At 39.4% G+C, this 144,179-nt stretch overlaps 2 long non-coding RNA genes across 3 annotated transcripts; both read right to left on the reverse strand.

Moving 5' to 3' along the window:
* Positions 1-14,305: 14,305 nt before the first annotated feature.
* LOC133801258 (uncharacterized) lies at positions 14,306-84,262 on the reverse strand. 2 transcript variants are annotated; one of them, XR_009876798.1, is made up of 4 exons: positions 84,170-84,262; positions 84,002-84,084; positions 83,283-83,851; positions 14,306-14,336 (listed from the first exon to the last, which is right to left on the reverse strand). It is a non-coding gene; the product is annotated as an uncharacterized LOC133801258 (long non-coding RNA). The 2 variants fall into 2 exon arrangements; XR_009876797.1 differs by lacking the exon at positions 14,306-14,336 and having other exon boundaries at positions 83,103-83,851.
* A 250-nt stretch (positions 84,263-84,512) lies between these two features.
* On the reverse strand, positions 84,513-85,225 carry LOC133801821 (uncharacterized). Its single transcript, XR_009876997.1, has 2 exons — positions 84,824-85,225; positions 84,513-84,702 (listed from the first exon to the last, which is right to left on the reverse strand). It is a non-coding gene; the product is annotated as an uncharacterized LOC133801821 (long non-coding RNA).
* Positions 85,226-144,179: the final 58,954 nt, after the last annotated feature.

Below are 144,179 nucleotides of genomic sequence, written 5' to 3' on the forward strand. Positions count from 1 at the left end.
TGCAAATCATCCCAACAAAATACTCCAAGCCAATCAAGGTGGCTGCCTTCTTTGATACTGGAGCCTCCTACACCATCATGAATCTTGATATTCTACCACCATAATTTTGGAAGAAAAAGAAGCAGTATTTCCACGCAGCAAATAACCAAATTTTCTGCACGGAACTAATCAGCAGGCCCATCAAGCTACAATTTTTTCCAGGCTGCTCAATCGTCCACAAGGTCATCGGCTCCAAACTTCCGGGAAAGGATTTAATTATAGGTTTCGACCTCTACACGAAGAAAAAAGGTCTGAGAATACTTCCACAGGGGTTGGCGTACAAGCAATACTTCACTCCATGGGAGCAGGTTCCGAATTACTTCCACATGATTGAAGATTGTCTGACATCAATCAAAGAGCGCATTATCCAAAAATCATGTGCTAATTCCCATATGGAGTTCTCAAATAAATGCGACCACCCACTATGGAAAAATGAGGAATTCTTCATTTCTCTCCCATTTAAGATGAATGAAGATGCAAACCCAACTAAAGCAAGTCATCCGGGAATGAGCCCCGATCATCAAAGCCTGGAAAACAAGGAATGCGAAGAGCTAAAAGCACAAGGATTAATCGAAGAAACTCAATCTCCATGGGCCTGCCATGCATTCTACGACAACAACAGATCAGAACAAGCCCGAGGCAAGCAACGACTAGTAATAAACTACCAACCGCTCAACCACTTCCTAACAGATGACAAGTTTCCTCTGCCAAACAGAAATTCCTTGTTCTCCAGCCTATCACAAGCAAAGGTATTTTCCAAATTTGACCTAAAAGCGGGTTTTTGGCAACTAGGAGTCAAAAAAGAGGACAGGCCGAAAACTGCATTCTGTATCCCAAACCATCATTTCCAATGGACTGTAATGCCATTCGGGCTCAAAACAGCCCCATCCCTCTTCCAAAAAGCCATGAGCAAGATATACAAGCCCATCTTAAACCAGGCCCTCATCTACATAGACGATATCCTCCTTTTTTCCCCTGATATAAAATCCCATACCGATCTCCTAACCCAATTTGCTGGTATTACCGAAAAGTATGGAATAATGTTATCAGAAAAGAAGATGGTGTTGGGCCAGCCCAAAATCGAGTTCCTAGGGATGAAATTGCACAATGGCACATACGAAGCCCAACCTCACATAGCCCATGAACTCCACAAATTTCCAAATGAAGGCCTCACAAAGACCCAAGTCCAACAGTTCCTAGGGATCGTGAACTACCTCAGAGACTTCGTGCTCCACCTGTCAGGTTTCACAAGCCCATTAACCAAGATGCTTCAAAAAGATTCTCCACCTTGGGGAAAAGAACAGACAGAAGCGGTAAAAACCCTCAAAGAGTTAATGAAAGATTTACCACCACTTCAGATTCTATCAGACGGAAAAAGAATCCTGCAGACTGACGCAAGCGACAAGAATTGGGGGGCGGTCCTATTAGAGGAAGACACCAACAACAAAAGAAAGGTGTGCGGGTACAAGAGCGGAGCATTCAAAGATTCCCAACTCCACTACCACTCTACTCTAAAAGAAATCTTGGCGGTCAAAATGGGAATAATGAAGTTTGAATTCCACCTCATCGGTCATAATTTCTTGGTAGAAACAGATTTCTCATCCTTTGAAGGAATGCTCACATTCAAGCAAAGCAAAGCTGTCAATGCCCAATTACTCCAATTAGCCACGTGGTTCTCTCGTTACACCTTTCAAGTCAAGCACATCAAAGGAAAATCAAACACCATCCCAGATTTCCTTTCAAGGCCAAACCGGAGTACTATAAATATAATCTCCCCAGAAACTAATCAACCCATCCCTCTAGTTTTCATGGCAAACCCTGCAGCAATCATCTCTACATTTCCAAAAGATGCCCAAAAGGTTATCAACCACAAAACCCCAAAAATAAAGGCCATCCAAAATGCTTTAGATATCCAGTCTACCCTTATTAGAGGTCATGGAAAATCAATGGCAAAAGAGTTAGGCTTCCATCCAAAGTACCCATTTGCCAAACTCTTTCACATGGAGAATACCATTTTTATGCCAAAAAAGATTACCCACATGTTATGGTACTTAATGAGCTCCTACACTATTGTTATTGAGGTTCACACCATAGGACTCCGAATATCAGTTCGTAGCTACATGCAAAGGCCTGACCTCCGTCCGGCATACCAACATCCTATGGATCTATTGCAATGGTTCAAACCTTTATCTGATTGGAATGATCTTCTCACCCAACAATGGGAAAAGGTCCACAACAAAAGACCAGTTGGTTTATCTTATCCAGCTGATGAAAACGTGGCAAATCCAACAAAGTGCTACACCATTCTGTTACTAAAGCTAAACATTAACCATGATCTGACATTTACACCAAATGTTCAAATATACAGATCCAGCGAATACCCAATGGTTGTCATCGGAAACCCTGAACATCGACAGTTGGAAAAACTTCTGTTTAGCACAAATGGCATCATTCCTGATGAAATATGGCCACGACCAAAAGACGACGCACCTTGGGAACAATATCCAGCCGATTACTCACTAAGGATGGAAAAGGATATGGATTATTACAATCAACATTACCCTGAATATGAAGTTGATTATAATGATTCAATCTTCCAAGACTCACAACATCCAGATACCCTGTGCTCATCTCCAATAACGACTTCATTAAGAGAACTTGATGAAGAAATAATGAGGGGATTATCAATAAAGAAAAGACCAACACGTGGAGAACCAAGTATGTCTGATGGAGATGGCAGTGATGACACATGCATGATTCCTGATCCAAGTCATAAATAGACCCATGTGACCTCTGAGAAGATTCGCCCACCCATGTGATGCACCCAGCTATGCTGACTAGATTCGCCTAGGTAATAACGTTTTTTGAGAAAGACTACACTGAAATTTGCAGACTCCCTGAAGACATCAGAGATTCCCTACAGCCTGAAAAGACAACTCTTTGTATTAATGATAAAAAAAAAAAAAAAGAGTCTGGAATAGCAGAGATTCCCTCAGTCTAGGGAAGAGTGTACGTTTAATTTTCTTTATGTCATTTTTAAAGCCTGACCAGCAGAGATTCCCTCAGTCTAGGGAAGGGTGTATTTTAAATTTTCTGTTTGTCGTTTTGGTGGAAGGGGATTATAAATACTCCTCCACATTTCACTTGTAAGGGCATCAATTTCCGAATAATAAAATCTTCTCTTTCTCTACATATTATATGGATTTCTAAATACCCCTTTGGGCTCTTTCTCGTATAGGGGAAGCAGTAGGATAAAACTGGGTTCAACATTAGGTAGTATAAAGATACATATCGCAACATCTTTATAGCAAGGATCAATCTCAAACAATATCCCGCCTAGGCAAAGTAGACGCCATATTGGGGATATGACTCTGTCCTTTTTTAGTTCATCTCTTTAGTTAATACCCTAAAAGGAGGGATGAAGTACAAAACGCCTTTTTTTATGTTATTATTAAAAAAGAGATATAGTACAAACTGACATGATGTAATGTCCCGAAATTCCTTGTGAGGCTTAGTGCATTAATTAGCGGGGCGTGAGGGCATGTGGAGTAATTATGTTTGATTAAATTGAGTAGATATGTGATTATGTGGATTATATGAGTTATACTATGATATGACTGTTATGCATGTTTATGTGTATTAAATATGCTTAAAGGTTCGCTTTTGTTTTAAAATGGGCATTTTCGTAATTTTGACCCATTAATGGTATATTTGTATTTTTATTGTGCTATATGCTTGAGACTACATGATTAGGTTGATGCCATAGTGATATTCAACATGAGTTGACCTGTTTGAGTAACATAGTAGAAACGTCACAACGATGGTTTATACCCGGCTCGGGGTGAGCCAAGGGGTATTTTGGTAAATTGGTATATTTTGAGGAATTATTAAAAGTGAAATATTTTTGGGAAAATATTGGGGTTTGGAAGATTAGTGGATAAATTAGGAATTTAAGGTGTACATTGAGGTTTAGTGGGAATTGAAGCAAAATGAATATTTTCCTCAGATGCTCCTCGTGGAGTGGGAGCATGTGTTAGCTAGTGTGCAGCTGAATGACAGACCCACGAGGAGAGTTTGAACGATTAAGGTAATAGATTATGTTAGAGAATGTTGTTCAACATGTGAATTCTACACTATTGGTTTGGGGGTGCAACGTGAAGTAAGGGAATCGGTTGGAACCATTATGAGAAAGGTTCCTGAAGTGATAACCTTTAGTATTGAGGGAGACTTAAATTGATTTAGAGCGGGACTCAGTAGCGGATAAGAATGTATAGTTTTTTCATGGATTTTATACTGATAGTGGATGAGGATAGGATGGCTATGCCAAGTTCATGTTACGAGATGGTACTTTGATATGGTTGGAGGTTATAACCCAAATTAAGAATATTGCTACGACAAGTCGGTAAGAATTATGGTAGATATTAAATGAAAAATATTATATTGACGCAGTCAAGCTGCGAAGGTGAACATGTTCACTAGTCAGATTAGGGCACTAGTGCTGTGACTGAAATGCCTCGAAACTTAATAGGTTGGCAAGGATTACAGATGGTATAGTTTCAACAGAGGTCACAAGAAAAGAAAAATGTGTTTGGGAGTTGAATTTTATGAGGGATAATGATTGAGAGTCACATTGGTATCAAAAATTACTATATATGCTCAGGTGGTTGAGAAACCCTTTCTTATTAAGAGGACAAAGAAAGGGTGTTGTAAGGCGCGATGCTCGGAGAACGACACCTCTGTTTACAGGATTTGGTAGGGGTGTGCCACGTTTACTTGAAGGAAACGATATAAATATTTTGGTACCGTCAAGTCAGATAAACGATTTTGAGGGCACACAACTTAGGCGACGACCTAGTGCCATATGTCTATTTTATTAAGTGTAGTGAGAAATAAATGTTGAAGACCCTGAGATGGGCATAGTACGAGATTCAGAACCCTGTTATTTACTGTAGCGTCTCAGAATTTTACTGTTATTTACTGTTAGTAGTAGTAGTAGTAGCAGAAGCTTGCAGTATTTTAGGTTTCGTGGATATTGGTTCAAGCCGGGAATAGTTGGAAACTCATAGCAACAGTTATGTATTTTATAAGTTTAACCTATACTTTAGAAATATTAATTATAACATAAGGTTTGATTAATGTAGTTTGTTATGGAGATATTAATTATTTTAACCTAAGGTTTAGATAGAATTATTAAGAGTGTGACACTTGTCACATGCTTGTTTATTTAAGGATTTAAGGATTTTAGATGAATAATTTAATAAAAGAAAGATCTAGAAGCTCTAGAACCTTCTAATAGCTGTTAGGATTACGTTTTACTCAGTCAAAGTTATTTAAACAAATTCAAAGTATGCTGAAAGTGTGCAAAAACGTGTTTAAAATATCTGTGTATGTCGATATATCGCAGCTATAGGGGCCGATATGTCACCTATGGAAGATACGGAAAACACGTCGACTTCGCACGAACAAAACCACGAAGACTCGAGGCATAGGCATAGGCGATATATCGGCCCTTGGGTTGGTTTTTGAAACATTATGGATTTAAATTAGAAACAACCCTTAACCACTTGGATTTGCTCTTGAACGTTTTTGACCGAGTTCTGGGCATCAGATGAAACAAAAATTCAAATCTTTTCAATTTATATTCATTTATTTATTTATTTTAAAAGGGGTTAGTTTCACTCCTTGAACTCTATAAATATGACCTAGTACTCAGCCATTTCACTCATCATTCAAGCATTCTTCAGAGCCTCCAAGCTGCTAAGATTACTCTAGAGAGAAAACACTTGGGTTTCGGGTTAAAAGTTTTTCCAATCTAAGCTTTTCTAAGCACTTGGGAAGTAAGATAGAGTGATATTTCGGTATCGAGGTGTAGATGAAAGTTCTAGTTCATCCAAGGTATTATTATCCTCAGATTTAATCCATCATAGTTCTTTTATTTTCTTCCATTTTTCTTTCAGATCCTAACTTGATTTTATGACTTCTTGGTTAGGTATTTAAGTTCTTGAAACTTAAGGTTTTTTTGGTAAGTTTCTACTTTGATGGTTTAGTTCTCTTTTTTTATCTCATTTTCCTTAGAAACTCATGGTTTTTACTGTTGGTTTTAGGAGTGTTCCAATCCCGTTCTTGTCTCCATATCCCGGTTTTTGGTAAGGAAAATAGGTTAGATTATATGTTTTATGATATGTTTATATGCTATGATATGTTATGTGTTATGTATATATGTATATGAATATATGTTTTATGCTATAGTCGCTTGGGGCTTATAGTTGCTTAGATAGCAAACCCCAAGATTTTTATCGTTATCCTGGTTTAGAGTTATGATTTACCCTACTTCGTTTAGTAGACAGAGGACCTAGATGGGTTATCATATACTACCTTGTGATCTAACCTACCTCGATTAGTAGACTGAGGACCTAGATGGTTTATCACATGCCACGGTAATGAGCTAATGGCCATTAATATTGTAGTCCTATATGATATACATTTTTACGTCATATGTTTTATAGTATATGTTTTATGATATATGTTATTAGTATATTTTCCTTGTTAGGCATTAGGCTCATTCCTTTTATTTTAGATGGTGTAGGAAAATGAACTTGGAATGCGGGACGGATTCGTGGCAGCTTGGCATGTGTATTAGGGATGGATTGATTGAATGGACTACGGGGAGATCGAGGATGACGTTGTTTTCAAGTCTTTTTAATTTATGTTTTATGTATTTCCGCACTTAGTATTTAAACAATTGATTAAAGTTTATGTTTTTATGTTTTATGTACTAAACAATGGCTACCCATACCTTATTTTGTATTTCGTACAATATTTTGGATTTTAAATGAAGCTATGTTTAGTAGTTTTTAATGGTCCGAGGTCTAGATTTAGTCAGGGCATTACATTTACTAAGAGTTAAGGATCTCTAGGAGATGGCTTGAATCATGGCTGGGAATTTGAAATGTGAGGAATCACTTATGAAGTGGTTGAATTAGAAAATGAAAACTTTGATAGAGTATGAGTTATGTAATTGTTTGTCGAAAAGGGGCAACTGTAAAAGACGGAGATTGATAACTCTAGAGAATAGAGTTATTTTACCACAATTTTATGCTAATTGTTGCTTAGTCTTTGAGTTTTTAAGTACTTTATTAAGTTTTAAGTCATTTTTGAATTTATTAGTCTTATTATACTTTTTTAGAGTTTTATAGATATTTTATTGTAAAATGTTTTAAGTTAATTATTTGAAATTACAGTTATTAAGTTATAATTAAAAAAAATGCACTTTTATTGAACTTAAATGTTAAATTAAATTAAGCTATAATTAATATTTTCAAAGAATTAATATTATTTATTTTATAATTTAAATATTTGATTATGATTTAATTTATGTTTATTTTGTATGAATTTTTGTGCATTTTCGTGCTTGAAGAGCAAGAAAGTTGAGAGCTGAAAAAGAATGAAAAAAAAGTGGCATTTCTGAAAAGCCAAGCCCAAAGTTGCCCAGCCTTGCCCAAGGCCTACGACTGCCTCCCTGCCCAGCCAGCCCCTTGCGCTTGGGCTTTTCTCCACTAGTCAGGCCACAATGCCGAAGCCCAGCCTCCAGCTGCAAGCCTAGCTGGTGGCAGCAACCCAGCCTCTTCTCTTGAGCCTATCAATGTCTCTTTGTCCCCTTGTCCCACAATGTTCAAATATATCACCTTTTTACCCAACTTTTCTACATATTTTACAACAAAATTCATCATTACACCCTAAATTTACCTCTACATACCATATTTACTTTATTTAATCAATTTAATTAATTTAAATTGATTATTTTAATACTCTCATTTTGGCTATAAATAGGGAATTTCAAGACCATATTTGGTGTGCTTAATTTTTGGGGTTACTATCATCTTTTCTACACTTTATCTCTACATTTTCTCTCTTCCTTTTAGAAGACCATTTTATGCCAAGTATGTATTTCTTTTGTAATATATTTTGGATTCTAGTTATGTGCTTCTAATCTTTTTCATATGATTATTAGGATCGTGATGAAGCAATTTGTAACTAGATAATATTTATTTTTGTATGTTGATTTCCCTTGTAATGCAACAAAGTTTATGGATTTTTCTTCTTCATATATGTCTTTCATATTTAATATCTTGTATTTTGGATTGTTAGTTAATATTACACTTTGTTCTTCATTTTTCAAAGCATAATATTATTTGATTAAGATGTGTCATTAAATTGTATATTTCCAATGCTTAGAACAAAAATATTATCTTTTTCCTTATAAATAATGTTATTTGATTTTTTGTTGTTTCATTAGGTTGATTCACATTAAATACTTTGAAATTATATTTTTTTGAAAAGAGAAGAAAAATCCTATCTTTTAAGAAATAATTTGTGCTTAAATTATAAATCTATTTTGAAAATGATTGTTTGATTTATTTTAACTATCACTAAAACTTAGAAATCAATATACTAATAAATATTATTAAACTCACATTTTTTGGATTCTAGTATCTTAATAATCCTTCTTTTACAACTTATTTGCAAATCATAATTGGCTTATTTTTTCTTCTCTTAAATAGCTTTATTTTTCAATCTTTTATTTTATTTTCTTGACATTAAATGTTATCAATCTTTGGAGCCGGGTTAGAATTTATCTAATTTTGGTTTAAAATCGTTTCTTTTTTATTTTAGTCAATTTCTTTGGGTTCGACCTCGTGCTTACACGAACACTATACTTCATATATGATTCGTGCACTTGCGAGTTATAAATATTTAAAACGTACCCATTTTGGGTCCATCAGAGATGGAAATTTCAAACTAGTGGAAGAAGATTCTTTTGGGATTATGGGTGCAGTGGATGGACACTGTATTTCAACGACCTCAGTGTTGTTGGCTAGAAACTTATTATTGGAACTGTGAAACCGGAGGTGATTAGAGAGGTTTGAGTTCTGAAGGTGTTATCAAAGGACTTATATGTATTGTTACGACATTGAGGAATTGAGTGGTGATAGAATTGGCGCCTGGAATAGGGTCTAAGGAACTTTACTGAATGGTAAGGACAGAGTGGAGAGAGTTTAAAGTTCAATTGAAGGAGCTACTTGACTTAGGGCGAATCAGATCTAGCTTTTAACCATGGGGTGTGTCAGTATCATTCATGGAGAAGAAGGACAAATCAACGAGGAAGCATACTGAGTACCAAGAGCAAAAGAGGGTGATTATCAAGGATAAGTATCCACTATTAAAGATTTATGACTCAGGGGATTGGTTGTAAGGCACGACAAGATTCTTAGAGATTGATCTTCGATCTGGTTATTACCAGCTGGGGATTGACGAAGAAGATATTCCAAAAACTACTATTCGCATGAGGTATTGACATCATGAAATTTTTAGGACGTCTTTTGAACTAACCAATGCCCCATCGACTTTTATGAATCCGACAAATAGGGAGCTCGAGGATTGTTTTAACACTTGGTGTTTGAGCTATTAGTAATACTATGACTTACTCCCAATAAGAGACAGAACACGAGCAATATTTTTCGCTTGGACTTACAGAGGTTAAGGGGACGTAAATTGCAAGTAAGGTTCAAACAAAGTGAGTTTTGATTGCTTCAAGTAGTATTTTTGGATTATGTTATGAGAAATGTTGGGTTACGGTTGAACCCAGTTGAATCAGTTAGAATAAGAGTAGGAAAAGATTTGGCCAAGGCCAAGGAATACTTTAGGAGTTGGAAGATCCTTGAGTTCCAGGGCACTGTTAGCGTTTTGATGAAGGATTCTTGGGGATTGCAACACCGTTGACTGAATGAATACTTAAGGACTGGATGTGGGTGTGAAATGAAAAATGTGAAGAGAGATTTCAAAGGTTAAAGCAGAAGCTGATTATCGCACCAGCACCTAGTTTGCCGTCTGAGAACGAAGAATTCATAGTGCATTGGGAAGTGTCACGATAGAGTGATGAATCTAGCACCAATAGTGCACCCCTAGGTATATTGAAGAAAGTCATAGCTGATGCTTAGAGACAGTCAAAACAGTATAAGGAGAAGTAGCTTGCACGTGCCCTCCAGTTGGTAACAGTGGTGATTGCGCTCAAGGTATTGTAATATTATTGATATGGGGAGAAGTGTAAGACATACACTGACATTAGCGTAAAAAGATGTTATCAACCAAAAAGATGCATATGAGAAAGAGAAATATTAGCTAAATCAGTGAAAGGATTATAATCATGAGATCTTTTATTATTCCGGGAAATTCCATCTGGTGGCAGGAGTCTTATGCTCGAAAGATTAGGGCCAAGTGTATAGCTCGAACATAGTACAACAAGTTAGCTGAGAAGGGAGATTGTATGTCTCCCAGGGACACCAAAGTTTATAATGTCAGATTATGATCTTAGATTTTATTTTTTACTTCCAAGTTTTGGAAAGGTCTGCAGAAGGTGATGGGTACAAGGTTGAAATTTAGTACAGTTATTACCCTTCGACAGTCGGGTAATTTGAGAGGGCGATCTAGATATTAGAGGACATGCTCTGGGCGTGTGTATTAAACTTCAAGGGACCAAAATGCAAGCACCTTCCCTTGATCGGGTTGCCCTACAACAACTGTTATATGTTGACAACTGGAGTGGCTCCGTATGAGATATTATGGGATAGGAAGGGTAGATCACCCATTGTCAGAAGTGAAATGGGAGGAATGAAGTGACCTGGCTCTGAAATGGTTCAGAGGACTAATAAAGTTATTGAGAAGTGTTGGAGCGGGAATGCTCGCTTCATGAAAAAGGATAGAAAAGCTACGCATATCCAAAGATAAGAACATAGAGTTCCAAAATTGAGGATTTTGTGTTTCATTGAGCATTGCAGATGAAGGAGATAAAATAATTTGGAAAGAAAGAGAAAATTGGACTCTAGGTTTGTTGGACTTTTGAGATCCTGACAAGAATCATACCAAGGGCCTACGGATTAGCCTTACCTCGGGGTGGGTGAAGGTTCACAGGGTGTCTCAGATAGCGATGTTAAGGAAGGACAGGCCGAGTAATACACATGTTTGAGGTTATGAGACCTTGGGATTATAGTGAGACTTATCATGTGAGGAGAAGTCAATGAGAATTCTTGATATAAAGGATAAAGTCTTAAGGAACTAAGACTGTCACCTTAATGAGAATGTTATAGAGAAATAACAAGGTAAGGAACACGACTCTGAAGTTAGAGTCAGGTATGCAGAATCGGTATTCTGAGACTTTTGTGCAAATTTTGAGGACAAAATTTCTATAAGGAGGGAATAGTTGTAACGTCCCGAAATTCCTTGTGAGGCTTAGTGCCTTGATTAGCATGCCAAGAGGGCATGTGGATTAATTGTGTGTTAATTAAATTGAATAGATATGTGATTATGTGGATTATATGAGTTATATTATGATATGACTGTTTATGCATGTTTATGTGTATTAAACATGCTTAAAGGCCCACTTTTGTTTAACAATGGGTATTTTTGTAATTTTAACCCATTGAGGGTATATATTTGAATTTTTATTGTGATATAAGCTTGAGAACACATGATTATGTGGATACCATCATGATATTTGGCATGAGTCAATCCATTTGAGCAACGTAGCAGAAAAGTCACAATGGGAATTTATACCCGGCCTGGGGTGAGCCAGCGGGTATTTTGGTAAATTGGTATATTTTGAGAAATTATTAAAAGTGAAATATTTTGGGAAAATATTGCGGGTTTGGAAGATTAGTGGATTAATTAAGAATTTAAGGTGTACATTGAGGTTTAGTGTGAATTAAAGAAAAATGACTATTTTGCCCTAGTGATATTTTGAAGAGAAATTGTAGGGCAGGGGTATAATGGTCTTTTGACCGGAAGAGTTAATCAAATGACTAATTGCTGATTTTCTTGGTTCTTATATGTTCAAAGAACCGAAGGATTTACACTTAGACATTTTGGAAGAGGCTTCTCAAGGACACCAAGTGCAAGTGCAAGTTCATGCTTTGATTCCTTGCTAAGGAGTTTGAAGGAGAGCAGAGAATTCTTGGAGGATTAGAAGCTATTGAGGACTTCAAAACCAGCTTGGGATTTCAAAATTCAGTAAGTTAATTCTTAATTCTTGGTAGCTTCATGTTCTTGAGGGTGTTCTTGAGTTTACTTGAAGTCTTGGTCTAAATTTTGAGTTTGGCATGTTTTGGGTGATTTAGGTGGGGAAAATGGGTATAGAGTTAGATTTACACTTGATTTTTACCAGGATTCGAGTTCTGTAAGGTGATTTTCGGATATGAGGAATAAATGTTGAGTTTGAACCTCAACTATGGCCAAGTGTGATTTTGATATGTTTTAGTGTTTTTTTTTTTGGTGTTTTGTTGTTGATGGTTGTTTACCTATGTTGTTTGAGGTGATTTGTAGTAAAAAATGACAGGTAATACCTGTTTGGGTCGGAATTTGAGTTTGGTTTTGCAGGGGAAAATCCTGGGTTACGATTTGGGGAATAACACTTTGAATTCTAGGTAATTTTGGGATTTTGGCGACCTAGAGCAATCACACTAGGGTGTAGAGTGACCACGCTACTGTCCTAGAAAGTTAGGGATTTGAGTTTGATTTTGGGTTTCTTGGCCATTGGCGCAACCGCGCCAGAGGTAGACGCGATCGCGCTAGTGCCATAAAAGCCCAAATATTTATGTGGGTGCGATTGCGCTAGGTGCCCCAAATTGTTGGTTTTTCTGAATATTAGGGAAGAGATTCGGGGTTTCTTAAGTTTGTTTTGGGGGCCCACTTGGGGGCTCGGGGGTTATTTCCACCACCTCATTTGCTAGAGTTAGTGGTTCCAATTGCTAGAGTTTAGATTGGAACTCAGGATCTAGACTTGATTCTTGATAAGTGTATACTTATGTTGTGACTAGGGTTTCCACGAGGCTTGGGACAAGGATCGTGCTCAAGGTCGTTCACTATTCGCGTAGGACATGAGGTAAGAAAAGTTGACATTGCACATAGAGCAGGCATTAGCCCTATTGCATCTTGAAATTGTTATGAGTGCATTAACTAAATGAGTTAGATGGTGTCACTACAAGAAAAAATACTTTCAATAAGACTGAAAAAGTATTATCAAATATATACCATAACATTTTTTGATGTGTTAAGGAAAGCAGTGTTATAGTAAGTCGGGGCACTTTGCATAACACTTTTCCATAGTTATAGACATGTGTTATGGTATAGCCTATGATAACACTTTTGTTGTGTTATTTTAATAGTTAGATAAGTATTTCATTATGCTATTTATAAATAGATTATATAACACTCTTTTGTACTTATAAAGTAGTGTTATGATACACTTTATATAACACACTTTCTACATTATAGAAAATAGTTTGCATAACATAATTTTATGCCTATAAACAAGTGCTATTGTAAAAGATACAATAACACATTTTTTGTATTATTCTAATATGTGGATAACTTTGAATTATTATTATATAAAGTTGTACATTATAATTATTTTTTATTGCTTTAATTCAAACCCGCTTCATTTAATATACTTAACACACCCTTAACTTTGTACAAATATATTTTTGAGTACCAATTATATGGTTCATAACACATGTAACTAAATAATTGTGTCAAAATACATTCAAGATTATCTAAAAAACAATCCAAAAGTCTTAGGATATTCAACACTGCCTAATTAACATAAACAAAACATTCTCACAATAGTCAACAAAATAGTTGCATATTCAAAAGTAAAGGTAGGAATTCATGATCTTCCTAATGTCAGCACACCAAAGTCGTCCAAATCAGATTTTTTTTTGCACTTCACTTGTTGAATTTGGTAAATAAAACATAAACAAAAAACTAATGTGGCCATGAAATATCATATCATTCATCTAAAATAGTCAATAATATCATTACGCATAACCAAATTTACAATAATTGAGTTATGGCCCTTTTTAACTCCAACACTCTAAAAAATTAATTTTGAAGACAGTATATTAATTTTTGTATTTGTTTCCTTAAAAAGAAAGAAAACAATTTGAAGATTTACCTTAGGAGAAGGAATATTGTTGGATTGTGGAATATTGTGGGAATGCCCCTCACTTGTTGTTGCTTTACCGCCCTAAATATAAACAACAAGATACGATTCATTTAAAAAATACAGAACCTACTTCTCTACGAATGAATATTTAAGATATTAAAACTCCTCTAGCATTTGTATGATATTAATAAAAGAGTTAAGAGAACATATTTCCGTACCTCTTGCAATTAATAATCAAGTTAATTAACTTTGTAATGCTCCTTGCCAATTCGATCCACAACCTAAAGAATATAATCAATACCTAAAAGATTAATAAAAAATTAAAATTAAATGATACAATAAGTAAAAAAATTCTTTATATATTAAATTTTGGCTATATATGGTTATCATATTATTAATTTTTCTCTCAATATATATTTTGTAAGAATATAGTCCATGGTCATATTCTGCATTGTTCATATATGGCTTATAAATATAAAAGATGCTCAGTGGCCAGAGTTTAGGAACTTTTCCAAGGGATAAGGGCCGCATACCATCTTCTGTTATGCTCAAAGCTTTTGTTTTGGCTTCAGTTTTATGCCTTTTTTCTGTATATTAGAACATATTTCTTTGTAACATAGATGATCCATAAGCCATGTGTGTCTAGACAGACCGGTGATTTCTATGTATCATTGAAAATTTGAGTGGGGCAATGTGTCTAGCAGTATCAACTCAACATACAGATTTGACAAAACAGCTTCAACTAATTGAGGCCCGTGTATAATAAAAATTTGCACTTGATATTGAATAATAAACATCTATATTTTTCCTAATGATATAGTTACTGAGTTGTTATCTTTTTGGATAGTAAAATATCTTATGATAACGAATGACTCTATACATGAATATTAATGCTTTCTTTAGTTTCTTCTTCTTCTTTAGACTATAAGTATCTAACTTTAAAATGTTTCTATATCTTGGTTCCCATAGGTATCAAGTGTTTTCCTTTGTTACAGAATAGAGATTGTAGGGAAAGATAGAAGAATATCACAGGCTGAGGAAAAACACTTTATCTGAGATATAGTTAATTTCTGACCACTTTTTGGTCAAGATTGAAGGTGGCAAAATAGGTCAAACATGATAATACAACTTGAAACTTGCATCAAGTTAGCCGGTTTGGATTTTAATTATAAGGGGGTTGAATTAGTTTTAAGTTGAGGTTTCTAACTTGTATAATAAATGGGTTGTTTACAGGGTTGACTTGCCTAACTCAAAAATTACATGTAGAAAATTAGACACATGTTTGTTTATGACTTTGACTTTATGTATTTATGTATTTGACTATGAGATTATATTTATAGTTAGATATAGGTTTTTGTGGAGGTTTTTTTGTTTTAATCCACCATGCTTTTCAAAGCTAGCAACTTTACTTAGAAGTTAGAATTTAATTGGCTAAAGGAGTTTCAAAGCTTCAGTCTTAGACCTAAGATTCATGTCCAGCTGGTAGAGAGAAATGTTTTCTCTTCTAATGAGTTAGCCATTTACTTAAAGATTATCTAAGTTAATTCTATTTGATCATCCAAAAATAGTCTTGTACATTTTTGTGATAGTAGAGTATAAAAGTTTTTTTTTATTCAACCTTTTTCAGTTTGTTTAATGAGAAATGACAATATTTATTATTACAGCTTATGGATAGTTAAAAGCCTCACCTTCTCTACTACTAGTCAAGCACAAAATCATGATAGAGTAAAGAAATTTTTGAACTTTTCTATCCTGAAGTTTACAGTATATGAACTAGTTTATATAACTAAGTAAACTTCCATATAGCCAATTCACTTATCAATGATTCATTGAGAATCATCACATACTTTATCAACTTATGAAATATATCAAAATATGTAATCATAGTAAACAAAGACATTGAACTTTTCAGCATAATGAAAATATTCTATATAATCGTGTCTTTACCTCATTCACGTGTTGGCTTAGATATTTCAAGAAAATAAAAGCACCGACATAAGGTGGGTCAAATGATAGCAAGTGGTAGGTGCAAATAGTTGATACTTCATTTTCAGCCCACAAATCCAACACAACCCAACCTACCAGACCATAATACCATACCAAATAAAACAAAGAAAATAGGAAGAGCAGCCCCATGGATACAGGCACCAATAGTTCCAGAAAACATCAAAGCATAGTCCACTTCAAGAAAAATTTCTTTCAAGAAGACCGAAAAAGTTGTAACGCCCTGGATAACCAAGACTGTTACACTGTGTGTTTAAAATAGAGCAAAACTTGCTAATCAAGTCATACCATTATCAGAGTAGGAATAAAATGATTTTGGTCACAAACATGCTATTTCCATTAAAAATGATGGTTTAATACATGGAGACTCAAAACAGGATTTAGATGTCTTAGTTACAACAAATTCTAGAAATTATAAATAGTTCAAGCCACTCTAATGGCAAAATATATATTTTAGGTTTCCGTTCCTGTACAATTTCTCGACTGTGGCAGCCGAGCACCTGACGATGTACACCTCGCCCCCAGAGCTCTCCAACTCATGGTTGATACAGCCTACCCTTGCCTTTACCTGCACCACGCAACACCCGTGAGCCAAGGCCCAGCAAGAAAGCATAATAACATAGCAAGATCAGCAACACTTATCAAATATTTCACAATGCTCAACCAAGAATTCAATATTTCATAACATTTATCCAATCAGTAATAACAGTTTGTCATCCAAACAGTCAACCAACTATATTCATAACACAATATTCACATTCATAACCAATAGATTGTCATATCCATCAAATAACATTCAGGGTTGGCGCCCTTAGTCGCACCCTCTATTTAACACACTGTCTTTGGCTCATTAGGGCCGCCCCCAGTGTAATACTCACTGACTCCGGCCAGCTTAACCGAGCTCAGTGATAAATAAGCTGCCTCAGCTACCAGTGGCCGAGCCGTGCCCCAGTGCGCAAATATTGATTCCGACACCCTTAGGCCGGTAATCGCATGTCCCATGGCATAATAACACCATCTCACGACATGAAATACAAATGTAGGGAGCTCTTAGTCCCATCGTGTCCACATGGTTAATCACATTCACATAACAATGCATACAAACATAGGGAACACTTAGTCCCAACCTAACCACATACTCAGGTGCAGCTTTCTTACCTGTATCCCGAGCTTCGGATGCCCCAAAGCCGCGAGCACGGTCCTCTATCCCGAGCCTCACCAAAGACCTAGTCACAACACAAACGAAACATCCTTTATCACTAACCAATCCAAATCTACTTCCTGGAACCAATCCCACACTCTCAGAATGCCCCAAATCCCTAAACCAATGCACCAAAGGCATCCCCCGAATCCCCGGAGCAAAGGCTCAAAATTGCAAAATATCACATTCTGAAAATGGCCTAGCGCCGCGGCGCTGCCCTATAGGGCCGTGGCGCCCAGCAAGTCAGAGAGCTCGCCCCTGCCCTGAAACAGCCTTGCGCCGCGGCGCGCTAGAACAGCGCCGTGGCGCTCCTTCGCGAGCCCAGAAATCTGGGTTTTTCCTTGCGTTTTTCCCGAACCTAAACCATTCCAAATCATTCCAAACAAATACCTAAGCCCATAAATCAATTCAAAACCCCAAATGAACTCTTTAACAACCTATAAACAATACAAACAACCCCAATCACACAAACACACTCAAGATCCTATCTTGAGTTTCAAATTTCCTAAAACTCAAACCATGGATTCCAAAACTATGAATCAAGCCTCTAGAATCTTAAACCACACCAATTACGAAAATTAAACATACTAAAGATTCTTACCTCAATCAAACTCAGCTTGAACTCCTCCCAATTCCAGCTCCCAACCTCTTTCCACTTGATTATCCTAGTTGAAATTCCAAATAAAACCAGCCACATTCCCTTTAGGTTTTCTCACTCAATCTCTGAAAATTCAGACTTAAATTCAACTTAAACACAGCACAATTCTTACCTTTGAGCAATCCTAGTTTAAATCTGGTTTTGGTTGCCTCAAACTCCTTTGAATCTCCTCCTAGATCACAGGTTCAGCTCCTTCTTCATTTCCCCTTTTCTTTCTAGCTCTTTCTTCCAAATTCAGCATAAACCAAAATATAACCAAGTGTAATACGTATTCCCTTTTCCTTCAGCTGAAGTAATCCTAATCCTTGCCTAATGACCATTTTACCCTTCCATTTATTTCCCATTCCAACTAAACCTCAAGGCCCATTTTGTCATTCCTACTTCCTTGCAATTCTACCACTTCTTTTAACCAAACTTGTTACTCTCTATGGTTACTAACGGTTACACAAGTTACCAAACCACCAGTTACTAATATCTCACAAGAACTAAATTGCAAAATCCCCAAAATACCCCTAGGCTCCTTCCGAGCCAGGTATAAATCCCGTTGTGACTTTTGAGTTATCTAGCTCTCTAGGACCGTCTCGGCACGTGCATCGCATTGATATCACCACACCCACGTGGTACAAATCACATCACATAATTATCACATATCATAATACACATAGTCATGCATCTCAAATACTCAAATAGTCATATAACATGCTTAAAATCACAATCATGCGTCTTAATCATTAAATTCACGCATACTTCCCATTATGCCCTCCAGGCACGCTAATCAAGGCCCTTAGGCCTTATTAGCAAATTTGGGTCGTTACAACTATTCCCCCCTTACAGAAATTTCATCCTCGAAATTTTATCTGTACTACCCAGAATATAGATTCCACATAACTGGCTCCAACTACTCTGGTCCTTCCTTGACCTTACCGTTCTAGAACGTTACCTTAACTCAAGGTACAATCCTGTTCCTTAAACCTTTTGCTTTCTATCTCATAACTGAACAGGTCGCTCCCCATGGAGTAACTCCACCTTAACTGCAAATTTCTATCAATCAATGTATGAGTTTCCCAATTCAGTAAAGCGTTTCCATTTACTTTGAAAAGTAAATTTCCACGTTCCAATCTTTTAATAATCCCAATGATCCCCTGAACTATCTCCGGATCCAAATACAACATCTCACTTATCTCATTCCAGTGAACGGATGATATACAATCTTTATTACACCCCATCTTATCAAATGCTCTTCCAACATCTGGATAACTCCCTTTTTCTCTGATTTACCATCAGTCTTAAAGTAATAAAATTCATCAGATTCCAATTCTCTATTCATCGCCTTCCTTAATCTTCCCAAAACCTGAGAATAAAATAAAGTCCTTTCTCAATGAAATTAATCCCTAAATTCCATGGAGGCTTACCATCCATCTCCCTTAGAGTTCTGAGTACTGGTCAGTTGTATCAATTATCCTTACTGACAAAAGCAAGTTCTCCCCCAGACGCTGGTCCATGACAACCCAACCATCTTGGTAGTCTCTCTACGATACCTTTCACGACATTTCCTTATTCCCATTATAACATACTCAAAGGCTGCGATGCCTATCACAAACTACTATCAGGTTAAGAATTTTATTCCTCATTCATTGCATTCCTCTCCACCTAGGCCTCCAATACAAAACCTTCAAATTATTGTACCTTTTTCCTAATATCCGGATGAAAAGACCAAAAGAGTAGTATGAGATTCATCCAGAATTTCCATGTAATTTCGGTGTCCATCAGAGTCCAGATTTGGTCCTTATATCACGATAAACTTATACACAGCATTGTAAAATCCTTAGCTAACTCAATTAAGACTTGCCTTTAATTCCTTTCATCTGGGATTTCCTTAACTGTCGTTCTTGTTCCTTTATACGATGATAATTCCAAGTATCCACTGGCTATTAAGTATACTAAAAACTCCACTCTAGTTCTAGTCGGATCCTTTAACCAACATCATGCATAGACCATCACTTCCCCCTGTCTTGAGGTGTCATAGCAGCTCAGCAACTGATTCTAATCTGTAAAAAGACGTGGGACTCAACCCAAATACATGTACCATCATGCTTGCCTAGGGAAACTCTTACTTCCAAGGCATTCTTCAACCTTAACAAAGTTCTAACTAGAATACATCACCGTGCCGTCGATCAAGACAATCACCAGTTCAATTCAGATATTCTCTGAATACTCCTTTCACCTATCTCACGGAAACAATTTGGCATTGACCAAACCCTCAACACATAACTCAGCATCCTCAGTGCTCTTATCCAATATAACAGCAACCCCTTGCCTATCCTCTTCCCTGATTTCCAACTGGTAATAACCAGATCAAGGATCCCTAACTGCACCCGACCTCTAGCTGGTAATAACCAGATCAAGGATCCTTAACTATTCCTGATCTCTAGCTGGTAATAACCAGATCAAAGATCCTTCCTGAGGTATGTCGTTCTACTCAACAATTAAGACCCTAACTCTCACCGCTTTGTTAAAACCGTTCAATACAACGTCTTTAGATCTGATCCTATCACTGAAGCCAATCTTATCACCACTCCATCTCTTTACGCAGACGTACTTCATGACGAACTTCTTGGATACTCATCTGGAATCCCACAAACTAATCCAGTCTATCTTGTCCCACTGATACCACTCAAGTAATATTCGTCACACTAGCTAGGGTTCTGACCTTTCCCCTGCAACAGATTTTCCACTCCAGGTACAAATGCTAATCGCTGCGAGGATCTCCCCTTTTAAACTTAAGAGTTACCACTCCTTTCTTACAACCCATCACTGTTCCCTATACTTAACCAACTCTTCATACTCAAAATCCTTACGTTATAACTGTCTTCGAGGATACTTCAAGTAGTAGCTAATATGTTCATTGGTCTTAGTGTGCTTCCAATCAAATCTCTTTCATATCTGATCTCTTCTCTTCCTGTAGTTTAACCTTAAATACCTTTGAGGAATGAAGTTAATACCTTCTGAAACCTTACCTCTGACCCTGCTACTTAGTCACGATGTCATCAGTATAGTAGTCGTTCACGTTCTACCTCTAGCTGGGGAGTGGTTAACCCTATCCCAGTGAATCTAAATACAACCCATCCATGTCATTTCTCTATTCTCTGCCTATCAAACATGCCCATATTATTGAAGTACTAAGCGATTAGGAATCCTCACTGGTAACATATCACACCCCTCTTGGTACAAGTAATAATTTCCTAAGATGTCTCTTTCCTTGATCCTTATCTAGTAATAACCAGATCGATAATCAACTCCTGAAGACATAGTCCTGTCTTGTAACGAGGCATTTAAACTCTTCATCCCTAGCAGGCAATATCCACAAGTCCCACGACACACTACTCTACCCGATTCACTCATAAGTCACATACTTATTCAGGTAACTCGATAATTCCTTAAACCAACCTAGTATCATCTCTCATTGCATCCCTGATACCAACTTCTTCCATACCCAAGTTCCAAACTGTGCCCGAAAGCTGCATTCTCATCTACATCCTTGTTGACTAACTTAATTCCCATTCGGTCCAATCAATATTCTTCAAGGGATACTCATGACTGTCCAGGGTTGTCCCTTATATAACATATTAACTTTCCTCAACAAATACTCATCTGAATCCTTTCTAATAGACGCACGGTACCAATCCTTTCAACTCTTTTCCCAACCAAAGCAAAGGCTATCCAATTCACTGGTCACCTCTGGGAAACTAACCCTGAGCTTTAGATGAGTAAAATATCCCGGTCTTCCCCGTCTTGATGGCCAACCTGTAAAACTGAACCCCCTTCCTGTCCAAACCAGGAGCCATAAAACCACCAAAGGTTCTCATTCTTCCGATCACTGAGTAGCCATACTCACTACATTTCCACGAACGAAAATATCATCACCTATATTTCTTTCATCTTAGATAATGAGGACCTTTCCCTACTGCCCAAACACAGACAACCATCTCAGATTTTAACTCACAAATGACCTATCATCTCCGGCTTCATCCATTTGTACCATAACCCAGAGTGGATCGACCGACCTACCAAACTCAGCGATATATACTACAGCTATCTTACCACTTTCGACATCCTCTTCCCACAAATGCCTAGTACGACTACTTTGTCCCAGTTTATCCTTCTCATATCACTAAGAACGGAATTAGCCACACCCATTCATTAATCGATTCCTGAACAAACCCAAACCTTCCTCAGTAACTTACCCTTTTTCATCCATCCAACCCATTCCAGCAGACCTCACACCCTGACTCATATACCAGCAAACATCCACTGTGAATCTCAAGGGCAGGTGGAGGATTCCAACCCCCAACTGTCATCTTCTATCCTTACCAAAACCAAAACTGAATCCGATTGACCATTCTCAATACATACACCTTGAATTAATCTGTCTTCACCGACTAAACTTCTTAGCCCTGACGTTTATACCCAAAACCATCTCAAGGCCAGATCCAAATAATCATAACAATCAAACACACATAAAGCATATCAAACACCCATATTATACATAAATTATCAAATTTCTTTATCACTAGCTGCATTCATACCTATTATGCCCTCCAAACCAATAAACATGTATAGCATATAAGTTCAATTTAAACATGTAATAACCCGCAATCCATTAATCATCATTATCCATGTATTCATCCACATGCAGGAGCAATGCTAATCAGCATGCCTTAATATCATCACACAGCAGTCAAGGGCCAGGCCCTATCAGTATCTCATGCTCCCTAATAATCATACCAATTAATACACTCATATTTTATTCAAGCACTTAAACATACAATTTCATGTATTCCACTACAAACCCTTGAGTCGAGCTTGTCTTAAGCGGCGAGTGTACATGTCCAGCTAATCTTCAGGAACCCATAAACCCAGACGGCTCTGATACCAAGTTGTAATGCCCTGGATAACCAAGACCGTTACACTGTGTGTTTAAAATAGTGCAAAACTTGCTAATCCAGTCATTCAGACAAAGTGTAAACTCTATACCATTATCAGAGTAGGAATAAAATGATTTTGGTCACAAACAGGCTATTTCCATTAAAAATGATGGTTTAATACATGGAGACTCAAAGAAGGATTTAGATGTCTTAGTTACAACAAATTTTAGAAATTATAAATAGTTCAAGCCACTCTAATGGCAAAATATATATTTTAGGTTTCCGTTCCTGTACAATTTCTCGACCGTGGCAGCCGAGCACCTGACGATGTACACCTCGCCCCCAGAGCTCTCCAACTCATGGTTGATACAGCACCCGTGAGCCAAGGCCCAGCAAGAAAGCATAATAATATAGCAAGATCAGCAACACTTATCAAATATTTCACAATGCTCAACCAAGAATTCAATATTTCATAACATTTATCCAATCAGTAATAACAGTTTGTCATCCAAACAGTCAACCAACTATATTCATAACACAATATTCACATTCATAACCAATAGATTGTCATATCCATCAAATAACATTCAGGGTTGGCGCCCTTAGTCGCACCCTCTATTTAACACACGGTATTCGGCTCATTAGGGCTGCCCCCAGTGTAATACTCACTGACTCCAGCCAGCTTAACCGAGCTCAGTGATAAATAAGCTGCCTCAGCTACCAGTGGCCGAGCCGCGCCCCAGTGCGCAAATATTGATTCCGACACCCTTAGGCCGGTAATCGCATGTCCCATGGCATAATAACACCATATCACGACATGATATACAAATGTAGGGAGCTCTTAGTCCCATCGTGTCCACATGGTTAATCACATTCACATAACAATGCATACAAACATAGGGAACACTTAGTCCCAACCTAACCACATACTCAGGTGCAGCTTTCTTACCTGTATCCTGAGCTTCCGATGCCCCAAAGATGCGAGCACGGTCCTCTATCCCGAGCCTCACCAAAGACCTAGTCACAACACAAACGAAACATCCTTTATCACTAACCAATCCAAATCTACTTCCCGGAACCAATCCCACACTCTCGGAATGCCCCAAATCCCTAAAACAATGCACCAAAAGGCATCCCCCGAATCCCCGGAGCAAAGGCTCAAAATTGCAAAATATCACATTCTGAAAATGGCCTAGCGCCGCGGCGCCCAGCAAGTCAGAGAGCTCGCCCCTGCCCTAAAACAGCCTTGCGCCGCGACGCTCCTTCGCGAGCCCAGAAATCTGGGTTTTTCCTTGCGTTTTTCCCGAACCTAAACCATTCCAAATCATTCCAAACAAATACCTAAGCCCAGAAATCAATTCAAAACCCCAAATGAACTCTTTAACAACCTATAAACATTACAAACAACCCCAATCACACAAACACACCCAAGATCCTATCTTGAGTTTCAAATTTCCTAAAACTCAAACCATGGATTCCAAAACTATAAATCAAGCCTCTAGAATCTTAAACCACACCAATTACGAAAATTAAACATACTAAAGATTCTTACCTCAATCAAACTCAGCTTGAACTCCTCCCAATTCCAGCTCCTAACCTCTTTCCTCTTGATTATCCTAGTTGAAATTCCAAATAAAACCAGCCACATTCCCTTTAGGTTTTCTCACTCAATCTCTGAAAATTCAGACTTAAATTCAACTTAAACACAGCACAATTCTTATCTTTGAGCAATCCTAGTTTAAATCTGGTTTTGGCTGCCTCAAACTCCTTTGAATCTCCTCCTAGATCACAGGTTCAGCTCCTTCTTCATTTCCCCTTTTCTTTCTAGCTCTTTCTTCCAAATTCAGCATAAACCAAAATATAACCAAGTGTAATACGTATTCCCTTTTCCTTCAGCTGAAGTAATCCTAATCCTTGCCTAATGACCATTTTACCCTTCCATTTATTTCCCATTCCAACTAAACCTCAAGGCCCTTTTTGTCATTCCTACTTCCTTGCAATTCTACCACTTCTTTTAACCAAACTTGTTACTCTCTATGGTTACTAACAGTTACACAAGTTACCAAACCACCAGTTACTAATATCTCACAAGAACTAAATTGCAAAATCCCCAAAATACCCCTAGGCTCCTTCCGAGCCGGGTATAAATCCCGTTGTGACTTTTGAGTTATCTAGCTCTCTAGGACTGTCTCGGCACGTGCATCGCATTGATATCACCACACCTACGTGGTACAAATCACATCACATAATTATCACACTTATGCCCTCAACGGGCTAAAATTATCACATATCATAATACACATAGTCATGTATCTCAAATACTCAAATAGTCATATAACATGCTTAAAATCATAATCATGCGTCTTAATCATTAAATTCACGCATACTTCCCATTATGCCCTCCAGGCACGCTAATCAAGGCCCTTAAGCCTTATTAGCAAATTTGGGTCGTTACAAAAGTATTATAAAATACATACCATAATACTAAATATAAGCTTTCAAATCATGGAAATTATTCTCTACAAATGCTCTATCAAAAAATAAAAAGTAAAAGTACAAATCATTTTTCAAGTCCATTAACCAAATAAAAGGTCCAATTTTCACATTACGAATGGCATATCTTGAGATCTAACTAATTCATGTCTTATTAGAAGATGAACTTATGTCATTTAATATATAAATCTTATATAAGTTCTTATGGGTGACCTAGGCATAATAAGATACAAGAGGTCTTCTCCCAGAGGTATTTACATATAAATTGGATCTCTTCACCATGAAATGAAATAAAGCGAAATCTAAGTTGTTTGCAAAGACTTGTTCTGTTCAACAACATAAAAAATATATGATGCACTAGTTTTATTAATAAAATTAATAGGCTACATTTATGGCTATATGTATCAAAATATATGTTACATAACAAGTGAAGAAAAAAATCTCCAAAAAAAACATAGAATCCAATAATAAAATAAACATACATCTTTGAGAAAATTTAATTATGAATTTGATAAACCTCTTTATCAAAATATTCATAAACAATGTAAGTCAACAAGTTAAATATTCATGATGTCACATACATAACATACACATTGGTGAAAAATATCACATCTTGAGCAAGAAATATTTTACTTTTGGTACACAACACAAGCAACAAATTTGATATTTCTTTATACAAGCTTCTTAGAGGCATTGTAACAAACATATTATGTTAAGAGTCATAATTGATTACAAATATTTATAGAGAAAAATCACAAACTAATATCGCTTTCTGGTGTAGCTAGAGACGAGATGGACTGCCTGCTTCTAAGACAAGAGAGACTTCTATTCACTACTAGCAATTCCACCAATTGCTAAAAGTGAAATGATATATAGGAAACTAAGCCAAAAATTAAAAACACAATTCCTCTATGATAAATAAAATAATAAATGAAAGAAACATATACCACTATATAACAATGGTGAAGAAAAAAATTGTTCGGTAAACAATAAGCCTATAATGAAGAAAACTATAGAAAAGTATGTATAATAGAAATAAAGAAAGAAAAAATCACTTGAACTTTTGAATTAATGTGTAACATTAACATCAATACTCTATATTATGTCTCTAAGGTATTTCACCAAACATATGGAGTGCAGATTTTTTTATTGTGTTAAACCATAAGCATTGTTGTATAAAACTTAATCTTAACTTCATAAAGTTTCAAACTAAAATGAGTCACTCAACTAAGAATCCAATCCCATAATCAAGTTTTCTAGTAAGAACTTAAAGAAATTATTTTTTCAACATATTAGATTAAGTTTGGACTTATGCATCTAAAAGTTGAATGAAGTCATAACAAAATGGTGCTCACTTTTGTTGCACAGCCCCGAAAATCTCAAATGGCAATTGAAAATCAACAATTTGTTCTCTTTGTTTCCAAGCTATAAACCATTTAAGTTCTATAGAATTTCCATCATTTGCAAGCCACATCTTTAAACATACCACCATAATTCCAATTACCAAAAGTAAAAAAAAAATATCAAGCATATATACACATTTGTATACCAAGGGCATTGAGCATTAATGATATTGATTTATATGCCTAAATGAAATTATGTCCTATAGCAAAATAATGTTCTGGGAGAGAAATTAAGTATATAGAAAACAAACCTAAGCCCCTAGAAGTCGCATACTGAAAACATTAAGTGACTATCTTTCCATATCTTGGACACCCATATAGTTACATAATCTTCATTCTTTACATCCATTTGAATATCCGAACAAGCCATAAATCACCAACCTAAAAGTAGATTTCTTCATTATATTAAAAAATAAAAATAACTATAGAACAAAAAGACACCATTGTTATATTGACTCCACAATTTTTTTATTAATTTATTTTTAGGGATGTAAGTGGTCTAGGCTCTAAACTCCATATAATTACTAATGGAATAATGTAAAGCTATTGAACACTATCAATCAAAGCACTTATGATATTCTACTATAAAGATACACATATATAGAACAACACTTGTTAATTTTTAATTTTTGGCTAATATATATGTATATGTTTATTTACGAATGAAGGAACGAATGGATACTTGGTAGCATTAGGCACAAAAAAAGTCAAAGGAAGACACAAAATATATGATTTGATTTGGTGCTAGAAAGGAATCAAAACAATTTCTTTAATATATCAAACAAAAGGCCATTAATGTCCAATTTCCAATTTGCAATCCCAGATTTCAGAACCTCAAGAATAATCATGGAAATGGCTCTATGAATGCTAGAAATAAAAATAATAATAAAAGGAAAGTAAAAATTGGAGAAGAGGAAGATAAGATAGTGACCTGGAAAGCTTCATTGGTGTTAAAAAGACGTCTAGTACTGAGATTTGGAAGAGGATTGATCCCTCTCCATGCTGAAGAAATCAAGCTTGATTGAAGCCCTAGCCGTGGCGAAGTGGTGGTGGTGGAGCAGAAGAAAGTTATAGAAAGAAAAGAAGAAAGGCTATGACTCTTTGTGTACCATTGGTGGGAAATGATAGAGAAGGGAGAACTCATGATCCACGGGGAAAAAACTGAAGAGATAATGGCTAGGGTTTTCTTTGTGTGGTCAAATGGAAACAATCAAAAGTGAGGAAAAGAGAGTTAGTGAATTATTAAAATATGCTGCTTATTTTTTCAATTACCGCTTTTTGTCTTTTTTGTTTGTTTGTTTTGGAATTTCATCTTTTCATTTGCCACTTATTCTTTTATTTGTATTACTTTACCACTTTTTACATAGTATATATTATAATACATTTTCAAAAGACTTATAATTATGTGTTGTGGAAAGTAGTTTTTGGTGTAGTGTGTAAGGTTATTATATACCTTTTTTGTTTGTGAGTATGCAGTTACCGTAATCCTAGTGCCGGGAGATGCAATCTATTAGGCATTGACTATACATATGGTTTCGGTGATGTAGATCACTTGATATTGATTGTTGTAGAATGTTATGATGATTATCGATTATATGTGTGGCCATGATTTATAAGTTATGCAAATTGTTATCTATATTAGTTGTTATATGTTCATGTTGTAATTGTTATGCATGTCTTGTGAAACTTTTCTTGCTGGGCCTCGTCTCACGGGTGCTCTACGGTGCAGGTAAGGGCGAACTAGACGTAATTGGCCATGAGTTGGAGAGCTTTGGAGCGGTGCGTACATATCTGGCCAGCTCGGCTGCCACGGTCGAGTATTATGAGGGACTTAGATTACCAACCTGATTTTGCCGCTTAGGCCGGCTACTTTTGTAACTTTGAGTGTAATTACTTTTCATTTAAAAACTCTTGTTGGGATCCCTGTAATCGTTTTAAGTTTTAATGGAGAAATTTTGTATCTTTTTGACCAAAATTTTTGTTACCTAACCTTTGCTTAATCTTAATTACACTTTTAAGTTCAAATGACTCGCTTAACGAGCTAAGCACTATTTTAAACACATAGTGTAATGGTCCTGAATTAGTAGGGAATTACATATGACAACACAATCCTATATTGGAAAAGAAAATGAAGAAGATTTCCATGTCTCCAACAAGGACAACCATTAATAATCATTATCTGTGTAAGGTCTCTATTGGTTAGAACATGAGAAACCCTCATGGAAAGAGGAAATTCAAATAATGGTTAGGTTCCAATTGGACCATTAGAGGTAAATAATTTAGTCATCCAATCACCTCACATTTCACATTACTTGTGGTAGTATAGATATTAACTTCGCTGAAGCAACATAATAGGTTTCTTAAAAATGACAAAGAAATTAATTACTAAAATCTTATTCTCTTCCTCCAAAAAATCACCTACTGTAATGGATAACCATATCCCAGACCATGTAACCCCAATGACCTTCGGTACCCAGGTTTGTCTTGCTAAAAAAGCCCTAATATGTCAACCCATTCCAGGCGACTTTGATGTGGCTTAAGTAACCCATGCCCAAACTGCGTTGTTGTGGAAAGGACGTTGATGGCTACTACCAATTCGAAGAGAATATGCATTGAATTGTTGGTTGAGGCTCGTAAGCGGTGCATAGAATTGACATTGACTCAGTGATAGCAGAACAAACTCCAAACACAAGGAAATGACACAGGTGAAAACCATCGAAGCCTTTGTGGAGGCGGCAACCAACTACCTCTATGGTGAGGCTATGCCCAACGAGATCATCGATCTTGACTGAGGTTCCCCTAGTGGGTAATGAAGATATTGGCACCATCTACATCATGTACTTAACTGCATGGCCAACTTCTTCTTATTTTGTTTTTAAATGTATGGTTTAACTTTGTGGTCTAAATTATTTTGCCTTTATAGTTCTATGGTTTCTTCCCTTATACTCTTCCCATTGTACCATGCATGGTGGAAAATGGGACTATTACTAATATGGAACGTGTCTCAAGTTTTATTTTAATGTTCCTCTTTTGTAGCTTCAATATTAAGTAACTTTAATGAACACTGGCTTTTCTAGTTTTGAAATTTCCATGCATGAACTTTAAACTTTAATGAATTGATCTTCTGTACTAATGAGTATTTTCTCTCAAATCACTGATGTTTTTGATGAAACTCAAACCTCCAAGAGCTCATAATTTGGAACAACAAAACTTTTATTTGGTTAGTTATATTACGTTTGACAACTATTGTGTTCAATTTGGTAACATGATCAGGTAAAATTTTCTACATGTACGTAATGTACATAAAAATCATGGAACATAAATTTAGCTACAATTTTTTTCCCTTTGAAAATTAGTCTGAAGTACACATAATTTTTTTTAAATGTTCTTTACTCATTTGAAATTGATTGGAGGTAACAAAATTTTAACCCAAGGGTCAATTTCGTAGACCCTTACCTGGGCTCACTTACTCTTGGCCCAAACAATATCAAAATATGTACTCACCCATTGAGCTTTTATAATTTTACTACCACAAAAAAGAAATGATTTTTTATTATTTAAAAAGCATGTGAATTAGATTTAACTCTAGGGAAGCATAATAAAATGATGGTAGTTGTCATAATCAATGCTCAGTACCTAACAATGAATGAAAAAGATAAACTTCTACCACCTTTCTAAGCCAAAGCTGAAACAAACGGATATGGTGAAGAACAATTCATGAGGAGCAGATTTAGGTACATGTAGTGACCACACACTACCTTATTTTGCTGCCTTGCTAGAATTCTTGAGGCTTTTCTCACCACACTTGTAAAGGTACATATTTCATACTTTAAGCTTGCCATGAACTGCCATGAGCTAATTTATCTTCTTTAGACCTCCTCTATTTTGATTCACTAAATTTCCATTTTGCAATCTGTGACCAAAAAGTTAGGCATAGTATTATTTAAATCAAGGCCTATAATTTATGAAAAAGAAACCACACATATACAAGTTCCATTTACTGCCTCATACCCCTATTGCTTATATATTTTCTAACATTGCATGTAAAGATACAACATTTGACCCTTAAATCACTAATCATATGTGTAAAATGCATTTTCCTAACTGCGAATGATTAATTGTACCATTTTCATGCAACTATGGATGACGGATGTTGACATTGCCTCCAACCTAGAGTGGGAATAAATACTAAACAACCTTCAACTAACCAAACCAATAGCTGAAATAGATACTATTGATATTTTAGGGAAGGAGATGGATTCTCTAGAGAAATGGGAGGTTTTCTACCAGACTTATTCCAAGTGGAGAAGATTTAGCATAATGATTGATGATGGAAAAAAGAGTGATGGGATTATTATTAGGAGTGTGTCCTAAAAGCATGTAAAGACATTTGTTTTTTCTGTGAATAAATAAATAAATATGATGGTTTATTATTATTGTCATATTTAGATTGTTAAATTATTGTTTGAATAATTTTGTAAATATCAAAAAAATTCTATATTCATTATTGAGGATGTGATCTTGTATTAGTACGAGAGAATTAAGATCACATGAATGAATAAAAATAGTCAACAACAACAAATTAAAGTTATGGAATTCTTTAATTGGAGTTGTAAGTACGGTTTACTGAGTATCATAATGATACAAATAATCTAGATTCGGATTATTGATGTGGAAAGACATCTCGGTAAATGTGCTTTATATAATATGATTATATATGACATGGACCGATGTGAATTAAAGTCTTTATCCAAAAACCATTTAACAATAAAGACTTGTAATTCATATCATAACTGATGATCATTTATAGATCAACCTAAATCCTGAGTGTTCATGAAATCCTGTTCATGTTTATTAAATCTTTTGATTCATTCGTTAAGGTCTCTTCAAAGAATGAGGCTAATGACTTTTGTTTTGGAGATTTAATATCATGGATAGCTGGGAACATGCATCAACAATACATAATCTAATCTTTCCTAACGGATCGTATATTAGTTCCCTTAAGGGTTAATTCTGGAATTGAATGATTTTGAGCTCAAATCTATAATTAGATTATAGATTAATTACTCACTAGTGAATTAATGGTACTTAAGGAATAAGAAGTAAATTAGAAAGGTTAAATGGTAATTCTCCCATTCTAATTTATGAACTAATTAATTAGAGGGTTGAACTATTGAAAGATGGTTATATCAATGGACGACTTAAGAAAAAGATTTCTGTAAAAGTATATCTATAACATAAAGAGTGCAATTCTGAATTTATAGTGGAGTAATATCAGAATTAATAAATTAACTATTATAATTAAAGAGTTTAATTATTTAGTTTCAATTTATTGGAGCCTAATGTTATAGGTCCATGGTCCCCGAAATGGCTCAAACAATCACTGTCAAAGGCAAATACAAAAAATAGGCAAAAAGGACTTATGTGATAAGTAAAATATTTTTCTATGTATCAAACATAATTATTGTTTAATTATGTGTAATTAATTAATTAAGAATTAATTAATTATTTGATTTAACAAAAATATAATTAATTTATTTTTGGTATTTAAATAATAATAAAAATTGGGAAAAATCACATGCCATCACATGCATGTGGTACACGTGTGGCACAGTGCACAGGCACTGTGCTACACGCATAAGAGAGTTTACTCAATCTCTTGATTCCACAATTTTAGTTATTTAACTATTAAATAAATAGTGAGATATTTTAATATGATTAAAATATTATTATTTAAACAAAAATCTGATAACTGATCAGTTATTTTGAATTTGTTTAAAATAACATATATTTTAATATATTGGAGATTATTAAATATTGGATATCAGTTTTTCATAGAACGTAACTTTTCAGAGATAGAAAAATATCTAGGAATCTCTCTCAGAGAAAGAGAACAGTGACATAAACTAAAGTCATTGTTCTTCACAAAACCTAGGTCTAAACTTTATCAGATCTCATGTGTTGAGAACATCTGATAAATAGTTATTGCCTATTATTTGTATAGCGAGCCCACACTCGTTCTTTGTGTGCCTGAGAACATTTTGGAAGATCTTGGTGTGAGATCTCAAGGATTTAGCCATACGAAAAGATAGCAGCAAGGAAGGACCTGAGGTAATTTTTCTGTTCATGTCCTTGATTCAATATATATATGCATGTGAAGAAGTAGATCTAGAATTCTTATGAGATTAATCTAACAATTTGATTGTTGTTCCGCTGCGTATAATCTCTGATTTGATCAATAAAAACCAACAATTATTAGCATGCACCGGTAGGTTTGTTCCAAAGAAGGTTTTCGAAGAGACAAATATCTCAACATGCCAAAGCGAAAGAAGTGTTCAAAGGAAGTAACTCGAACTGGATGTCAGGCTGCAATCTGATTGCTTCGAATGAAAGAGGAAAACCTTTGGAGGGCTAAGGAATTTGTACCTATTCATAATCATGAATTGGAAACTTTCTCATAAATGAAATTCTTACGTTCACACAGCAACGTTCCAGACGCAATAGATGCCCAAGTAAAAACTATGAGCAAGGTTGGGATCAAAACTTCCTCTGCTATAGCACACTTTCCCTACAATCAGGCGGGTACGCAAATTTGCCTTTTCAATTAAGGGACGTGTAAAACAAAGTGGTAAAAATAAGAAATGAACAGAAGCTGGAAAGTGACTCAGAGGGAGCACTAGGTTACATGAATTTCCTATCGACCAAGGATCCTGATCTTTAGGTTGAGTACAAGATAGATGACCAACATCACTTGGTACACATCTACTGGGCAGACAGAAATAGTAGAAGGGACTACATGCTATTCGGTGAGGCAATTGCTTTTGATTCGACGTACAGGACTAACAAGTTTAATAAGCCATTGGTAATTATTGTCGGCGTCAATCAACACTTTGAGACATGTATTTTTGGATTAGCATTGCTTTTGGATGAGACAGAAGACACATTTTGTTGGTTGTTGAGGGTGTTCCTAGACTACACAGGCAACAAAAACAGAAAGTAGTACTCACTAATGGTGATGACTAAATGGCTCTTACCATTTACTATTTCTTGTTGTCTTCAACTCATCGACTTTGTGTGTCAAACTTTTGGAACAACACAACAAAGAAAATTAAGATGCCCGCTTTCACCATAGGGGTTGTTCAGTTAGTATACCAACACTACACAAAGGAAGAATTTTAAGAAAAGTGGGATGTATTGTTGGAGGAGTTTTACCTCCAAAACAGTAGTTAGTGCCGTGAAAAATACAACACACGTGATCACTGGTCAAAGACTTTCTTACGAGGGGCGTTCTATGGTGGCATGCGAATGACTCAAATGTGTGAATCTATGAATTTTTCACTAAAGAGATTTCTACTTGTTACTTACACATTGCGAGACTTTGTATCACAAATTGACTTAGCTATCACCACGATGCGCCACAAGGAGGCCTCCAATGAATAGCTCGAACTGCTTATAAGCACCCACACTACTCCTCTGCTACATTCCAAGATAGATTATTTGCTACCATATTACAAACATGCCTCTGAAATATTCACAATAAATATATATTATAATGTAAAAGAATAGATTGAAGAGGAGCATCCATATTCTATTTCTCAAAGGGAGGATTATGGTGAGTACTATCTTTTTTCTTTCATAAGATTCAAATATAGTGAGATAAGGCACATAGTGCATTATGTTAAAGAGACCAATGAGTTCAAGTGTTCGTGTTTGTTGTTTGAGACTAATGGTATTCCATGCAAGCATATATAGTGTACAATGAAAAGTCTTGGCATACGAGTTATACCTGAATCCCTAATTTTAACTCATTGGCAAAAGGATGTGAAGATTAATTGCCAAACACAACTCCCTACACAATCAATCAATCATCAAAAGATAATTCAAGTGTCAAGGTACAACTAAAATCCAAGTTTAAATATAGCTTCTTATTTTGTTTTTATAATAATGCATCATCAACTTGACCATAGGTTTGACTCACTTAATTTGTATTCCAACTTAATAAACTTTTATGCATCACACAACGACGCCACATTCAAAATGGTAAAGAATAAGATGGCAAGGCTGACAAACATGTTTAAAGAGGCTTACAATCACGGGCAAAGTAGCCAGACAACTTCATCAAAAACATCAAGACCACATCAAGAAAATACAACATTACAAAAGATCCATTAGGGGTGAGGACGAAGGGCATAGGTACCCCAATCAATTCTAAAACAACATCAAAATCACAACATTCAAAAGACTGAGTACAAAGTGGTAGGCAATGCACAAATTGTGGACGTCGAGATCATAATAGGTGTACATGTGTGAAAAAGTTCGAATGCCTTCTACAGCTAGTGCGGGGCCTTCGTCTCCAACAAATGGTGACACATACATTCCAACCCCATCTGAGTCAAACTACAACAACTCTTTTCAATTCCATTACCATGCAAATTCAACACAAGACTCCTTCAATTGAATTAACACAATAGATGTACATCATCTTGTTCTAACTGACTATTGTTAGTTTTGTGTTTCTACATCAAATTAATTAATGCTCAAAACAACGTCAATTAATTTAATATTTATTCCACAAATACACATTTTTCATAGAAATAATTAACATTGTACGCCCTGAATATCAGCACGTACTTTGTTGAGGCAGCTCGGGAAAAGCGAACTAACAAAAAGGCACAGCAATATGCCACATGTACACCATTCATCCGAGGAAATCTGGTACGATCCCCTAAACGAATAGCTCAAATTGATGAATCATTTTGCAGCTTATCACCTGGAACCATTGTATAAACATGACACCAAAAGACACGAGCTAGATTTATAATAAGCTCGTGGTACCTCAGAGGCCTGACATACCCCAGGGTCTTTGTAAAGTTGACCACGCAATATAAACGTCCCTATAATAGACATCACGTGTCTGTTTAATTCATGAATTCCCGGATACGCAATTTAAACGTGCGTGATCAGACATCACGCACCTGATTAAGGCCATGCAGCCCATTATCTTTTTTATCTGATTGATTAGACCGCACCTCAGTGTAAATTTTAGATATTAATCATCAATGTCACAGGAATGATGTGAAAGATCAAGAGATCACGGGATGACCCCAATACTTACCCAGAGATCATTCTCCTATGAATACCAGGATCATGGGTAGTGCAAGTTGTTGGATTCGTTCTATAATGCAAATACTTTGTAAAAATAGCAAGGGAGAGAAACAGTAATAATATCGACTCGTGGACTAGGGGGATTTTAACCTCCGAACCATGTAAAAAGGAGTGATCATTTTTCTCTTCATAGTTGACTTCCAGTATCCTTGAGTATTATCATTTTCTTATTATGGTTTATCATTAAGCACTAATTCATCCTAGTTATTCATATAATTCATTGTTGGCGAAAAATCGCGTCAACAGTTTGGTGCTTTCATTGAGAGGATTTAGATTAGTGCTATAACAAAAACTTGATCATGGTGGTCACTCGTTCGAGACATGGTAACGAGGCAGATCAACATGGTGGGCAAGAGGCTCACCATACCACCGTATCCAATGAACAAGACCCGGAGATCCAGCAACGATCGGGGAAACAGCCGATGGGCCATGACGACGCTAGGAGTTCGGCGCCCCTACCGCCATATCTGAACCCAGGTTACCTGACGGTGGTGGAAATGGAAAACATGCAGTTGAGGAGTCTTCTAGCCAAAGCAAATAAGCAAATCGAGGAAGTCTTGGCCCGGCTACCCCCTCTTGCAACCGACGCTAACGTCGAAAAGAGGCAAAGCAGGACTCACAAGTCCCGCCAGGATAGTCAGCCCAGGCCAAGTTGATCAGTTAAAACCTCAACCCCGAGTTTTGCGCCCATGTCGCACCATTGCCAGGAAACTATGTTTGATTATTTTCCCAGGGCCATCAAGGAGTCAGCCGCTCAGTCAGAACTTCAACCCCAAGTTCGGCTCCACCATCGAATGCACCCAGGAGAGCTCGCGATGGTTCAAGGAGGAGATCTGGAGGAAGCTCACGTGGCAAACCTGCTCCGGCTAGCCCCCCCGCGCAGTGATCGAATCACCAGACGCAGAGGGCTGGAGGCGCTGGAACAGAGAGACCATGGGCTAGTTTGGTCCGGCCTGATGGAGCTAGAATTGCATCACTGATCAGACATCCTCCTTTGCCGATAAGATATCCATCTCCTCCTCATCCTACTAGAGACATTCCAGCGTACGGGAACAGCAGGAGGAACCTACCTCCCACCATTCCTGTTCATCACCCGCGAGCGAACGAAAATGTCCCAGATCCTCACCCTTGGCAGCAGGGCCTGAGCTTTTCCAATGGGATCTATTGGACCGAAAGCCGATGAAGTGGCAGATCTGGTGGAGACCTGAGAAATCATCTAAGTTCGGCACAAAGCCCGCGAGCCGCCCCGCGGACTGACCTTCGAGATCGCCTCAACTCGTGGAGGGGAGAGCCGACCAGAAACGAAAGTCATGCTCGCTGAGAGGATGGTCCTTCCGAAATACGTGACAACGGGAATGTCCCACCAAACTAAGCTCAAGCTTGGAGGGAAAATAACCCGCCTAACGCGTACAATGGGACGGGAGCTGTTGAACAGCCCCAAAACAACCCGGGGATCAAAGACAAAACCCTCGAAAGGATAGCTCAGATGGAGGAATTAATGAAGAGGCTCCTATCAGAGAAGGGAAAAGAAAAATACGACTCGGGGGACGAGCTCGAGCTTTTCGCCCCCAACATCGCAGCAACGGCGTACCCGCCGAGTTTCAAGATGCCCCATCTATCCAAATTCGATGGGGACGGAGATCCGTTGGATCACTTGGGGATGTTCAACACCCTGATGATGGCCCATAATATCGGGCCCGAGCTAAGATGCCTGATATTCCCTTCGACTCTGATCGGGCCAGCTAGGCAATGGTTCAAGCAATGTAAGAAACAGTCTATCAGCTCGTGGAAGAGGGCATTCCGAGCTAGAGGAGTCTATTTCCACGACCTCCGGTCTCGGAGCTGCTACAGGGGAAGGAGAGTCTAAGTCAAACACTTCTTGGATTAAGGGAGGCTCTGGGTCAAACTCTACCTTGGGGCTGGACTCCTTTACATATTGCCTAAGTCTTGGGGCTACAACACCTTGGAGAAGGGATGGCCATGACCTAAGGTTGGTTCCATACTCTTCAAAGAAGGCTGACCTAAAGGACAAGGTATTGTCCACTACTCCGATCCCCCTAGGATGGCCCATATCAAACTAGAGAACCAAGTGGTCCACACACTGGAGCAGGGTGATATTGCGATCTGGGTCATTAGGGTTACGGTGTACGAGCTGGTTGGGGTTGAACCTAACTAGCCTAAGGTCGGCCACAACCCTATCTAAATCCCTAAAAGCATATGAGTTACCTTGGCCAGAGGGGCCAACTGCTGCCCCCGACGCAGCTCACTCAGCAATGGGATCCCCGGCGACCTCAGGAGCTCACCTCTTTCGCACGAGGGGTATCTCATCCTCCTCCGATGCCTCATCGTCGGCCTTAGCATTTCTCTCGGGAATGGAAGAGAGCTCACAAATAATGGGAGTAGCGGCCCACGTCCTTCTCAAGGCCAAGGTCTGACCTTTGGCAATCATTTTACACGCCAGCATCATGTCATCAGACACGAGCTGGCGGTAGTCCTTTTCGCTGGGCGGAAGCCCCGCCAAAGTCTCGTATTGACCCCCAAGGGTCACTGATCTGGCCGTCCTCGTAAAAAGGGCTACTCGAATACATTCCAATCAATATACGCACAAGGAAGACTAAGTATGAAAGGAATTTTATGTGATCTGGGAAAAGAAAACTTACAGGGGCGATTGAAGTATCGGTGTTCGCAGTTGCGGAACTCGTTCGCATGAAGAATTGATCTTTGAAGTCATTGGGGTGGCTAGGCAGCTCAATGACTACAGGCGAGTTAGGGAATTGGGTCAAATAATAGAACCCATCCCCTCACCCCCTCTGGTCCGGACTGGATTTGAGGCATAAGAAGTAGAGGATGTCTGTCGGAGTGGGGACCTCCCACTCATGCTTCAGGAACAGGTATTTCAACCCCGCCAGTAGTCGGTATGAGTTGGGGGGGGGGGAGCTGGAATGGCGCCAACCTCACATAACTGAGGAAGTCCGAAAAATATTGGTTGAGGGGGAGAAAGGCCCCGGCCTTCAAATGTTCATCACTCCAGGCCACGAAGTCGTCCTGGAGTGGTGAACAGCTCCACTCCCCCTCGTAGGGAGGTTGAGCGATTAAGGTCCCTTTCCCAGCCTCAATGTTGTGGGACAGAAGCATTTTGTTGACCCTTCCTTGGGTCGTTATCTTGGAGATGATCCTCTCGTCCTCAAAGAAGGCATCAGGAGCAACCGCGACCTCCGCCTCCACCACGGGACCAAACTCAGGAAGGGGGGAGTCAGGGACGACCTCCTTCCCCTTGCGAAGCTGCTAAGACGACAAGCTAGCCGTGCTCTTCTTAGATGCTCCTTTCTTTGGTGCCATCAGATCGCCTATCAAATAAAAACGGCGGAGTTTTTAGTGGGTGACGTAGAACTTTTGAACAGAAGAAAATAAAAACAAAGGCAGGGTGTCCTAATACACGAGCTGACGCAAATATCAGAATCGTGTGGTACCACGCGTGGCTTGTGCTACGTGTCTAGATTTTCCAACAGACCCCTGATATTCAGGGATCCGTGTGTCAGGTGAGTCAGGCCACTACTTGCCTTGGGAAGAGGGTTTTAAAGAAAAAATACCCAAGAAATGTGACCCTTAAGCTACTCGGTTTTGATACCCTAAAAACCTCTCGCCTTCCATACCCCGAGTGGGCATTTCCTAAATATAACCAGAAATTTACCCAGAATTTTACCCGGAAACCTCTCAATCCTATACATGTTTTAGGATCTACTCAATACGCCTAAACTCGAAACCTTTTCATCAAAGTTATTCAGAAATAGCCTACTGTTTATGACTATGGAGTGTAAAGTTGCATGGCAAAGAAAAAGGAAATTGAAATACATGAAAAATAGGAAACTTACAATGTGTTTTCCAAGCCAAGGTTGCAAGCAGCATAGAGGTAGAAGTCTTGGAGAAATCATCAAGACTGGGCTTCCGAAGGGTTTTTGTGACAAGAATATAGGGATTTCTGGGATTTTAAGCAGAAGAAGAAGAAGAGCTTTTGAGACTTGGAAGAGAGGAAATGAAGAAAAATTTCAAATAAAAGGTGATGAATACTGAAAATGGCCAGCCCTATTTATACGTAAAAGACATTAGGAAACGAGGATCATCCGATCAAACAAATACGAGATACGAGGGTCATGATACAGAAGATGAGATGGCCGCAAAAAGGTGGCCAAGCCATTTAATGCCATCCTCGAAGCCCGAGCAGATGCCAATCACGGCGTTCCACATGTCCAGTACTCAAATGGTGGGCAGGGGATGGATAATCGAAAAGGAAGTTTAAAAGCCCCCACCGTGAAAGTTAAAAGAGACGTCATAGATCACGAGCAGGGGCTTGGGGGGAAAATGTACGCTCTGAATATCAGCACGTACTTTGTTGAGGCAGCTCGGAAAAAGCGAACTAACAAAAAGTCATAAGCAATATGCCACGTGTACACCGTTCATCCGGGGAAATCTGGTACGATCCCCTAAACGAATAGCTCAAACTGATGGATCATTTAGCAGCTTATCACCTGGAACCATTGTATAAACATGGAACCAAAATACATGAGCTAGATTTACATTAAGCCCGTGGTACCTCAGAGGCCTGACATACCCCAGGGTCTTTGTAAAGTTTACCACGCAATATAAACGTGCCTATAACAGACATCACGTATCTGTTTAATTCCCGAATACGCAATTTAAACGTGTGTGATCAGACATCGCGCACTTGATTAAGGCCATGCGGCCCATTACCTTTTTTATCTGATTGATTAGACCGCTCCTCAGTGTAAAATTTAGATATTAATCATCAATGTCACAAGAATGATGTGAAAGATCAAGAGATCATTCTCCTATAAATACCAGGATCATGGGTAGTGCAAGTTGTTGGATTCTTTCTGTAATGCAAATACTCTGTAAAAATAGCAAGGGAGAGAAACAGTAATAATATCGACTCATGGACTAGGGGGATTTTAACCTCCGAACCACGTAAAAAGGAGTGATCATTTTTCACTTCATAGTTGACTTCCAGTATCCTTGAGTATTATCATTTTCTTATTATGGTTTATCATTAAGCACTAAATCATCCTAGATATTCATATAATTCACTATTGGCGAAAAACCGCGTCAACAAACATTATGTCATAAATACCCTTAGTATGAATCTACGTTATTTACAAAGCATTGCTAAATTAATCCAGTCAATCTCATATCACTTGTGAAATATTAACATTTTTTCAGAATAAATAGATCCATCAATGACCTACAATTGTATCATATTACATTTTTATCACTACACAAAACATATTACTCGTAATTAATTTAAAATTTATTCCACAGATACACATTACTCATAATAATAATTAACATTACATCAAAAATATGCTTCGTATGAATCTACGTTATATATAATATGAGTTTGATATTTGTATTATATTATATTATTATTATTTTTATTTTCTCAGTTATAAATGTAGATAAACGTTACCGTACTAGTAGGTCTAATGTTATAGATTTATTTAAAAGTTAAACGAGGAGCATATTACACACAAAATATTAAGAACATAATTATTAGTTCCCTTTATTTTTTATTTGCTCCTCTTTAGGCCATGTTTGGTGGATGATGGACAAAAATATGTGTGACTGAGAAATATTTATTCCACAGATACACACATTACGTCAAAATATCACTTTCTATTAGTATATGTTATTTACTGAACATTGTCTAAATGAAACTAGTCAACCTCATATTACTTGTGTGTTATTAATATTTATTTACAATAAATATATCCATCAAATTGTATAAGATTACATTTTTATCCCTATTCAAAACATTTGATATTACTTAATTGTCCAACTATTATTCTGGCACCAAGACATCCGCTAAGTAAAACAGGAGATAGCAGGTCATTCTTAGACTGCCAGCAATAATTCGTACAAGTTGTCAGTAAAATAAAACATTATTATGATAAAACTGGCCCACATTACTAAAAAATATATATATTAATATTTACTGGTGGGACAAAACACGCTTTTTGCCAAAACGATTTTACATCCATTGCCTTGAATATATATAATTAATTAGCATTAAAATATTATTTTAAAAATGAAAAAATAATTAAATTTACAATTATCAATATGAATGAAAATTTTATAAAGAAAAAAAGTAATAGTTAGATTCATTAAGAAAAATGATATTTTAAAAGTGTATTTCTTAATCTAAATTGATATATAATTGTTATATTTTTAATAACTTATTTAATGTTTAAAGATAATTATTTAAAAAAAAAAAAATCCTATTTGAAACTTTTGCCTAAGACCATCGAAAAGCTTAAGGACAGTCTAAATAATATCAATAGGCTATGATTATAGTAATTGCACATCAGTATCTCCAATGCAATACTTAAAATGGTGCATTGCTATATTTTAAAACATCTAAAAAAAAAATATAGTTCCAATAATATTATAAAATGTGTGCTAAATTTGACACAAAGTTTAATACGGGCAAATTTGGCACACAATAAATTTATATTTTTACTACTAATTAATACTTATGATTATAAAAATTAGGCAATATATAGAGATTGCAACGAGTACTTACCAACCCCTCCAAAAACCATCACCTCTATGAGACGATATATGTGAGTGGTTGTGGTTGGAAGGTGGTGGTTGTTATTGGTGAGCAAGATCATTTTTCATAGGGTACCCTAAAGGTGGTGGAGCAACATAAGGACATTCATTCCACTCACTTGAAGAGTATGAAGTAGGTGGAGGATATACCACTGCAATATTATTGGGACATGTAAACATTTATTAATTTATCATCCATAAAACAAGAATATAATATCCATTTCTATATATATTAGGGAAATTTCATTATTTATGTCTAATAATGTCTAATATTACCAAAAAATCCCAACACTAATAATATTTTCAATTTAATGCTAAACTTTCCTCTCATACCCAAAATACCCCTCCCATTATATCAAAAAATCACAAAACCTTCTCTTCCACTCTCCTCCCTCTCTCTCTCTAATTCTCACGAAATCATCCATAAAACCTACAGTTTTGTATAATTTTCTTGTCAAAATCATTGTTAGTCATCTCCATTGTCTCTGTGAAGTCGTTAATATCAAAGACAACATCTATTTTGAGAATTTTTGGAGGAGAAAAACCATGGGTAATAAGATTTTACATTTTATGTGTTGGGTATTATTTGTTTACATTTTTTTGGCTATTTTGAACAGATCTGAGCCTATATTGGTGTATTTTTCTGGATTTTTTGAGAGATTCCGCGATCTGTGTTTTTCTGGGTTTTCTGAAAAGTGGATTTTCAAGGACCCTCAATGCATGGTGATACCGATGGAGGATACTGTAACGTACTTGCAACTTCTTGACATATTGCACAAGGAACTTAAAGTTGATAAACAGATGTATGAGTTGAAATTGGAGGTTCCTTACACTTGCGGCGACCTGTGAGAGCTTTACTTTCTCAGCATCGTTGAAATACTCCTTTATCAACCGGTCGCTGAGATTACGCCCTTCCAACTCTTCTGGTGACGGGAAGGTACTGAAATCCAACCCCGTCACCAGGGCAAACTCTCCCATGCCGAATCTACAAGACTTCGACCCCAACAAAAAATGCACCTCATCTTCGTTGTTGCTGGCGATTTTCCTGAGCAACAGTTGATGCACCAAGACTCCGGAGAAATTAAACTCCGAAGCCAAAAAGAACTGCTTGAAAGGGGATTCCTTAGCCCTTTCAAGCAGCCCGAGCTCCAAAATCCTGGTCTTAATGTGATTTAAAGTACTACTACCCCGATATGTCACTCGACCAGGAAAGTGATCACTGAATGGAACAAGCAAATTAGGCTTCTGTAACAACACATGAAAAAAAATGGGTAAGAAAATAGAATAAATTTTTTTTCATAAAAACACTTAAATAAGTTGTCATCGAGCTCTATCGAGCTATAATCGAGCTGCAACATACCTTATCGAGCAACTATCGAGAAACTATCGAGTTCCATCGAGCAATATCAACAACCTAAATCTATCGAGCCTATCGAGCCAGTGTCGAGCCTATCGAGCTAAGCAAAATCTGCCTACATAAATAACCATCGAGTTACAGTCTAGTCTAATATCGAACCATTATCGAACCTATCGAGCTCTTGTAATATAATACCACATATCCATCGAGCTTCTATCGAGCTCCTATCGAGCTCCTGTCGAGCCTACTATCGAACCATAATCGATCCTATCGAGCCCTTGTAATATAATACCACATATCCATCGAGCTTCTATCGAGCTCATATCGAGCTCCTATCGAGCCTACTATCGAACCATAATCGATCCTATCGAGTTAGTTTCATATATTGCCATAGATCTATCGAGCTCCTATCGATCCACCATCGAACTGTTCAAACTACCCTATCGAGTCTACTATCGAACCATAATCGAACCTATCAAGCCACTGGTTCAAACCCAGAAAAAATTTCCCACAAAATCGGACAACCCATTCCACAAATCACAGATTCAACAACAATATAAAGCAAATATGGACTTGGGTTCAAGATTTTACCTTTGTTTTTTAAACTTTGAAAGAAATATGCTCCGTGGGTCTCGGGTTTGACAGAAAAATGGGAGTTTGCAGTGGGTCTCGAGATCGACGGAGAAATGGGAGAAGGTGGGGGTTCGACGGAGAAGGTGGGGGCTCGACGGAGATGCGGGCTTGACGGCTCGACGGAGATGGGGGCTCGACGGCTCGACGGAGGTCGGGGTTCGATGGTTTTTGGGGGATTTTTGTGAGACTGAGAGAGAGAAACCGAGACTGAGAGAGAGAAGGCTAAGGTTGAATGGGAAGGGTATTTTGGGTATGAGGGAAAAGTTTAGCATTAATTTGAAAAAATTAATAATGCTAAGATTTTTTTGTAATTGTACATATTAGTATGTATAAAAAGTGAAATTTCCCATATATTATTAGATCAGCTCAAAATAATTTTCTCATTGCATTCAAAAAAATAAAATAATAGTTATAAAGAAGATAAATAAATATACAAACAAATATTATATTTAAAGATTTTTTTAGATTATTCTCTTCATTTTTTTCTCACACATCCCCCCCGGCCAATACTTTTCTCTTTCTTTATAAAAAATAAGATACAGTATTTTCTATCCGTTTTTTTTTTGCTATCTTCCTTAATTTATTTTTATTTTCTATATTTATTTATTAGTCTTTTTCATCATTTCAACTTTCTTTGATATTGGAGAAGTGAAATTAGAACTTAGACTTCTTTGTGCGAAAACAACGTAATACTATCAAACTATGCTTATAACCGCTTCTTATTCTATCTTTCATTATTTATTTTCTTTTTTCACATCACGAGGTTGAATAGTAAAATAATCCGCAAAATAATCCTTGTTATCATGGTTATATGTTATTGTTAAAGCATATAATAGAAAGAGAGTTAAAAATAATATATTCTATAAATATTTTTTATATCTTTTAAATAAAGAATATCGATTTATAACCATTGTGAAATATCTTTTACGTTGATTTAAAATCATTATTAAAATTTTGAATTTTACATTAACAATTTTCACTCACATAATTTTAAACTAAAATGAAAAGGAAACTATGTAAAAAATGACAACTATTTATTCAAAACAAAATTAATAATTAATTTCAAGAAGAATAAATTAAAAAAAATGCAGCTCCTTTTGTTACAACAGGTGACTAAACAAAGGAAATTAATAACAAATCAATTTGGACACAAAAAAATTAATCACATATTGTGAATAAATGAAGTTCAAACAACAAAGTACCTGGGGTTTGGTGATGATTGTATTGAGTACTCATGAGGAACAATCAGCTTAAAATAAAACTTTCTCAAAAGAATTAGCACTAAATAAATAAATAATTTCAATGAACCCTAATGAAACAATAGGGCTTAAAAGTATAACCTTTTGGTTCTTCTTCTTAAAAAGAAGAAAATGGAAGATAGTAATTGGCTTTTAAATGCAATTGATGTTGGCTAATTTTCTATTATGCGGCTGTGCGGAAAAGCCGCACCCGTGCGGTTGTTTTCTGCGCCGTTGATGATGGGTGATTCAGATAGCTGAGATTCAACGGTGTATAATATGTATGATAAAGTTGATTGTAGGAGATTTTTCTCTTTGTATTTTGCCAGGCCACGTGGTTGGGACCACTCCATGATATTTGTAAATTAAATAGAATCAGTTGCATTCCATTTTATACTTTATTGTTATTTTTTATTTTTGTAAAAGAGTCATTCACTTCCTGAGTTTTTTTTTTATGTGGCTCTCACACTCACATATGACTGAATATTAGCAAAATTGTCTCTCACTTGGTTTATCTTCTTATTTGGCCATTACTGTTCTTCCACCATCTTCTCGTCACTCAACTCCACCTCACTGCAAACAGGTATATATAAATATATGTATAACTATAGCTAGAGAGACAGGTTGTATCAAAATATGATATATATATATATGTTAATTATTTACATAAAACATGAGTATCTGTTTTTAGGGGTGTACAGAATATATCTAATCCAATTATAATCGACCGCTAAAAATGGGATATCCAATTACTATTAGATCAGATTGAATGTAATTTTTAAAAATCCAAATTAAATCGGCCGGTTGTTGGATGAGAGTCCAACATCCAATAAAAACCGACCGAACCGATCCAATAATCATCAAATTACATATATACTTCTAATTTAGATGAATTTGTGTTGTATGCTTCTAAATTATTATAACTAAATAGTGTGTTCATTTGGATGAGTAATTTTTGTGTTTTATAATTGAAATATACATGAAAAATTAGATTTAAAAAGGCTCTAAATGATTGGATGGATCCAATCCGATCCAATAAATAACCAAGGGATCGATGCATCCAATGGATGGAACTGATCCAATCCAATCATCCATTGGATCAGTTAACTCAATTCAATTGGATTGGATCGGTTGTAAAAATCCAACATCCAATGGATAATTGGATTGGATTGGAGGAGGTTAAATCCATTGGATGTGATCTAGTGAACACCCCTACTCTGTCTCCTTCGACGTGGAGTTCGTAGCACCACCGAGAGACTCGGTCTCCATTCGACGCGGTCCACCACCCCTCGGCCTTTCCACTTCGATGAGCACCAATGCGCATGCAGCCACACGGTTTGGTAGAGAACATCTCGTCACTTGGTGGACACATTCTCGGTATCGGCTTGTTAGCCAACGTGTTTGGTAGTTCTACTTACGGAAATAATAGTAATAAAAATATTTTAAAAAAAACTGGTTGTTGAGAGAGAAAGATTTAGTGTAACGCCCTGCTAATTAGGGTCTGTTTACCGAGTTTTTCGGAAACGAATAACTAACAGAATAATAAAAAGATAAGAACTGTAGAAATGCTGAAATGTAACTAAACCAACAGTGTTTTTACGTGGTTCAGGCGTTAACAAGCCCTAGTCCACGAGTCGATGTTATTATACTTGGAAAAGGTTACAGTAAGATGGCTGGTGCACAAGAACTTCACACACTCACAATGTTTCTCTCGGGTTCTCTTGAAGAAGATGAAGCTAGAGAGATTTTGGTAGAGTTTTTGCTATGTGATTTGTTGGTCGTCCCTCTTCTTGTAAAATGAAGGGGTCTTTATAGCTAGGGTTTCAGATTAGGGTTTTTCTCTACGTACATGAGTCTTAATTACACTAGCCATAAATAGGGGATACAATTACTGTAGTCGCATGGCTACAAGACTCTATGTGGGTATATTTACGTGAAAGTATGGGGAACACACAAAGTCAGCCGTCTTTTCCAAGTTGTCAGCGGAACAGTAGGCGAAAAGGTTCCCTTAGGCGTGCTGGGATGTGTGCGGCTTTGACCTGACGGGCGTGTCAGGCGGGATCCTGTGTCAGACGGATATCATTCCAAATATGCCTTCTCCCGGACTCGACCGTTCGGTTTTGTTCTGTGCGAGGCACGGAACTGTTTCCGCGGAGACCACTCGAAGAGCCTCTCCTGGAAGGGGCCTCCCCGAGGGGTATCCTTCGGGAGTCCGGGAGAGTCGACGAGTTTCCGTGTTGTGCTTGCTTGGAAGAGTAATCCGGATACCAGACAGGAGAGGCGAAGCCTTTCTGTCCATCCGCGAGCTCTGGTCACCTACCGTGAAAGACATCGATAATTCCGCTTCCCCGAGGTCATCAATCTAGACGCTATCCGGAAATCTGGATAACATTTACCCCCCAAGGTCGCGGAGCTTTGAGAGATCCGGGAGCTTGTACAGTCAGTTTCTTAGACTAGGCGAGGGGGCACCTTCTGTGTTCCTGGAAGGGTTCCTTTTTCCCGCCTGAGTATTAGTATGAAAGAGAAAAGGAATTTCTTCTGTTTGAGATCAAGTACTCAAGTGCGGCAAGGATCACGTGTCATTCTGGGAATGGTTCTGCGACCAAGACGTGTGCGTGAGGCGACTGGTTGAGGATGCGTGCGTCAGTCATCTGACTAATGATTTGACGGTTTTTAATGGTACTCAGGGCCCGAGGTGGTGTAATGATGGGAAATAAATACTTTATTCCCATCCGAGGAGTCATAAATATGATCGTCGCTTCCTCTCCAGCCGTTGGATCTGACGCACACGGAATGGGGAGATCGGGACCGTCCACTTGAGGAATTCGAAACGGCTTCTTCCCTGCTATAAAAACGAGGGAAAGGACCTTTCTTCCTCTTTACGCTTTCAGATTCTCCATCTTTAGGATTTTCAGATTTCCAAACCTTCGAACTCTCAGGCTTCCCAGCTTACGTTTCCCCGAACTTGTCATTTCTTTTGGTAAGTATCTGGAAACTTTTCTTTTTGATTTGGCAGTGGGTTTATTCCCCGAAGTTTCTGGTTTGAATCGCCGTTCGTCTTTGCAGCTTTTACTTCTCGCGATCGTGCTGTGCAGTGATCCAGTTACTTCTTCAACCTCCAACTACCCGAATATCAGTAAGTATTTCTACTTTGCTCTTTCCTCTCAGACCTTAGGTTGTTGGTAGTTGTTAGAGTAGAGGTTTCTGCCATTATTGCTTATGTGCATGCGTGAATAGGGCTTTGGTAGGCATGTGATCGATTGTGAGTCGATAAGTAGCCTTTTCTGCATGCTTTGGTGATTTGCGTTTGGAAAGTCGTCCCTTGTTTTGCTGTTTTAGGGCATAAGCATGAACGCCTTTAGGGTGTCTTTCTTTGGAAAAACACTTCTTTTGGTGGGCTTAGGCTCGGGGTTTGAGTCTGGTTCCTTGCTGCCCTTCGGGTGGCATGGTGCCAACCCCCTCGGTAAGCTCGGTGGGAGCCTCTCCAAGCAGTTTTCGGGGAGGGTCTCCCCGACGCCTTTGATACCACTAGGGTATGACAAGGGTGCTGACTGCTTAGAGTGTTTTCTTCTTTCTTTTCTTTTGTCCAGTGACGAACATCTCAAAGGAACAACTCCTTGCTGTGGGGGAGGCTGACTCTGCCCAAGAGAAGGGCTCTCCTGTCGCTGGTGGAAAGGGGAAAGGAAAGGCGAAAGTGGTCGCGGCTAGCCCACCAATCGCCAATAGTTCCATCTGGGAGATGGACCAAAAGCCGAACCTTTTCAGGAATTATGGCATGCTGGAGCTGTATTCCTCTGAGGCAGGCCTGAAGAACATCCCAGGTCTGATGTGGCACCGTCTGTCGGTGCTGGGCGAGTCAGCTAGCCAGAGTCACGAGGGCTTTGGTGCCTGGAGTTGGGCACACATAGTGTGTGGGGCGCATTTGCCCCTAAGGAGTTACTTCGCCAATTTCTGTGTGAAGGCGGGGATTGCCCCCTTCCAGTTAATTCCTCCCAGCTACAAGCTCTTAGCAGGGTGGTTCATCTTTTGCAAGTCCCGGAGACTGGAAGCTCCTACCCCGGAGGAGGTGCTGTACTTTTATGGGTTGAAGTCTCAGCCTATGAGGGGTCACTCAGACAAGGTGGGGTTTTACAGGCTAGAAAGGCACCCGGACGTGATGTGCCCCACTTGTCATACCGCGAGGGTTCCAGACCTCCGGGAATACTGGTTCCTGACGACTGGCTTCCCGCTGAAGAGGGTGCCAGCCCTATCTTTGGACTTCAAAATCCCTGGTAAGTGCTCCTTCTTTTCCTTTTCAACTTTGTTTCTTTGCGTTTGATTTGCCTTTTGGGAGGATCTCTAACGCTTGTATTTGATTTTTGCAGAAGTCGTTTCGCGGACACCTCGCTGCGCGGAGATGATAAGGAGGTCCAAGTTCTACGAAGGGCTTTCTGAGGAAGAGTTGAGAGTGGAGGGACTTGTGACCTCCGAATCGTTGAGGGAGTATGGGTTACTCGCCTCCTTCCAAAATATCGAGCCAGTAAGTGGTAGGGGGCAGACTCAGGTGTTGGCTGACATCCGGGAGCAGATTGCCCTGGAGCTGTCTAAGGTGATCACCCAAGCAGCTCGGGACGAAAATACTCTATCTCCTAGTTGGGCGGAGAGGTTCCCCGACCCCCAGCCGGAGGAAGAGGAGATCGAGGCTCGCCACGCCGCGGCTTACCCTAACGAAGGGGCTCCGGGGGCTAGTACCTCCGGGAGAGGTAAGACTAGTTTTCGATTGATCCACACCCCCAGCCTGTCTGAGGTTTCCCGGACCTCTCAGATGGGGTTTGATCCCCGTTTCCTTAGGCTAGATCCGCGTAGGATACCCTTCGACAGGTATTGCGATAGGGTAGATGAGCTCCTCTGGTGTCTGAGTGATGGTAGTCTGCCAGAAGGTGTCATCATGGTTGACCCTTCTTCTCTCAGCATGTCATTCCCGGACTTCAAGGAGTACGGGAGCTTCCTGGAGCAGGAAGCGATGTTTTGTTTTGCTCGGGGAAGGCCATCCACGTTTCTCGTGCATGGTCGTCCCTTTCAAACTTTTCTTTTTCTCGTTTCTTGTTCCCTGCTGGCGCGCTTTCTTGTGCTTTTTTGTTGATTGTCGGTTCTTACTTATTTTCTTTCTCATTGCCCGTTGGTTCGTTAACCTTGCTTTGTACGTTTCTTGCAGAGTATCCTGAAGCCAAGATGTTGGGGAGGGTTACTTTGCTTATTAAGAAGGCTGCCACCAGCCAAGACCCGTCCACGGGGAAAGGACGGAAGACCAAGGCTGGTAGGGGAGGTAAGGCTGCCTCCCCCAAGAAGACAAGTGGCGAGGCGCAAGCGTCTCCGAGGGTAGAGAAGTCCCCTGCTGACGGGCCTTCCGAGACTATGATGGTCTCTAGTAGCAGTAGCGACGGGGAAGGGCTTGTGTTCCCCGTGAGGACAACTGGGGTGAGCAAGCGTCCCGGAGAAGATGCTGAGGGCGCTAAGAACAAACGCCTTAGACACTCTTCTCCCGGTCGAAGGCAACAACAACAGCAACGACAGCAATCACAACTACAACAACAGCAGCAACAGGAATAAGAGAGACAATCACCAACGCCGCAGCAGCAGCAACAACAACATCCAAACCAACAGCAGCAACAAGGGCAATTACTTCTGCTGCCGCAACAGCAAAAGCAACAGACCGGGGCCTTAATACCCCGGCTGCCTCCTCCTCCAGCCCAAAGGGGGTCCACCCTTCCGGGGTCTCCGTCTTCTCAGACAACCAATCTTCCCCTGCCTGGCCTGAAGTTCAACTTTCCGCGGAAGCCAACCAGTTTTCCCGCTGCTCTCCTGGAGGGTGTAAGACGGGCCGATAGTTTTTTGAAGAGGCGGTTAGAGGCGGAGAAGGCCATTACTCAGGGAAGGGCAGATAACTTGTCTGCCGTGAAGAGAGCTGAGCTGGCCGAGGGGGTGAGATCTCTTCACCCGGCCGGAGCGGTTCTGGATGGTCCAGCCTTGGAGAAGAGGCTGGTGCCTAGGCTCGGACGTGCATTGGCGCCGTTTGGAGCTGAGATGATGGAGGACATGGCCCTGAGCTTATGCGAGCTCAATTCTGAGAAATGGGCCATCAGAAGCAGCAAGGATCCGCTGTTGCTGACACACGCTGTGAAGCAGCAATTGTCCGGGGTAAGCCGTCAGTTGTTATTTTTTGGGATCACCTGTCTTTTGGTCCTGCTTTAGCTCATCCTATTGTCTTTCCTTGCAGGCCTCTATGATCGCGGAACGCTCGTTCTGGGAGGTTGGTGCAGCTCTGGTTCAGCTGGAGGAGAGCCAACTGGCTCGCCAGGCCTTGGAGGCGGAGAAACAGAAACTGACCCAACAGGCCTTGGGGGCTTCGGAGAAGATTGATCAGGCCCGGCGCACGGCTGAAGAAGAGGCGGAGAAGAAATATCTTCCCAAATATCAAGAGTACCGGGCCAAGGCAAAGAATGAGTTTAGACAGCGGTCGGATGGGATTAAGACCGAAAACTCCAAGCTCCGGGAAGAGCTGTCCCAAGCCAAGGTGGAGAAAGATACCCTGGAAGCCCGCTTGCAATCAAAGAACGATCTCCTCCTTAAGCGGCAAGAGGAATATTCCACTCTTCAGAGTAAGCTGCACGAAGAGGAGCAACTCCATAAGAGGAGCAGGGATCTCGTGTCTATGCTTCAGTTGGGGCTCGCCGAGAAGGATAAAGAGATCGGGGCTTTGCAATTCACTGCCAGGGGGCATGTGACCGAGAAGCAATCCGTCCTGAACCAAAATAGGGAGCAGCGCAAGGCGATTGATTCTCTTAAGGGGGAGCGGGATGCCTCCAAGGCCGAAATGGAAAAATTGAGGGCCCAACTAACTGCCGCGGAAGCACAGCTGGCAACCTCCGAGGCGGAGCGGTTGAAGGAGAAGGAGGATGCTGAGGTGATACTGAACAGGACTATTAATATATCGCATGTGGTCCTCATGCATCAACTCTTGAAAGTGAACCCGGAGGTGTTAGGCTATCTGGGAGATGATGCCGAAGCCATGAGGGAGAAGCTACTCGTGTGGGATCAGGGCCCAGAGGCGTACGTCCAAACTTACAACATTGACGAACGTGCTGAAGCTCCTGAGGCGGGAGATCCCGGAGAGGCGGGGACCTCTGAACCTTCTCATGACCAAATTCCTCCTTCCAATGAGCCGACTCCGCCAGCCTCAGCTGAAACAGATGCCCCCGAAGCTGCGGTCGTGGACGCTGTAGTTACCCCCAATGCTTGAAGGGGTTTTATCTTTAATTGTTTTTCATTGCGGACATTTTTTCCATAATCATAGCATTCTCCTTTCTTTTCTGCCGAGTTCTTTATTTATCTTTGCGCTTAGGGTAGACATTTATACGGTAGAAACTGTTGTAGGGGCGTATGGGGTTTTGGTTCCAACGGCCAAAACCTATGCACTTCCCACTTGAAGCTTTAACGGATGATGTCTTTTCCCACGTAGTTTCTAGGTTACGAAGGTTTCCTGGTTCCAACGGCCAGGCTCCTTTCACCGTACTTTATCTTTCCTGAGGCAAATAGCCAATCCCGAGACTTGTAGTTATACTGTTCGCTGGGATTGCTAAGGTGAGTCGTTCCATTGTTTGGAACGGGAGTTCTTTTGGTGAGCGTCGCTAGACTTAAGGTTAGATCTTTGCGAAGCAAAACTAACTATTGTTGCGAACCTCATGGTGGCTGACTTCAGGGACCTGGCATGGAGCCCTGCGAGGCTAGATCCGCGCGAAGCAAAGCTTTAGAGCGCTCGCGGATCTTGCCATCTTTCGCCTTGCGGGACCCGGAGCTGGAGCTTGCGAAGCAAAGCTCTACAGCGCTCGCGGATCTTGCCATCTTTCGCCTTGCGGGATCCGGAGCTGGAGCTTGCGAAGCAAAGCTTTACAGCGCTTGCGGATCTTGCCATCTTTCGCCTTGCGGGACCCGGAGCTGGAGCTTGCGAAGCAAAGCTCTACAGCGCTCGCGGATCTTGCCATCTTTCGCCTTGCGGGACCCTGAGCTGGAGCTTGCGAAGCAAAGCTCTACAGCGTTCGCGGATCTTGCCATCTTTCGCCTTGCGGGATCCGGAGCTGGAGCTTGCGAAGCAAAGCTTTACAGCGCTCGCGGATCTTGCCATCTTTCGCCTTGCGGGACCCGGAGCTGGAGCTTGCGAAGCAAAGCTCTACAGCGCTCGCGGATCTTGCCATCTTTCGCCTTGCGGGACCCGGAGCTGGAGCTTGCGAAGCAAAGCTCTACAGCGCTCGCGGATCTTGCCATCTTTCGCCTTGCGGGACCCTGAGCTGGAGCTTGCGAAGCAAAGCTCTACAACGTTCGCAGATCTTTCTGCAAAGGACTTGTCAGGGAGTTGGGGGTGTTTTGGCGTAGCTCTATGAACGTGCCTCAACCCCCGGTTCCGTCCATCGCTGGGCTACACAGGAGATAATTCTTATGATACGTAATGGCAGGCATTTCCATGGCAATTTTCACATAAGCACATAATGCACATACGACACGTAATGCAAGCATGTTCATGGCAACAAATAAACCTAAGCTCAACAATTTAAACATTTCAAACAATTTAAAAATTTCAAACACAATGCTAGCACATAAGTGGTGTTCTGTGTACGTTTTGTTCAAGGGGCGTATGGCTATGCCTTAGCCATGTATACCCCCCAAGTGAGCGTGGGGTCCGGACATCTCCGGACCGCGTGGTCACTTGTTAAAACGCAGCTTTGAACACAGGGATAAAAAGTGCAGTAAAAGCGGAGTGAATCTCTCCGTGTTTCATTAAATTAGCCTGCTAGGCGCGAGTTTTACAACAGGGAGGATTATTTCCACATTTTTCACTTTTGTTATTTTCACCAAGGAGTTCCGACTGGATGGTCCGGGGCCTACTGGTAGTAACGGCGGAGGTGCTCCGCGTTCCAGGCGCGCGGGACTTTAGATCCGTCGAGTCTCTTTAAGTGATACGTCCCATGGCCCACTTTTTCTTGGACTTCGTAGGGGCCTTCCCAGTTGGGTCCGAGGACTCCTACTCCCGGATCCTGCGTAGCAGGAAATACTCTCCGTAGGACAAGGTCTCCAACTTCGAATGCACGGCTCTGGACTCTCATGTTAAAGTGTCGGGCTATCTTGCCTTGGTACATTTTTAGTTGGACCTGCGACTGCTCCCGGAGCTCTTCGATCATGTCCAAGGACTCCTGGAGGAGGGCATGGTTCCGGGTAGGATCGTAGGTGTCTTGCCTGTGAGAGGGGATCATAGCTTCTACTGGGATGACGGCCTAGCAACCGAAGGTCATGGAATAAGGCGTGTGCCCCGTCGAAGTTCTCTCTGTTGTGCGATAGGCCCAAAGTACTCGCGGAAGTTCTTCCGGCCAGTGAACCTTGCAGGCTTGGAGTTTTTTCTTCAACGTGGTCTTTAATATTTTGTTTACAGCTTCCACTTGTCCATTAGCCTGGGGTCTGGCGACTGCGGAAAAGCTTTTGATAATTCCATGCGAAGCACAGAAGTTCGTGAAGTGTTCACTGTCAAACTGCTTTCCGTTGTCGGACACAATTTTCCGTGGAAGCCCAAAACGACACACTATATTCCTGATGACAAAATCCAGTGCTTTTTTAGATGTGACCGTGTTCATAGGTTCAGCTTCAGCCCATTTGGTGAAGTAGTCTACCGCGACTATGGCGTACTTCACTCCACCCTTTCCAGTGGGGAGGGAACCTACTAGGTCAATGCCCCAAACGGCGAACGGCCAGGGGCTGGTCATTAGGGTAATTTCTGTAGGCGGCGCTCGCGGAACCTTGGCGTACCTCTGGCACTGCTCACACTTCCTGACATAATCCACACAATCCTTCTTCATGGTGGGCCAGAAGTATCCTTGTCGAAGGATCTTTTTGGAGAGGCTCAGCCCGGAGGTATGATCGCCACAGAAGCCTCCGTGAATCTCATGGATGATGGTGCTGACTTCGGTTCCGGAAACACACCTAAGGAAGGGTATGGACAACCCCCTGCGGTAAAGCTTTCCATCCATAACCACGTATCGGGGAGCTTGATATTGGAGCTTCCTTGCGTCAGCTTTATCAGTGGGGAGCTCTCCGGTGGTGAGAAATCTGAGGATGGGTCCTATCCAGGAATGGGAATGGTCGATGATGGCGTTTATCCTTCGCGTCTCAGTACTGGGGGCTTCTAAGTGCCCGATGGGGACTAAGCCATACTGTTCAATCTCCGGGTCCGTTGCAAGCTTGGCCAGCGTGTCCGCGAGTGAGTTCTGGTCCCGGGGGACCTGGCGGATTTGGTAGCCTTTGAAATGCTGCAGTAGGTCGCGGGAGAGAGACACGTAGGCAGCCATCCTTTCGCCTTTCGTCTGGTATTCCCCGGATATTTGGTTTACCACAAGTAGGGAGTCGCTGTATACTTCGATTTTTTGGGCTCCGACTTCTCTGGCCAGTCGTAACCCGGCCTCGTGTTCTGCCTCGTTGTTGGATGCTGGGAACGCGAAACGGATGGCGCTCTGGAGCTGATGCCCTTGGGGAGATATTAGGATGACCCCCGCTCCAGCTCCTTTTTCATTTGAGGCTCCGTCTACATAGACCTTCCAGGTGGGAAGTTCCGGGACAGGATCTTCTGGGAGGTCATTCATTCCCGAGCATTCCACAATAAAGTCCGCGAGAGCTTGACCTTTTATGGAAACACGCGGTTGGTAGTGGACGTCGAACTGGCTCAGTTCCATGGCCCACTTAAGCAATCTGCCAGAAGACTCGGGCTTCTGCAGGACTTGTCGGAGAGGGTGGTTGGTGAGTACTTTGATGGTGTGCGCCTGGAAATATGGCCTCAGCTTCCGTGAAGCGATCAGCAAGCAGAGGGAGAGTTTCTCGATCATCGAATATCTGGACTCGGCGTCCAATAACCTCTTGCTTACGTAATACACAGGGAGCTGGATTCGGCCATCTTCCCGGACGAGAGCGGCACTTACTGCGTGCTCAGTCACAGCTAAGTATAAGAACAACGCCTCTCCTTCGACAGGTTTGGACAGAATGGGAGCTCGGGTTAAATGTTCTTTGAGGTGTTGGAAGGCTGCTTCGCATTCGGGGGTCCACTCGAACTTCTTGTTCCCTCGCAGAATATTGAAGAAGGGGATACACTTGTCAGTGGCCTTGGATACGAAGCGGCTGAGAGCAGCTATCCTTCCGGTAACGCTCTGGACATCCTTATGCTTCCGGGGGGAAGGCATATCTATGAACGCCTTTATTTTCTCAGGGTTGGCTTCCACTCCGCGGGAGCTGACAATAAAACCGAGGAACTTCCCAGACGAGACCCCGAAAGTACATTTCTTTGGATTTAGTTTCATCCCGTACTTTCGGATCACGGCGAAAGCTTCCTCAAGGTCGTTACTGTGTTCCCCGGAGGTCTTGGACTTTACCAACATGTCGTCCACGTACACCTCCATGTTCTTCCCCAGTTGGTCCTTGAACATTCTGTTTACCAGACGCTGGTATGTCGCCCCAGCATTCTTCAAACCGAAAGGCATGACCACGTAACAGTAGACACCCTTATCCGTGAGGAAGCTGGTGTGTTCCTGGTCCGCGACATGCATCTTGATCTGGTTGTATCCGGAGTACGCATCCATGAAGGATAAGAGTTCGTACCCGGAAGTAGCGTCTACCATCTGATCGATTCGCGGGAGAGGGAAACAATCTTTCGGGCAGGCCTTGTTTAGGTCCGTGAAGTCAATGCACATTCTCCAGGACCCATCGGGTTTCGGGACCAGAACTGGGTTGGCCAACCACACAGGATAGTGCGACTCTTGGAGAAAGCCTATGGACATCAATTTGTCCACCTCAGCTTTGACGGCTTCGGCTCTCACTGGGTCCAGCGGCCTCCTCTTTTGGCGAATTGGAGTCGCAGATGGGTCTATATTGAGTGCGTGGCACGCAACATTGGGATTAATCCCCGTCATATCAGCGTGGCACCATGCCAGGATATCCTGATTGTCCTTCACAGTGGTCACGATCTTATCTCGAACGGCTGACGGCAGGTTTTTCCCCACCTGAATGACCTTGGTGGGTTCTCCCGAGTTGAGGATCACCTCTTCGACTTCCTCCATCGGTTCTATTGCTTTCTCGATTCCCACTCTTGGGTCGAGTTCGTCAAAGTATGCCTCCTGAGCACCCCCAGTTTCTGGCAATACTTCCGCCAAAGGAATGGCAGCAAACGTCTCTCGGACCGTGTAGACGGCTCGGACGGAGACGTTATAACAGCTCCGTGCACTTCTTTGGTCTCCTCGGAGGGTGCCAATACGCCCATCATCGCATGGAAACTTCAAGCATAAGTGGCGTATCGAGGTTATGGCCCCACAATCGATCAGGACCGGTCGGCCTAAGATGGCATTATACGCCGTGGGGCAGTCGACCACCACGAATGTGCTATGCTTGAAGGCACAAGCGTCGCTTTCTCCTCTGAGGGTGACTGGAAGTTGAATTTTGCCTAATGGCATGAGTGCGTCCCCATTGAAACCTTGAAGCTGGATGGGGCATGGGGCCAAGTCCGTCTCGGTCAATCCGATCGCGTGGAAGGCCGCTTTGAAGAGGATGTTCACAGAGCTTCCGTTATCGATCAAGATCCGTGAGACCTTCTTATTGGCAATCTGGGCTTCCACCACGAGGGGATCGTTGTGGGGGAAGTGCACATGTCGAGCATCGTCCTCCGTGAAGGTGATGGGAAGATCCATCATTCGGGGACGTTGAGCAGGTGATTGGACCAAAGCGCACATCTCCTCGGCGTGCTCTAACTCCTTCAAGTACCTCTTTTGGGAGTTGCGGGTACTTCCGGCAAGGTGTGGTCCTCCGGAAATGGTGGCGACGTGTCCGTCAACGGGTGGCGGAGCAAGGCCGGGCGGATATGGGTTGCCTGGTCCTGGAGCCAACAAGGCAATGGGCGCTGGAGCAGGTGGAGCAGGAAGTGCTGGGAACTGAGACCCGGGAGCTTGGGGGTGACCGGCTCCAGGAGCGCTAGCGGCCCCCCTCTGTCCCGGGGAATATGCAGCTCCGTGAACTACCCCCTGTCCGGGATAGATAATGGGTATCCTCACCCACTGACCGAGGTGTCCCGCTCTTGCCAGGGACTCGATCTCATCCTTCAGCTGAAGGCACTCATTCGTGGTGTGCCCCACGTCTCCGTGAAACTCACACCTCTTATTGGAGTCTCGCGGACGCCTTCCTCCGTGAGACACTTTCGGGGGCTTCCTGTAGTTGACCATATTACAGGTCGCCCGATAGACATTCTCTCGCGAGTCTATCAAACTGGTATATTCCGTGAACTTGGGCTCATAGTCCTTTCGGGGTTTCTTTGAATGGTCTCCCCGGTTGGAGTTTCTTCCGCTTCGTTTGCTCCGCGATTGGCTCAAATTTCGTTCTGGGGCTTCCGCTTGCGGCTGCGGCATGCCAGGAGCGATACTACATCCGGTTTGTACTGCTCCGTACCCAGAGAAATGGGTTTGACTCAGCGTCTGAGCAGACGCGGAAGGCCCATATACACTTGGAGTGAATCGGGCTCCTGGAAGCGTGAGGGCTGGTGCGGGAGCTTGCGAAGCAAAGCTCGGCGCAGTCACGGAAGGGGTTGGAGCCGGGGGAACTCCAAAGGCCTGCTGGTAGGCATCCTCAAGGTTGATGATTCCCTGAGCTTTTGACATGAATTCGGACAGTGTTTCTGCCCGTCTCCTTTGCATTTCCCCCCATAGCAGGGAGCCGACAGTAAGGCCCGATTGAAGGGCGATCAGCTTCATGTCATCGCTAACCTTGGTTTTTGCAGCAGCTTCCATCATTCTCTGAATGAAAGCTTTGAGGTTCTCAGTGGGTTGCTGCTTGATGTTGGTTAAGGAACCAACCTCCATGTCGTGGTCGCGGGCAGCAATAAACTGCCTCCTAAACGCGGACTGTAGCTCCTTCCAACTGTGGATTGATCCGGGAGCTAATCTTTTCCACCAGTCCTCCGCGGACTTGGTAAGGGTGAGTGAGATGCACATGCATTTGGCGTCCTCACTGACACGCGCCACTTGCATCATTTTATTGTATTTAGCTAGGTGAGTACGCGGGTCTGTCCTCCCATCATATAATTCTATGTGAGGCATTTTGAAGTTATCCGGGAGGGAGGTTTCCGCGATCCTCCTAATACATGGTTCAGGGTCTTCCTCCTCAGAATCTGACAGGGCCCCACTTTGCTTCCGGACCAGCTTGGTCAAGGCAGCAATCTGTTCCTCGAGCCTCTTCGTATCACTTTCCGGGAGGTCACGTCCCCGGAGCTTGTCATTAATATGATTTCGGAGGTCATCTCCGCGAGGCCGGGCCTTTTCCCCTTTGGCCTTTTCATACTTGGCCTCCAACCTTCTTCTTAGGTCCACCGTGGACCAGCTATCTTCGGAGTGCGAGTTCGCAGCCCGACCGTCCTGATTGACGGAATCACTGGGGCGGTTGTTCCTTCCCCTAGGCCTGGGTGCCTTAGCACCGGGCCCTTTAGGCACAGAGTGCCCCCTTGGGGCTGAAGGACGTCTGGGCTTAGGAGCGCCAGAGACCTTCTGCGTGCGGGGGGGGGGGGGGGCAGTCGGCCTGGTGATTCACGCCTTTAGGAGGTGCAGGGGCGTCAGCGCGCGCAGGCTCTCCAACTTTTTCTTTGCCCTTGTTGGGGGCGGCTTTGGATGGTCCAGCAGCGGGTGGATCCGGCATGGGGGCGTCAGCCCCACTTCGAACAGAGGCATCCTCGTCCGAGTCGCCTAGATCTCCGAACTTACTTTGGAGGCGTTCCATCATGCGTTGCATTCTTTCGGAGACGCGCTCCTGCTCAGCAAGCTTGGCCTTAGTGGCCACCAGTTCTTCGGCTACTTGGACCAGTTCTGGGTCCTTCTCATAGTAGCAGCCGTCCTTGTAATAACCGTCTTGGACATACTCTTCTTCGTCTTCTAAGTATGTTGTATCTTCGGTACTGACCTGATCCTGGCGGGATGCCGGGTCTTCACCTTGGTAGTCTAAGGGTTCGCTTTGCACCACATCTTCCATCACGGTATCGGGGTTGACCGTAGCATTTTTGTCAACAGCGGATTTTCTCGTAGTCACCATCTCTTTAGTACGAAGTGAATACAAAAAACGTACACAGAAAAAGAGCTGACTAACAACTTCCTACAGCTCTCAATGAAAGCACCAAAATGTTTACCGAGTTTTTCGGAAACGAATAACTAACAGAATAATAAAAAGATAAGAACTGTAGAAATGCTGAAATGTAACTAAACCAACAGTGTTTTTACGTGGTTCAGGCGTTAACAAGCCCTAGTCCACGAGTCGATGTTATTATACTTGGAAAAGGTTACAGTAAGATGGCTGGTGCACAAGAACTTCACACACTCACAATGTTTCTCTCGGGTTCTCTTGAAGAAGATGAAGCTAGAGAGATTTTGGTAGAGTTTTTGCTATGTGATTTGTTGGTCGTCCCTCTTCTTGTAAAATGAAGGGGTCTTTATAGCTAGGGTTTCGGATTAGGGTTTTTCTCTACGTACATGAGTCTTAATTACACCAGCCATAAATAGGGGATACAATTACTGTAGTCGCATGGCTACAAGACTCTATGTGGGTATATTTACGTGAAAGTATGGGGAACACACAAAGTCAGCCGTCTTTTCCAAGTTGTCAGCGGAACAGTAGGCGAAAAGGTACCCTTAGGCGTGCTGGGATGTGTGCGGCTTTGACCTGACGGGCGTGTCAGACGGGATCCTGTGTCAGACGGATATCATTCCAAATATGCCTTCTCCCGGACTCGACCGTTCGGTTTTGTTCTGTGCGAGGCACGGAACTGTTTCCGCGGAGACCACTCGAAGAGCCTCTCCTGGAAGGGGCCTCCCCGAGGGGTATCCTTCGGGAGTCCGGGAGAGTCGAAGAGTTTCCGTGTTGTGCTTGCTTGGAAGAGTAATCCGGATACCAGACAGGAGAGGCGAAGCCTTTCTGTCCATCCGCGAGCTCTGGTCACCTACCGTGAAAGACATCGATAATTCCGTTTCCCCGAGGTCATCAATCTAGACGCTATCCGGAAATCTGGATAACAGGGTCCATTACCAAGTGTGTTTTGAAACCAGTGGTGGACTTACTAACAAGTCATTTGGACTAAACATGTGATTAAACCACTAAAGTTTGGTTATTAAAAACTTTTGATCATTTCATAAACATTTCCATTAAGTTGATAACCAGTTCTTTACATGGGATCCCAAAAACATTAGTTTAAAAGCTTGTTACAAAACTCAGATTACACATTAAGCAGTTCTAAGCAGCAAAAGCTGGGTTTAACCCTAGTTCCTCTGAGCATCTCGGCCGTGGTGGTCGAGAGGACTGCATATGTACATACCACTGCTAATGCCCTCTGACTCATGGCTGGTTGAGCTTCTCTTTACCTTTACCTGCACCACAAAGCACCTGTGAGCCAAAAGACTCAGCAAGAAAACTTAACCAACAGTTCAGCAAATAAACAACCATCAAACAGTAATAACTGAATCCAATGCATTTATTAAACTCAATTGGAGACCATAGAGTCACACAAGTGCATGTCGCACTTCCTTTCCAGTTGTTGGCATCCGAGCCAGTCAAGTGCATGTTGCACTCCCAGGGTGGTCCACCCATGGTGGCCTGCACTCCACGTGCATTATGCCAATCTTAGTTCATAAACTAAGTTCCTTATGTCCTTGACTTATAAGTCAAGCCACCACGTGCCTCCAACTTATAAGTTGAAGCCTTGGGATTCTTAACTATTAAGAATTTCCCAGAGCCCATCATATTCTCAACTAATAAGTTGATCCCCATTTAACACTCTAATGATACCCTAGTTTATAAACTAAGCCTCACAGACATAACAAACAGCCACATGTTTCATATTGCATACTTAACAGATAATCACACAATGCATTATAATACATTCACTCAACAGTCATAAGCATAATCATAATTATGCACGTTATAGCGTACCTAATCAAACATTCGCAACATTATTATAATCATGTTCATCACCTTATCTAAGCTCTAATCATGCATTCACATAACAGGTGCAGTTTCCTTACCTTTGGTCCGTATGCGGGTTACTAGTGATAACCCTCCGAGCACGATCCCCGATTCAAGCCCTTAGCGAAAAACCTAGTTGTAAAATCCTTTATTGGCATATTTGACAATAATGACAAAATTAATTAAAAGAGTATTTTCGAAATTTGGTAGTTTCCTGTTTTGTAATATTTTGTGGTAAATTTTGAAAATGGGTAGTTTCCTGTTTTGTTGTGATATGTTTTCTATAATCAGATTATTCTATATATGATTATAAAATAAATATATAATTTCCTATAAAAGAATATCTTTTCTTGAAATTAGTTTATATGGAAATTATTAGTATTTATTTTTATTTGTTGGTCTGATTTGGTTACCCTGAAATCGTGTACAGCTTGCAGTGATAATGTATATATTGTTTCCTTATTTATTTAAGGAAACTGGGTTGAAAAACTGTCCAGGTTCAATGAATCTGTTTGAACGGATTGCCAGTCTGTTTGAACAGATTCTGACTTTCCTGTTTTGGAAGATTTTCCATTTATTGGCTGTTTGATTTCTGATTTTTTTTCCACGACCTAAAGGGATTCTAAAAAGTATATAATCATCCTTAGGTTGCTGGTTTTTGATTATCTCTCTCGGTGTATTATTTTCCAAATATTTTTCAAGTTTTAGAGAGACTTTTTGTTATGTGAAGAACTTGAGTCCAGCAAGTTCTTAGTGGTTTATTACAGTGTACTTCTGTATTGTTTTCTTTGTGTTAATTGTGTAGGTTGAACACACTTGGACATTGGTCATCAAGCTTCGGGAGAAGTCTTGTTCGTGAGTCACTTTTCGGGAGGAAAAGTGCAAGTGTTATGATTTGAAGGGAGTTCAAGATCTTAGCACTTCAGAAATTTGATTAGGAGTTTAGATTACAACAATTGCGACAAATTCAAGAGGGAGTCTTTATTTGTATAAGTCAATTTGATTTTGTAATCGTTTAGATATACTTCTAATAAATTTCATTCTCTGGGCGTGGCCTCGTGGACTAGTAGCAATCTGCAAAGATTGCTGATACCACGTAAAAATTCATGTGTTCTTTACTTTATGTTCGTTTTTATCTTCTGGTCACAAACTGTTTAAACATATTTGGTTTCTGTTCAAACAGTCTTTGTATTTGTTTAAACATTTCTGTAACAGTTCAACTATTAATAATTAAGTTGGTAATCATAAAAAACGGAATTTCACTAGTCACAACCGCGATAAAGAAGTTCCCATCAATAACAGGTAAATAACAACTTCTAGACCAACTCTTAGCCTCTGGGACATCGAATTCCACTTAACGAGGAAGTAGGATCGATCCTGAGCCCAAACGGTTAAGTTTCTAACCTAAAAATCCCATTAAGGTCAATTTTCCCCTTGTGGGCCGCGACCTGCCTCTAATTCCAGAGGCTTAACCTCTCTGAAACCAACGTGCGCCACGGCCCGCCCCTGCACCCGAGCCCTGCGAGCTCAAAATCCTCTTCGCAGGCCGTGGCTCATCACCATGAACTCAAATTTTTCTGGGTTTTTCTGCAACCAAACCCAATCAAAACTCATCCAATTTCACCCCATTTCTCCAGTATACTTCCCACAACTTATATACCCATTCCTACCAAAAAAACCCAGTTAATTACCATAATCAAACTCATCAAAATCCCCAAACCCAACCAACCATCTATCAAACATGCATAGACACCATAGCTTTAAATAACCCAACTGAACTAACATGAAATCCTTCAATTCAGAACCTTACCTCTGCTATAAGACTCCAATGATAATGGCTCCCAACAATTCCCTGGTTTCAAGCCTTCCCTCCAAGAAAAATCCTTCAATTTGATCAAAATCACCAAAGCCCCAAGAGAAACATGTAGAACGTGATAAAGAGCAAGAGTGAGCTGCTGAACTCCTTTCCTTTAATTTCTCCAAGCTTCTGATAAATTCCCAGCCATCTAAATCCTAACTTTGAATGGGAATGACTAAACTACCCCTTGTCCTAAGCTTATACCTCAAATATCCATAAGGGCAATTTTTTCCTTTGCTTTAAATCCCGCTAACCACGATTACATCCTATAATTCCCGCCACTTCCAATATTCTCACACGGTTACCAGCAAATTCCCATTACCCACTATTTCCCGGTAATGTACTAAATTACTAGAATACACCCCGAACCGAGTATTTAGACCCCGTTGTGACTTTTTCATTAACTTGCTCATCGGGATCGCCTCTCGTCAAGTAACCCAAATATATCCACATAATAATGTGGTCTCAATCACACAAGCACATATTCACATTTATACCCCAAACGGGTCAAATTACTAATATACCACTCTTATAAGAAATGGGCCCACATACACATATTTAATATCTTTAAAATACAAGCATGATTATATTATAATATAATTCACATAATAACTCAATTATTGCCTCCCGGCCCCCTAATCCACGCACTAAGCCTTATTAGGAAATTTGAGATGTTACATTTAGAGAGAGAAGTCAAGAGTAAAATGTCTCTAATAAAACTAGAGAAAAATTCTCTCCGTAGAAGAAGAGGCTAGCCATGAAGGAATCCAAAAACAATGAAAATTATATTTAGTAGTGTTGAACTTTGTGGGTATATATAGAGAGAGATATGTGCGTTTTTCTCATCCAAACAAAAAAGTTATGATGTGCATTCATTAAAGGAAACATCGAGAGTCGTTGGTGGCGATGTTGATAAGTCTAATTTATGATAGTTTTAAAGTGCATTTTAGTCTTCATTTCGAGTAAAATTGTGGGTTCTTTGTAGTATTATGCTTGTGTTTACTTTGTTTTCAGGTTTGTTCTATGAATTTGCAAATGGAGAGGAAATGAGTGGATTTAGTGATGAAATTGAGTATTTTGGGAGCTTTTGGCTATTTTGTGTGAGTTTAGGAGAGCCGGGAACATTTAGGATGAATCTGGTGCTAAACGAAGGTTGAAAAGGTGTGAAATCAAGCAATCTAGAACATGGGCCGTGACTTGGCCAATCGAGTCACGACTGTGAAAAGACAGAGGCATTAAGGACAAAAGAGTCCAGAAGTCGCGACTTGGACCATTGAGTCGCGACACGCATGGAGGCAGAGGCGAATCAGCAAAGAAGGCCAAAAACAAGTAGGTCGCGACTTGGTCTATCAATTCATGATGTCTAAACTTCCAGAGAAGCAGTTAAGTGCACAAAAATACACGGGTCGCGACTCAGGAATGGGCAAGTCGCGATCCGCCTCACCAAAAAGAGAAAACGTGTTTGTTTAAGTGCGAATTTTAGGTCATTTGTGAGGAGGTTCTCGGATGACGGGATTAGCAGTTATTTAATTCTAATACTCTATTTTTCTTTAGTTTTTATCTCAGTTTTTAGTAGTTTAATTCTATGTTTCTGAACATCTATTTTATTGTTTTAGTCATGCCTATTATGAACTAAACATCTTTTATAGGGTTTAATGTAGTCACTTGAATATTCCATAATTTTCTATGAAATTCATATAAGTTCTTCTTCTTCTTCTTCTATTCTTTCTCTATATGATTTGTGCTTAATGTGTGAGGATAATTGATCACTATTTATATGATTTATGATTTTGATTCGAGATCTGAGAGGGGAGAGTTAAGTATTCTATAATCATATAGACATAAATTGCATATAGGACATAAGTACTTGTATGGTTTGTGTAGCGTTTAGGGTTTTCATGCTTCAAGTCTGTTATATATTAAAACTTATTACAAATATGTAGAAAGTTTGTATATAGGTTGAGATCGTTTTATCTTGAAAAAGACTTAAGATTGTTTTAGTTAACCCGCTATTAGGATAGAAATTGAAGAATTATATGCACCGATCAGTAAATTAATAGGTTGAAAAGTTGATGACGTTAATACCCTAGGTTTTAAATTATTGAATCAATTTTCATAATTGCACGGTTTATTTCAATTTTAAGTTTTAGTTTAAAATTCACTATATTTTCAATAGCCAAATAGAAAGCTAGAATTGGTAATTGGTACTTGATTGATAGTCTCCATGGGAACGATTTTTATTTATTATCTATATTACTTGAATCGATTGTGTATATGTGCGATTATATTTTTGCAATCAGATGCCATGGAGCCATTCAGATCACCATTTGTAGGGAGGGAGAGCTCACTGATCTTTTCTTTGAGGGTGAGAAGAGAAACGAGGGTGAGCTCGTGCGGAGATAGAGAGTAAGGTGTTGGTAAGAGCTATGATGAAGTGTTGAGAATTTGGAAATGCCGGGGTAGAGTTTGAAGAAGAAGAGGAGACATGTTGTGATGTTATATATATACATGTAGAGAGAGAGGGATAGAAAACTCCATAATTCAGTTCCATATATTTTTTATTGTATCATATAAATATATATATATAGAGAGAGAGAGACGTGGAGCGTGAGAAAGAGAAAAATTAACATATACTTGTTATTAAGTATAAAGTTGTGCAACTTCTCCTTTACACCAATAATATTGGATGAAAAACAGTCGCATAAGTGTGACCTTTCCGTATAGCAGCACAACAGAAATGTCCGATTTATTTATATATATAAACATTTAGGATAATTCTATGGTAGGGCCTTCAAAAAGAGCCCTACCGTAGGACTCTTTTGTGTTCTCAACCTGTGAATAGTTTTCGGCGTGATTTTTTTTATGACCATGTATATTGTAGTTATTTAGAGCATCCTGCAAATTTTCAGAAAATTCCGAATAATTTACAGTGCCGAAAACAGATTATTGCATGCGTGACTAATTTTTTTATGCGCGTGGAAAATAACATTTTGAACTTAGTTTTCGGCACTGTAAATTATTCAGAATTTTCTGAAAATTTGCAGGATGCTCTAAATAACTACAATATACACGGTCATAAAAAAAGATCGCGCCGAAAACTGTTCAAAGGTTGAGAAATACCAAAGAGCCTTACGGTAGGGCTCTTTTTGAAGGCCCTACCAAAGAATTATCCTAAACATTTATTCTTTGTGAAGAAATATAAATATATATTTATATTGTAAGACTTTACTAAAACGTGTAATGAGACTTGTACTTGTTTGGAAGGCCTATAATAGTAGCTTGTACCCGACTTTATTTTTATAAGGCCAATCTTGTAAAAAATGGATTATTTTGTGCATAGCTTCAAATCTTAATTTAGTAAAAATATTTTTGTATGTGTGTAAATGGTGGGGAAATTAAAATGAGTGTGTTGTACTTAAAAAATACAAGCTCAATCGTCTTGTTTGCAGTACAACTGGAAGACAGTTAATGAAGACTATTAGACTCTTAGAGCTTTATATGAGTTCTACGACGAGTAGCTCAAGTAAATCCCTGTCGAGATCAGACATCGATCGAAGAGAACGCTAGTTCGAGTCAACCGGTGTGATGGAAGATGCTGGCTATCCTCAGTTCGCCTAAGTGGTATCTCGAGCATCTATGTGTTTAGGTTGTCATATGTCACATATTGTAACATATAATAGAGAGTTACAATATTTAGATACATGAGATATATCCAAATATGTAACATGTTTGGCGTTACAAATTTGTAACTTCCAAATATTACTCTTTATTGTGTAAATTTGGTGTTACACAATATTGAGATGAATTTCATAAAGCCATATGTAAAATAGCTATTAGAGATATGATTTAAACCCCAATAATGTATTTTGGGGGTTACAAAATCATTTGGGAGAGTTTGGAATCGTTTAGAAAAACAGCACATTTTCAATTGCTGAAAATGGTCAGTGGCCGCGGCCTGTGGGACAGAGAGTAGTGGTCGCGGCCACAGGCCAAAACTGACCATTTTTTCAGTTTTTTCAATCTTTGTTGAATGGCTCAAAAAACCCAAATAACTCCCAAATATCATTTTTAATTCCATAATAATCCAATTAATCATTGGTAACAGCCATGAGATTGGTAGAATTTGAAATTCAAAGGGTGTCTCTAAACTCTATAAATAAGAGCCTATTGCTCACTTGAAAGACAAAACATTTCTATCCATTAGAGCAATTGGCTGAATACACCTTGAGGCTTGATAATTCCAGAAAGCTTTTCCAATATCTGAGAGAGATCCCTTAGTGCTTGAGTTATGGGGAAATAAGCTTTTGGACAAAGGTTTTAAACCTTGTTCAAGTTGGTGATCCCCAACACTCTTCACTTAGGTTGTGTAAGTGAGAGTTTCCTTTTGTTTTGTTCTTACATTTTTCTCTATTGCTTTTCTTCTTATTTTCTGATTCTATTTACTCATAACTTTTGTTTAGAGTTGTAGTCTTCTTATCTTTTGTTTCAAACACCTTTACTATACTTGTAATCTTTAGCATAGAGTTGTATCTTTCACTATTATCTTCTTCTTCTTTTCATTGTTTATTTGTATTTTTCAGTTATAGAGTTGTAACACATTATTTAATCAATCAATATTTATTTGTAATATATTTTCTAGAGTTGTATTTTCTTACCACTTCCATTGAGGAAAAACTATTTTTCCTAACACCATATCCTATAAACATCCAGCTCAAGGAATGCACTCAACTTGCCGCAAGCGCTTAGAATGCACAGGCTGGAATTCCTAAAGACTCAGAGATGTTATACAAATAAATAACATAGTGTAATTGTTGTAACCTCTACTGGATAAACGTACAATATCAGGCATTTTTTTTTAAAAAGAGACAAAGGTCACATGTCCACTAGTGACCTCCTCCCAAGTTTTATTGAGAGTCCTCACTTGTGGCTGAGGAAAACCGTGGTTATAGAAATCAACATAAAAAGACTAAATAATAGTACAAAACCCAAAACATTAACACAAAATACAAGAGCAAACACACAACAGAGACAGTACATCAAAGTAGATCCAAAAATAAAGCATAGGTGATAAACCAAAGAAAGGAAATCTCATTGCATAAAGTTTCCCCAATCTCTGCTAAGAACTTGAAAAGAAAGCCCGTCAAAACCTTTAGTATTGTAAACCCAAGTTGCAACCCAGAGTTTGGCTTTCTCCCACAAATCTATTGAGTCATTCCCTAAATCTTCGAAGATTCTTTCGTTTCTTTTTGTCCAAAACAGCTCAGAAAATAGCTAGAATGGTTGTTGTCCACAGTTTGGAGATCCTCTTGCCCCTTTTCAATTTATACAACAACAACCGGCTGCAAGATTGGGGCATACATCTGTTGTTTGAATCCAGTCATAAGCCAAGACACAAACTCAATTGCACTACAACTCACTTATAACAAACTCCTAATAGATTATTCAACAGACTACCAAATTTAGAGAACAAACTCTATAAATAAGACAAGTTGAGAAGATTCAAAGACTCACCATTTTCTACAAAACTAAAATACCCAAGAGAGCTTGCTTTGGATTTTCTTCGTGCCCGTGTACTCGAGAGAAAGTGAGGTTTTCATGTAAACAAAAATAAAAGAGAGGAGTGAGAATAAAGAAAAAGAAAAAACAAGAAACAGCGAGATCGAGAGAGAAGCTTAGAGGATTACTAGTCAGACCTATGACTTGGAATCTCTGGAACCTTGTGTAATCACCATTGAAATAGTGCAGAAGCTAGCCATTTTTCTTTGAGGCGAGCTCAACGAGGACGTAGCCCAGTTGTTGGGTGAACCTCGATAAGTCCTTGTGTTCTACTTCTTGTTGCTTTGATTTTGCTAACTCTGTTCCTTATTGTGTATAGTTTGAATGCCCTAGAATTCTCTCATGAAAGGGCAGAAACATGAAGGCCTATACTACTTGAAGGGAGAACCATTTACAAGATGCTATAATACAACAATAGCCATACCAGAAGATAAGAAAGCTGACTTATGGCATAAAAGGCTAGGGCACATAAGTGAGAAGGGACTGCAACTAATGAGTGAACAAAACTTGCTAGGCAAGGATAAGGTTAGTAAAGTGGATTCTTGTGAATCATGTGTGCTTGGTAAACATCATATATTGAAATTTAAAAATGGTGTTCATAAAACTAAGAATATTTTAGAGTATGTTCATTCAGATTTGTGGGGACCCGAAAGGGTACCTACTCATGGAGGTTGTTCTCACTTTATGTCTATCATTGATGATTATTCTAGGAAGGTATGGATTTTCTTATTAGAACACAAAAATGAGGCTTTTGACAAATTTAAAAAATGGAAAGTTTTAATGGAAAATCTTACAAACCTTAAAGTTAAAACTCTAAGGACTAACAATGGTTTGAAATTTTTTAATGAGTAATTTGACAACTATTGCAAGGAATGTGGTATACAAATACATAGGACAGCTCGATTAACATCACAACAAAATGTTGTGGCCGAAAGGATGAACTGGACTGTTGTAATGACCCAACTAATTCTAGACCTTGGACCATTAAAACTACTTATACATAGACACTATTATTAAGAAAACATGCATACGAAACATTCATAGCTTTCTTAAAATCTATAAAGTAAAAGTTGAAATACATAAAATTCAGAGTATGGTATGGGATCCCATTGTTTTAAAAATAAAACATAACTTAATTCTTAAATAAATTTGTTACAAAACCAAGTGCGGAAAATACATAGAAAACATAATTAAAAAGACTATAAAACAACGTCGTCCTCGAATCGTTCACGCAGTCCACCGAATCAATTCTCCCTCAATACACAATCCCAAGCTGCCAAGAATCTTTCCGCCGCCAAAACTATTTTCCTGCACATATAAAAATAAAGGAGTGAGCCTAATGCCCAACAAGGAAAATCTACTAAAAACATAAAAAATAAACATAAACTATAAACATATGACTATAATAATGCATACCACATAAGACTACACTATTAATGGGCATTATGACATGTGATAAACCATCTATGTCCCCTATCTAATATTTGAGGTAGGTTAGATCACATGGTAGTATATGATAACCGATCTAGATCCCCTATCTAATATTTGAGGTAGGGTAAATCACATGGTGGTATATGATAACCCATCTGGATCCCTTGTCTAATATTTGAGGTAGGGTAAATCATAACTCTAAACATGAGAATAATAAGCAATAGGGCCTGCTAACTAAGCAACTATGAGTCGTAGATACATAAAAAAAGCATAACATAACATAACATAACATAAATTTATCATAACATCTTATACATAAACATAACTATAACACCCTACTACCTCAGAGCCGTTACTAAGTGAGTTTAAAAACGTGCAATCACTTGCTAATCGAGGCTTTTAAGGAAAAAGTGTAATTAAATCATAAACAGAGTAGAAACTTTAGAAATAACTCTATTTCATTGAAAAAAATATAAAAGTTTAACAGTTGGGATCCCAAAATACAATTTTAGAAAAATTTACAACTCAAAAATAGGAACACAGTCGACTAAATGACAAAATCCAGTTTTATACATTCATCTCCCAAAATACTTCTGACCGTGACAGTCAAGCAGGCCAAACATGTACACGCCGCTTCATGCTTGCCATACTCACGATTGGTTGGCTTTCTCCTTGCCCTAACCTCCACCACAGAGCACCCGTGAGACGAAGCCCAGCAAGAAAACTCACAAACAGATAACATATGCATAACAAACACATAACATATATAACAGGCCATCAATAGGCTAAACACCTACGGCCAAGCCGTCCCAGGCGCTTTACCAGGCCCTGGGTTCGCGGTCCACACCGTGAGGATATCCCAGGTATCCTTTAGGGTCTCGCCCTGGCAACTCGCACTCCACGTGCTTAACGCTGCTCCCGGCCCCTTGCTGTACTCGGCCTTGCACTCAACGTGACCAACGCCGTTCCCAACCCTTTGCTGTACCCGGCCCCTACCGACCTCGGCCTGCACTGTTCCCGGCTCTTGCCGAACATTTACACAATAGCATTCATAGCATAATAAACATATACAGAACACCAACAAATTCAATCAAAGGGCTACGCCCTGCAATTCAAACATGTTGGGGTTCAGCCCTGCATACAAGCTCTATGGGAACAGTGGTTTTCTTACCTGCGTCCCAAGCTTTCTGAGCACCGATATCCCGAGCACAGTCCCCTAACTTGAGCCTCGCCAAAACCCTAGTCACAACACATTAACAATATTCATCCATCAAATTCTAATCCATTAAATAACTTTGAGCCATATCTCTAATCTCCGGGACCTTGAATTCTATCAATCCGGGTGATAAAATCCATCCCGAGCCTTAACCTCTGAGTTCCCAAGCCTAAACACACTTAGCAGCACAAATTGGCACTAAGAGCCGCGGCCCTACCCACAAGTGCCGCGGATAGCCTCGAAACAGAGGCTAGCACCTCCCTGAAACACGCACGGGCTGCGGTGCGCCTTGAATGTCTTGGCCTCCCAAGGCCCTGCGTGCACACGGGTCGCGGCATGCCCCTCCTAGGGTCGCGGCCCTCGCCTCCAAACCCAGAAATCTCCATCTTTTCCTGCGTTTTCTTCAAACCACCTCATCCAAAATCAACTCAGCCTAGCAATTTAACCCAGAAATTAAGCTTAAGTCTCTCAACCACACCATCTAAACTCTGCTATAAGTTCACACAGCCTGAAACTCAGCTCACAACCAAACTTAACTCATAAGCCCAATTCACATGCAGCTCATGGTTTAAACTACATTTCTACTGCAACTCAAGAAGTTTTAAGGTTAAACTCCTTACCTCAGCTGATAATTCCTACCCTTCTTTGCTCCTCCACCTTCAAAGCTCTCTCACAACAAGCCTCAAGCCTTGGATTTCTGCTAGAAATCTCCCAAGCTCATACACCACAAGCCAAAATAATAAACCGACCTAGAGAGAAATGAGCTGATAACTGATTCTTTCCTTTGGTTCCAGCAGTTTCCTTTTACTTAACTGTGTCTAATTTTACTCTTACAAAATGACCAAGCTTCCCCTTAAGCTTAGCCTCTATCCTTAATTGACCTAAGGGCAATTTAGTCATTTACCAAATCCAGCTAAGTCCTCGAGGTCCAAAATATTAATTTTCCCCAATATCCTTTCCTACACACTCTAATCTCAAATATATCACCGAATATTTATTTTCATACCCCGATAACCCAATATAATAACTAATACCCAAATTACCCCTCGACTCGCCCCGAGTCGGATTCTCATCCCCTTTGTGATTTTTTGGCTAACTACTCTCTAGAACTGTCTTGGATCGTGCTACACAGATATATCACACACATATCATATTAATCACATATTCATTAAATTCACAAATTAACATATTAAATCATTTATTGCCCTCCAAGCACGCTAATTAAGGCCCTAAGCCTTATTAGCAAATTTGGGTCGTTACAATAACACATAAACATATAGAAACTATGCTATTTTCCTTACCAATACTGGGATGTGAGAACAAGGATGGGATTTTGGAACACTCCTAAAAACCAACAATAGAAATGTGAGTATTCTAAAAGTAGGAAATGAGTCTAAACCACCGAGAAGAAGAGCTTACCGAAAAGAAACCTCAATTTCAAAGAACTTAAATGCCTAACCAAGAATGGAAAATATTGAGTTAGGATTTGAGTAAAGAAAAACTATAAAAACTAATGAAACATACAGAAATGAACTAGGAATAAGAATACCTTTGAATGCACTATAACCGAACTACACCTCGATATCGAAAAACACACTATTAACCTTACTTCCCAAGTGTTTAATAAGCTTAAGATGATAAAGCTTATAACTCCAACCCAAGTGTTTAACACTCTAAAGTAAACCTAGCAGCTTGAAGGCTCTGAACTCAGCTTGAAGAATGAAAGAAATGGCTGGGTACTAGGTCCTATTTATAGAGTTCAAGAGTGAAAGGATCTTCTTTTAGCTTGAATAAAAGAATGAATATTTAATTGAAAAACATTTTAATAATCGTTCAGCAGAGGCTTAAGACTCGGTCAAAAAGATTCAGAGGCTTGCTAAGAGGTTATGGGTTGAGTTGAGTTTGGTTTCAAAATCATCCAAAAATCTTGCCCTAGAGCTGATATATCACCCATGGTAGGCGATATATCACCTGGGCTTATATTCCCGAGGCTCGTCAAAATGTTCTTACGAAGTTATGTGTTTTTCGTATTCCCCGAGTGGCAATATATCGGCATACGCTGAAATATTATACATGTAATTGCAATTTTTCAGCCTAATTTGAATTGAGTAAACAGCTTTGGCTGAGTCCTATAACGATCTTAAAGCTGCTGGCAGATTCTGGGGTTTTCAAATATTACTCTTATAAAACTATTCCTCAAAAATACTTAATTTCTCAATAAACATGCACATGACAAGTGTCATGATCTTATTGGTTCTATCTAAACCTTATAGTATAATAAATAACATCTTTATAATCTGCTATATTAATCAAACCTTATGTTATAATTAATATTCTTAAACTATAGGTCAAACTTATAAAATCTACAAGTGTTGCTACGAGTGTCCAACTAAGTCTCGGCTTGAACCAAAATCCACAGTCATAAACATAGTATAACTACTACTACTACTACTACTACTACTACTACTACTACTACTACTACTACTACTACTACTACTACTACTACTACTACTACTACTACTACTACTACTACTACTACTACTACTACTACTACTACTACTACTACTACTACTACTACTACTACTACTACTACTACTACTACTACTACTACTACTACTACTACTACTACTACTACTATTACTATCTAACTAGCTAAGTAAAGTTCTTGGACTCTACAACTGTCATGAATAAGGTAAGGTGTTTATTAATACATTCTGGTCTAGGAAAAGGGTTTTGGGGAGAGGTTGCTCTTACTGCATCTTATCTAATCAATCGATGTCCTTCTAGTGTAATAGATTGCAAGACGCCCGAGGAAATGTGGTCAGGAAAACCCCCTGACCTATCACACTTGAGGTTGTTTGGTTGTGCAGCCTATGCACACCAAAATGTTGGGAAATTGGAGCCTCGAGCACTCAAGTGTATGTTCTTAGGCTATCCATAAAGGAATAAATGATTTAGATTTTGGGTAGAGAAAAACCAGGGTTTAAGACTCTTATTAGTAGAGAAGTAATTTTCAATGAAGATATTTTCCATTGTATTACTAACATTGGCTTAAGTGCAGGTACTCCCAAAGAAACTAATTCTGCAGGTACATCTATGGGCTACATTCCTAAAGAAGACCAACACATCACTACACAACAAGAACCAATTCAAGTCCAAGAAGAACCTGATCAGGTGGAACAAATGGCCAATGAAGAGGCAAATGGAGAAGAAAATCAGCAAGGACCTGAAGGGTTTGAGGGCTATCAACTGGCAAGAGATCGAGCCAACAAAGTTCCAAAACCAAATATGAGATTCAGCTTTAATGCATGGGAAGAAGTTCTTTCATACGCATTTGTAAGGGAAATAGGATTGGAAAGAAGAACTAACTACTTATGAGAAAGCTATTAATGAAAAGGATTCTAAGCAATGGTTAAAAGCTATGAATGAAGAAATGGGATCCCTAATGAAGAATAGAACCTAGAAGTTAGTACCAAGGCCGAAAGGAAAAGGTGCAAATAGTTGTATAAACTAAAGGAAGGTAAAGGAAATGAAGAGCCACCTAGGTTTAAAGCTATATTAGTGGCAAAAGGCTTCACTCAAAGAGAAGGTATCGACTTTACATAAAAAATTTCCCCAGTAGTGAAATATAAGACCATTCAGATAATGCTTGCATTGGCTACTATATATAACCTAGAAGTAGACCAAATGGATGTCAATAATGCATTTTTATCTGGGGAATTAGAAGAGGACATCTACATGGAACAACCAAAGGGATTCGAAGAAAAAGGGAAAGAAAAATTGGTGTGCAAACTGATCAAGTCTCTATATTGTCTTAAGCAGTCTCCTAGACAGTGGAATAAGATTTTTTATACTTTTATGAGTAATAGAAGGTTTACTAGAAGCTGCTATGACATTTTCCTATACTTCAAAGGATCCAAAATTAAAGAGTTTATCTATCTACTCCTATATATAGATGACATGATCATAATGAGTGAGAAGAGGTCTAAGATAGAACTAATGAAGGGATGGCTGAAAACATAATTTAAAATGAAAGACCTAGGTGTTGCTACTAAGATACTAGGAATTAGGATTCAGAGGGACAGAGACAACGGTATACTCACACTAACTCAGAAGGAATATAATGAGAAGTTCTCCATGAAAGGTGCTAAGAGTACAAAGCAGCCTATGACTAGTTAGTATCATCTATGCAAGGAACAATCGCCCAAAAGCCAAGAAGAAATAGAAGCTATGTTTAAGATACCTTACTCTAGTGTAGTAGGTTTTATTATGTACCTAACGGTCTGTACAAGGCCAGAATTGGCTTATGCAATCAGTATACTCAGTAAGTACATGTCAAATCCTAGAAAGGAACATTTGAATGCCATGAAGTGGGTGTTCAGGTATCTTATAAGGTCAATAGATGTTGGCCTAAAGTTCAGAAGACAAGATACTAATCTTATTATAGAAGGATACAATGATGAAAACTATGCAAGGGATAGGGGCAATAGAAAATCCACCGTAGCTTACTATTTTCTAATTTGGGGAAACTGTATTAGCTGGAGGGTTCAACTACAGCCTGTGATAATAATATCTACTACAGAATCAGAGTATAAAGCAATAAGAGAGGTGATCAAGGAAGCAATATGGATCAAGGGTCTCATGGAAGAACTTAAACTACTTCAAGTTACTCCTATAGTGTATTCAAATAGTCAAAATGGAATACACTTGTGCAAAAATCCTATTTTTTATGATGGGACCAAACATGTGGAAATAAAGTATCACTTTATAAGAGACAAAATGACACAAGGAATCGTTCAGATAGAAAAGGTGACAACTCATCTAGCAGATATCACTACAGGAAAAAATGCTTTTAATAACACCGAAAATGTGTTATCAAAACATACCATAACACTTTTTGATGTGTTAAGACCGACTATGTTATCGTAGGTCAGGGTACTTTACATAACACTTTATCATTGTTATACAGATGTGTTATTATACTGTCAACGATAACACAATTTCTGTGTTATTTTAATAAATAGATAAGTGTTTAATTATGTTATTTATAGTTGATTATATAACACATTTCAATACTTATAAATTTGTGTTATACTACACTTTAGTATAACACTTTTTTTGTGTTATACTATACTTTAGTATAACACATTTTTTGTGTTATACTACACTTTAGTATAACACATTATTTGTGTTATATAATGAAGTTTGCATAACACAATTCTTTGCATAAAAAGTGTTATTGTAATAGATATTATAACACAATTTTCGTATTATAACACAAATTTATTCTATTATATTTTTAATTTTTTTATATAATTAAAATTAGCTTTCTAATATATATAGCATCATCAAATGAACTTGATTTTCAAATAACAAAAAGTAAAAACATTGTATTAACAATCCACAAATTAGTTTAAAACATTCAACATTGTTTTAACAATCCACAAATTAGTTTAAAACATTCAACATTGTTTTAACAATCCACAAATTAGTTTAAAACATTAAACAGTGTCATCAACGACATAATGTTCTTTAAGTATTCAAGTAGTCTTAAATATTCAACATATTCTACTACTTTCAGCACAAAATATTCTACAACTGCCCAACACAAAGCCTTCAAAATTAAGTATCCTTTTCTATTTCGCTTGTCACATCTGCAAAAATAAACAAATAAATATTTTATTGTTATTATCTAGCATCACAAATTACTTCAAGAAAAATGCTATGGAAATTATTTCCAAGAGAGGACACCACATACACAATAATGAATTCACAACTACACCAAAGCAAACAAAGAAACCAAACACTAAATTATAAGACATCGGTTCTTTTTTTAGTATGAAATCATGTGTTCATGTATATGTGTGAAAGAGAAAGAGAGGAAGGAAATGATAGAGAAGTTAAACAAAATTTATATATGTACCATACTATTCCAACCTTAACAGTAATAAAGAGCACTACATATGCTTGTGTGCATATAAACATAGCTTCATGATGTAAGATATATATAAGATCCAATGGCCTAGAATCTAGATGACACTCATATTATATGTGTGCAAGGCAAACATGTGATTAGGCTTACTAAAAAAGAAGCAATAAAGAGCATAAATGGTTGTGCCAATTCATTAGTCTGAAATAGTTTGAGAGATTAAATAAAGAGCATGACCATGTATTTAGACTAAGTCCAACAAGCCATAAGAAACTCATAAAAGAGAAACACAAATAGAACACCACAATAAACTAAGCTACAAAAATCAGCAGTAGAGTGTACTTTATGATTGAAGCCACTGGTAAAAAAAAAATAGAGAGAGAAAACACAACAGACTAAACTTGGAAGTTTTATTAACCAACAATTCTGGACCAAAATCATTGTTAGAGAAGGATCCCTTCTAGTGATGAATCAAATACTATTTTGCAACATCAAGAGAGATATTGACAATCCCTTTAACACAATCCAAACCCAAACACAAATAGAGATATTGACACCTAGAATAAACAACCAAACAAAAAGCTATTATACAGCATGTCTGTTTTAGTAGCCAGGATAGCTTTTCCCAAAGAAAAACTGCTATCTTTGTAGACAGAATTGTACAGTAATGGACAAATACACAACTGATCAAGGTCTTGGGCTTCAAGGGTAGACAAAAGTTAATTATTTTATCTCCAAAACAATTTGTAACCACTAACCAGTAAAGTACATATGCTATAAATATAGAGAGTGAATGTATCAGAGAGTAACAATTCCACTACAATGAAGTTTCATATAAAATCATACCAGTATGAGCAATCGATCATTAGCGCGCAAATAGCCTATAATTGCATCATTATTATGAAATTATAGTCCATCTATAACTTCACAAATACAAGTATGGGATCTTTCTAAAACTAATAACAAATATATTAAATATCTCCCTGTCATGTACCTCAGCACTCCTCAGCACTCTGTCTTTCATTCTCAGAGTTTCTTAGCAACAATATTCAAAGATATTTTTTATATCCAAAGAAACAGATAGCTAATATGATGTAAAAGATGACTTTTAAGATAGCTTTTTCAAACCCCAAAGGAAGTAGGGAAAGAGAGGGGGGCAGGTAAGTTTACAATAAGGAAATCAAGAGAAAAAAGGTATGCGCAGAAATAAATTAAGTAAGAAAATTGTAATGCATCATTGCGGAGTAAAAATAATCTGAGAGTAGATTAAAAAGAACAAAAAATTGTACCTGTGACAGCATATAGAGCACATAAAGCATGGAAATCAAGAGAGCAATCCTGCCAAAGAAAGAAAGATAGGATCAGAAAGAGTGCACAGTCGTTACTCCTTAGGAACTAAAAAGTTACATCTAACATGTGAGAAATAATCATAGCAAAATTGTAATGTATTAATATCATATGAATGAAAATACATATAGCTTATTAGCTTTTATGTTTAGACATTTAGTTGACGCACTGGCATGAGAAACTGAGGTTCAATTCAAGAAAAAAACAAAGATGGGGCACAATGATGTGACCTACTCATCAAGATGCCACATAGATGGGTCACTGATGTGATCTATACCAAGCTTAACACTCTCAAGGTCCTATTTTAATCGTACTAAGTAATCCTATACCATTTGAAATATAGAACCATTGTGTCTAAAAGAGTGATTGCTTAATCTAACAATGATAATATACGGTTCAGTATACACAACTGTCAACAACACTTAAAACATTTGTCCAAATACCAAATAGCCCAAAAAGAATATAGTGAGATATAAATTGTCCATTCATATAGTAATTGCTGACTAAGATGGCCATAAACGAACCAAGTGATGTATTGGAACAACTGTCAATGTTCCAAATCTGTCGTTAATTCGTCCAACAATTTCATGGACCTGGCTTGTGAGTTTTTTATCTGTGAAAATGCAATATGAAACAGTGTATTAATTGAATTTTAGCAACAAAGCAAACAAAATGCACTTAGAATTGAAGTGTACTTCCTCAAACAAGGTAAGTTGTTTAACTCTGGAAAAAAAAATCTTAACCATTGTTGACTGAGTAAATTATTTTAAAACAATGACAGTAAAAAGATGGAGAGACAAAATAGAACACTATTCTGCATCAACCCCAAGCTACAATCAGAAGTAACCTAGAACTCAAAACATAAAGCTTATAGCTCAAATTCAGAAATAGAAACACATTAAACTACTAAAGGATCTAGCACAAGGAATTCAACTTAAATTTAGACATTCCAATGAGTTTTTCTCTCCTTACTAAAGAAGAAGAATTCCTAAAATGCAACAGATGCTAGTCCTTCTGCCAGGGCTTGAATTAATCAAGGAAACAAAAAGAAATCATGAAACATAAAGAATAAAACTATTTGCAAATCAGGCAAACACAAGAAGAAGCAATGCAAATTTAGACAGAAGTATACACTCTGGAACATCTATTCTAGTTGGCACAAAAATTTGCAACAAAATCTGTATAACACAACTGCTTAAATTAAATTGCAATCATGCATAGTTACCGGCTGTATCCCGTAATCCCAAGTTAACAGTGCTTCCATTCACAACAACATTTGCACTGAAATTGTCGAAAACAGTTGGCACGTAATCCTGTTTTCCACCAAAGAACAAAATGAATATGATTTCAATTGTAGAACAAACCCAGAATTCGTCTTCCAGAACTTACAAATAAAAAAGGAAACCACCCTAAAGTTTTTAGAAATTTAAGAGCAGGGGATTGAAAACCCATAATCTTACCAACTAGCAGCACATTAATACAATTAAAAACAGTCTCAAAGGTTACAAAACCACAATCTAAATTTCAGTCATTGGACAAAATGATATGCAATTGCATATCAGATAATCTTTCCAAAGAAAGAGTAAACAACTAAAACCAAACAATTTTAGAAAGGGGACCAAAAACACATTCGAAGCTTTAGTTTATTTCTTGCAATTAAGGGAAGAAATTTAAAATCATAAACTATATTCATTAATGGTTCAAACTTAACATAAAGAAACATATTCCAACTCAAATGTCCAAAAAAATCATCATTTTCATAATCATCATCATTTCCGCTCATTCTATCTTAAATTCAGCTACTAAAATACTAAAATAAACAATAGTCCAGCAACTTAAAAACAATATGATCATACTATATACTCATAAAAAAAATTGGTTATGAAAAAAGAAATAAATAAGTCTGTTGCATCCCATTGAGTCCCTAACCCTATGTGTAGCCAATAATCCCATTTTATCCAACCAGTACTAGATTTGCAATATAAGCACCAACTGGGGCATAGGACTCCAAAGTCTATTAGGTACCAAATTTCCAGGCGGTATGTCCTGAATCTAAGCATGCACTATAGCCAATCTCAGTCTAATCATAACTATGATTTATCACTAGCTAGAACTTGTTTCAGGACATACAGTAAGAACTTGCACTCTTAACGGTGGACCAATTCAACATCAAATACTAACATACAGCACAGAAATAAGATTACCTTATAAAAGATAAATTAAAAGGATGAAAGAAAAGTATATTATAACCCTGATGAACACCAAACACAAAAGTGAGCCCCATGTGATTAAAAAAAACAAATCTTTTGTCTAAATCATTATCTTGATTACTCAATCAACTCATTAATCATGGAGCCCAATAGTGATCTAAGACCTCTTTCTATTTTTAAGGCCCTTGAGTGGGGACATTGGGAAAATATATGGCCACCAGACTATGCCAGCAACTAAACCTTGTTACTAATGTACAAACACTTCTGTTACCCCCAAAACACATGTAAAAATCGCATCTTTTTCAGGGAAAATCAAAGCAAAATGTAATAGCTTTAGCTTATAAAAAAAGCTAAAGTAACAGAGTTTTCTAGACATTACAAGTGGGAATCCCCTTGCAAAGAGCCCAAGACCCACAACAGAAACCAGTGGCACGATTATAATAGGACTAAATAAGCCATTTATGAAGAAATTTTTGCTCTTTTGGCTAGACTATACGCATATATTTTTCTTTTCATAATGTAAAAATTTTATTGTCTTATTCTTTGTGGCATTTCTAATTTCTAATTCATGTTGATTGCAACTTATAGTTTAGTCCCTTCACTTATCTTTTTTATTCTCTCTTTTCAATATGAATATGATTCAAACCACTTGTAAGAAAATGTGACTGAAATTAATTGTATAGTTTCATGATTCCATCCTTGAAACAAAGAGTGCAATAAATATAAAATATGTAGACTTCAGCAATTGATGATTTCAGATTTTTATAATCTTAAAGAACAGTAGACTTTTTTCTTTCTTCTTCTTTTCTTATTTGGTCTTATTGAATAAATGTAAAGTAAGTATAGACTTGGAAATATTTATCACATTAAATAGAAATAAAAAAGAGGAAAAATCAATAAAATGCGTGTTGCATATCTAAAACCAGAAAACGAAATTGAATTGAACTTACTTTCTGCTGCTTCTGCAATTCTTCTCACAAACTCAGAGTTTACGACACTAATGTACGTTTCCTGGCCTAGATACCACGAGTTTAGATTGTCTGTTCGAATGTTCCACATGCCACTATTGTCTAGAGAAATTAAAATTGTTGTCCAAACTCTGGGAAAGACCTGTAACCAGTTGAAAAATCATTATGTTAACAAGACATGATTCACTTCTGATAGAATATGGCTCTTGATTAAGGGAATTCTGGTGCAACGACTCAAGAAAATATGAGCTAAATATTAAGCTAACTAAATGCAATGCTACAGAGCACACACCACCAAAAAAAAATAAAGAAACAAAACAGCAATAACAAAATCAATCAGCAATAGCAACATCAAATGTCAAAATAAAGTTACATATTGTATTGTACTAAGATAAATACACTTGAATAATAAAAAAATAGAAAAAAAAGTATTAAGCATGCTTACGTGTCCAAGAATAAATCTGCTAAAGAACTGCGCTTGATATGTTCACCCTTCATGGCAACATCTGTGAAAATAATATGATCTGGTTGTACACCTCTTTGAACAGCATCTGGAACACCAATAGTTTATCAGTTACTAATTTATCTTTCCTTTGTAAGATAAATACCCATTACTACATTATGAAATATAAATAACAAAGAAGAATTCAAATATTATGCATGTAAATGATTTATCTTGAGAAATGGTAAAATGGCAGTACAATTGCAGAGTCTCGACTCGCCAGCAGCAGGAAATCTGAGAAGCCAAAGTGCACTATTTGGTACTCGCTTAAGGATGTTGCACCTGCATTTATCGACACATGAATCAATATAGTTATTGCTATGATTCAATCAATTCAAAGTTATGCAAATATAAACACTCGACTAACCATGTATTGAAAATATCAGGATCCATCTTGTATAGCTGGTTAAAACAAGCAAATATAAATTTGTCCTCAGGTAACCCTTAGCTAGATCTCTTGGGTTGGAAAATATAATATGGCTCTTGCAAGAGAAGCATGAAGTAGTATTGTCACAGGAAAAGAAAACCTACTTTGACTAGTACTAGACAACAACAGCAATAATGTGAAACAGAATTCCAAAGCTATGAACTAAGAATGAAATTACAGTTTGGTAAAGGAAATACCTTCATATAATCCAAGGCCTCAAATGATTTTTCATTGGCATGATGACACTACTAGAACCATAAAATTCTCTCCACTTGCAAATGTAAAAGCCAATTAAAATCATCCCACAAGTTACAGTGCGCAGGAGAGATGTCACTTTCAGAAAATGAAACATCTTCTACTGATCCTTGAGAAATTGGAGTTTTAATGAGATTTTCATGGCTAATTCTTGGAGGATTTGATTTTGTTACAGTGCGCTTTATGGATGTCTTCCAAGCAACATGTTCACGATTTAGCTGAATGACCAAAAACAGAGAAACACAACTCAGAAGTTCATATTGTGGTGTGCAAAGAGGAGAGATTAAACACTAATTTTGGAAATCGATGGTGAGATAGATGATATAGCATAGAGAGTACCAGTTGTTTTTCAAGAATGACCTCTCTCTTGTGTCCAACACTGCAGTCAGTAAAGAAAAAAAATAATCAGTGGAAATAGATCAATCACAACAATCGGGGAATAGAAAACGCATAATATAAAGGTGAATACAGCAAGGTCAATCTCTATTAAATATATCTTCGATTGTATATTTAGGAAGGCACCACTAATCAGTAAATAACTAACTTCATGAGCTCTAACAGCAATACAATCTACAACTTCTCATTCGGTTTTGAGCACAGGAAACCAATTATTATGAAAATAAAGAACCAAAGATTTATTGCATCTAGAGATGAATCTATAACCACCAAGGAATGTGTAAGCTCATTAAAACGCTAGTAAATTAGAAAATAGGTTTAGAAGCTGATAAGAACTTGACCTGATACCACCACCACTAGCTGGTCCATTGGTATATAATGCTGTAACATCTTTAGTAAATTGGACTGCATGTTCTTTCAGCTCAAATAATCCAAACATTAAACAATGGGAGCTCCTCCGAGATATGTGATAATACCCTTCATCAATCATACTAAAAAGGTAAGGTCCAACATCTCAAAAGACCACATAAAGTTGACAATACTATAAATTGCTAATGGGTCACAATCTTAATTTACAGCAAATAGATATTTCATGACCAATTTGCAAAAGGGTACCACAGACTGGTACAGCTAACATTTTACAGTGAAAGAAACAGGCACAATTATATCAAACTTTAGAGATGCAAATATTATTTACCAATCAAAGTTACAATTAGAGGTAGTAGAACCTTACACCTTCCATGCTATGTGATTTCTCATGAGGTGATCTCGAACCTACATAGACAACAAAATGTAAATTTTGTTAAGATATATAGTACTTATTGTTATCCAATTAAAATAAAGACATAATTAAATCATAAAACATTCCTTGATTTAATTGAATGTTATGTAGCACTTAGTGTTCATAAAGTCTTCAACGTATTATCTGCAATTCACCAAGTACCTCCTAAAAGTGACTTGAAATACCTGCTTTGCCAACAAAAACCTCATAAGCAACACCAACAGATACATTCAGTTCCAGGCTGCTGGCTATTTCTACAACTTTTTCCTGTGCACCAAATGGATCCACTGCCTAGAAAAGGAAACAATAGTAAGAACATTTATCTATAAGACTAATTAAAAAAAACCAAGTTTGCTTATTGCATAGAATTTCATTTTGTACTCTTACTTGCACCCATGTTTGTGATTACGCAAACTCCCCTTTCCATAGCTATAGGTAAAATCACACGCATCCAATCTGAAACTACACAATCATTGCAAGAAACCATCAGTAGCCATCTAGGATTATCATACAAGTCAATAAGTGTTAATACAAATACAATACAACCGTGGAAACATAAAAGGTCCAAAAGAAAGGAGTTTACTAATAAACAGGTTCTCCTGCAGCAGTTCCTAATTTCTCTCACTTTCACAATTTATTGTTGTCAGTCATTAAGATTCATTGATTATTCCAAAATCTCAAAACTCCAAAATAATGACCAAATAATGGGTGTTCATAGCATTGCAAAGAGATATAATCTTCAAATGACCATGTATAATAGAGGAAACCAGAGTAAACATTAAAAAAGACTGTAGTCTTCATTTAGATGTTTCCGATGAAATGTAACAATCAAGTTTCAAGAACAGATAAAACTTATACAAGAAAAACACATCATAACTGCTAAAAGCAACAGAGACTTACTCCTTGAATCGTAACCATCACCTCCTGACACCATAACCTGATACCGATTAGCAAGGGTGCGTTTTGCTAGGCATTCGAGTACAAGATAATTAAGTTCTTTCACTCTTTGACACTCGAACAAATAGATCTTGTCTGCTGGAAGGAAATTGTCGAATATCATAAAGATCTCCAAACCAGACGACGCAACCACTGCCTTCACCTCTAATATCTGAGTTTGTATAAGCCGTACAGGAAAAATTTCTCAGACATTTAGCCCTACATTCCCGTAGATTCATACTCTTGTTCACCCATGTATGTTGAGCATCCAGCAATTTCCAACCAGAAAATTTCAAAAAGAAGTGATAATTTGGTTAGTTTTTCATTCTTTTCCAGCAACCAAACAGCTGTTAAAACCAAAATACTCTGAGAAAGTAAAGAAAAGAAGAAAGTACCTGCTGTTTCTGAGACTCTTCGTCCAGTGCCTTCTTTCGTTGTTCCTCATATTCTTCTTCTTCTTCCATCTTCTTCCTTTTAATCTCCATGGCCTCGAGCCAAGCCTTCTCCCTCTCCTCGAACTCCTTCCTCTCCCTCTTGGACCTCTCCGCATCTTCCTTCTCGTCAAATCGACCACGCCATTCTCCGATTCACCATCGCCACTGCACGTTTGTTGAGCTCTACACCAAGAGTGATTTGGGCAAAGATAGAGGAGAGTGATTTGGGAAAGATAGAGGAGAGTGATTTGGGCAAGATAGAGGAGAACACGAGAGAGAAGTAGAAAAAAATAAAGATATATTTTTAGTTTCCCTCTAAATAAATTCACTCACCCGCCAACACTATAACTCATTTTATATCCCATTCACGTGTTGCCCAATATAATACACTACCATAATACTTTTTTATTAGTATTATATTCACGTGTTATAGAAATGGGTATTTGGTGTAGTGTATGGGTACTAAAGTTGTAACCTTTAGAAAGTTCAATCACTACATGCACTTACTAGGGATCAGTAATGGTGGATGACCATTACACAACTCGAGTTAGGACCCTCAGAGATACTTGCACTATACTAAGTGGCTTATGAATGGATCCAGATGGAAATTGTTGTTTGAATCCAGTCATAAGCCAAGATACAAACTCAGTTGCACTACAACTCACTTATAACAAACTCCTAATAGATTATTCAACAAACTACCAAATTTAGAGAACAAACTCTATAAATAAGACAAGCTGAGAAGATTCAAAGACTCACCATTTTCTACAAAACTGAAAAACCCAAGATAGCCAGCTTTGGATTTCTACGTGCCCGTGTACTCGAGAGAAATTGAGGTTTTCATGTAAATAAAAAAAAAAGAGGAGTGAGAATAGAGAAAAAGAAAATACAAGAAACAGAGAGATCGAGAGAGAAGCTTAGAGGATTACCAGTCGGATCTATGACTTGTAATCTCTGGAACCTTGTGTAATCACCATTGAAATAGTGCAGGAGCTAGCCATTTTTCTCTGAGGTGAGCTCAACGAGGAAGTGGCCCAGTTGGTGGATGAACCTCGATAAGTTATTGTGTTCTACTTCTTGTTGCTTTGATATTGCTAACTTTGTTCTTGATTGTGTATAGTTTGAATGCCCTTGAATTCTCTCAAATAGCTCAAAGCTTGTTCATATCTGAGGAAGAGTAAAGTTACTTGATATAAGATACACATATAAATAGTATTAAATACATAAGTTGTTGGAATAGTGCCCTCAAAGCAATTGTAGTTGACAAATATTTTAAATGAACTAAATAATTGAATTGAATTATTATATATATAGACTATGTCCGATATTATATGATAATATTAAGTGAATATCAGAAAATTCCAAAGTTTATCTATGTGGTCTTAATCTCATATTGGTATGGGAGGATCGAGATTAAGATAATAAACTTAAATAATTCACAGAAAATAAAGTTATTGAATCTTTAGATTAATTACTCCTAGTACGGCCCACTAGTATTATGAATACATGTGACCTATATCCGAGTTACTAATGTAGTAGGACACTTTAGTGGAGGTACTTTGCATTGTGAGAGTATGTAGAACTGGACCAGATGTGATTTGTTAATACTTGTTTAAGCACCTTTTCAAAGTATTAATCAAACACATCAAATGATGATCATATACACGATGATCTTAATCCTGAGGTTACTATGAACTCCTATATATGTCATCTAATCCTTTAAGTCACGCGTTAAGGTTTGTCAGAATGATCATTTCCCTTTTAATTATGAACCATTAATAGAGGATTAACGTTGTATGTAAGGATTATATCAATGGACACATTATTCTTAATAAAGTACTCAATAAATATATGTCTATAATTATCAAGAGTTCAATATCATATTTTTAGTGGAGTAATCATGAGATTAATAAATATGATTATTTAATCAAAGAGCTTTGATTAATAATGTAATATTTATTGGAGTTTGATATTATAGGTTCATAGGTCCCCAGGGTGGCTCTATCAAAACCATATCAAGGTAAGAGTTGATACAATGGTATAATTATAATTTAGGAATTTGAGAAGAATTTTATTCTTCAGGTCAAGCATGCAATTATATGATAATTGGGGTTGAATAATTAATTTAGAATTAATTATTAAATTTTTGAAAATATATTTATTAATTTAAATATATAAAATTTCGAATTTCATATATATAAATAAATAAATAATTTTTTTTTAAATTAATTATTTTATTTGAGTGGGAGAAAATAAAATTGGTAAGTCAAAAATAGTTTTTGATTTATTGAATTTTAAAAGATGATGATAATGATGATCATCAATTTGAATTTTGAATTTAGAATTTAAATTTTGAAATGTGGTTGTCATCTTTTCCTTAAAAAGATTAACACCTTATTTTGTGGGAGATTGATTTTAATTAAATAATTAAATAAAAGAAAAATACAAATTCCCTGAAAGGGGAATAGCAGTACACGCCTGACACAGTCCAATGATAGTGCCATGCGTGTACCATTATACAGATATTGTATCACTGTAGTTTTTATTTTATTTATTTAATTATTTAATAATTTGAAAATGGTTTTTCAAATATGGTAAGTTAGATATTTACCTAAACTCAAATCCTACTATCATTATTATATTATATTATTATTTGGAATAATAAGGTAATATATATATATATGGTATGGAAGATGAAGAGAAAAGACATGAGATAACAACACAATTCACAATTCAGAATAATTCTCAGAGATTTTTGTTAGACAAAAACTCTCTCTTTCTTCTTCTTTATTCTAGTCATTCTCAGACCATAATCCAAGTTCTTGTGTGTTGAGAAATACTTGTGATTCCTAAAATACAAACCCATGTTCTCTATGTGCCCACACACATCTTGAGGTGTAGAGAACACTCCGGAAGATTGTGGTTTGAGTGCTCAAAGCTTTGGATAGGAAGATCGTTAAAAATACAAAAAGACTCAATGACACTTGATGAGCTTCAAGAGGTAAAAGTTTATGTTTTTTTTGTGTTTATATATTCTATATTAATCTATTGTATATTTATATACATATTTGTTGGAGGATTAATAATATTGTATGATAATGTTTCTGGATTGTTTTCTTGGTCATATAAATTGTTCATATGATTAATGAATTTTTTTATTGTTGTTGTTCTATTGTTCATAAACAACAATGGGCCCACCACGCCAGTTTTCGCTGTGTGCTCTGAATGGTTTTCCAACAATTGGTATCAGATTAGGTCATCAATCTATTCATATTATTAATTTTTGTGTGGGGATATATGTATTTTTATGTTATATGTGATATATGTTTGGATGGATGGATGTTTATTTTTCATGATGATAGATTCTTAAGGGTTGTTTATTATGGTGTTTTTGGGTTTAGGAAGTGTTCTTAAAATTTCTAGATGAAATGTGTAAGCCAATTTGGGGTATAGGATTTTTTTAATTTTTTGTTTAAAAATTCAGGGTTAAAAATTCTATGATGGCCCGAGCTCGAGCTAGACCCCAAGCTACTGCTTACGCACAGATGGCGCTCCTGTGCTTGCCTGCGCCCCTGTACGCCACCTCTTCACACCAGCTGCGCGTCCCTGCGCCCAGGCACCTCGCGCCCTTGTGCCCAGGCACCGCGCAGCCCTGCGCACCAACCCAACCTGCGCACCCGCGTTCCTGCAGCTCAGCATCCTGCCTTCGCGCCTTGGCCCACTCCCATCCGAGCCTAGCCGGACCACCCTTTGCTGTCGTCCCTTGGTACAACACCTAATGTGTTGTTGCCATAAATATATTTTTAATTATTCATTTAATTAAAAATTAGAAATTGAATCAAAATGGTTTTAAATTGGTAATTTCTATAATTGAAATAATGGTGATTATTTACCTTAATTAAAAATGTTTTAATTAAAATATCCAAAATTAAAATTATCTTGAATTTTAAGTTATTAAAATTAAATTGTTTAATTTTATTTTTGAATTGAATTACCCAAATTCAAATTAGGTCTTAGAAAATTGTGTGTTAAAAGCCAAAGTTTAATTATTTTAAAAGTTTGTTTAAAATAATTAAAAAGTTGTATAATTCAAAATGGATATGGAAAAATGGTGGCATTGGCTCAGCAAGACTACATCTCAAGGTTCAAGATCAAAGTGTTCTTTATCAACCCTTAAGTTAGTCTAGGTTACATTTTTCATGTATATTTTTGCAAGTGTTGTAATTTTTCTAGAAATACCCAAAAGTTACCGTACCCACTTTTATTTTATTTATTTATTATAAATGCTTGAATGTGATTAAAATGTTTAATATTTTGTCATGCATTATAACTTGCCATTCATATACACACAATATGCAACTAACATGCATTACATTCCTGTAGAAACATGCTATTAGGAATGTCCTATATTTTTTGTTATATGTTTATATATGATAATTCATATAATAATAAATTTATTCTTAATTAGTTAAGATGGTAAATTAAAATTAAATTTGTTTAGTTTGTTGTTTTAATGAAAATATTTTATTAAAATAAAAATGATATTCTCTTAGTTAAAGAAAAATTATAATTAGAATTAAGGGCACAATTTTTGTTTTTGGTTTTGCTTAATTAGATTAATAATTAATAGAATATCATTTGGTAAAAATAAATAAATATATTTTACAACTAAATTAAAAAATATTGATTTTGTGAAAAACACACTTTTTCAAAATAGTGAGTGGGAGAGGGAGTTATTACAATAAGTCTTATGGTCTCCATTATTGGTTGAACACAGAGAGGCATAGGAAGGGCCTCGTGTCGCCTCCGTTTGCGGCCTCCCTAAGGAAAGACTTTCGAATATGTTTATTTTATCTCAAGGTTGATTTCTCTCATGAGTATATAATTAGTGATGTTCGAGTATGACTGGTGCATCTTGACCAAACTAGCAGTAGTTCACAAGTCAAAAGAGAAAAAAACGTTTTTAAGTTTTCATTTATGAAATTGAGATTTGTCTCAAAATTAATTTGGGGTTAGTCTGACCTACTACTCTAAGGTGGTCCATTAACTTTTCAAATTAATTTATTGTGGATAAGTGTAATGCCCTAATACCCAGGGACCGTTACGCTGTGTATTTTAAACAGTGTTAAACTTGCTAACCGAGTCATTTGGCCATAATCGTGTAACTAAATGTGATTAACGGTTTAGGATTAAAATTTTTGGTCAATGATACAAACGTTTCAATAAATTGTTTAATGTATACATTGGGATCCCAAAATACATTTAAAAGATTAATTATAATAAAAGATTTTCAACTAGCCGACCTAAGCGGTAAAATAGGGTTTATCCCTAGTTCCTCTTTAAACCCTTTGCCGTGGTGGTCGAGCAGTCGCATATGTACACATCGTCACCTAAGCTCTCCAACTCAAGGATGGTTCAGCTATCTTTTACCTTTACTTGCACCACATTGCCCCCGTGAGCCGAGGCTTAGCAAGAAAACTCAAACACATGCTCATAAGCAGTTGATAATATGTTATCAAATCATTAATAAACCTATTCATGCATGCATGCAAGTACAAATAAATGATTATGGGGTCCTGCGCCCTGAGTAGATGACTTTCAAGTCAATCTAGGGTCCTGCACCCTGAATAGATGACTTATTAAGTCAATCTGGGATCTTGCACCCTAAATAGATGACTGGGCTCTTGTGCCCTGAATAGATGACTGGGGTCTAGTGCCCTGAGTAAATGACTGGGGACCAGTGCCCTGAGTAAATGACTGGGGATTTGTGCCCTGAGTAAATGACTGGGGACCTATGCCCTGAGTAAATGACTGGGGTCCTATGCCGTAAGGGTCCTGTGACCTGAATAAATGACTATTAAGTCGTTCTGGGGTCCTGCGCCCTAAGCCATGTGACGTTCCAGTCACCTGAGCCTTTTAGCCCTGGCTCTGAGTAACTAGCCTTAGGCTAGCCAAGCGCTTTAGTTTTCTTCGACCAATAGGTCGGTCAAGCATTTAATGCTCATGTTGATTAGATCTAATCATTTTGGCATGCGTTTAATACGCTAATGTCGCTCTTGACTCATAAGTCAATTCCATACGACCAACGCTCAGTACTATTGTTGATCATGATTGATAAGTCAGTGCTTCACGACCAATTTTAAACACCATTGTCGTTTCTTAACTAATAAGTCAGTGCTTTCTCAATGAGGTAATGCACACAAGCATATATCATATGTCAAATATCCATATATAAGGCATTCAACGTGCTTAATCAATAATCGCAAGCAAAATCCTAATCATGCACAATTACAGAGACTCAAGCTCTGATCAATTCCATATTTAACATTCATGCCATGCCATAACCACATGTATCACATGCATCTAATACTAGGTGTAGTTTTTTTACCTTTGGTCCAAGCACATGTTACCAATATACGACCCTCAAGCACGATCCTGTTTCAAAGCCCCTAGCAACAACCTAGCAACAACCATAATGTAGAATCCCATCAAAACGAGTAAATAAATACTTTTGGAACGAATCCTAGCCTTCGGGATGTCGAATCCTACCAAATTGAGTAGTAGGATCGATCCCGAGCCTTTAGAGTCAAGTTCCCACAACTAAAAACCAAATATGGGAAAAACTGCCCTTAAGCGCCGCAGCCCCCTAGCCTTGAGCCGCGGCCCGCCTCCAGATAGATGCAAGAACACTTCTCGGCCTACGCCTCGCGATGTGGCGCGCCTACCCTGCGCCGCGATCCTAACTGTCCACCAGTGAGAGCCTCCTCCTTCTTCAAGCCTGGGTCACGACGCCCAAGAATAGGGTCGCAGCCCAATCACAGACACAGCAAAAAACCTTCATTTTCTTCATTTAAAAATCTTCCAAAAATCTATCTGAACATATCTAAATCCCAAAAAAAAAGTTCCCAAACATCCTAATTTCCCAGAACAATGAAAACCCAAGTCCCAATCAAATAAAAAACTCCTCAAAACGTAAAAATCCAATCAAGGCTTAAAAACTCGAAAACTTAAAACTTAAAGCTTGGATTACCTCTGATTGAGTCGTTTCCCAATTAAATCCTTCAGCTAATAAACTTATAATCTTCTCTAGAATCGCTATGCCTTGATCCTTGCCTGAATCCGAGTCCTAAAACTCAAGTTTCCTTTGAAAATGCGAACGATGTCAAAAAGGGAACCGGAGAGAGAGAAAGAGAGAGAGAGAGAGAGAGAGAGAGAGAGAACGTTCTGAACATTCTTTTATATTTCTGATAGGTTACTTCGAGCTTAAGTAACCTCTAGCAAATCCTAATGCTCGGGGTCCTAAAAACGCCCCTAGGGTAAAATAGTCAAAATTCCCAGAATTACCTTGTGATCTCACTAACTCCCAATATATCATCAAATAATCATTCCCATTAGCCAATACCCCGGTAATGTGCTGAATACCCAATATACCCCTTGCTCAGTCCGAGTCAAGTATGGGTCCCGTTGTGACTTTCCCACCAGCTTGCTCCTTAGGATCGTCTCATGCCAAGTAATCCAAACATAACCACATAATAATGAAGTATCACACACATACCACATATATGTCAAATATCCATAACGGGCCAAATTATGAAAATTGCCCAATTAAACAGAAATGGGCCCACATGCATATTTAATACACCTAAACATGCATATCAAGTCATATTAAAATATTACTCACATAATTACATAATAATACACATAAATATCATATAATCACATAATTCCATAATTTTCCATCCCGACCCCCTAATCAAGGCCCTAAGCCTTATTAGGAAATTTAGGAAGTTATAATCAATATATATTTTTATGTGTTTTTATACGTTGCATTCATGCATCATATTTACTTTTCCAAATAAAATCTGATATTTATTATATGTTTTAATTCATTATATTTTATTTATTTATTTCCAGCGACAATGGTTAATCCTCTTAATCCTGATCAAGAACTTCAAAATGGGAAAGAACCATTTATTCCTCATGATGGCTTCCTAAGTACTTTTCATTTAGATTTCAACAATCTAGATGTTTGGTACACAAACATACACAAAATTCTAGATGAACTAAAGGTGTATGATGCAATCATTGATGTGCCTCCAGATGAGCCATCAACTTTATCTAATTATGATAGTCATAAAAAAATATGCGAATTAGAAGAGATCTGATTATTTGGCTCGTCATTGCATACTAAAATCTATGCCAGATGATCTTAAATTGAGATACATGAACCTCAGATCTACATACGAGATATGGGAGAAGATCAAAAGAGATTCTTTTGATCACTTAAGAAGTTTGCAAGAAGAAAGGGTAAATATGATTTGCTCATCTCTTTTTAATATATTTGAATAGTTGATTCAAATTTTTATGCCACCATATTTTTGTCTTGTTTTTCAGGAACACATTATTAAAGAAAAGAAAAGAATGCGAAAGAAAAACAAGAAAATGATTGCAGATTTGTAGACCAAGAGATAACTGACATGGAAATTAGTTTTTCATTTTCAACTTTGTATTAAGTTCATTTTTCTAGAAACTATGTTCTTAGATTCCTTATTTGATGAATGAACAAGTTTAATATTTCTTTTGAATAATAAATTCAGTTGTTATTTTTTGAAATATACTTGTTTCCACCATTTCATCATTGAGTATAAATGATAATTATGAATTATTCATTATTGTACAAATCATAGATTTAATAAGACATTTTATTCCAACCCCAATTAAGTGAAACATATATGTGAATTATTTTTTAGATTGACTTGTAATTACTTAGATACATAAAATAAATAAAAGACAGTCTTTTATTGTAACCATTCAATGGTTCTCTCCCTGTTTATATAGTTTGTTAATTAAAGTTAACAAAAAGATCTTTCTCTAATAAAGGCTCAAAAATCACATAGACATTTAGCTAATGCATAGAGATGTATGTTGAACCTTTTAATGTTCAAAGCTAAAGGAAATAATAAATAGTGAGTCAATATTGATTGACATTTATTTTAGATATGTTTAACTTTGATCTAATGCAAAGAAAATTTATAGAAATTTAAAGTCACTTAGAAACTTGTTTGATCTGATCAAAAGGAAGTCTGAACTCAAATTCAGAATTCAAGTAGTTTGCATGTGAGCTTGGAATTCAATCCCAACTCACATACAACTAGAATGCTAAGCATAATTAGTATTTTGGAAATGGAATATAATCATATTGGATAAGATTAAATAGATAATGAGTAGTCATTATCGTCTTTATTATTTCTATAGTTTTAACAATTGCTATACTCTGTACATGGTTGATTGTACAACATCAAAGACTTAGAAGTTGGGATTCACAAGTGGTTATTCGAATAAATTAAAAAATTTCCATGAAGTCATTTAGTGAAGCAGTTTAATAATCATAAAAGATTACAAAAGAGTTTTTATCTCTTTAAATGCTACTTTGATGAAGCATGATTATTATAATCACTATATTTTCTAGTGAAGTTTTATTAGAAATAATGATTGCAAGTCAAGTAAACGAGTTACTGATAATTAACAATGATAAAACCGAAGAATTTCACAAATTCTGTAAAGCATAGTTGTAGTTGGAGCGTTAATTAGTAATTACTCAATTACAAATGTAAAGATAGTTAGATTGTGTGTAACACAATCTAACTATACTTCATTCACATACTAGTATATAAAATGAAAAAGTTTTACAGAAAACAATGGTTGAAACATCATGAATCAAGAAATGGAATTTGGAATTCTGTGACATTTGGTCAATGAACTTCAGTTTGAAATAGGATATTCAAGAAGAAGAGGAGAACATAGGAAAATACAGACTTTTCAAAGTTAGGTTAATAACCAAAGGTTATGAACAGAAAGAATAATTTATTACTTGAATAAATGTCTCCTACTGTAACCAAACTTGAATTTGTTTACATACTCTTGCCCACTGCTTTATGCATGGATTATGAGATTGATTTAAATGAATGTCTAAGTAGTCTTTACTGGAATGACTGACATGACAAAATCATTTCAAGATCTTGACCAGAAAGATTCTATTGCGATTCTTATTCTTGATATTGATAACGTTCTAATCATTAGCAATGATATAGAGAAATCATCAATAGAAAAGAAATGGTTAGTTGAACATTTATGAATATTGGATTTAGGAAAGTCAAGAATGTTATGTACATTCAATTCAGTAGAGATTGATAGAATAATCCTTAGGCTCTATCTCAAGCAACTCATATAGATAAGAAGCTTAAATACTTTAGTTTACAAAATCCAAGAAAAGCTTTTTGCCTTCCCGGTAAGGAGGATGTATTATCTAAATAATAAATGTCCATTTATTATTTTACTAGAAAATAGGATATAAGACAGTTAATTCTACAACTTAGTGATAGACTGTTTAATTTATCGAATGTCATATTTTTGAATTGACATTTGTTAAACGGTGGGAATAGTCAGCAATTGTCAATCCATTATGGATTGAGTCATTGAATAATTATAAGGACTTAGTTTTGAGTATCTTAAATATAATAGAGATTATATGTACGTGCATTTAGGCAGAGACCTAAAATCCCAATGGATGATCTGATATTAAATCTTCAAGATTGATATCAGAATCAAATTCCATAATTGTAGATGAAACACATTAATCTAGAAATGTGTTAGAAATTTTAGATTTATATGTTTCACCACAAAAGTCGATATATAACAGCTACGAGTAGTTAAATAGGCTATTTGATTTAGTTAAGTTCTTCCACATTCAGGAAAGGTTTTCAGACAAGAATAAAAAGCTAGCATCTTATTGTGAAAGCAATGGAGGTACAACTATTATAGAAGAACTAGAAATCATGAGAAGGTAAAGCACATGAAATGAAGTATCATTTAATTCAAGACATTTTTACATAATTGATGTAATAATCTTGAAGATAACTTCAAAACAGTTTCTTACAAAACTTTTACAAAGACTTTGTTAGAAAAAATCAGCCAGGAGAATATGATTGACATATTAAAAGAGATGCCTCAATTTGCTTTAGGGAAACTGGGAGATTTTTTGGAATAGTGCTCTTATAGCAATTGTAGTTAAAAAATATTTTAAATGAAATAAATAATTGAATTGAATTATTATATATATAGACTATGTTTGATATTATATGATAATATTAAGTGAATATCAGAAAATTTTAAAGTTTATCTATGTGGTCTTAATCTCATATTGTTATGGGAGGATCGAGATTTAGATAATAAACTTAAATAGTTCGCAGTAAAATAAAGTTATGGAATCCTTAGATTAAACACCATTTCAAAGTATTTATTAAACACATCAAACGATGATCTTAATCCTGAGGTTACTATGAGCTCCTATATATGTCATTTGATCCATTAATTCATGCATTAAGGTTTGTCAGAATGATCAGGCTAAGAACAATTGTTTTGGGGACTCAATGATGCATATGGATGGGACATAGTTTAACAACTATGGAATCTATACATTCTTATTGTAATGTCCCAAATTTCCTAATAAGGTTTAGGGCTTTGATTAGGGGGCCAGGATGACAAATTATGGAATTATGTGATATGTGATATATATGTGCATCATAATTTGATTATGTGAGTAATATTATAATATGACTTGATATGCATGTGTTTGGTGTATTAAATGTGCATGTGGGCTTATTTATGATTTATTGGGTAATTTTCGTAATTTGGCATGTTATGGGTATATTTGGCATATAAGCAGTATGTGTGTGGTACTGCATTATTATGTGGATATGTTTGGGTTACTTGGCCCGAGACGATCCTAGGGTGTAAGCTAATGGGAAAGTCACAACGGGACCCATACTTGACTCGGAGTGAGTCAAGGGATATTTGGGTATTTAACACATTACTGGGATATTGGGTAATGAGAATGATTATTTGATGATATATAGAATTCTGGGAATTTTGACTATTTTACCCCAAGGGGCGTTTTTCGGACCCCAAGCATTAGGATTTGCTTGAGGTTACTTAAGCTCGAAGTAACCTGTCTGAAACATAAAAGAACGCTCTCTCTCTCTCTCTCTCTCGTTCCCTTTTCGACACCGTTTGCATTTTCGAAGGAAACTCAAGTTTGAGACTCTGATACAAGCAAGGATCGAGTCATAGCGATTCTAGGGAATATTAGAAGCTTATTAACTGGAGGATTTAGCTGGGAAACGACTCTATTAGAGGTAATCCAAGCTTTAAGTTTTGAGTTTTTAAGCTTTGATTGAATTTTATGTTTTGACGAGTTTTTGAGTTGTTTAAAGTTTAGGTTTTGGGCCATTGGGATGTTTAGGAACTGGATATGTTTGGATAGCTTTATAGAGGATTTAAAATGAGAAAATGGAGGTTTTTTGGCTAGGTTCGAGGTCGAGCCGTGGCCCTGTTCTTGGGCACCGTGACTCAAGATTGATGAAGAAGGTGATGGGGGTTGCTGGGCTACTTGAGTCGCGGTGCCTATTAGGAGTACCGCGGCGCTAGTGCAGGTAGATAAGGGCTTTGATCCCTGACTTGAGTGGGGCTGCAACTCTAGTGTTTGGGGGCGTAGCTCAAAAGGAGAAAAGTGGCCAAAGTTGGTTTTTAATCATGGGAACTTAAACATAAGGGCTCGGGATCTATCTTACTACCTGATTAAGTAGGATCGACATCCCAGAGGCTAAGACTTGGTCTGGAAGTCTTTATTTACTCATTTTTTACGGGATTCTATATTATAGTTGTGACTAGGCGATATCTAGGGGCTTGGAACAAGATCGTGCTTGAGGGTCATTTATTGGTAACCTGTGCTTGGACCAAAGGTAAGAAAACTGCACCCAAATGTGATGCATGTGATACATGTGGTTATGACATGGCATGAATGTTGAATATGGAATTGATCAGAGCTTGAGTCTCTGTAATTGTGCATGATTATGATTATGCTTGTGATTATTGATTAAGCATGTTGAATGCCTTATATCTAGATATTTGACATATGATATATGCCTGTTTGCATTACCTCATTGAGCAAGCACTCACTTATTAGTTAAGAAACAACAATGGTGTTTAGTACGGGTTGTAGCTCTGACTTATCAGTCATGATCAACAATAGTACTAAGTGCTGGTCATATGGAATTGACTTATGAGTCAAGAGCGGCATTAGCGTATTGAACGCTGGTCGATATGATTAGATCTAATTAACAAGAGAATTATATGCTTGTCCAACCTATTGGTCGAAGAAAACTAAAGCGCTTGGCTATTCTATGACTAGTTACTCAGAGCCAGGGCTAACAGGCTCAGGGGACTAGAACGCCACTTGGCTTAGGGCGTAGGACCCCAGTGAGACTTAATAGTCATCTATTTAGGACGTAAGATCCCATATTGACTTAATAATTCATCTATTCAGAGCGCATGACCCCATATTGACTTAATAAGTCATTTATTCAGGGTGTAGGACCCCAGATTGACTTGACAGTAATCTACCCAGTGCGCAGAACCCTATAATCATTTATTTTTACATGCCTGGATGCATGAATAGGGTTATTACTACTAGGCATGATTATTATGATCTGATGACATATTATTAACTGCTTATGAGCATGTGTTTTAGTGAAATGTTTGTATCTTTGACCAAATTTTTTAACCTTAAACCATTAGTCACACTTAGTTACACGATTATGGCCAAATAACTCGTTTAACGAGTTTAGCACTGTTTAAAATACACAGTGTAATGGTCCTTGGGTAGTTGGGCGTTACAAACTTGGTGTCAGAGCGAGCCAAGGTTAAGGGTTCCTGTTGAAAAGCTATGCATGTACACTAATCACTAAAGACAAGCTTCACTCATGGTATGGTAACTATTTATGTGGTTATGTGCTTAACTGCTTAAATAGAATGTAAATGCTTTACCTACACGCCTTATTAGGGAGCATGAGATTTTGTTAAGGCTTAGCCCTTACTTATTGATAGGCATATATGTTTACTTGCTTAGTGAATGTATAAATGTGTTAGTTGTATTCTGGTGTTGAGAGCATGGTATGTATGTTGAAAGAGCAGGGGTTATGATTGATGCATGAATGTTGTGGGCATGCATTTTGGAACCACAGTGGTATGTGAATGTGGTGTTGTGTGATTGTTCCTGTGGGGGAAGGCTTTTGAATGTGCTCATCATGTTTAATGGATCAAGTTATTGACTGCAGACAAATAAGAGGTTATGTACCCAAGGCAGTTAATGGGAATTGGTGGTGGTTATACCGAGGCTGGGAATTACAGCCAAGGCTTGAGTCCTTTGCCTTTCCCTCAAAATTGGTAGCAGGTGTTTACAAATTTGCAATTGAGATTGCAGAGGCAAGAGAAAGAGATCAGATGTTTAAAATAACAACAGGTTCTATCAGGGAACCCGTCTTCCTTTGTTATGCCACGAGTGGCACCAGTATTGGCTCAGCCTAGGGTTGAGAACAGGTGGGAATTTCTGTGTGGAAAATTCCAGGAATATTACCCTCCAATTTTTGAGGGAGGCCTATATCCATTTAGAGTTGAGCAATCGATGGGCATGATCAATTCCATCCTCGACTTCATGGGAGTGGTAGGTCACGATAGGATGATCTATGCTACATATATATTGCGAGATGATGCACAGATGCAGTGGGAAAAGGTATCCCAGACACGAGATACAACTGTGTTGAACTGGAAAGAATTTAGACAGTTGTTTAATGAAAGATATTACTGTGACGCAGTTAAGACTGCTAAGACAAATGAGTTTATGAACCTGGTTAATGGAAATGCAACAGTAACATAGTATGTTAACAGATTCGATGGGTTGGCCAAGTTTTCTTTTGATATGGTACCCACGGATGTAGCTCGGACTGAAAGGTTTATCCAAGGATTGAATCCCAGAATAGTTCAGGGCATTAGAGTCACCCCAGTACATGAAGTCTCCACCTACGCTCAGGTGGTAGGGAAGGCTCTTGTTTTTTAGGGCACAAGAAATGCGATTGAGAAGGAGAGTGCTGGAGAGCGCGGAGCTCAGACAATGATACTTCCATTTATTGGATAGGGAAAGGACGAGGATTAGAAAGTCTACCCAGAATCCCTCGATGTAAGAGGCATCATCTGGGAGAATGCCGAGCAAGGGCATGTTTCTTATGTGGGTTGGTTGGGCACTTTAGGAGAGATTGCCCAAGGCAAAGGAAGGATGAGCAAAAGGGGGTGGATAGCTCGACTCCAGCTCGAGTGTTCACTCTGATGCAGTCAGAGTTAGAGACTGAGGTTGGTTCCTTAGTGGCGGTAGGTCAGCTTTTTAATTCTGATTTTTATATTATGTTAATTGGTTTGGTGCCATGCTGTTCTTTGCTTGTTGCATCTAGAGATGCATATAATTGATATGCAAATTACATGGTTATGTTGTGATGAGAATGTGATACTCTATTGGTAATTTTAAGAGATGGGTTAGGTTATGGTGAGAAGGGACTCACCAGTTGACCTGATAAGAGCTGGTTATGGCTGACTTTGATATGATCCTAGATATGGATTGGTTAGCCAAGTATGGGGCAATGATAGATTGCAAGGAAAGGATGGTAACCCTTGGGCTTGAGGGTGAGAAACCCTTGTATTTGTTGGCACTATGCATGGACCTTGTATCTTTATGACATTTGTATTTAGAGCTAGAGACCTATTGTAGGAGGATGCATAAGACTCTTAGCTAGTGTGGTGGATACCACTCAGGTCATGCCAATGGGACCAAGATAGACTGGATTAGTCTGTGAGTTTCTGGATGTGTTTCCAGGGGATTGGCCAAGATTACCTTTACACAAAGAGATGGGATGGTGATTATGTTTGTGACAGGGACAGAACCAGGTCCATGACACTGTATTATACGGATTCAGCAGAGCTGTAAGAACTAAAGGTTAAGTTATTTAGTAAGACGATATTCTTTATGGTGAATCTTTGATATGGTTATTACCAGCTAAAGATCAGGAGGAAGGATAAGCAGAAGATTGCCTTTTATATTAGATATGGGCACTAATGAATGCTGCGTTATGTTTTTTGGATTTGATTAATACCGAGTTGTTTTGATGGATTAGATGAATAGAGTATTCAAAGATTATCTGAATTGGATTTGTGATCGTCTTGGTCGACGGTATTGTGGTATACTCTCAGTTGGAGATTTGCCAAGGTCAAGGAACGTCTTAGAGGGCAGGAGTTTCCTTTGATGGGCAGGATATTACATGTGCTTTGGGAAAGAGTTCTGAGTCTTCCTACAGATCAAAACTAGTTTATAGATTATTATGATATCCCATTGATAGAAAAGGTGATTGCCTAAGCAACGTGTTAGTTTAAGGATATGACCTGAACTAAAGTAGATTTATTGGTGGACTAGTCGGTCAACATTATGCTTGAGTTTACTCTTGTAGAGAGGATCAAAGGAAAAATAGTTGAGTGACCCACAGATGGGAAGAATTGAGGGGAATGTCCTAGCTGGATTAGTTAAGGATTATGCAGTTCCAGGTATAAGTTTATTGAAGAATAATGATCGAATTAGTATTTTTATGGACACTAAGATTAAATGGGAGGTTCTGGATGAATCTCATACTACCCCTAATTCTCTTCATCCAGGCACCATGAAGATGTACCAGGTTATGAAAGCTTTATATTGGTGACATGGGATGGAGAGGGACGCAACTGAATACGTGACAACGTTCCTAACCTATTAGCTGGTGAAGACAGAGTGTCAGAAATCAGTAAAGCCAATACAACATTTGTGCATTCCATAGTAGAAATAAGGAAATATCACAATGGATTTCGCGGTGGGGTTGCCCAGGGTAGTGGGTCAGCATGATTCGGTTTGGGTCATTATGGACTAGTATACAAAGTCAGCTCACTTTTATTAGTAAGGACGAGCAATACAATTGATCAATATGCAGATCTATAAGTAAGAGAGATAGTACGCCTTCATGGAATTTGAGGTCTATGTTATTAGATGAAGACCCTGTATTTACTTCCAAGTTTTGGGGAAAGTTACAGATGGTGATGAGTATACAGTTGGAGTTCAGTACAACTTATTATCCTCAGATTGATGGTAAATTAGAGGGAGTTATCCAGTTATTGGAAGGGCGCCTTATGAGATGTTGTATGGAAAGAAATGTATATCGCTCATTCACTAGGATGAGATGAGTGAGATGTTGTATTTGGATCCTGAGGTGGTTTAAAGGATCATTGAGGCTATTGAAAAGATTAAAGCTCGGATGCTCACTTCTCATAATAGACTGAAAAGTTATGTTGATCTGAAATGAAGGAACATGGAGTTCCAAGTGGAAGGCTATATCTTCCTTAGAGTATCACCATGGAAATGGGTGATGAGATAAGAGCAAGTTAAGCCCTAGATTAGTGGGACCATTTGAAATCCTGGAGAGGATTGGTCAGGTGGTCTATAAGTTGGCCTTATCTTCAGCATTGTTGGTCGTATACAATGTATTTCATATTTCCATGTTGAGGAAACATGTGTTAGATGAGGCTCATGTGTTGAGCTATGAGGATCTGGAATTGGAGGCTGAATTATCCGGTGAGGAATAACCAATCCAGATATGAGACAGAAAGAACAGAGTTTTGAGAAACAAGGCAGTACCTTTAGTTAAGGTATTATACAGAAACAATAAGGTCGAGGGAGGGACTTGGGAACTGGAATCAGATATGCGAGATTGATGTGTCGGGCTATTCAGATAAAATTTTGATAATGAAATTTAAGTAAAGAGAGGGGATAGTTGTAACGTCCCAAATTTCCTAATAAGGCTTAGGGCCTTGATTAGGGGGCCATGATGGAAAATTATGGAATTATGTGATTATGTGAGTTATATTATAATATGACTTGATATGCATATTTTGCTGTATTAAATGTGCATGTGAGCTTATTTATGATTTATTGGGTAATTTTCGTAATTTGGCCCGTTATGGGTATATTTGGCATATAAGTGGTATGTGTGTGTAACTGCATTACTATGTGGATATGTTTAGGTTACTCGGCATGAGACGATCCTAGGGTGTAAGCTAATGGGAAAGTCACAACGAGACCCATACTTGACTCGGAGTGAGTCAAGGGGTATTTTGGGTATTTAGCACATTAACGGGATATTGGGTAATGGGAATGATTATTTGATTATATATTGGGAGTTAGTGAGATCAGGAGGGAATTCTGGGAATTTTGACTATTTTACCTCGGGGGGCGTTTTTGGGACCCCGAGCATTAAGATTTGCTTGAGGTCACTTAAGCTAGAAGTAACCTGTCGGAAACATAAAAGAATGTTCTCTCTCTCTCTCTCCCGTTCCCTTTTTGACACCGTTCACATTTTCGAAGGAAACCCAAGTTTTAGGACTTGGATTCAAGCAGTGATCGAGTCATAGCGATTCTAGGAAATATTAGAAGCTTATTAGCCATAGGAGGTAGCTGGGAAATGACTCAATCAGAGGTAATCCAAGCTTTAAGTTTTGAGTTTTCCAGTTGTACGTCCTGGTTTTCCCGCGGGATGATTAGCAAGCCGAGCTGCTGACTAATCGTAGTTATCTCATGAACTCCCCTAAGACCGGAGCTTCTGTCGTTAGCTCGAGGAAGCCCAAAGGGCTCTCCTCCATTGTCCAAGACTGGAGCAGGCCCCCTGAAGGCCGAAGGTCGAGTCCAGTATGAAGCTCGCATTACGAGCTGGATATGGAGCTATGACCCCTTAAGAAGTAAACACACGCAAGGTAAACGTGCATATATCAGGCATCACGTGTCTGATATCCCCCTGACTTCTTGGACACGCAGCAGGAACGTGCGTGTTCAGACATCCACGGTGGGGTTGGGCCGTGCGGCCCATTACTTCCTTACCTATTGATTTGACCACACTTATGTGTCAGGTTTAGGAATTAATCATGAATGTCACAGAATTGATACGACAAGTAAGAAGGTCACGGGATGACCTCCCTACCAACTTCCAGGTGCCTTCTCCTATAAATATGGAGACCCTGGGAGTTGATAGGGGTTGGAAAAATAATCTCTTGTAAGAAATACTTTGTAACCAAATACTCAGTATAGATCAATAATATTGACTAGTGGAGTAGAAGGATTTTTAACCTTCGAACCACTTAAAAACCGTGTCTTGAGTCACCCCTTTTGTTCTCTAAGATCATATACCTATTTCGGTTCACATTTAGCACTAATCCTTTTCTCTCCTTCTTTTAATTATCTGTTGGCGAAGAACCGCGTCAACAGTCTTGTGCTTTTGTTGAGAGCCATTTCGATTAGTGCTGCTGCAAACATCCAACTATGGTGACTACTCGGTCCAGGCATGGTAACGAGACAGAACAGCATGATGGGCAGGAGGCTCATCATACCACCATCCCTGGTGAACAAGTTCCTGAAGTCTAGCAGCGGCCAGGAAAACAGCCGGCGGGCCAAGACGATACTGGCGCCTCGGCCGCCTAATCTGAACCCGTGTTATTATACTGCGGTGGAGATGGAGAACGCTCAACTGAGGAGCCAGTTAGCAATGGACAGCCAACAAATTAAGGATATCCTGGCCCGACTACCCCCTCTCACAACCGACGTTAACGTTGGAGAGAGGCAAGGTGAGGCTCCTAAGTCTCGCCGGGGTAACCGGTCCAGGCATAGCCGGTCGGATAGACTTCCAGCAGCCAACTCCACCCCTTCATCACACCATCGAGATGCAAACTTCGAGGAAATGCCAAAGACCAGACAACAACAATACAGTCGTTCGGTTAGGACATCAACTCCTAGCTCTCAGCCATCCTCGAGGACGCCCAGGGGAAACCGAGGAAATTCCCGAAGAAGATCCAGGGAGGGCTCGCGATGTCAGCCCGTCCCCGACGATCGTCCGGCGCCTCGTCCAGATCGCCCGGCGCAGGACCAGCAGGTTGGCAGGGCCGAAAGGCCCCTACCAAACTTGATCCGTCGAGACGGAACTAGGATTGCCTCCCCCGTCAGGCATCCTCCATCTCCGATTAGATATCCGTCTCCACCTCGGCCCGTCCAGGACATCCCAGCCTATGGGAGTAGGAGGAACCTGCCATCAACTGGACCTCCCCAGCGTAGCAGGGCGCCAGGGGAAAGCTCAGGTCGTCACCGCCAAAGGCGGACTCCAAGCCTATCCAGCAGGAGCCACTGGACCGGCAGTCGCCAGAGTGATCTCTCTGGGGGAGACCTGCGTCAGCGGTTAAGTTCGGCGCAAAGTCACCAGAGCACTCAGGGAGGTGACCTACGAGATCGCCTCAACTCTCACAGAGAAGACCGAGCTGGAAGTGGTGGCCAGGCTCGCTCAAGGGGGGTCCTGTCCGAAATACGCAACGGAGGGAATGTCCCAAATAACCTATCTCAAGATAGGAGGGGCAATAACCCACCAAATGTGTACAATGGATCCGGAGTTGTTGAACAGCCCCGGAATAACCAAGGACATCAGGACCAAACCCTCGATCGCCTGACCCAGATGGAGGAGCTGATGAGGAAACTTCTATCAGAAAAAGAAAAAGACAAATATGATTCAGGGGACGAGATGGAACTCTTCGCCCCCAACATAGCAGCGATGGCATACCCGTCTGGTTTCCATATGCCTCACCTGTCAAAGTTCAACGGGGACGGAGACCCCTCGGACCATTTAGGGATGTTCAACACCCTAATGATGGCCCATATATTGGCCTGGAGCTGAGATGCTTGATCTTCCCCTCCAAACTGACCGGACTTGCCAGACAGTGGTTCAAGCAAAGTAAAAAACAGTCAATCAGCTCCTGGAAGGCCTTCTCAGCCGACTTCAAAAGGGCATTCTGAGCCTCTCAGGCCGCCCGTGTTCAGGCCGACTCCCTGGCCAACTTGAGACAGCAGCCCGGTGAGACTCTGAAGGCCTACCTGAGCAGATTCGCAAACGTCGCTGCTCGGGCTAGAGACGCGGATGATAGCTCTAAGCTCATGGCCATGAGAACCGGAATCCTTGTCGGAGGAGACCTATGGAAGGATATACAGAGGAAGGGAGTCAGCTCGGTCAATGAACTTAACAGGGCCCAAGAGTGGATAAACTTGGAAGAAGCCGAGGCCTCAGCTGCGGGAACCAGCCAGGTTCCCGATCAGCCCGCTGGAATAGGGATGCAGGTCATGGCAGCGACCCCAGATGTCACACAGAACAACCAGCCCGGTGGAAGCAAAAGAAAGGGCAATGGCGACAACAGTCAGCACGACCAAAAGAAGAATAAGTCTGCAGATAAGTTTAAGCCCATTTTCATGACGTATACCGAGCTCACTCAGTCCAGGGAGAGTATCTTTCTAGCCAACTCTACTCGAGTCCCCTGGAAGAGGCCGGAGCCACTGAAGCACCACAAAGGAAAGAGAGACACTTCGAAGTTTTGTAGTTTTCATAACGATGTAGGCCACAATACCGACGATTACAGGCACCTAAAAGATGAGATCGAGACTCTCATCCAAGCCGGTCCCTTGGCACAATACTCACGGAACAGGGTTCCGGCGAGTTGATCTGCTCCAGAAGTCCCAGTCAGTCAGCCCGGGCCTCGGATAGATCAAGATGTTCCTCCTCCAGTGGTCGCAGGAGAGATATCCACCATCTCTGGAGGACCGCACATGGCTGGCACGAGCAGAGGCGCCCAGAAGAGATACGTGAATGAACTAAAGACTCACAACGGAGAGGAGTTCATCCCGGAGCAGCGCCAGTCAAAGCAGAAGCGATTGGAAAGACAACCAATCATTTTTACGGAGGAAGATACAGACCATGTCCAGTTCCCTCACAATGATCCCTTGGTTGTAGCAGTCCAGCTCGCCAACCGGAGAGTGAGAAAGGTGCTAATAGACAACAGGAGTTCGGTGAACCTCATATTCTGGTCCACCTTAGAGAAGATGGGTTTGACCATCACCGAGCTAAAGGCAACCTCCATGATGCTGTATGGTTTTTCGGGAGAAGGATCAGCGGCGATAGGGACGATCGAGCTGGTGATCACCCTAGGCCAAGAGTCTCGGACAGTCTCCAAGCTACTCGAGTTCATGGTCATAGACTGCTCCGCTGCTTACAACGCCATTTTGGGCCGGCCTACGCTCATAGCTTTCGAGGCCATCACTTCCATCCGACACATCGCCATGAAGTTCCCCACTTTGATGGGAATCTGCACGATCCAGGGCGATCAGCTCGCTGCCAGGGAATGCTACAGCATTTCCATGAAGGGAAAATCTAAACCCGGGCAGCTGGCTATGGCCATTCTGAGTGAAGAGGAATCCCAGGAACCCTTGGCGGCTCTTGAGATTGAAAAACCTCAAAGCGCCAAAGGGGAAAATGTCGCCTTGAGTGAGGACATTGACCCCCGAGTAGGCGAAGACAGATCCGAGCTCCAGGCTATTGAGGAGCTCGAGGAGGTGAACCTTGATCCACAAAATCAATCACGGATGGTCAAGCTCGGGAAAAACCTCTGTAGCAAGAGGAAGGCGGAGCTGATTACGTTTCTGCAGGCTAACTTAGATGTATTTGCCTGGTCCCACGGGGACATGGTGGGAATTAGCCCGAGTGTCATCATGCACACGCTCCACCTGGATAAAAGCATTCCTGCCAAGTCTCAGAAGCAAAGACGTTTAGGAAAAACCCAGGCTGAAGCCTTAGAAGAAGAAGTAGCCCGGCTAAAAAAATGTGGCTTTATCCGTGAAGCCAAATTTCCAATTTGGGTCGCCAACCCCGTGCTAGTTTCAAAGCCCAACGGGAAGTGGCGAACCTGCATTGACTTCTCCGACCTGAATAAAGCCTGCCCCAAGGATTGTTTTCCATTACCAAGGATCGATCAGCTGGTGGATGCCACGGCGGGGCATGAGCTAATGTCCTTTATGGACACGTACTCAGGCTACAATCAGATCGCGATGAATCCGGCGGACCAGGAACACACCAGCTTCATGACCCCGACTAATGTCTATTGCTACAAGGTCATGCCTTTCGGTCTGAAGAACGCCGGAGCTACCTACCAAAGATTAGTAAACAGAATGTTCGCGGACCAGATTGGAAAAAACATGGAAGTGTACGTTGATGACATGCTAGTCAAGTCAAAGACTGCCGACAACCATGTTTCTGACCTGGAAGAATGTTTTCAAATACTACGAGAATACGGCATGAGGCTCAATCCCCAAAAATGCACTTTTGGAGTCGCGTCAGGAAAATTCCTGGGGTTCATAGTCAATACTCGAGGAATCGAGGCAAACCCCGAAAAGATCAGGTCACTGCTCGAGCTTCCTTCGCCCAGGTCGCGGAAAGATGTCCCAAGGCTTAACAGGGAGAGCGGCAGCACTGAACCGGTTTATTTCCAAGTCAACCGATAAGTGTTTGCCCTTCTACAACCTGCTCCAAGGAAACAAGAAGTTTGAATGGACAGTAGAGTGCAAAAGCGCATTCCTCGACCTGAAGGCGCATCTGGCTGAACCACCCGTGCTTTCCAAGCCCAAGGCAGGCGAGCCTCTTTTTCTCTACCTAGCTGTCACTGAGGATACAACTAGTGCCGTACTGGTACGAGAAGAGGACCAAGTTCAGAAGCCAGTCTATTACATCAGCAAGAGACTTCTCGGGGCAGAATCATGATACCCACTGATGGAAAAATTGGCGTTCTGCCTAATCACGGCCTCGCGAAAGCTCAGGCCGTACTTCCAATCCCACTCAGTACACGTCATGACTGATCAGCCTCTAAGGCAGGTTTTGCAAAATCCTAAAGCATCAGGACGTTTGTTAAAATGGGCGGTCGAACTCAGCCAGTTCGAGATTTTCTACACTCCACGAACTGCTATAAAAAGTCAGGCCCTCACCGATTTCGTGGCAGAATGCACGGGATTCCAGGAGAATCCAGCAGAGGGCTCATCTCAGCTCACCTCACCCCAATCGTTGTGGAAGATCTTTGTAGATGGTTCATCCAACGAGAACGGCTCCGGGGCCGGAATCATTCTGATATCCCCCGAGGGACATAGATTCCACTCGGCGCTAAGGTTCGGGTTCAAGGCCTCCAACAACGAGGCGGAGTACGAAGCTTTGCTGGCTGGCCTGAGGATAGCGAGGGAGTTAAAGGCGAGCTCCGTCCAGTGCTTCAGTAACTCCCAGCTCATGGTAAACCAGGTCCTGGACGAATATCAGGCGCAGGGACCCAAGATGGCTGCTTATCTGGCAAAGGTAAACGCTGAGCTGTCTGCATTTGAGCGAGGATCGATCGAACAGATACCTCGGGAGAAGAACACTAATGCAGATGCTCTTGCCAAGCTCGCCACCTCGGGAGAGACGGTGACCTTGGGATTGGTGCCGATAGAATTCTTGGAAAAACCAAGTATAGAAGGAGATCGGGCGGAGGTCAAAATGATTGACGCTAGGCCGACCTGGATGACCCCCATTCTTGAGTATCTCGTCTAGGGCAAGCTGCCTGAAGGACGTAACGACGCACGACAAATCTTGTATCAAGATCTGAGATATACGCTGGTCGAGGGGGTGTTGTACCGACGTGGGCATTCCCTACCTCTCCTCCAGTGCGTTCTTCCAAGTGAGGCAAAGGCCATCCTGCAGGAAGTTCACGAAGGTTTCTGCAGAGACCACACTGGGGGGCAGAGCCTGGCCTTAAAGGTTCTCAGGCAAGGGTATTATTGGCCGACTCTATCCAAAGACTCGATCTCATACGTGAAGAAGTGTGACAAGTGCCACGATTCGCTGCAGTTGCCCGAGCTCCTCCAGTCGAGCTGAAAATGATCTCGGCCCCTTGGTCGTTTGCCGTTTGGGGAATAGACTTAGTAGGCACCATACCCACTGGAAAGGGCGGGGTCCGTTACGCCGTGGTAGCCATCGACTACTTTACCAAGTGGGCTGAGGCAGAGCCGTTGGCAACAATCACGTCTAAAAAGGTGCTTGACTTCGTGGTTAAAAGCATCATCTGTCGCTTCGGCCTGCCCAAGAATATCGTCTCCGATAACGGCACTCAGTTCGACAACGACCTGTTCACCGAGTTCTGTGAAAGGCATGGGATTGTGAAAAGTTTCTCCTCCGTGGCCTATCCTCAGGCTAATGGCCAGGTCGAAGCTGTCAACAAGACCTTAAAGGCGAGCCTCAAGAAAAGATTAGATGAAGCAAAGGGGGTCTGGCCAGAACAGCTCCCCCAGGTCCTATGGGCATACCGGACCTCGCATCGGACTCCTACGGGTCATACTCCCTTTTCTTTAACTTTTGGGAGTGAGGCAGTCCTCCCCGTGGAGATAAAGGTTCTTTCGCATAGGGTCCAATCTTACGACCAAGATCGAAACCACGAGCTCCTATGCCATTCCCTCGATCTGGTTGAAGAAAGGCGGGAGGATTCGCAACTCCAGCTCGCCCATTATCAGCAGAAAATCGCCCGCTACTTCAACACCAAGGTTAAAAAATGCACCTTTAGCATAGGCGACTTGGTCCTGAGAAGAGTTTTCCTTGCCGGAAAAGATCCCAAAGACGGAGTTTTGGGACCAAACTGGGAAGGACCATACCAGGTCATCGAAGTCATCAAGGAGGGAACTTATAAGCTAGCTTGACTTGATGGAGGGGCGGTCCCGCGAACTTGGAACGCCGTCCACTTAAAGAGATATTACCAATGATTTACTTGTAAGGCCTGGAAGGCCACTTCTTATGTATTAATGAAAATCAACTTTTTATGCATATTTGCAAGTGTAATATAAAGTAACCACGAAAGACCCTTTCCCAATTACTTGGGGGGCATATGGTACCTGGATATAACCAGGTCTCCTTAACGACTTAGATGTTGATTCTTATCGATTGACCGTTGTTTTCTTAAAATCACAAGATATTGATAAGGGTTAACGCTAACTAAGTCCTATCCTGGTTTTAACCGGGTCATAAAACTTAGAAGTTGATTTAAATCTGTTGATCGTTGTTCTTCTTAAAGAGCTCGAGATATGGATAAAAGTTAACACGAACTAAGTTTTCAAAATAATTTCCTGGTTTTAACCGGGTCATAAAACTTAGAAGTTGATTTAAATCTGTTAATCGTTGTTCTTATTAAAGAGCTCGAGATATGGATAAAAGTTAACACGAACTAAGTTTTCAAATTAAGTTCCTGGTTTTAACCGGGTCATAAAACATAGAAGTTGATTTAAATCTGTTGATCGTTGTTCTTCTTAAAGAGCTCGAGATATGGATAAAAGTTAACACGAACTAAGTTTTCAAATTAAGTTCCTGGTTTTAACCGGGTCATAAAACTTAGAAGTTGATTTAAATCTGTTGATCGTTGTTCTTCTTAAAGAGCTCGAGATATGGATAAAAGTTAACACGAACTAAGTTTTCAAAATAAGTTCCTGGTTTTAACCGGGTCATAAAGCTTAGAAGTTGATTTAAATCTGTTGATCGTTGTTCTTCTTAAAGAGCTCGAGATATGGATAAAAGTTAACACGAACTAAGTTTTCAAATTAAGTTCCTGGTTTTAACCGGGTCATAAAACATAGAAGTTGATTTAAATCTGTTGATCATTGTTCTTCTTAAAGAGCTCGAGATATGGATAAAAGTTAACACGAACTAAGTTTTCAAATTAAGTTCCTGGTTTTAACCGGGTCATAAAACTTAGAAGTTGATTTAAATCTGTTGATCGTTGTTCTTCTTAAAGAGCTCGAGATATGGATAAAAGTTAACACGAACTAAGTTTTCAAAATAAGTTCCTGGTTTTAACCGGGTCATAAAGCTTAGAAGTTGATTTAAATCTGTTGATCGTTGTTCTTCTTAAAGAGCTCGAGATATGGATAAAAGTTAACACGAACTAAGTTTTCAAATTAAGTTCCTGGTTTTAACCGGGTCATAAAACTTAGAAGTTGATTTAAATCTATTGATCGTTGTTCTCCTTCAAGAGCTCGAAATATGGGTTAAAGTTAACGCGAACTAGTTTTTTCAATAAATTATAACCGAAATGCTTAAAAGCATAAAAGAGCATAAATTAAAAAAGTCAAGGAAAATTGTCTCGAGGTGAAAAATCCTCATGCAAAGGTTACAAAAAAATATATATATACTTGAAAATGTTCAAAGGCAACGGGGAAAGAACGCCCTAAGCTCCGTCAGATGGCCCTTGGGAGGTCGCTGTCTCACCCTCCTCTGCCGCGCCAGAGGCTTCCCCAGTCTCCGAAGGCGGTGCCTCTTTCTCAAGGCGAGCTTGGAACTTCACCAGCAAGTGCGCCCAAAGGCTCGGTGACATGAAGGAGAAGTCAGCCTCTGGATTGTAAGCCCAACAGTGATAGAACAGATCCTGCATGGACTGCTCCGAAGTGGTCCGTTCGGCCTCTAGGGCAACCTGGATCTCAGTCTTCGCAGCCTCGAGGTCCGTCCGTGAGGTAGCAAGGGAGGCTTCGAGCTCCTGGACCTTCGAGAGGGCTTTCTCCAACTCGGCCTTCGCGGTCGCCAACGCATCTTCAGTCGCCTTAGCCTCCTGAAGGGAAGCCTGATGCTCAGCTCTCATATCCTCAAGCTGAGTCTTGGCCCTGATGATGCTCCGGTGGAGAGCGACGACGCCCTGCGAGAAATGAAAGATAAAATTTCCTTAGAGGAAAAACAGGGCAAAGTGTAAGGGTAAGAGCTTTACAGAGAAAACATGGCAACTTACCGTTAGGGTCATGCTCATTGAAGACTCCATCACCCCAACCGGGCTCAGTGTCTCAATGGCCCGAAGTTCCTTCTCGGTGAACTTATAGATATGGTTGACGACGTAGTTCGCCGACTCGTACACTGTTCCCCGGAAGACCTCTGGGATCTTCTCCAGGTCCTGAGGATTGACTGGGATGCGCACATCGGAGGCGACCACGGCTGGAGTCCCCAGCTCCGTTCCTACGTCCTGAGTAGCGGCTGGAGCTCGCGGGGGTGGTGGAGGCATTTGGCCTGCTCCTGCGGCAGGAAGAATTGCTCCCGTGTCCTGGGAAGCCGGGGTTTTCTCCTTCTCCTTTGCTGGAGACTTGGCGGAGGCCCCAGCGGCGCTCCTGGACCCCCGGAGCCTTTTTAGTCTTGGCTCGGCCGAGGGGTTTCCCCCGAAGACTGCGCCTCGAAAGCTATCCTCGGGCTGAGACATCTCTTCTGTCAAAACAAAAACATGGTTAGTACAAGTTAGCAATCATACAGACAAGGACAAAGGGTTAAATATAAAAAGTGTACGAATACTAAGGGAGCCCTACCCCCCGAGCTGGAAGAACCTAAGACGATTATTTCCCGAACTGGCGCAAGTTCTGGGTCCGGTTCTGACTAAGGACTAGATTCCTCTACATACTGCCTAAGCCCCGGAGCATAGATACCCCTCTGGAGTGATGGCCATGTGTGTAGGTTGGTCCCATACTCCTCGAACAGGATCGACCTAAAGGCTAGGGTGTTATCTACTACTACGGTACCCCTAGGTCGGCTCTCTTGGTGATCCAGCACGAGCCGGTCGACACAATGGAGCAGGAGTGTGTTCAGGTCCAGATCGCTTCGGTGACGATGGACGAGCTGCCTAGGATTGAACCTAGCCAGCCGGGGGTCTGCAGTGGCCTTATCTAGACTCCTAAACAAGTAAGGGTTACCTTGGCCAGAAGGACCCGCGGCTGCTCCGGCTGCTCTGGGCGACCTCCAAGGTCCTCTTCCTGTTCCTCACGAGCAGAATTTCGGCCGCCTCATCCTCCTCGTCTTCATCTCCCGTGACCTCCTCCACGATGATAGGTCTGGTGTCCCGAGCTGGGGGAGGCCCCCGGGGCCTCTTTAGGTTCAGGGTCTGATTTGGAAAAATCAGCTTGCAGAACACCATCGTCTTGTCCGTCACGAGCACGCGATAATCCTTCTCACTGGGGGGCAAGCCCGCCAGTGTTTCGTATTGGGCTCCGAGGGTCACAGATCTCTCTGTCCTCGCGAAGATGGCTGCAAGATTAGTCTGAGTCAAAATGGGGTATGGGAGGAGCTAAAATAACACTTAAAATGCGAGCTAAGGATGGGAGAAACTTACGAGGACGATTGAAATAGTGGTGCTCGCAGTTCCGGAAACCAGTTGACATGAAGAACTGGTCCTTAAAGTCGTTGGGATGGCTGGGCAGCTCGATAACCGCCGCCATATTGGGAAACGGGTTAAATAGTAGAACCCGTCACCTCGCCCCCGCTGGTCTGGGCTGGCTTTGAGGCAGAAGAAATATAAAATGTCTGCAGAAGTGGGGACCTCCCACTCGTGCTTCTGGAACAAATGCCTCAACCCTGCCAGCAGACGGTAGGAATTGGGGGGGAGCTGAAATGGGGCCAACCCCACATAGTTAAGGAAATCAGCAAAGTACTGATCCAGTGGAAGGAAGGCCCCTGCCTTAAAATGTTCACCACTCTAGGCCGCGAATGACTCGTCGAGCGGCGCACAGCTCCGCTCACCTTCTGAAGCAGGTCGGGCCACTACGGACGCTTTCCCCAGGGCGATGTTGTGGGAAAGGAAGATTTTGTTAATATTCACCTGGTCGGTTATCTTCGAGACGATCCTTTCCGCCTCAAAGAAGGCATCAGGGGCCACCTCGACCTCCTTCTCCACTGCCGGCCCGAAGCGGGGGATCGGGGAGCTAAGCATCGCCGCCTTTCCTTTGTCCTGCTGGGAGGCCGAGCAGCTGACGTTCTTCTGTGGGAGATTTCTCTTTGGAGCCATCTGGTCGCCTAACGAACAAAAGAAAAAATTTCAGAAAAGGCGACCCGAGCATGAGGAAAAAGCAATTATTATTTACACGAGCTGAGGTAAGCCCAGCCCGTGGAGAGTGGGACCACACGGTTCGATGAACACGCGCCTGTGCTCCCAACCGATCCCCGATTACTTGGGATTCGTGTGTCAGGAGGGTCAGGATAGAATTTGCCTTGGAGGGAAAGGTTCAGTAGGCAAAGAATTGCAAAACCGCTTGTGAGGCGTGTTCCCTAAGCTACCCGGTTTTGCACCCAAAATTCCCAAAATTCCTACCCAGAAATTTTCCCCAGAAAAAGCATCCTGAAACCCAAACTCTAAAGCGATTTCCTACAACAAATATACCCTAACCTAAAAAGGCTGTCACCCTCCATATCCACAAAACCCAGCAAACCCTTGCATGCGGCTACAGTAATTTTTTTTACCTAAGCTACAGTAACATATTTTCAAAACACACAGGGTCAGGAAACTTACAATGTGTGGCTGGGAGGTAGACGAAGGTGTTGCGTTGGTAAGAGCTTCGTCGGTGTAATAGCTTCCAAAGTTTCGGGGAAATCTGTGCGCCTAAGCTTCTTGAACGCTGGGAGTGGCAGTAGCAGGGTCGAGGGTTTCGTTCTTCTGGAGATATAGAGAGAAGAAGGAGAGGAGCTTGAGGCTTGAAAATTTTCGAATGAAAGGGTGGCCCATGCGTAGGGTGGCCACCCCTTTTTATATGCGTAAATGATCACGTATAGAGGGCCGTTGGATGGCCCTGATGGGGGATTCGAGGCCCTCCACTCGAAATACGAAACGACTGCTGGGCATGGGCTAGGCCATTAAATGCGGTGCTCGTAAGACGTACCGTCACCACCCACGATGTTCCACGTATTAGACGCCTGCATAAAAGGTGGAATGCGAAGAGTTCATGGGGAAGTCCAAAAGCCCCTACTGTGGTCCTATATACGACGTGGTATACCACGAGCAGGAGCTTGGGGGGCAGATGTACGCCCTGGTTTTCCCACGGGCTGATTAGCAAGCTGAGCTGCTGACTAATCATAGTTATCTCATGAACTCCCCTAAGACCGGAGCTTCTGTCGTTAGCTCGGGGAAGCCCAAAGGGCTCGCCTCCATTGTCCAAAACTGGAGCAGGCCCCCTGAAGGCCGAAGGTCGAGTCCAGTATGAAGCTCGCGTTACAAGCTGGATATGGAGCTATGACCCCTTAAGAAGTAAACACACGCAAGGTAAATGTGCATATATCAGGCATCACGTGTCTGATATCCCCCTGACTTCTCAGACACGCAGCAGGAACGTGCGTGTTCAGACATCCACGGTGGGGTTGGGCCGTGCGGCCCATTACTTCCTTACCTATTGATTTGACCACACTTATGTGTCAGGTTTAGGAATTAATCATGAATGTCACAGAATTGATACGACAAGTAAGAAGGTCACGGGATGACCTCCCTACCAACTTCTAGGTGCCTTCTCCTATAAATATGGAGACCCTAGGAGTTGATAGGGGTTGGAAAAATAATCTCTTGTAAGAAATACTTTGTAACCAAATACTCAGTATAGATCAATAATATTGACTAGTGGAGTAGAAGGATTTTTAACCTTCGAACCACTTAAAAACCGTGTCTTGAGTCACCCCTTTTGTTCTCTAAGATCATATACCTATTTCGGTTCACGTTTAGCACTAATCCTTTTCTCTCCTTCTCTTAATTATCTGTTGGCGAAGAACCGCGTCAACACCAGTTTTTAAGCTTTGATTGGATTTTATGTTTTGATGAGTTGTTTAGAGTTTAGGTTTTGGGCATTGGGATATTTTGGAACTTTAATTTTGGGATTTGGATATGCTTGGATAGGTTTATGAAGGATTTAAAATGAGAAAATGGAGGTTTTATGGCTGGGTTCGAGGTTGAGCTGCGGCCCTGTTCTTGGGCGCCGCAGCTTAAGCTTGACGAAGAAGGTGAAGGGGGCTATTTGAGCCACAACGCCTGTTAGGAGCGCCGCGACGCTTGTGCAGGTAGAGAAGGGCTTTGGGCCCTGACTTTAGCGGGGTTGCGACTTTAGTGTTTAGGGTTGCGGCTCAAAAGGGGAAAAGTGGCCAAAGTGGGTTTTTAGTCATGGGAACATAAACCTAAGGGCTCGGGATCGATCCTACTACTTGATTTAGTAGGATTCGACATCCCAGAGGCTAGGACTTGGTCCAGAAGTCTTTATTTACTCATTTTGAGATTCTATATTATGGTTGTGACTAGGCGATTGCTAGGGTCTTGGAAACAAGATCGTGATTGATGGTTGTTTATTGGTAACCTGTGCTTGGACCCAAGGTAAGAAAACTGCACCCAGTATGTGATGCATGTGATACATGTGGTTATGACATGGCATGAATGCTGAATATGGAATTGATCAGAGCTTGAGTCTCTATAATTGTGCATGATTATGATTATGCTTGTGATTATTGATTAAGCATGTTGAATGCCTTATATCTCGATATTTGACATATGATATATGTCTGTTTGCATTATCACATTGAGGAAGCACTGACTTACTAGTTAAGAAACGACAATGGTGTTTAGTACGGGTGATGAAGCTCTGACTTATCAGTCATGATGGGCAATAGTACTGAGCGTTGGTCGTATAGAATTGACTTATGATTCAAGAGCGACATTAGCATATTGAACGCAGGCCGAAATGATTAGATCTAATAAACATGAGAATTAAATGCTTGACCAACCTATTGGTTGAAGAAAACTAAAGTGCTTGTCTAGTCTAAGGCTAGTTACTCAGAGCCAGGGCTAAAAGGCTCAGGTGATTGGAATGTCACATGGCTTAGGGCGCAGGACCCCAGAGAGACTTAATAGTCATCTATTTAGGGCGTAGGATCCCCGATTGACTTAATAAGTCATCTATTCAGGGCGCTAGACCCTAGATTGACTTAATAAGTCATCTATTCAGGGCAAAAGACCCCAGATTGAATTGACAGTCATCTACCCAAGGCACAAGACCCTATTATTATTTATTTGTATTTTCCTGCATGCATGAATATGGTTATTACTTCTAGGCATGCTTATTATGATTTGATGACATATTATTAACTGCTTATTAGCATGTGTTTGAGTTTTCTTGCTGAACCTTGACTCACAAGTGCTATGTGGTGCAGGTAAAGGTAAAAGAAAGCTGGACCATCCTTCAGTTGGAGAGCTTAGATGACAATGTGTACATATGTGGCTGCTCGACCACCACGGCCGATGGTTTAAAGAGGAACTAGGTTTAAACCCTATTTTGCCACTTAGGTTGGCCGGTTGTAAATTATTTATTGTAATTAACCTTTTAAATGTATTTTGGGATCCCAATGTATACAGTAAATGTTTCAGTGAAACATTTGTTTCTTTGACCAAACTTTTAACCCTAAATCGTTAATCACACTTAGTTACACGATTATGGCCAAATGACTCGATTAACGAGTTTATTACTGTTTAAAATACACAGTGTAAAGGTCCCTGGGTAGTAGGGCGTTACACTTATAGATTGAATAATGGTTCTCTATTGGGTTGACTTTTGGAGCTGAAAATGTTATGAGCGCTCATGTCGCAAACTTGTTGTGACACAATCTTCACAAGTAAAGTCAATGGTACTTTAGGAATAAGATATAACTAAAATGGTAAAATGATAATTTTATTCCCTTTTAATTGTGAACCATTAATAGGGGATTAACGCTGTATGTAATGATTATATTAATGGACACTTTATTCTTAATAAAGTACTCAGTAAATATATGTCTATAATTATCAAGAGTTCAATCTCATATTTTTAGTGGAGTAATCACGAGATTAATAAATATGATTATTTAATCAAAGAGCTTTGATTAATAATGTAATATTTATTGGAGCTTGATATTATAGGTCCATAGGTCCCCGAGGTAGCTCTACACCATATCAAGGTAAGAGTTGATACAAGGGTATAATTGTAATTTGGGAATTTGAGAAGAATTTTATTCTTTGGGACAAGTATGTAATTATATGAAAATTTAGGTTGAATAGTTAATTTAGAATTAATTATTAATTTTTCGAAAATATATTTATTAATTTAAATATATAAAATTTATAATTTCATATAAATAAATAAATAAATAAAATTTTGAAATTAATTATTTTAGTTGAGTGAGGGAAAATAAAATTGGTAAGTCAAAAATAGTTTTTGATTTATTGAATTTTAAAGCATGATGATAATGATGATCATCAATTTGAATTTTGAATTTGGAATTTAGAATTTAAATTTTCAAATATGGTTGTCATCTTTTCCTTTAAAAGGTTAACACCTTATTTTGTAGGAGATTGATTTTAATTAAATAAAAGATAAATGCTAAATCTATTAAAAATGAATATCAGTACACACCTGACACAGTCCAAGGACTGTGCCATGCATGTACCACTATAAATATATTATATCTGTGTAATTTTTATTTTATTTATTTAATTATTTAATAATTTAAAAATAGTTTTCATATATGGTAAGTTAGATATTTTCCTAAAATCAAATCTGATCATCATTATTATATTATATTATTATTATTTGGAATAATAAGGTAATATAAATCTCTATATATATGATATGGAAGACGAAGAGAAAAGACATTAGATAACAGCACAATTCATAAATCAGAATCGTTCTCAAAGTTTTTTGTTAGACAAAAACTCTCTATTTCTTCTTATTTATTCTAGCCATTCACAAACCATAATCCAAGTTCTCATGTGTTGAGAAATACTTGTGATTCCTAAAATACAAACCAATGTTCTCTATGTGCCCACACACATCTTGAGGTGTAGAGAATACTCCAGAAGATCGTGGTTTGAGTGCTCCAAGCTTTGGATAGGAAGATCATTGAAAATACAAAAATACTCAAGGACACTTGATGGGCTTCAAGAGGTAAAAATTTATGTTCTTGATTTTTTGTGCTTATATATTCTATTTTAATATATTGTATATTTATATACATATTTGTTGCATGATTAATAGTATTGTATGATAATGTTTTTGGATTGTTTTCTTTGTAATATAAATTGTTTATATGAATAATGAAAAAATTTGATTGTTGTTGTTCTGTTGTTCATAAACAACAATGGGTCCACCACGCCCGTTTTCGCTGCATGCTCCGAATGGTCTTCCAACATAAGTATCTGTCATCTTGTGTGTGTGTAAGGTCAAGTATGACCTTGGTGACTAATTGGTGACTGAGTTATGTCGACATGGGTTATATAGCAAATATAACAACACCACTGAATAGCAAATTCTCTGAATGAACTTTGCCACAAAAGCTGGCTGAATGGGCACTCCAGGAATAAGTGGGATATCGTTCCTCCATTTATCTTACAATACACACACCAACCTGGAGACAAGGCCTGATATAGCCTTCTCTTTTGTAGTATATCATGAACGTTCAACTTTTCTAAGGCTAGAAGCAAGTCGAAAAATTTAATTTTGGATGGAACACAACTTTTCCAAATTGATTTGGCCCATCATTTGACACTAATTGTATCATCAGAAACAAGTTTGTGAAAAGCTGATTTACATGAAAAAATCCCGCTAGATCCTGGGGCCCATACTCGTGAATCCTCCAGCAGGTGGAAGATTGGATTTTGCTCTAGTATTTGCAGCAGTGACATCAGACTTAAAACCTCCCTATGTTGCAACTTCCTTCTAAAATGAAGATTCCACCTTGAATTGGAACTAGACATCCCTTCATCCCTAACCACCATCTCATTGCTGTTTTATTATTGGCCCTAGAAACTAGTGCTAGGTCGAGGAACAAGTTTGAAAAAGCAACATCCACTACCAAACTGTCTTCCTAAAATCTGATTCTCTCTTCATTGCCAACCTTGAAATGGAACAAACTAAGGTATTCTTCATACAAGGCTGTGATACCTCTCAAAGGCCATCTGAGTGATAGCCTTTCACCTTTTCTAGTGTCCCAGAAGTTATCAGCAACGCCATATCTACTTTTTATTACTTTATGCCATAGCAACTTGTCTTCATTATGTAACCTCCACAACCATTTCATAAGAAAAGCTTTGTTTCTCATATCCAAATTACCTATTCCAAGTCCTCCTTGATCTCTAGGTTTGCACACCATATCCCAAGCCACTAGATGTTCATATCCTGATAAGTTTCCTCCCTCCCAAAAGAAGTCCTACATCAATTTCTCTAAAAGATTTATAACATTTTTAGGCGCTCTAAAAAGTGACAGGTAATATGTTGGCAAGGAAGATAAGACTGATTGAATAAGAGTCAACATACTCTCTTTAGATAAATAAGCACACTTCCACCCATCTAGTGGACTAGCGCACTTGGATAACTGGTTCCCAAAATGATATCTTCCGCAGGGTACCACCTAAGGGTAACCTCAGATACTTCAAGGGCCATTGCCCCACTTCACACCCAATGGTAAGAGCCATAGTTTCCATTGAGGTCACCTCTAGGTTCAGCCCAAGAAGCTGGATTTTGTGCAAATTTATTTTAATTCTAGATATAGCACAAAAGACCTGTAAAATATCCAGCAAGATCAGAATGGATCTATCATAGTTAAAAAAAAAAACATTGTATCATCTGCAAATTGTAGAAGGCTCACTATACACTTTTCTTTCCCCACTAAACAACCCTTGAGCTAAGAAGAGTTGATGGCTTTATCCACCATCCTCCCAAGGACATCCACCACAATAGTAAACAAGAAAGGGGATAAAGGGTCTCCTTGTCTTAGTCCCCTATTACCTTGAAATTTCACTCTAGGTCTCCCATAGATGAATATAGAATAGGAGACTGAAGATAGGTATCCCCTTATCCATCTTCTCCACTTATGCTCGAACCTTTTCCTTTCCATCACCGCATCCAGGAAGTCTCACTCCACATAATATCAGGCAGCTAATGCATTTGTTACATTTATTTGTACTTATTGGGAGTTACAAACCTGATTGTTACTCAGATGTATATGGTCATGAATTCTTTCCATTGATCCCTTGTAAATAGAGGAGAAATGGATAGAAAAATGGACCGAATTCTGTATGCAAGAACTCTGCCAAAATTGTCTTAAATAATTTTTCTAGAGATCCTAAACAGAATAACATAGACTCGTAGACTAGGTGAATTTTAATCACTGAACCACATAAAAGTTCTTGTGTGATATTTATTTACGGTTTCCTAAAAGACCTAATTATCTATTTCGTACTTCTTAGTTCACTGTTGGCAAAAAACCGCGTCAACAAAGTACTGACAAGTCAATTAGGAAAAAGAAGCTTCGCATATTTATTCTTTTGTCCAACTTTTGGACCAATACTGGCTGCTTAAATGGAATTAGAGGAAATTCGAAAGTTTTCTTCTAGATGTAATTGAATTATTCGATTCTTTGAATATAATTAGTCTTGATTTCTGAGATCTTTGTAGAAAGATAGAACACAAATATGAAAAGATGTCCAATTTGAAACTACACTTCGACCTTCTTTTTATTATCTTATAAAAGTTGTCAATTTTTTTCTTCCTTTTTTGAAAAAAGATTAACATCATTGAAATATCATTGTTGAATATCAACTAATACAAGGAGCTGAATACATGATGGATGGCAAACCACCACACTTTAGAGCCTTCCATTGATAAAGCTAACTTGGCTAATAAATAAGCAACATCATTGGCATTTTGGCAAGTCTAGGATAATGATACAATTACGGACTAAAGCCTACCACAAACTTGAAAAATGTCACTAAAAAACACTTCCAAACGGAGAAAGAGGAACATGCTTCCTATTAAAAGCTTGAAAAACTCTCAAGCAATCTGATTCCACAAGAATAGAAGAATACCCCAACTTTATTAATTAATTCATAGTTAATTGTTGTAGTTCTTTTCAACATACGAACTTGATTGCCAAGGAAAAAAAATAAAAAAGTCGAGTACCATATTTTAATAAATTTAAGGAACAATTATATGTTTTGTAAATAAAATAAAATGTAAATATTGAATTAATTAAACAACATTTATTTTTTCAAAAGAAAATAACAATAATAAACCCAAAACAAATTTTATTTATAAAAAACAATTCACCTTTTTTATTTACAAAAGTAACAAATTATTCCTACCTTATTGTGAAGTAAAAAAACAAGAAAGTTAGGTACATTTTCCACAAAAATTAGTTTTTTTTCCGCCTTAGTGTAGAAAAAATTAAGCTTGGTTGCAACTCTATCTTCTTTTTTTTTTTTTTTAACTTTTTAATTGATTAAAATACTAATTATTTACTTTTAAAAATGACTTTATTTTTAGGTTATACCATTGTATCTTATTATTCAAGACACATTTACTTATCTTAAAATATCGAATAGTTGCCTTTAGCAACATGACTTCATTTTTAGGTTATATTATAGTATTTTAATATTAATAATTCTATATAGTAACTTTTAAATGTAAATGTTGATGTTTTTTTATCAACTAAGCTTCAATAAATAAAATTAGGAAGAAAACAAGAAAATAGATTTTTTACGGGGTTCAATAGTTAAATCTACCTAATCCACGAGTAAGCTATTTATAGGCCTAGTTTCAAATATTATCCTCTGTGATTTTAGGAAGGAGTTACACAAATATCTTATTTGAATTTGAATTACAAAACACTCAGTCAAAAATACAATACCTAAACTAATTCCCCGAAAATAGGGATAATTTACTTGAATACTGTTTTCTGACTCTTTTCAACATAATATCGAGCTGATATCGATATTCTTCAAGTTGACATACTTCAGTGATTACTTCGAACTGGTTTCCTTGCGTTCGAGCTGAAATAATTCTCTTATGTGTCTAATTATAGGAATATTATTAATGATAATAATATTCAATTTTGAGCTTAATTTCGATATATCCGAGCTTACCTTTCAAGCACGTATATTTTGCCCTCGAAAAACAAAATATAACATTAGCCCCCTCAAAAGTATCTACTCGGTCATGAATAGGAGAGACTTTTGAATTTTCCTCATTGGAAAATGTGCCAACCTACCACACTCGAGTGTGTACGTGTGTCATGCTTGAGTTGGTTATTCCATTATATTTGGAGTACTGCCATTACGTTTCCCCATACATATTTTTGTCGCTGTTTTCCTTAAATCCCCAACCATTGGATTTCAATCATACGGCCAAAAATTTACTTACCCTTTTCCTATATATACCCTATCTCCTCTTTCATCTTCCTCACTTTACACCTCATAAATATTCAAAGCTTTATCCTCTCAGAAACTAGTGATCCGAAGCCTCCATATTTTTCAAAATCAACTCGCTCTTCAAGATTTCTGGATTTTTGCCCTTCAATCGCTCTTATACACTCATTCATCACGTATTTTCATGCATGCATTTATTTTTTGTTCTCTATTCTTGATTTTCTTGAGATTTTTTGGGATTTTTTTAGAGAAACATAGGTGTTCAATTTGTTTTGGAGTCTAAAATCACACAAAAAGTGGTTTTTAGGTAAAACATTATGGAATATAGTTGTGGCCTTGGGTAGCGTATTGGGGAAGTTTCCTTCCCAGATTTTTAGGGATTCGTAGCTATAACTGCCATACTGCATTAGTTTTTTTAGAATTATACAAGCTCACATTCTCTTTCGAGCTATATTCCATTTTAGAGGACCATCGCCTTTACTCTATCTTGGTAGATGTCATGTCCCATTTTCGAGAATGAAGGATGGGGGCTCTCAGCTTAGGCCATTCCATACAGAAAACCTAGTCCCCGACTTGAATCTCCTTTTTCTTAAACCCAAAGGTTAATCCATGAATACCATATAAAATTTGAAAGAGAGGATATCCGCAGCTCGTTTAGGCATCAAATTAGGGAAATCATAGAAGGAAAAAGAAAAAGACTTTGCCTCGCTGCCCATTCTGAGCATCTCTTTGCTAGTAAAATCACCTTAGCTCGTCCTCTGGACCCAACGCTAATTGTTACTATCGCCTTTCTCCCAAGTGAACTCGAGTTCAACATTATGGCTGCCGAATCTTCATCCAAATCTAAGCAACCCCAAGAAGAGTCACCCACCCTCGAGTTTGGCCCCTCTATCAACACTAAAATTGTCATCACCAAAGCCACATTCTTCGAGGCCGAGAATTACAAGTCCTTGATTAAATCCATTAAGCAAGTGTCCGACATCCTGGAGAGCCATGGACTTAAACTCTCTGGTTCGCTTGTTTTCCAAGCTCCTCGAGAAGATGAACGGAGCTGCTTTGCAGCGAGAGCTGACAACTCGAATGCCATCATTTGGCTCGGAGTCTGGAGTGACAAGCACATTAATGTCGGAGCTCTCCTTCTTGTGAACCAATACTTTAATAGCTTCATGAAATGGATTAAGATCACCCCTTTCTAGCTCCAAACAAACTCATATCGCATCCTCGCGTGCCTTAAATTGCTCTACCATGAGCTGAAATGGGAAGAACCTTCTCCGAAGGAGATCCTTTACCTATTCTGCATAAAGAGCAACCCTCATCGGAAGAAGGGAGGTGGCGGGTTCTACTATCTTTCGAGCTATTCAAAGGACGGGAAGCTGCTCGAAGATATTCCCAACCACCCTCCAAAATTCAAGACCCATTTCTTCTGGAGCAACAACCACAAGCCCTCTGAGTTCTAGTTCTTTTTTAAGGAGTTCCTTTCTTTCAACTCGTCCTTGATTTATTTTTTTCTATTTTCATAGCTGTCTATGACCGACCTGATGGATCTCTCATGATGAAAAAATGTCCGGGGGAGTTAGGAAAGCTCCCATATGGGAAGATGCCCCTTAGTTACCTCATGCATAAAACTAAGCTCAGAGAATGTGGTCTTATCAATGTCGGTGAAACCACGATCGACTACATGTACCCCAAGTACGAGTCGTGGTCTGACGTCCTTGCCCAGCTCCAAAATAAAAAAAGAATCCCTCGATTGACCTGGTTCTTCCTCCAAGAAACAAAAGAACACCTTGGATGAGGATGACATTCTCTAGGATGAGTTACTTATTGAGCAAACTGATGAAACCCTCTCGTCCTCAAGTGAAGATAATCTCCAAAGTTGAGCAAGAGGGTGTCCTACCCTGCTTGAACATTTCCCTAACCTTTTAGTATCCTTCATAGATTTCAACTGTAACTTTGTTTATCTGGTCCATGGTAGATCAACTAGTTCATAGGCATGATAGCGGGCTTGTAGAGGGACAAGTTAAGTACAACTCGGACGATATTGAGGAATGACTTGGTTACCAATTCAGGTCAAATGACCTGAGAGAATTTTTTGAGATCTCTCCCATGCGACTAGAAGAGGATCTTAGTGACCATAGTATTCCTCCTTTACTTCAAAAACAAAAAAGCATTATAGCCTCTAGCACGGTCCCAAGCTCGAGTGTCCAGGGTAGGTTCTATTGAGTGTTTTACTTCACAATATACAAATGGCGTTGAAAAACTAATTCGTGTCTAACTTGGACCTTTTTTTTCTGTTCGCAGGAAAGATGCAGCCAATGTCATCTGCCATGGTTAGCCTCCTCAAGAACTATCCAAAAATAAAGAGTGGGAAGAGAGGTCGGAACAAAGAAGGCACAGGCACGATGCTTCCACCTCCTCCCAAGGTATTTCGGATCACCAGCCCGAAGGGTTCTCCTTCAAAGAAAGTCGAACCCCCGCTGCCACCTTGGAATCCACTCTTAAGGGGACAGATGCCACTATTCCTCAAAGGGTTGTGGCAGCTCCTCATGAGGGATAATTCATCCTCTCCCATGGAGGCAGTGAGTTTGGAGCTATGCTATGTTTTGACCTCCTCTCATGTGTTGGTCAGACTCTAAGTGGGATGTCTGGCAAAGATTGGAAGTTCCTTGAGCAAGAGGCTTCTCCTCTGCTTCAAGACAAAGCCTTGGACTTCTTTTCTCCGATACAATTTGCATATTTTCTTGTTAACTCTTGTACACTTGTACCATGCAATTGTGATAACATATTTTATCATATATATAAATATATATTTCTATACCGGGTATGCTGAGTGTCCTCCAGCTCTCGAGGAAGGTTAATAGCTTTGCTTCTTCGAGCCAGATGTGCATAACTGATGCCAAGGGGGCCCAGGTCAATGACGATCTAGAAGCATAATCCTTAAGAAAATCCTTGGAGGATGTGCAGCAGAGGATAAATCAACTCGAGGAGGAGAAGAAGACCTCAACCGAGCTTATGGAGCAAGAGCGAGTATGGTTTGAGGAGATGCCCAAGGCCAAAGATGGTGAATTCTTTGATTTGGCCTTCTATAGGGTCTAAACCTTCAACCCTGATGCGACTTCTCATTCCTCGGTTATCTTTGGGACACCTTCATTGAGAAGTTCAAGGGCATGTTAGCTACTGAGGAGGCTGCCTAGATCACTACTGCTGAAAGGAACCCTGATGAGGAGCTCGGAGAAGAAGTCACCTCGGACGTTCGAGGTGCATCCAAGGAAGGAGTTGTAACACCTTACTAATCCAAAACTGTTACACTGTGTATTTTAAATAGGGCATAACTCGATAAACAAGTAATTTGGACTTAAACTGTGTAACTATAACTAACCCAAATATTACTGTAACGCCCTGGATAGCCAAGACCGTTACACTGTGTGTTTATAAAGTGCCAAACTTGCTAGTCAAGTCATTTAATTAAAATCGTGTTTCATAAACTACAAAGGAACTAGGGTTAAAAGCGTTTTGGTCTCAAAAGCCACATTTTTCATTAAGAAACATTATCTGATTACACGGGATCCCAAAAATACAAGTTTTAAGACCGTTTATAGAAGTTGTAAGACTCGGATACAATAACCAGCCATACTAAGGCAAAACAAGCAGTTAGGTAGTCCCTGTCCTGGTCCACTCCTCGATCGTGGTGATCGAACAGCTGGCTATGTACATTCCACCTTGGAGCTCTCCACCTCAGGCTTGGTCCAGCTTGCCCTTGCCTTTACCTGCACCACGTAGCACCCGTGAGCCAAGGCCCAGCAAGAAAACATAGTATCAATAGAGCATAAGCAATTATCAGACAAGTCAATATCTCATGTTGCATCACATAGCCTCAGTCAAATAATCATTCAGTATAGTCAAGTATTCCCCATACTAGGCATATCAACTCATAACATGTACAGTTTATAAACGATAACTAGGGCTAGTGCTCATAGGCTGCTCCCTCTGTTATCCCAGTGTTCATGGCTCCCAGTGGCCAAATCGCGCTCTGTGCGCTATTAGTATGTATGACACCCTTAGGCCGCTTTTACATGTCCCATGGCGTAATACCAACATTGACACGATACAATTCTCGGGAGCACTTAGTCCCATCACAAACATATAACCGGGTGCAGTTTTCTTACCTTTAGCTTTCAAATGAATTAGTTACGGGCGATACTCCTTGAGCGCGATCCGATCCTCAAGCCTTAGCTTAACACCTAGTCACAACCATAAGGAAAGACACAATTACAACCTTAAATGAGTTCCCAAGCCAAGTTCTAGTACCCGGAACATTGAACTTCATCAAATATGGTAAAAGACTCAACCCCGAGCACCTTAGGATAAATTCCCAAGCCTAAAATCTCAAAATCCCAAAATCCCTTAAGCGCCGCGGCATAGGCCACCCATGCCGCGGCATGGCCCCCAAACAGAACCTCCAAATGCTCAAAAACAGGTAAGGGCCGCGGCATTGCTTGGGCCATGCCGCGGCCCGCCCTTCTTCTTCAGCATGCAACATCTTCGAAGGGCCGCAGCTCGACCCTTCGAACCCAGAAAAAACCACCATTTTCAATCCCTAAACCTTACCTTAAACCATCACAAAGCCCCCAACTCAAAACCAATTAATAATAACAACATTAGAATGATTTAGACAACACAATCCAGCCTAAGACTCACCAAAACCCCAATTCCAACTTCTGAAATTTCAACCCATAGAACTCAAAACCAGTCATGAAAACTCTCAAATTCAACCATCAAACTGTAAATTAAACCTTACCTCAGCTGTAGAATCGATTCTCCAAGAGTCCCCTGACCTATCTTCAAAGTTCCAAGCCTCAATTTCCACCTTGAATGTCAAAACCATAACCATTTAAAACTCAGCCATTCCTTTAAGTTCCTAACCCCAAAAACGAAAATTCAAAGCTTACCTTAGCACTAGCTCAGACCTTGATCAATTCCTGAGCTAATCCTCCAGACTATTTCCCCAAATTCTAGCTTAATTCCAGCAATTCCCTCTCAAGTTTCAAAAGTTCTCCTTTGCTAAGAGAGAGAAGGAAGAGAAATAGAGATAGGGTCGGTTTACACTTTTCTATCTAGTATTTTCCTAAGTCTTCCAAGTATACCCTTAGTTTATTAAACTAATCCCAAAGCTCGGGGTGCCGGAAGCGTCCCCGAGGCCAAAATGGTAAAATCCCCCAATAATCTTGCCTAGACATCCTAACCTCAGATATATCTCCAATTATTTATTTTTATCACCCGATAGTCTAAATCACTACCCGATACCTAAAATACCCCTGACTTGTCCAAAGTCAATTATAATGCCCCGTTGTGACTTTTCCTGCTATCTAGCCCTAGGATCGCCTCGAGTCGCCGGCTGCAGAATTATCCACATCATAATGTGGTTCTCACATATATCTCAAACATATATATCATATCATCATATAATATCACTAATTATCATAAACACACTATTAATCATACATTTACGCATTTAAATCAATAACATTCATTCTAATCCCAGTTATGCCCTCCCGACACACCAATCAAGGCCCTTAAGCCTTAATAGCTAATTTGGGTCGTTACAATTACGTATTAAAAATTTTGGTTAACACCAACCATTTCATTAAAAGGTTGAGGTTCATACACGAGATCCCAAAAGAGTTTATAAACTAACACATAAACAACATAAACACAAAAGCTGACCTTGGGGAAAAAATCAAGGTTCAACCCTAGTTCTAGCAAGTAATCTCGACTGTGGCAGTCAAGCAGGCCGCATATGTACACTCTTCCCTTGAAGCTCTCCAACTTAGAGCTGGTCCAACTATTCCTTGCCCTTACAAGCACCACAGAGCACCTGTGAGCCGAGGCCCAGCAAAAAAAATCTCAAAAGGCATTACAATATCCAAATATTCATAAGATTTAAACACATGCTTCACAACTATCAAATACATTTATTCCAACCATATATGTTTGTAAACATGTTCCACAGTTTACAAAGATGTTCGTTTTAATCATATAATCAATTGCACCGCCTAGGAAAGCAGTCCTGGCGAATGGCCCAACTGAGGCAGATGCGTACACATGCATTCAACTCACGATTCATGCTGGGCAAGTGGGGACTACACCCTTAACTATACTTTCCTTCAATTACACGACGCAGGAAACAGTCCTACTAAGCAGCCCCAACTGAGTGAGATGCGCACTCAGGCACTCAGCTTGCGGTTCTTGTCGGGCGAGTAGGGACTACACCCCCCAAAATAAACTCGCCTTCACTGCCTGCGTTCCATTCACTTTGCCGATCAGCCCCATGCTCAATGCGATAGGCGTCCGACCCCACGTTCAACATGTTGGTTGAATATTAGTTATATCATATATTCACTGATAGTTCAAGGCTAAGAAGCCACACCGGGACCCCCTTTCCCTATTTCCTTTTTAACAAGCCTTAGGGCTAGCCAAAAGTACCACTCTCTTTATATTTTAGGTGGCCATTGAGCCATACAAGCGTATATCACGCTTCTGGGTTGGCCTAGCCACATCGACCTACGTTCAGTGCGGTATTCCCATCCTCAATTTATAAGTTGAGCATTTAAATCAGATCTGGGTTGACCTAGCCACATTGGCCTACGTTCAGCATGCTATTGCTGCCCTCAACTTATAAGCCAAGTATTTCAATAAGATATAATAGGTGATCATACCCCACTCAACACACATCGCAATGAAACAAGTTTAACAAAATACTCTAAGCATGATTATAGCCATGTTCGATAACTGGGGCTTAAGCCCTAACCATAGTCTAGGTGTAGTTTTCTTACCTCAGGTCTTGAGCGAATAAAGTACAGTGACCCTGAGTGCGATCCTTTCCTCCTAAGCCTAGCGATACACCGTAATCACAACCATAACAAGGAATAGCTATCAAAAGATGAACCAATAAAGGCTTCCAGACCAAGTCCTAGCCCCCGGGACCTTGAATTCTACTAACCCGGATAGTAGAACCATTCCCGAGCCCTTAGGTTTGGGCTCCCATAACACAAAACCTGATTTTGACATTTTCCCCAATTTGAGCCGCGATGCTCAACTAGGCAGGGAGACCCACACATAAAATCCATGCACACGCGCCACGGTGCAGCTTGCCAAGTGTCGCGACACTAACTCAGTTTGAGGCATCTCCTGCCTCGTTGAATTCATGTAGCCCGCGAAACCCCAAGAACAGTGTCGCGGTGCGACCTTGTGAACCCAGAATACTTGCGATTTTTAGAAATCGCAAGCCTTCCAAATCAATCCAAAACTCAATTCTAACCCCCATTCCAACCACCAGAATCACACAAGCAATATATAAACACAATAATCTACAACCCTAAACCTCCAAAACACACTCAAACACAAAAATTCAAGAAAAGCTCAAGAACATCAAACAACAAAAATTTAAAGACTTTAGGGTTGGAATTTACCTTTGAGAATTTGATTCCCTACTGGTTTTCCCCAATCTTGATAGCCTCTAGGCTCCTATAGAAAACTCCAATCGCCACCAAACTTGCTTCCAAACTTAAGGTTCAAGAATTCTCTTCCAAAGCCAAGAGAGTTCCAACACAAGAGAGAGGGAGAAAGAGAGAGAGAGAGAGTAAGGAGACAAAGAGAGAGAATAAGTTTCTTTCCTTTTCTCAGTTGATCACTATAGCTTGGGCTTACTAACCAAAGGGTCCAAAAGACCAAAATGCCCCCACTTCCCAACTTTCCTCTCAAAGCCCCTCAAAGGCAAAGGGGTCATTAGACATTCTAATCCCACATTACATTTATAATTCCCAATTCATTCCGCTAGTCTCGGAATATCACTATTTTCCCAAAATACGACTCATACTCCAATGAGTCTTGGTAACTCATCGAATTACGAAAATATCCCTTGGCTCACCCCAAGCCGGGTATTAATCCCCATTGTAACTTTAGTCCTATCTTGCCTAAAAGGATCGACTCCTGACGAATATCTCAATTATAACCAGATAACCATGCAGGCTCAAACATATAGCACTTATAATTGCAGATATACCCACAGCAGGTTAAAATTATGAAAATGCCATTTTTTAACAAAAAAAGGGCCTATAAGCACATTTAATACACTTAAGCATGTATTATCAGTCATATTATAATATAACTCATATAATTCACATAATCACATAATATTCAATAATGCTACATATAATTCGACTTATGCCCTCTCGACACCCTAATAAAGGCCCTAAGCTTTATTAGGAATTTTGGGACGTTACAACTATCCCTTCCTTGTTGAAATTTCTTCCACAAAATTTATTTGAACAATTTAGGATATTGATCCCATAAATCTTTCTCAAATTCCCATGCCTCTTTCTCGACCTTGTTGCTCCTCCATAGTATCTAAACCAAAGGACTAGTCCTGTCCCTAAAGACATTATCTTTTCTAAGCAGGACCTGAATCGATCGTTCCTCATAAAATACTCTGCCTAAGGTTCCAGATCCTCATAATTCAACCCATGGGAGTAAAGCCAACCTATAGGCTACCTAACCAATCCTCTCCAGGATCTCAAAAGGTCCCACAAACCTAGGACTCAACTTGCTCTTTTTCCCAAACTGCTTCACCCCTCTCAAAGGTGAAGCAAAGAGGAAAACATAGTCTCCATTCTAGAACTCTATGTCTCTACACTTAAGACCAGCGTAGCTCCTCTATCTATTATGGAAGTGAGCATATAAGCTCTATTCTTCTCAATAACCCCATTGGTCCATTAAATCATTTCAGGACCTAGATATTTTCTCTCACCCATTTCATCCCAATAGAGGGTTATCTACACTTCCTACCATACAACATTCCATATGGAATCGCTCCAATCATCAACTGTTAACTGTTGTTGTAGGAAAAACTTAGTGAAAGATAAATACTTATTCTAGGACCCTTCAATGTCCAATACACACGCCTAAAGCATGTTTATCTGTATCTGAATCGCCCTCTCATATATGTCCATTTGTCTAAGGATGATAACCGGTACTAAACTTCAACTGCGTACCTATAACCTTCTATAAACTTTTCCCCAAAGCTTGGAAGCACAGGTGGAGTCCCGGTTTGACACAATAGACTTCGGAGCACCACAAAATCACACAATCTCTTTCACAGACAACTCTAAATGTTGATCCACAATCATTAAGACTCAATCATGATGACCCACTGCCTCGGGCAATCCAACCATGAAGTCCATAATTATGTCCTCCCATTTCCACTCAGGGAAACCTAAACGCTGTAATAATCCCTCTAGTCTCTGGTGCTCAGCTTTCACCTATTCACATGCTAGGCACTTAGCTACATAGTCAATCACATCTTTCTTCCTCCTGGACTTAAATCCTGTTACGCCCTCACAGTGCCTGGAGGTAGTGAAATGGTATAGTATGGGATTCATCCAGTATTTTCCGTCCAATAATCATGTCTATGAGAACACAGATCCGACCCTTGTACCTCAATAAACTCATTTCTAAAATTGTATAGTCCTTCGACAATCTAGCTAGGACATCCACTATCGATCTCATCAACTGAGGATCAATTAACTAACCTTCCCTTATTCCCTCCAAACGAGTAGGCTATAAAATAACACTGGCTAACTGGGTCGCCACCAACTCAGTTCATGCTATGATCATATCCTTTGCTAATTCTTTGGATATATCTTTTAACTGATTAAGTGTAACGCCCCACGTCATTATGGCTGCTTCTTGGAAAGATGACTGGTCCTGTAAACCAACACGAGTCTTTCCAGCGTGCTTTGTCCTCACTCACACGCTTCTTGGGAAAACTTCCTAGAAGGTCACCCATCACGAGACTACTCCAGGTCAAGCACGCATAACTTTGGAGTTGTCAAGTGATGAGCTACCGAAAAGAAGATGCATCTTGTTGGCATAGGTAGTACCCATCAATCCATTTAAGGCCTCTTCCACTCTATAGTCCCATACCTACTCAGTCTTAGAATCATCACACTTGACCTTCCCCAGGCGATGTGGGATTAGACAATTTTTACCTAGTCTTTCAACCTGCAGATCACAAGATTCTGACTGTCACATTAACTGTCCCGGACCTCTTCGTCTTAAATCATCTTCCACTACATTGCTTTCTTTAGATGATAGAGAATTCACAGTCATAATCTTGCACCAATTCTAACTAAAATCTTTGTCTCATATTCTGATCCTTCTGAATAAAGATATAATTTAAGCTCTCATAACTTGTGTACTCTCACACTTATCCTTCAATACAAATACCATTACTGCTAGCCCCCAAGTCATGTAGGGTACCATTGTTCATATTTCTTTCAACTATCGTGAAGCATTAGCAGTCACCTCTCCAGCCTGCATAAGGACACAGCCAAATGCCTGTCTCGATACATCCCAATATACCACAAAGTAATCAATCATCGCTTCAACTCCTGGAAGTCGTTCTCATATCTATCTGACCATACAAACTTCAGATTCTTGCATGTTAACACTTTCAATCGTGTAGAAATTCTTAAGAACCATTCTGTTGGAGCTGTTCTGTACAATTCCTTTGATACTAGTTCTATCCTTGTGTTAGTCCCGTAGCAGACTCAATCTCTTGACGTGATAGCAATCCCAAAAAATCATTAGGAAACCCATCTGAAGCCTTGCTAGCCAATCTAGTTCCCTCTGATCTAACTGATGCAACTCCGGTGGTATCCACTATAATAGCTAGGAATCTCTTGAATGCAAACGAGTCCTTTCTTTCAAACTCAAAAGTCACCACATTTTCTTACAGTCTATGGTTGCCTTCTGTTTGGCTAGCAAGTCCATGCCCAACATCATATCAATATCTTTTATAACCAGCTAAATCAAATCCACCGATAACCCTCTACTAGTAATGATATGACCCATCTCGTGGAGACTAGAGATTCTAGTAGGCAATCAGGTCTCAACCCCATAACGTAATAATCACACTATTTGCACAATCTATTTATGCCTCTACTAGAAACAAACAAATACATAATACCAAAACCAACCAGCATAGTATAAGAAGAATCAGAACTAGAAAAGTTACCTATCACTACTGAGGGGCTAGCCTCACCCTCTGACTATGTTAGTGCAAACACTTGAGCTGGAGTCAAGTTGTCTGCCCTCTTTTGTTCTTCCTTCCTCAGTCTTGGGAAATTCTTCCTGCAGTGCCCAACCACTCCACATAAGAAGCATGCCCTCGCTCTGAAATCTCCCATATGGTGCCTTCTACAGGGAGTGCACTCTAGGTAAATCTTCCAGTTCGTGCCTCCATCTTGACGACTACTCTGAGCTCCTTAGAACCCCTCCTCTGGTTCAGCAGCGTTAAATGTCTCTGTAACCTTTCTTTTATAATTACTAGGGCCTCCACCTCTCCCCGACCCAGTAAACGGGGGCACTAGTGAATAAGCCTTGCGCCCCATGATGCTCTTCCTACATACCTCATTTCTTGTGCCCTCAACAAAAAGGGCCCTCCTTACCACCTGAGCATAGGTAGAGATCTCATATTGTAGAGCGATCTTGACGCTCTAAGCTATCTTGAAATTAAATCCTCGGATAAATCGCTCCTTCTGAGCCACATCCGTTGGCACAAAATCAAAAGTGAATTTAGCCAACACATCAAATTTATTAATGTAATCGGTCATTGTCATGTTGCCTAGGACCAGATTCATGAATTCATTCATCTTCGCAATCCTAACTGCGTCACAGTAATGTCTCTCATTGAAGAATTGTTTGAATTCTTCCCAACCCATCATAACAACATTCTAAGTATGGGATACCATTTTCCACCAAGTCCAGGCATCATCCCGTATAATATACGTGGCATAGATCACTCTATCGTTGCCTACAACCCCTATATAATTAAAGATGGAGCTAATCATTCCCATCCACTGCTCAACCTTGAATGGATCTAGGCCTCCCTCAAAAGCTAGAGGGTGATGTTTGTGGAATCTTTCATACAGTAGTTCCCATCTGTTCTCAACCCCAGGTTGAGCCAATACTGGTGCCGCCCTTGGTAGTACTAATGAAGCAGTGTTCCCTGGCAAAACCTTTTGTCTCAACCACCCGATCTCTTCCCCTTGCCTCTACAATCTTACTTGCATATATACAAACACATGCTGCCAATTCCAAGGGGCAGAAGTAAGGTTCTTGCCCTGATTATCATTTTCGGCCTCAATATAAACGTCTCCTGGTCCCACTGACTACCTTCGGTACATAACTTTCGAGTTCATCTATAGTCAATGACTTGAACTATCAGGCATGGTAATCATATCCAGAAGCCATCCCCCGAACAAAATCAAACAACATAGCATCCACATACAACAATAATGCTAGAAGACATGTCCATATTACTCATGCATCAATTAATAAGTCTTGTTCTTAACAATATAGATATCATGCTCTCTATTCTAGCATGCAGATAAGGTACACACACACAAGTATATATATATATAAATTAAGTAGTTAAACACATAACCACATCAATGATTATCAAACCCTGAGCCGAGCTTATCTTTAGTGGCGAGCGTACATGCCCAGCCAGTCTTCAGGAACCCTTAAACCTAGACGGCTTTGATACCAAGTCGTAACGCCCTACTAATCTAGGAATGTTACATTGTGTATTTTAAATTGTGCTTAACTGGCCAAATGAGTAATTTGGACTTAAATTGTGTAATTAAAACTAACCCAAGGATTAGGTATTCAAATTTTTGGTCAACAACATGTTGGTTTAAATGATCAAATCAAAGGGCCTTGATTAGGGGGCTAGGATGGCAAATTATGGAAATTATGTGATATATATGTGTATCATTATATGATTATGTGAGTTATATTATAATATGACTGGATATGCATGTTTAGGTGTATTAAATATGCATGTGGGCCCATTTCTGACTATAAGGGAAATTTTTATAATTTGGCTCGTTATGGGTATATTTGGCATATATGTGATATATGTGTGAGACCACATCATTATGTGGATATATTTGGGTTACTCGGCACGAGACGATCTTAGGAAGCAAGCTAGTGGGAAAGTCACAACGAGACCAATATTCGACTCGGAGTGAGTGAAGAGGTATATTGGGTATTTAGTACATTACCAGGATATTGAGTAATGGGAATGGATATTTGGAGTTAGTGAGATCAGGAGGGAATTCTGGGGATTTTGACTATTTTATCCTCGGGGGTGTTTTTGGGACCCCAAGCCTTGGGTTTTGGTTGAGGTTACTTAAGCCCGAAGTAACCTGACAGAAGAGAAGTATGTTCAGTGTTCTCTCTCTCTCTCTCATGCACTCATTTGACGCTTGTTAGCATTTTCAAAGGAAACTCGTGTTTTAGGGCTTGGATTCAAGCAAGGTTAGAGTCATAACGATTATAGGGAAGATTGGAAGCTTGATAGCTGGAGGATTTTACTGGATAACGACTTAATCAGAGGTAATCCATGCTTTAAGTTCTGAGATTTTAAGCTTTGATTGGATTTTATAGTTTTGATAAGTTTTTGATTGGATTGTAACGTGGGTTTTGATGGTTTTGGGCTGTTGAGTTGTTTGGGAACTTTTTTTTTATAGGATTTTGCTATGTTTGGATAGGTTCATGGAGGGGTTTGGCATGAGAAAACGAAGGAAAATCTGAGTTTGTAGGTCGAGTCGCGACCCTATTCTTGGGACATTGTGACTCTCTTAGTAGAAGAGAAGCAGGTGGTTGTGAGGCTTTTGAACCACGACGCCTGTGAGTATGCGCCGCAACGCTTGTGTAGATAGGGAAGAGGCTCGGGCCTCTAACTTGATAGGGTCACGACTCAAATGTTTGGGGGTCGCATCGCTTAAGGGAATTTGGGCTTTTGGGATGTTTTGAGTGCGGGAACTCAAACCTAAGGGTTTGGGATCGATGTCACTATCCAGTTTAGTAGGATTCGACGTCCTGGAGGCTAGGACTCGATCCGAAAGCCTGTGTTTACTCGTTATTGACAAGACTCTATACTTTGTTGTGACTAGGTTATCGCTAGGCCCTTGAAACTGGGATTGTACTTGAGGGTCATTCATTTGTAACTTGTACTTGGATTGAAGGTAAGAAAACTGCACCTGGTATGTGATACATGTGATTATGGCTTGGCCCAAATTGTTGAACAGGAACATGAATAGGGAATGAACGCCTGAGTATGTGCATGATTAGGATTATGCTTGTGATTGTTGATTAGGCATGCCAAATGCTTTGTATTTGGATATTTGATATACGATGAATGCCTATTAGTATTATATAATAGTGAAAGCATTGACTTATTAGTCAAGGTCGAAAATAGCGTCGAGCGCTGGTCGAAAATCATTGACTTATTAGTCAAGGGTGGAAATAGTGTGTTGAGCGCTGGTCGTTTGGTAAGGCTAACCAGAAGTGCATCATACACTTGTTTGACCTATTGGTCATGGAAAAATCAGTGCCAGGTACATTGGGCCAGCTCTAAGGTTGGTTATACAAAGGATAGGGCAATGGGCCCCGAGGTGACTTATTAGTCCCATATCCTAGGGTTGGGCCCCAATATTAACTTATTAGTTAAGGAAAATCCTACCACGCTGAGTGCTAGTCGTAAAGAATTGACTTATTATTCAAGGATGGCCTTAGAACGATGAGTGCTGATCGTAAAGCATTGACTTATTAGTCAAGGACGGCCTTAGCACGCTGAGTGCTGGTCATGAAGCATTGACTTATTAGTGAAGGACGACCTTAGTAAACTGAGTGTTGATCGTAAAGCATTGACTTATTAGTTAAGGACAGGCTTAGCACGTTGAGTGCTGGTCGTAACGCATTGACTTATTAGTCAAGGATGGCCTTAGCACGCCGAGTGCTGGTCATAAAGCATTGGCTTATTAGTCAAGGATGGCAATAGCTTTTTAAGCGCCACTCCATATTGTTATGCCTAATCAGGAGCGTGATATACGCTTGACCGACCTATTGGTCGTTAGAAAACTAGAGCATCAGGTACACATGGGCAGTCCCAATGCTGGTTATATAAAGGATAGAGCAATGGGCCCTGGGGTGTCTTAACAGTCCCATATGCTAGGGCATGGAGCCTTAGTATGATATATTAACTATGTAATTTGGGCACTGGAACCTGGTATGATTCATTGATCGTTTATCTTGGGCTATTGGCCCATACGACACTATAGTCATTTATATAATTGGTATGCATGCATGAGTAGGGTTATTATTGATAGGCATGCTTATTATGATTTGGTAAAATGTTATTAACTACTTACGAGCATGTTTAAGTTTTCTTGCTGAGCCTTGGCTCACAAGTGCTTTGTGGTGCAGGTAAAGGGAAAAGAAAGCTGGACCATCCTTGAGTTTGAGAGCTTAGGTGACGATGTGTACATATGCGGTTGCTCGACCACCACGACCGATGGTTTAAAGAGGAACTAGGGTGATACTCTATTTTGCCGCTTAGGCCAGCAAGTTGTAACTTTTATTATAGTTAACCTTCTAAATGTATTTTGGGATCCCATGTATGAAGTAAATGTTTTAATGAAACGATGGTACCTTTGGCCAAAAAATTTAACCCTAAACCATTGATCACGTTTAGTTACATAGTTATGGCCAAATGACTCATTTAGCAAACTTAGCACTATTTAAAATACATAGTGTAATGGTCCCTAATTAGTAGGGCGTTACAATTTGGTATTAGAGCGAGCCAAGGTTAAAGATTCCTGAAAACAAGTTGGTCATGTACACTCGTCACTAAAGACATGCTCCACTAAGGGTATGGTGACTATTTCTGTGGTTATGTGTTTAACTGGTTAAATATAATATAAATGCTTTACCTGCATGCCTTATTTGGAAACATGAGATATTCTGATAAGGCCTGGCCCTTGACTGTTGATATGATTATGTGATTACCTGCTGAGTGAATATATGAATGTGTTATCTACTTGCTAGAGTAAAGAGCATGATTTTTTGTTGGCAAGAGCAGGGGTTATTGATTGATGCATGAGTTTCATGGGCATGTATATTAGCACTACAGTGTTATGTGAATGTGGTGCTATGTGATTGTTCCCATGGGGAAGGCTTTTGAATATGCTCATCATGCTTAATGGGTCAAGTTATTGACTGCAGAATAATCAAAGGTTATGTACCCAAGGTAGTTAATTGTAACGCCCTGGATAGCCAAGACCGCTACACTGTGTGTTTATAAAGTGCTAGACTTGCTAATCAAGTCATTTAGTTAAAAGCGTGTTACTGGAACTATAGAGGAACTAGGGTTAAAATGTTTTGGTCTCAAAAGCCACATTTTCATTAAGAAACATTACCTGTTTACACGAGATCCCAAAAAAAATGATAAGTCTAAAGACCGTTTACAGAAGTCATAAGGTTTAGATACAATAACAAGCCATATTAAGGCAAAACAAACAGTTAGGCAATCCCTGTCCTGACCCACTCCTCGACCATGGTGATCGAACAGCTGGCTATGTACATTCCACCCCGCGGCCCACCATCTCAGGGTTGGTCTAGCTTGCTTTGCCTTTACCTGCACCACGTAGCACCCGTGAGCCAAGGCCCAGCAAGAAAACACAACAGCAGAGCATAAGCAATCAACAGACAAATCAATATCTCATATTGCATCACATATTCTCAACCATATAAACATTCAAGATAATCAAGTATTCAGCACATTAACATGTCATCTCATATCATATATCAGTTCACAAGTGATAACTAGGGCTAGCGCCCTCAAGCCGCTCCCTCCGTTATCCCACTGACTCCGGCCCGCTTAAACCAAGCTCAGTGAATATTAAGTTGTCCTCGGCTACCAGTGGCCGAGCTGCGCCCTGTACACAAATATAGTGTACGCCACCCTTAGGCCGCTTTTACATGACCCATGGCATAATACCATCATTGACATGATACAAATATCGGGAGCACTTAGTCCCATCACAATCATATAACCGGGTGCAGTTTTCTTACCTTCCAATACCCTAGCTTTGATCGCTCGACTCCTTGAGCACGATCCCTCTCGAGCCCTAGCGCTCTCCTAAACACGACCATAGGCAAAAGTCATCATCAAACCTCAAGTTCAAAACCTAGCCTCGGGGCCAATCCCGAGCCCCTGGGAAGTCCTAGTTCCACCCAACAAGGTGGTGGAATCAGACCTCAAACCCTTGGTCAAAAACCCTTGCAAACAACCCTAAAATCCCCTTCAGAAGACAGGGAAGCGCTACAACGCTCATGGGAGGGCGCTACAGCGCTACAAACAGAAGAAAAATCCCCTCAGCATGCATGGCCTAGCGCTACAACGCCCAAAGGCTAGCGCTGTAGCACTAGTCACAGACAGACACCACCTCAGTTTTCCTTCCTGCGATTTCCTCGAACCAAACTCACCCAAAACTTCTCCAAACCTTCACCAAACTCAAAAACAACCTTATGAACACACTCTACTCATCCCAAGCATCCTAAATACCCAAAACTCAAGCACATGCAATCCTAATCCCAAAATTCACCATAGCTGACCCTATACTCCGAACTTAACATAAATTAGTCAAAACACCAAAGTCTAGAGCTCAGAACTTCATACCTTTCAATGGAATTCGATTTCAAGATAACCTCTACACCTCCTTAGCTTGGTCTTCCTCAGCCTTTGGCCTGAATTCCCTAAAGTTCCCATCAAATTCAACTTAAACACCATAGTTCAAAAACTAGAATCAGAAACTGAAGAACTCTAAAGTCTTACCTCAAGTGTTAGTGTGTTCTTGCTAAACCTCTGCCAATTCTTCAAGCTTAGCTCAGAAACCTTATGGCTTAGTTGACCTAACTCCCCTCTGAAATTTACTCCAAGAAAACGCCCAGAAATGGTGAAGAGATCACCAACCGACTCCAAGGAAAGCAGCTCTGTTTTTCCCTTCCTTTTCTCTTTTCTTTCTTTCCCTTCTTTTCTCTCTTTCAGACTTCTATTACTTTCTACAATTCCCACTAACATAAAGCCTCATCATTTCTATCCCTTACAAGACAAATGACCTTAATGCCCTCCCCTTTATTTCTAATCCTTTAATCCACTTAAGGGCATTCTAGTCATTTTACCCAATTCCCGCTAACTCCTCGAGTGTCTCTAATATTTCCCGCTTAACTCCCGATACCTAATTAATCACCAATAATACTACTTAATGTCAAAATTAGACTCCAGTATACTCACTAAATTCCCATTTATACCCCTAGGCTCACCCCAAGCCGGGTATAAATCCCCGCCATGACTTTCTCGCTACTTTGCTCACTAGGATCGTTTCGAGTCACATATCACAAATATATCCACATAATAATGTGGTCT

Source organism: Humulus lupulus, chromosome 9 (assembly GCF_963169125.1).
Source record: "Humulus lupulus chromosome 9, drHumLupu1.1, whole genome shotgun sequence".
Classification (NCBI taxonomy): domain Eukaryota; kingdom Viridiplantae; phylum Streptophyta; class Magnoliopsida; order Rosales; family Cannabaceae; genus Humulus; species Humulus lupulus.